General features: G+C 46.4%; 3 protein-coding genes across 4 annotated transcripts in view; 2 read left to right on the forward strand and 1 right to left on the reverse strand.

The window, feature by feature from the left end:
* Nucleotides 1–10,207: 10,207 nt before the first annotated feature.
* Nucleotides 10,208–80,806, forward strand: nrde2 (NRDE-2, necessary for RNA interference, domain containing). Of its 2 annotated transcripts, none has more exons than XM_043696953.2 (14): nt 10,208–10,288; nt 19,693–19,801; nt 28,358–28,546; nt 32,773–32,919; nt 38,515–38,992; nt 43,557–43,962; nt 45,020–45,153; nt 58,448–58,571; nt 61,315–61,487; nt 66,437–66,823; nt 67,734–68,659; nt 70,349–70,487; nt 71,720–71,791; nt 79,617–80,806. In XM_043696953.2, exons 1-14 carry the CDS (start codon nt 10,216–10,218, stop codon nt 79,650–79,652), a joined length of 3,393 nt encoding a protein of 1,130 aa, XP_043552888.2. In that variant the 5' UTR covers nt 10,208–10,215; the 3' UTR covers nt 79,653–80,806. The 2 variants fall into 2 exon arrangements, with proteins under 2 accessions (XP_043552888.2, XP_043552887.2); XM_043696952.2 differs by lacking the exon at nt 79,617–80,806 and adding an exon at nt 75,606–77,720.
* Nucleotides 80,807–84,766: 3,960 nt separating this feature from the next.
* LOC122553358 (epithelial cell adhesion molecule-like) lies at nt 84,767–119,351 on the forward strand. Its single transcript, XM_087989596.1, has 9 exons — nt 84,767–85,153; nt 86,651–86,821; nt 92,078–92,318; nt 99,964–100,035; nt 102,235–102,298; nt 106,232–106,330; nt 110,214–110,396; nt 114,877–114,936; nt 118,851–119,351. Exons 1-9 carry the CDS (start codon nt 85,084–85,086, stop codon nt 118,902–118,904), a joined length of 1,014 nt encoding a protein of 337 aa, XP_087845722.1. The 5' UTR covers nt 84,767–85,083; the 3' UTR covers nt 118,905–119,351.
* A 5,519-nt stretch (nt 119,352–124,870) lies between these two features.
* LOC122553359 (26S proteasome regulatory subunit 4) overlaps nt 124,871–144,179 on the reverse strand; it is a 26,405-nt gene continuing 7,096 nt past the window's right edge. The window contains exons 2-11 of the mRNA XM_087989594.1: nt 143,287–143,340; nt 139,454–139,550; nt 138,603–138,727; nt 137,325–137,510; nt 135,541–135,669; nt 134,399–134,495; nt 133,479–133,668; nt 131,260–131,411; nt 130,010–130,164; nt 124,871–125,198 (exon numbers count right to left, since the gene is read on the reverse strand). Coding sequence (XP_087845720.1) covers nt 125,064–125,198; nt 130,010–130,164; nt 131,260–131,411; nt 133,479–133,668; nt 134,399–134,495; nt 135,541–135,669; nt 137,325–137,510; nt 138,603–138,727; nt 139,454–139,550; nt 143,287–143,340 — 1,320 coding nt within the window. The 3' untranslated portion in view covers nt 124,871–125,063. The remainder of the gene's footprint in view (nt 125,199–130,009; nt 130,165–131,259; nt 131,412–133,478; nt 133,669–134,398; nt 134,496–135,540; nt 135,670–137,324; nt 137,511–138,602; nt 138,728–139,453; nt 139,551–143,286; nt 143,341–144,179) is intronic.

Below are 144,179 nucleotides of genomic sequence, written 5' to 3' on the forward strand. Positions count from 1 at the left end.
TGGAGGTGTATAGGGACTGGATGTTCATGGTGAAGATAAGGCATTGGGGGCCGGGGAAGCGAGGGTGGTGTCCCGAACGTAGGTGGGGAGTTCTTGGACGAAGGGGGACAGGACCGTGTCGAGGTATGCAGAGATGAGTTCGGTTGGGCAGGAGCAGGCTGAGACAATGGGTCGGCCGGGGCAGTCAGGTTTGTGGATTTTGGGCAGGAGGTAGAAACGGGTGGTGCGGGTTGTGGGACTATGAGGTTGGAGGCTGTGGATAGGAGGTCCCCTGAGGTGATGAGGTTATGGATGGTCTGGGAGATGATGGTTTGGTGGTGGGGGGTGGGGTCATGGTCAAGGGGGCAGTAGGAGGAGGTGTCCGCGAGCTGGCGTTTAGCCTCAGCGGTGTAAAGGTCGGTGTGCCAAACTACCACTGCGCCTCCCTTGTCTGCCGGTTTGATAGTGAGGTTGGGGTTGGAGTGGAGGGCTGCACGTTGCAAAGGTGAGAGGTTGGAGTGCATGAGAGGGGTGGACAGGTTGAGGCAGTTAATGTCGCAGTTGGCTATGAAGAGATTGAGGGCGGGTAAGAGGCCAGCATGGGGTGTCCAGGTGGACGGGGTGTGTTGGAGGCGGGAGAAGGGGTCGTCAGAGGGTGGGCGAGAATCCTGGTTGAAGAAGTAGGCGCGGAGGCGAAGGCGGCGGAAGAATTGTTTGATGTCACGCCGCGTGTTGAACCCGTTAATCCAGGACCGTAGGGGGATGAAGGTGAGGCCTCTGCTGAGGACTGATTCTTTCATCCTCAGAGAGGGGGAGGTCTGGAGGGATGGTGAAAACACGGCAGACATGGGACCTGGGACCTGGTGTGGGGCTGGAGCTGGCAGTGGGGGTGGAGTTAGGCATGGGAGGGGAGTCGGTCGCGGGGGCGGAGTTGGGTGTGTGGGTGGGGTTAAGTGTGGGGGCGGAGATCGGCGTGGAGGCGAAGACGCAAGCGGCGTGGTCGTTGTGCAGGTGAGTGACGTCACTGGGGGCGGAAGTGGCTGCGGTGACGGCAAAAATGGTGTTGTTCCTGGTGGCTGTGGACCCCGCGGAGACCGCGAATCTGTCGGCGATGGTCTTCCTGGCGATCGTGGCGATCATTTACTGCATCCACTGCACCCGATGTGGCCTCCTCTACATTGGGGAGACAGGCCGTCTACTTGTGGAACGTTTCAGAGAACACCTCTGGGACACCCGCACCAACCAACCGAACCGCCCTGTGGCTGAACACTTTAACTCCCCCTCCCACTCCGCCAAGACCTCTCCATTTCTATCTCGGGCGACCGACTCAACACGGACATTTACCATAAACCGACCGACTCCCACAGCTACCTAGGTTACACCTCCTCCCACCCTTCCCCCTGTAAAAACACCATCCCATATTCCCAATTCCTTTGCCTCCGCCGCATCTGCTCCCAAGAGGACCAATTCTAATTCCGAACAACCCAGATGGCCTCCTTCTTCAAAGACTGCAATTTCCCCTCAGACGTGGTTGACGATGCTCTCTTCCGCCCTTGAACCCCGTCCCTCCAATTGCCACAAGGACAGAACCCCACTGGTCCTCACCTACAACCTCCAGATACATCATATCATCCTTCAGCATTTCTGCTACCTCCAAACAGACCCCACCACCAAGGATATATTTCCCTCCCCTCCCTATCAGCGTTCCGGAAAGACCACTCCCTCCGCGACTCCCTCGTCAGGTCCACACCCTCCACCAACCCAATCTCCACTCCTGGCATCTTCGCCTGCAACCACAGGAAATGCAAAACTTGCGCCCACACCTCCCCCCTCACTTCCCTCCAAGGCCCCAAGGGATCCTTCCATATCCGTCACAAATTCACATATCATTTACAGCATCAGCTGCACCCGATCTGGCCTCCTCTACATTGGGCGTCTACTTGCGGAACGTTTCAGAGAACACCTCTGGGACACCCGCACCAACCAACCGAACTGCCCCGTGGCTGAACACTTTAACTCCCCCTCCCACTCCGCCAAGGACATGCAGGTCCTTGGCCTCCTCCATTGCCAGACCCTGACCATACGACACCTGGAGGAAGAGCGCCTCATCTTCCGCCTAGGAACCCTCCAACCACAAGGGATGAATGTAGATTTCTCCAGCTTCCTCACTTCCCTTTCCACCACCTTATCTCAGTCCCAACTCTCGGACTCAGCACCGCCTTCTTGACCTGCAATCTTCTTCCCGATCTCTCCGTCCCCACCTCCTCTCCGGCCTATCACCCTCACCATAACTTCCTTCCACCTATCGCATTCCCAATGTCCCTCCTCCCTACCTTTTATCTTAGCCTGCTTGGCACATCTTCCTCATTCCTGAAGAAGGACTTATGCCCGAAACGTCGATTCTCCTGCTCCTTGGATGCTGCCTGACTTGCTGCGCTTTTTCAGCAACACATTTTTCAGCTTCCTTCTTCCTCTTGACTGGATGTTTCACATCTCTTGTCATCCAAGGTCCTTTCACTCTGCTATCACTTCCTTGCCTCAGTGGGACTAACCTGTCCAGCGCTCACAGGATGTGCTCCTGAAACAACCTCCACATTTCTATCGTGAATTTCCCTGAGAATAACTGCTCCCAATTTATGCTCCGACATTCCTGCCGCAATTAAATACTTTCCCATACCATCTGCTCCTACTCCTCTCCATGACTATAGTGAAGGTCAGGGAGTTGTGATCACTATCACTGAAATACTCTCCCACCGAGAGATCTGACACTTGACCTGTTTGTTGCCAAGCACCAAATCCAATATGGCCTCCCCCCTAGTTGGCCTATCTACATATTGAGTCGGGAATCCTTCCTGGTCACACCTGACAAAATCTGCTCCATCTAAACTGGAGATGAAATGATTGACCTTCTACAATTACAACCACTTTGTTTTGTGCTCGATAATGATGCCAACCAGCAGAGAACTCCCCCTGCCCAGTTCCCACTCACTCTAGTTTTGCAATGTCCTTGACATCGTACTCTTTCTAATATGACCTTGATATCAAGGGCAGTCACTCTCATCTCCCGTCTGGAATTCAGCTTCTTTGTCCATGTTTGAATCTAGGTAATGAGGTCAACAGCTGAGTGATCATGGTGAATCAGCATCAGTGAGCAGGTTACTGCGAAGCACGTGCTGCTTGATAGTGCTGTTAATGACACTTTCCATCACTTTATTGATGATTGAGAGTAGACTCATGTGATGATAATTGACCAGCTTGGTTTTGTCCTACTTTTTTTGTGTACCAGGCATAATCTAGGCAATTGAGAAAAACATTGGTTCCTAGCATGCCTTCCTGCACTCTTCATTGAACCAGGGTTAATTCCCTGGCTTGATGTTAATGGTGGGGGAATGCCAGGCCACGAAGTTGTAGATTATGTTTGAGTGTAATTTTGCTGATGGCTCATTAGCACTTCACAGATGCCAGTCTTGACTTGTTAAATCTGATTGAAGTCAATCCCATTTAGCATGGTGACAATGCTACACACATATGGAAAATATTAAAAATCACACAACATCACGTTATCGTCCAACAGGTTTAATTGGAAGCACGACTTCCAATGGTAGTTGCATGAAAGAGCAGCACTCTGAAAGCTAGTGCTTCCAGTTAAACCTGTTGGACTACAACCTGGTGTTGTGTGATATTTAACTTGGTACGCCCCAGTCCAACACCGGCATCTCCAAATAATGGAAAATATCATTGTGAAGACAGGTCATTGTCTCCACAAAGACTGTGAGGTGGCCACGACTACCGATTCTGTTATGGACAGAAGCATCTCTGCAATTCACAGTCGTCATTAGGCTTTTTATTCCAGGTTTATTTTTGTTATTGAGTAATCAAGCAACCAACCAGCTGCCATATGGGAATTTAATCTAGGTTTCCAGGACATTACCTAGGTGTATGGATTACTAGCTCAGCAACAATACCATCGTGCCATTGCCTCCTCCTAAACGTAATTTGCTGCTCAGTGTTTTCGAAAGTCCAGAATGTATGAAAGGGACTATTTTGAAAGGGTTTCTGAGGATGAACTGTGACAGTGAAGAGAGCAGTAATCAGGTGGAATGGTGCTGCAGAGGACAGCTTGTTTTCTGCTCACCTCATTTCACTTGTTTGATCAATTTTGACTCTGATCCTGTGTTTATTGAATGTGGGTTGTTAATGGAGTATTTTTTATGCTCATGTTTTTATAAAAAAATTATTAATTCTCTACAATATGTCACGCAAGTGCTCCAGAGATTAAAATGTAAAGTAAACCTTTGAGCTTGGTTACTTAAACACAATTAGGACCAGGGCACTGTTATCAGTTTGTGTGACTGCACAGTTGCAAAAATAATTGTGTGATATCCTGTACTAATTGTGTAGCTCTCGGGAATCCGTGAAGCTGCAGATTCTAACCCATTGAATGTAAGTATGTCAGAGTGCATGAGGCTATTTGACCAATCATACTTAAACAACCCCTTTCAAAGAGCTGTGCAGTTAGTTCCTGCTCTTTCTCCAGAGCTCTGCAAATTTTGCTTCTCAAATATTTAATGAATGAACTAATTCCCTTTTGAAAATTAGTATTGAATCTACTTTCATCACCTTTTCAGCAAGGTCATTCCAAGATTGTAACAATTTGCTGCATAAACAGCAGTCACTTCACTTACATTGGATTACTTAAAATGCCTTTTCCTAAGTTTGTTTGATTAGGATTGGATTTACAAAGACAAAATGCCACATAGTGGAAATCTGAAATAAAAACAAAACCTGATCAAATTTCATTGATCTGAAATATTAACTGTGTTTCTTTCTCCGCATATGCTGTACATCCTTCTGAGTATTTTCTAAATTTTGATTCCTTACACTTGGCTTGGCTTCTTAATAAACTAAATCTCATTTTCAACAACAATGAACAATATTAAAACAAGGAACTATGGATGCTGGAGATCTGAAAAGATCCCTGGACTTGATACGTTGGCTCTGAGTTTCTCCAGCAATTTTGGTTTTTGTTTCAGAATAATAGACTTCCTCCAGGTGCTCCAGTTTCCTCCCACAATCCAAAGATGTGCAGTTTAGGTGAATTGGCCATGCTGAATTGCCCATAGTGTTCAGGGATGTGTAGGTTAGGTGCATTAGTCAGGGGTAAATGGAGAGGAATAGGGTAGGGGAATTGGTCTGGTTGGATGACTCTTCGGTGTGGGCTTGTTCAGCTGAAGGGCCTGTATTCAAACTGTAGGGATTCTATGAAAAGGAAACTTTGTAAAAGATAGTGCTAGAAATTGAAATTATAAACCCAGGAAATTCTTAATGGGCCTAACAGCAGCTCAAAGGTGAATATTTTTCATGGCTTTTTTTTAAATTAGATTCCCTACAGTGTGGAAACAGGCCCTTTGGCCCAACAAGTCCACCCTGTCCCCCTGAAGAGTAACCCACCCCCTCTGACTAACGCACCTAACACTATGGACAATTTAGCATGGCCAATTCCTCGAACATTACTGATATTCTTTGTTCTTAACATCCAGGATAAAGCATCTGGTTGGCATCTCATGCCCTACTCACACATTCACTCCCTCCACAAGTGACACCCAGCGGCAGCAGTGTGTACTGTGACAGCTCACTGAGGCCTCTTTGCAGCTCCTCCCAAACCCACAACTTCGACCAAAGGTATTCTCCATATTTCCTGACAAATCTGGTAAAGGAGCTCAGCCAAGAGCAACAGGCCATATGGGAAATTTGGAGATGAATAGTCAGAATGCAGCAGCTCAAGGACCCGATAGAATTATCTTGAAGGAGCCAGTCTGGCACAATCCAACTGGAACGTCAACTTAATTTCCTATTTATCTACTGATTGAGCAACTGTGGATTTCCCCTTTTATGTCAACGAGTAGAAAATTATTTTCTGAATGTTAGTGCATTCTATCTCATCATTTTTCTCTGATATTTACTGACGCAAGTCGAGTTATGTGTCTGAACCCGCTAACAGATAAGGTGTTTCTGTGGCCACATGGAAGACTTCAGGATGGTGAGTTTCCTCCCTGGTGCCTGGGTCAAGAATGTCCCTGAGCAGAGTGAGACATTCTCAAAAAGCAGGGCGATCAGCCAGAGATCGTGGTGCACATTCTTCCTAATGACAGAGGCAGAAAGAGAGATTATGTCCTGCAGATGGTGTTCAGGGAGCTAGGTAGTAAATTAAAAAGCAGGACCTCTAGGGCTTTAATCTTCAGATTACTCCTTGTGCCAGTGATGCCAGGAATAGGAATATGGTACAGTTAAATTCGTGGCTGAAAAGCAGATGTAGGAGGGAGCACTTTAGGTATGTGGGTCATTGAAATGTCTTCTGGGGCAGGTGGGACCTGTAGAAGAATAGGTTGCACCTAAACATCATCTGCCACTCCTCCATGTCTAGGCCCAATTAATCAAGATGCCTTTGTCATCTTAAGTAACCTTCTTCACTGTCGGAAAGGAAATCTTAGCAGGACGTATACCCTTAATGGTAAGGTCCTAGGGAGTGTTGCTGAACAAAGAGACCTTGGAGTGCAGGTTTATAGCTCCTTGAAAGCAGAGTTGCAGGTCGATAGGATAGTGAAGAAGGCATTTGGTATGCTCTCCTTTATTGGTCAGAGCATTGAATATAGGAGTTGGGAGGTCATGTTACGGCTGTGCAGGATGTTGATTAGGCCACTTTTGGAATATTGCATGCAATTCTGGTCTCCTTGCTATCGGAAAGATGTGAAACTTGGAGAGAGTTCAGAAAATATTTTCAAGGATGTTGCCAGGGTTGGAGGATTTGAGCTATAGGGAGAGGCTGAATAGGCTGGGGCTGTTTTCTCTGGAGCATCAAAGGCTGAGGTGTGACCTCACAGAGGTTTATAAAATCATGAGGGGCATGGATAGGATAAATAGACAAGAAACTTTTCCTGGGGTGGGGGAATCCAGAACTAGAGGGCATAGGTTTAGGGTGAGAGGGGCAAGATATAGAAGGGACCTAAGGAGCAACTCTTTCACGCAGAGGGTGGTGCATGTGTGGAATGAGCTGCCAGAGGAAGTGGTGGAGGCTGGTACAATTGCAACATTTAAAATGCATCCGGATAGGTATATGAATAGGAAGGGTTTAGAAGGATATGGGCCAAGTGCTGGCAAATGGGACTAGATTAGGTTGGGATATCGGGTCGGCATGGATGAGTTACACTGAAGGGTCTGTTTCCATGCTGTACTACTCTATGACTATACCACCAATTTTGGTGTCATCCACAAACTTCCTAACCCTGCTTCCTAAATTCTCATTGTTTATATAAATGACAAATAAAAATTGACCCATGATGTGGAGGTGCCAGTGTTGGACTGGGGTAGACAAAGTCAGAAGTCACACGACACCAGGTTATAGTCCAACAGGTTTATGTAAAACCACAAGCTTTTGGAACACTCCTCCATCATCAAGTGAAGTCACTTCACTTGTGGTTTTAAATAAACATTGACACAGCACCTATCCCGACGGAATAATGCTAGTAACAGGCCTCCAACCCAAAAACAACCCTCCACCACCCCTGTCTCCTACCATCAAGCCAATTTTGTGTCCAATTGGCAAGCTCTTCCTGAATCCCATGTGATCTAACTTTACGAATTAGTCTATCATGCAGAACCTTGTCAAAGGCTTTATTAAAGTAATGTGGACAACGTCTACTGCTCTGCCCTCATCAATCTCTTTGGACGATCTAATACAGGAGGGAAGTATCAGTAAGTAGCAGAACCCTTAGAAGCATTAACATAAAGAGAAATCTAGGTGTATAGATTCACAGTTCCCCGAAAGTGGCAACACACATGGATAAGGTGGTCAAGAAGGTATATTTCATGCTTGTCTTGATCAGTTGATGCATAATGTATAGAAATTGGCAAATCATGTCACAACTATATAGGACTTTAGCAACATTTGGAACATTTCATATCGTTCTGGTCATCACTACCAGAGGCTGTGGAGACTTTGGAGAGGATACAGAAATGACTTACCAGGATGTAGCCTGTTTTGGAAGGTATTAGTTACGGGGACAAATTGGACAAACTTGGTTTGTTGTCACTTGAATGTCAGAGGCTGAGGAGGCGACCTGATAGAAGTTTATAAAATTATGAGAGGCATGAATGGAATGGATATTTGGAGTCTTTTTTCCAGGATAGAAATGCCAAATACTAGGGGACCTAGGTTTAAGGTAAAATGAGGAAAGTTTAAAAGAGATGTGAGAGTTTCTTTTACACAGAGGATGGTAAGTCCCTGGCATGCTGTACCAGAGGATGTGATAGGAGCAGATTGTAGTGATTGGAACCAGGTTGGCCAGGTTGACTATGAGGTTGTTGCTTAGGATTGTTAGCCTGCGCCAATCAGGAAAGCCTTGGCTGACTAAAGAAAAAGACCCTCTTCCGCAGTTACGTCCGGGCCTGGGTGTCCTTAGAGAAGGAGCACGTGGTGTCTACCAAAACCCTCGAAGTATTCAGGGAGAGGTGGGCACCGCGGGGTGTGGAGAGCTTTACTACCCCCTCCGATTCTATTTTGATTTAATTGCTGCCCCACTTTTCACTTTTTGATCCCTCAGCATTGCCCTTTGTTGAGATGGGACATGCTTGTCACTGGCCACTGGGTGTTTCCTTTCTTCCTGGTGGTGGAATATGAATGACGTTTTGTACACTTGTTGTTCATTCACTGTGTCTTACACCTACACAACTGGGTGTTGGTTAACATGGGGGGGGGGGGGGGGGAAAGACAGAAAAGACAAAAAGAGAGGAAAAAGAAGAACAGGAGTGACAGGCACCCTGTTCACTCTGAGAGATTGCTCTGAAGGAGCTGGATGACTCTCTATGTCAAATAAAGGGTGACTTGGTGACAGAAAAAAAGACGCTCTTCCGAAGTTACATTTGGGCCCGGGTGTATCTGGAGAAGGAGCACGCGGTGTCCACAAATACCCTCGAGATTCTCAGGGAAAGGTAGACTCCACAGGGTGAGAAGTGTTTTATTTTCCCCTCGGACTCGATTTAATCCCTGATTTAATCCCTGCTCTCCTTTTTCACATATTTGTTCACCCAGCATTGCCCTTGTTGACTGCTTGTCACTGGCCACTCGGGTGTTTCCTTTCTTCTTGGTGGTGGAATGTAAATAAAGATTTCTGTACTCGTTACTCTTCACTGTGTCCTACACCTGCACACACATGACATGGGTGTTGGGGAATAAGTAAGCACTACTGCTTTTAGACGGTAGTGCAGGGGTAAGAGGAAAAGAAAACAATATATAATGAAGAGAAAAAATATATAAATAGGGGATTTAGAATCTCCTCACTTCAGGAAAAAAAACAAGAAAATAAAATCTCAGTTCAGGTGATTGACGCTGAGCAGACTGGCCAGTCACAGCAAAAGTACTGTGCACAAGGAAACAAAGGGTGACAGGATACTGGCCCCTGTGCAGTTATTTTAGAAATACAATAGCAACATTTAAAGAGGCATCTAGACAAATACACAAATTCTCTGGCAATAGAGGAATATGGACTGTGCAGAGGTAAAAGGTTTCTTGTTTAGAAAGATATCGTGTAGGCACATGCTTGGCGGGCTGAAGGGCCTGTTCCTGTGTCATGATTTGGAGGTGCTGGTGTTGGACTAGGGTGTACAAAGTTAAAAATCACACAACACCAGGTTATTAGTCCAACAGGTTTATTTGGAAGCAGTAGCTTTTGGAGCCCTGCTCCTTCATCAGGTGGTTGTGGAGTATAAGGTTGTGCTTATACTGCACAACCACCTGATGAAGGAGCAGCGCTCTGAAAGCTAGTGCTTCCAATTAAACCTGTCGGACTATAAAGTAGTGAGTGATTTTTAACTCTGTTCCTGTGTGGTAGTGTTCTTTGTTCACATATAGAATGGAAAGTGTAAAATTACATTAATTGTCATCAATTACTTTAAATATGTTATTAGAATATATTAGCAGCATTTTACTCAAGAAGTGTATGATCAGGACACGAACAATGCCACCTGCTTTGTGCTTTTCCAGCACCACTTTAATCTAGACTCTGGTTTCCAGCATCTGCTGTCCTCACTTTTGCCTTGGTCCTTACATCCTCACATACATCTCAATGCATCCAAACCACTAAGACTACAATTCCCATGATGCAAACCGTGAGCCGCGCGGAACGTCATCTTTGTGCGACGCAGCGGCCGTGTTTGTAAAGTTCGCGGCCTGTGGGGAGAATGGAGCCGCTGTCGGGCTCCTTGTTCCCGGCGTTCGGTGTGAGGGAATCCCGCTGTGCAAGTGGCTCTGAGGGTAAATATTGGGGAGGAAAACGAGAGACAATCGAAAATGCTGTCTTTGTGTTTACTCGGCCATTTATCTTGAGTCGAAGGCCTTTTCCCAAGGGAGGCTCTGAGCAGCTGAAATTTAGTGACATTAACCTCACCCTGACCCTGGATCATGCAGTGACAGCGGGTTAGCTGAGCACCTTTGGCTCAGGTAGGGGTAGGGAGGTAGGGGTAGGGGTAGGGATAGGGATAGGGGGGGTAGTGGGGGTGGGGGTAGGGGTGGTGGGGGTAGGGGTAGTGGGGGTGGGGGTGGGGGTAGGGTAGGGGTGGGGGGTGGGGGTAGAGGGGGAATGAGTCAGAAGGTTCTGTTTCCAAGTCCCATCAGTGAATGCTGAGCACCATCCAGGTTGGTTTTCTACCTTGGTGCAGTACAGAGGATGTGCTGCACTGCCAGCTGTGCCATCTTTCAGGGGGAGATGTTTTACAGATAAAAAAGCAGGGCTGTTTCTCCTCTGTCTGTGTTCTGACTAATGAAAGTAAAGTTTTGAGTAAAGTTACCATAGACCTACCAAGACCAGGGGATTGCTGTCATGAGAGAGAGAGAGATGACTGGTGGTGATTTAACCTGAGGGTCTCCATGCCTCAGATGGAGGGAGAGGTTGAAGAGGAGAGTCCTTCGTCGTATTTTCAGCCAGTGTGAGAATTAAATCAGAGTTGTTAGCGCTGCAAACTGAGCTAACCAAGCTTCATGGCAGCCATAAAATATATATTCTTCTGTCATTGTCACACAACATGTTCACCTGGTTATTATTGCATTGCAGGAGATTGTGCATGCAAAATGGGTGTTTTGTTATTTGTACAGATTTTGACTGGGAGTAGGCCACTCAAGCCTGTTCTGCCATTTGGTGTGACTGATCTACAGCTTCACAGTCCCATTGATCCCTGATAACCTTTAACCCCCTTTCCTAACAAGAATCTATCTACTTCTGCCTTAACAATATTAAGGTGTCTGTTTTCATTGCTTTTTGAAGGAGAGAATTCCAATGAGAAAAACCTCTCTCTGATTTTTAAAGTGACCCTACGTTGTAGATTCTTCCACAAAAGAAGCATTCTGTCCACATCCTCCCTTCAAGTCCCCTCAGGATCTTTGTATATTTTAATCTTATTCTTCTAAACAGTGTCAGACACAAGCCTAGCCTGATCAACATTTCCTTGGTCTAGTAAATCTCTAGGAAACGGAGAATCAACATTTCGGGCATGAGCCCTTCTTCAGGAATGAGGAAAGTGTGCCCAGCAGGCTAAGATAAAAGGTAGGGAGGAGGGACTTGGGGGAGGGGTGTTGGAAATGCGATAGGTGGAAGGAGGTCAAGGTGAGGGTGATAGGCCAGAGTGGGGGTGGGGCGGAGAGGTCAGGAAGAAGATTGCAGGTTAGGAAGGTGGTGCTGAGTTCGAGGGTTGGGACTGAGACAAGGTGGGGGGAGGGGAAATGAGGAAACTGGAGAAATCTGAGTTCATCCCTTGTGGTTGGAGGGTTCCTAGGCGGAAGATGAGGCGCTCTTCCTCAAGCCGTCGTGTTGCTATGGTCTGGCGATGGAGTCGTCCAAGGACCTGCATGTCCTTGGTGGAGTGGGAGGAGGAATTGTAGTGTTGAGCCATGGGATGGTTGGCTTGGTCCGAGTGTCCCGGAGATGTTCTCTGAAACGTTCAGCAAGTAGGCGGCCTGTCTCCCCAATATAGAGAGGTCCAGCGGATGCAATAAATGATATGTGTGGAGGTGCAGGTGAATTTGTGGCGGATATGGAAGGATCCCTTGGGGCCTTGGAGGGAAGTAAGGGGGGAGGTGTGGGCGCAAATTTTGCATTTCTTGCGGTTGCAGGGAAAGATGCCCGGGAGTGGAGGTTGGGTTGGTGAGGGGTGTGGACCTGACGAGGGAGTCACCGAGGGAGTAGTCTCTTCAGAACGCTGATAGGGGAGGGGAGGGAAATATATCCCTGGTGGTGGGGTCCGTTTGGAGGTGGCGGAAATGACGACGGATGATACGATGTATATGGAGGTTGGTGGGGTGGTAGGTGAGGACCAGTGGGGTTCTGTCCTGGTGGGGGCTCAAGGGCGGAGGAGCGGGAAGTGGAGGAGATGCCGTGGGGGACATCATCGATCACGTCTGGTGGGCAGTTGTGGTCTTTGAAGAAGGAGGCAATCTGGGTCTCTGCCGCATCTGCTCCCAGGAGGACCAGTTCCAATACCGTAAAAGCCAGATGGCCTCCTTCTTCAAAGACCGCAATTTCCCCCCAGACGTGATCAACGATGCCCTCCACCGCATCTCTTCCACTTCCCGCTCCTCCGCCCTTGAGCCCCGCCCCTCCAACCGCCAGGACAGAACCTCACTGGTCCTCACCTACCACCCCACCAACCTCCATGTACAAGTATCATCCACCGTCATTTCCGCCACCTCCAAACGGACCCCACCACCAGGGATATATTTCCCTCCCCTCCCCGATCAGCGTTCCGAAAAGACCACTCCCTCCGTGACTCCCTCGTCAGGTCCACACCCTGGGACACCCGGACCAACCAACCCAACCACCCCGTGGCTCAACACTTCAATTCCCCTTCCCACTCCACCAAGGACATGCAGGTCCTTGGACTCCTCCATCACCAGACCATAGCAACACGACGGTTGGAGGAAGAGCTCCTCATCTTCCGCCTCGGAACCCTCCAACCACAAGGGATGAACTCGGATTTCTCCAGTTTCCTCATTTCCCCTCCCCCCACCTTGTCTCAGTCAAATCCCTCGAACTCAGCACCACCTTCCTAACCTGCAATCTTCTTCCTGACCTCTCCGCCCCACCTCCACTCTGGCCTATCACCCTCACCTTGACCTCCTTCCACCTATCACATTTCCAACACCCCTCCCCCAAGTCCCTCCTCCCTACCTTTTATCTTAGCCTGCTGGACATACTGTCCTCATTCCTGAAGAAGGGCTCATGCCCGAACCCTTGATTCTCCTGCTCCTTGGATGCTGCCTGACCTGCTGCGCTTTTCCAGCAACAAATTTTCAGCTCTGATCTTCAGCATCTGCAGTCCTCACTTTCTCCTAGTAAATCTCTAAACAGCATTCAATGTACTTATGTCATTGCTTAAATCTGAATACCAGTTCACGATGGAGAACTAAAGATGGACTGAAAAGCCGCCTTCATCTGTAAAAGTTTTATGATGCAAGACAGACGATGTTCGCAAGATTTGAAGATTAGTCAGCACCTGTGGAAAGGAATAGCCTACATGTACAGCGTTACATGTTCTGTTCTCTCCTCATGAGTCCATAGTAACTGCAGTCAATTTTTGTTTTGTGCATTGTTATGGCTATGTTTACAGCAGAGTTGTTTAGAATGTCAGGAGTGGTGTGGTGGACTTGGTTTGATTTGTTGTCACTTCCTAATGAAACCATATGTCCCTCAGTTTGGGGATAACATCTGCACAGTGTCACAGGCTTCTGCTGTAAGTTTAAGGAAGCTGTGAATAAGGATAAGTTCGGATCTTGTGGTAAGGTACAAAATTGGGGGAGGGCAAATTGCATCAGAACTAAGCAGAAGCTCGGGAGTGTTAAGTGGGAGGCGCTGTTATCAGGCAAGTCCACATTTTGATATGTGGGAATTGGTTTAAAGGCTTGCCAATGAGAGTTCAGGACCGGCATGTTCTAGGAAGGAGGAAGGGCAAGGATGACAAGGTAAGGGACCCTTGGATAAAGAGGGAGGTTATGAACTTAGGCAAAAGGTAAAAAGAAGCATACATAGTGTTTAGGAAGCTCAAATCGGACAGAGCCTGTGAGGAATATAAAGGAAGCAGGAAAGAGCTCAAGTAGGGAATTAGGAGAGCAAAAGGGGGCTATGAAATGACCTTAGCAAGTAGGGTTAAAGAGATTCCCAAGACACCCTATACATATATTAAGAATAAGAGGAGAACTTGGGAGAAGGTAGGACCACTCAAGGATAAAGGAGGGATCTTGTGCTTGAAGGCAGAGGATGTGGGTGAAATCCTAAATGAGTACTTTGTATCAGTATTCACCCAGGAGAAGGGTATGGAGGAATATGCTAGGGTATTCTGAGATCAAGAAAGACGAGATGTTGGGTGTCTTGAAGAGCATGTAGGTGAATAACTCCCCAGGGCTCGTTGGTATCTATCCCAAGTTAATGAGAGAAGCAAGAGAGGAGATTGCTGGGGCCCTGACCGCGATCTTTGTATGCTCATTAGCCACTGGAGAAGTCCTGCAGGACTAGTGAGTAGCTAATGTTGTTCCTCTGTTCGAGAAGGGAAATAGGGACAATCTCGGAAACTATAGACTGGTGAGTTTTACATTGGTGGTTGGGAAATCGTTGGAGAGAATTCCTAGGGATAGGATTTATGCATATTTTGGAAAAGCATGACCTAATTAGGGATGGTCAGCATGGCTTTGTGTAGGGCAGGTCATTTCTGACTAACTTGATTGAATTTTTCAAGGAGCTGATGAAGGTGATTGGTAAGAGTACAGCAGTGGATGTTGTCTGCATGGACTTTAGTAAGGCTTTCAACAAGGTCCCTCATGGTCGGCTCATCAAGAAGATGAAGATGCATGGGATCCACCAAGACTTGTTCACGTGGATTCAGAATTGGCTTGCCCATAGAAGGCAAGGTGTAGTGGTGGAAGGGTGTTTTTCAGGCTGGAGGGTCGGTGTGACGAGTGGTGTCCTGCAGGGAGCCATACTGGAACCTCTGCTGCTTGTGATATATCTAAATGACTTGGGTGAAAGTGTAGATGGGTGGGGTTAGTAAGTTTGCAGACAACACCAAGATCAGTGGAGTTGTAGATAGTGTAGAAGGTTGTCAAAGTATACCCGGCACATAGATCAGTTGCAGATAAGGGTGGTCAAATGACAGATGGAGTTTAATCCAGGTAAATGTGAGGTGCTGTACTTTGGGAGAGATCAACTATCAGGGAAAAGTAAATGGCAGGACCTTGAATAGCATTAGTGTACTGAGGGAGCTTGACGTTCAAGTCCACAGCTCATTGAAAGTGGCCACGCAAATAGATAGGGTGGTGAAGAGGGCTTATGGCATGCTTGCCATTATTGGTCAGGGAATTAACGACAAGAGTCAGGATGTCATGTTGCAGCTTTATCAGATTTCGGTTAGGCTCAAGAGTACTGCATTCGATTCTGGTTGCCACGTGATAGGGTGTGGTGGCTTTGTAGAGGGTGCAGAAGAGATTTACGAGGATGCTTCCTGGAGTAGAGGGTATGAACTATAAGGAGAGGCTAGAAAACCTCAGACTGCTTTCTGTGGAGTGGCAGAGCTGAGGGGAGACTTGATAGAAGTGAATAAAATTATGAGAGACATAGATAGCATTGACGGTCAGAATTCTTTTCCCAGAGTTGAAATGCCTAAAACTAGGGGGAATACACTTAAGGTGAGAGGGGGAAAGTTCAAAGGTAATATGAGCGGGTCACTTTTTTTTTTAAACAGAGCGTGATAGGAGCGTGGAATATGCTGCCAGGGTGATTTAGATTAGATTACATTACAGTGTGGAAACAGGCCCTTCGGCCCAACAAGTCCACACCGACCCGCCGAAGCGCAACCCACCCATACCCCTACATTTACCCCTTACCTAACACTACGGGCAATTTAGCATGGCCAATTCACCTGACCTGCACATCTTTGGACTGTGGGCGGAAACCGGAGCACCCGGAGGAAACCCGCGCAGACACGAGGAGAATGTGCAAACTCCACACACAGTCAGTCGCCTGAGGCGGGAATTGAATCCGGGTCTCTGGCGCTGTGAGGCAGCAGTGCTAACCAATGTGCCACCGTGCCGCCCACAATATATGGTATAGTGGAGACAGATACAATAGGGGTGTTTAAGAGACTTTTAGAGAAGCACATGAGTATACTGTACAAGGAATGGAGGGATATGGACCAAGGACAGGCAGAAGGGATTAGTTTAATTTGGTGTCATCTTCGGTATGAGATCGAGGGCAGAAGGGCCCATACCTGTGCTGTACTGTTTTATGTTCTATGAGACATAACAGACCAACTCTTAACTGGCAGATGAAATGTTCAGAAGGTTCTGATAGGACTAGACAGCTAGATGCAATGGGGAATCCAGAACCAGGGGTCACAGTCTAAGGATATGGGGGAGACCATTTTAGGAATGAGATGAGATAAAATTTCTTCATCCGGAGAGTGGTGAGCCTGTGCAATTCATTACCACAGGAAGTGGAGAAGGACAAAACATTCCATGTTTTCAAGAAGGAGATACATCCAGTTATAGAGTCATAGAGATGTGCAGCACGGAAACGCACCCTTCGGTCCAACTCCCCCATACTGACCATAGAGATGTGCAGCACGGAAACGCACCCTTCGGTCCAACTCCCCCATACTGACCATAGAGATGTGCAGCACGGAAACGCACCCTTCGGTCCAACTCCTCCATGCCGACCAGATATCCTCAATTAGTTTTTAGGGCTAAAAGGATCAAAGGATATGGAGTGACAGCAGATACAGAGTATTAAGTTGGATGATCAATCATGATTGTATTGATCATAATTTCTTCTCTCAGGGCTGAGTCTCTTTGGAACTCCTTGCCATAGAGAGCTGTCCTTGAGAATATTTAAGGCTGAGGTAGATAAATAGATTATTGATAGGTTGGAGAATCCAGGGTTGCAGTGAAAGGGCAGGAAAGTGGCCATGTGGAATGTTGGATCAGCTATGATCCTGTTGAATGGCTGAGCGAGCCATTAATCATCCTGTTGTATGACAGTAGTGGGATTGAGAGTGCAGGATTTTCTTCCTTTTTCTTCTTTCGTTGCCTCCTCGGAAAAATGTTATGACTCAAAGCGCGGTACTGCTTTAAGGACAAGTCATTATTTGATACGAAAGACAGTGAGTTCCTCCAAGTCATTATTGTCAATGCAGCCAGGCTTCAGGGGGTCTTTGTTGCATTTTCTCTGTTCTTTAAGGAATTTTGGCCATGTGGGAGTTCGGTAAACAGGACTTTGTGTAAAGATGGCATTAGCACACTTGCCTTAATTGCTGAGACCTGTGAGGTTAAGAGTTGGGATGTTACGTTGAGGTTGTACAAGATGTTGACAAGGCCCACTTCTGGAGTGCTGTGCGCAGGTCTGGCCACCCTGCTCTTGGAAGGACATTATCAAACTGGAGAGGGCTCAGAAAAGATTTACCAGGATGTTGCCAGTTAAGGGAGGGTTTGAGATATAAAAATGGGCTCAGTAAGCTGGGAACTTTTTTCACTGGAGTGAAGGAGGTTGGGAGATTATAAAGGTTTATAAAATCATGAGGGGCATAAGAAAGGTCTTTTCTCTAGGGTGAGAGAACTCCAAACTAGACAGCATATTTTTAAGGTGAGAGGAGAAAGTTGTAAAAGGGACCTGAGGGACTATGTTTTCACACACAGGGTGGTTCATATGTGGAATGAACTGACAGAAGTAGTGGTAGATGCAAGTACAGTTTCAACATTTAAACGACATTTGGCCAGGTACATGGATAGGAAAGTTTTAGAGGGATATCAGCTAAATGCAGGCAATGGGATTTAATTTATTTAGGATACTGGTTGCCATGGATGAGTTGGACTGAAGGGTCTGTTTCCATGCTGTATGATTCTATGACTCTGAGATGGATTCAGGCCATCTGGATACATGTCCAGCTTATCCTAATTGGTTTTGGCTGAATATGTGTCGAGGTGGCTTCAAGAAGGACACTAGCGTTTCTTTGATGTGCCTCCCATTGAATCAAGCTGTGACAGAGACATTTCTGGTTGAATTTCTTTCGTCACGACTCACTGACACGCAGTCCAGGTCTCACTGCAGTACAGGAGTTTGGTGTTGACCACTGTTGTGTAATCTGGAGTTTTGCTGATTAACAGTGTTTTTTGTTGTTGATTACTTGCCATTACACCTGTGGTTTGTTTTTGAAGAAATCCCGACAGTCCTGACCGGAACTTTTTTATAGGTTTTAAAATCCATTGTGATGTGGAACAACAGGAACTGGGATGGTCGGCTGGTGTGGAACAGGAGATGTTGTAAATGGTGGTGAAATGGAGCATAAGGGAGGGAAAGGGCAATCTGAGAAACTGAATAGTTTGAAACGAGATGAGAGAGGGCTTTGTGCCAACTGAAGACAATTAAAGTAAGCTCAAATTTTGATGCAGGGCTTTTATCCAATCAATTCTTGAAAAAGTATCAAAAGTTTTTCACTTCCACTGGCTGACTCTGAGTAGCCATTGCCAGCATGCATCACTGTGACATTTGGCTCTTTCTGCGCGTAAAAAGTGAGGCGCGTTTTCACGTGTATCCTGAGCTAGCCATTTCTCTCTCTGTCCCCTGACCTTGGTTCGAGCATTTGCGAACCTTGACACCATGCTGAGAATGTAAACTTCCTCTGGGTCCTGGGGTGTAATAAATTTGATCAGTCTGAGCTGGTTCCCTGCGGATTAAGTAACCCCAGCTTGGTGTTTACTGGCAATTTTTGAGGTGGCACTGGGTCTTGCTGGGTCATGAAAGGGTGTGAATAAAGGAACAGTGGACAGTGTGTTTAATTAGTATTTCAGCATCCCTTACCTCATCTGGCACTATGAGCTTATTGTCTTGTAATTCCCAGCATACACTTTCCTTCACATTAGCAAGAAGAGAACTCTTTTGGGGAGGCGATGACCTAGTGATATTATTGCTGGACTGTTAATCTAGAGACCCAGGTAACCTTCTGGGGAGCTGGATGTGAATCCTGCTGTGGTGGAATTTAATTTCAATAAAACAACAAATCTGGAATTAAGAGTCTAATGATGACCACAAATCCATCGTCGATTGTCAGGAAAAACCCATCCTTGAGGAGAGGAAGCTGCTATCCTTACCTGGTCTGGCCTACGTGTGACTCCAAACCCACAGCAATGTGGTTGACTCTTACCTGCCCCCTGGGCAGTTAGGTATGGGCAATAACTGGTTAGCAATACCCACATCCTGTGAATGAATACAAAAAAAAATTGACACTTGCTATTAAAAAGGGGAGATAAAGGACGCTGAAGCAGTTAGCATCAAGGCAGAAACTTGCTACAGAACGTTTTCATTTACTCCTATTTATTCTCTAAGCTATATCTGTCCAGATGGAGCTTCTCATGACTAAGTAACGTAAAGGCACAGATGTTGATCCAGAACCATTGTTATTTATTTTCTGAGATTTTCCTCCTTTTGCTGCAAGGGTTCGGCCCAGTCAGCAGTGCAGCAATGCAGGGCACTGATCAGTGAAGTTTTCATTGACTTAGAGTAAGTTGTCCTTGACTATTATGAATGACTTTCATGGCATTTACTGTGATTCACTGTCAGTTTATCTGATGAGTCCATACTTTAAAAAGCAGGGCTGCCAAATAATATTGATTTCTGCTGCCTGCAGGATTGGATTGGCTCAGTAATCAAAGCTTCCGCACTGAAGATGCCCTGCAACTGCACCATCGTATCGTGGGAGATGCAGCAGACACAACCCAGGGGTCACCCCAGGCAAGGTACAGAGCCCCACCCGTTCACCCTCGACATTGCTTCTTCCCTCCCTCTCCCTCTTTGTATATTAATTTGAACTTTACCTTTCAATTTCAAAGTCTATCCACCTCTCTCTCTCTTTCTGTCCATCCGTCTTTAATAGCTGTTGAAATCTTTATCTTTATTACATTTTTGTTCTATAACTCCTTCTTTATATCTCTAACTCTAATCCTCCATCTGCTGCAAAACTTTGATTTATTGATTGGGTGTTTACTGCAGTACAGGGATATGCCAATCTCCAGTGCTGAGTGACATGGCCTTTGGGACGTAATTTTAAAAGTTTATTTGAACTGTGGTATGTTTAATACAGTGTGAAAATATTGTACCAGAGCAGTTTTGTTCTGAAATGATTTTTATCTGCTGCACCAGGTTCAAATTAAGTGGTTTCTATCAGTCTGCTTTCCTTGACGGTGTCTAAAGGCTCCGCTAAAAGTGCCTGAGCATTCCCTTGGATTAGAAAGGAAGGTACTTTAAAGATATTGTTCAGTTCAGTGCTGAGCTACAGGTAGTAAAGGCTGTCAGGTTTAATCTCTGCACATACTATATAGTTGGCCTCAGCACCACTGATTACAGGTGACTAGGAGAACAACTGTCTTCTGAGATTTCTTTATTTCTCCAGCGCTGGCCCACCTGCATGTTTCCTAGAAATTAGGACCACGGCAAGGACTTTATCTTAATTCCCGCCATACAGTTCTCTCTTCTCTTTGAAGAATTAGAGTCATAGAGATGTACAGCATGGAAACAGACCCATCAGTCCAACTCGTCCATGCCAATCAGATATCCTAACTTAATCTAGTCCCATTTGCCAGCACCCAGCCCATATCCTTCTGAACACTTCCTATTCATATACCCATCCAGATACCTTTTAAATGTTGCAATTGTACCACTTCCTCTGGTAGCTCACTCTACTAATGTACCACCCTGTGTGAAAAAGTTGGGTCCTTTCCAATCAATCCTCTCTCTCCTTAAATCTATGCCCTCTCGTTTTGCACTTACCGACCCTGGGACAAGACCGTATCAATTTATCCTATCCATGCCCCTCATGATTTTATAAATCACTGTACAGTCACCCCTCAGCCTCCAGCGCTCCAGGGAAAACAGCCCGAGCCTGTTCAGCCTCTCCCTATAGCTCAAATCTTCCAATCCTAGCAACGTCCTTGTAAATTCTTTCTGAACCCTTTCAAGTTTCGCATCATCCTTCCAATAGGAGGGAGACCAGAATTGCACACAATATTCCAACAGTGGTCTAACCAATGTCCTGTACTGCTGTGACATGACCTCCCAACTCCTGGACTCAATACTCAGACCAATAAAAGAAAGCATACCAAACGCCTCCTCCATTATCCTATCTACCTGCGACTCCACTTTCAACGAACTATGAATTGACACTCCAAGATCTCTTTGCTCAGCAACACTGCCCATGACCTTACCATTAAGTGCATACGTCCTGCTCTAATTTGCCTTTCCAAAATGCAGCACCTCATATTTGCCTAAACTAAATTCCATCTGCCACTCCTCAGCCCATTGGCCCATCTGATCAAGATCCCATTGTACTCTGAGGTAACCTTCTTTGTTGTCCACTCTACCTCCAATTTTGGTGTCATAGAAGATAAGAACTCTGGGCAGGAGTAGGCCGTCTGGCCCCATCGAGCCTGCTCCGCTATTCAATAAGATCATGGCTGATCCTTTCGTGGACTCAGCTTCACTTACCCGCATTTTCACCATATCCCTTATTTCCTTTACTTTTCAAAAAAGTATGTCTTAGCTTTAAAGGCGATTCCTGAAGTAGCGTCAACTCCTTCACGGGGCAGGGAATTCCATAGATTAACAACCCTCTGGGTGAAGAGGTTCCTTCTCCGTTCAGTTCGAAACCGGCTTCCCCCAATCTTGAGGCCATGCCCTCTTGTCCTAGTTTCACCTAGCAGTGAAAACATCTTATCTATTTCTATTGTGGGCGGCACGGTGGCACAGTGGTTAGCACTGCTGCTTCACAGCGCCGGAAACCTGGGTTCAATTCCCGCCTCAGGCGACTAACTGTGTGGAGTTTGCACGTTCTCCCCGTGTCTGCGTGGGTTTCCTCCGGGTGCTCCGGTTTCCTCCCACAGTCCAAAGATGTGCAGGTCAGGTGAATTGGCCATGCTAAATTGCCCGTAGTGTTAGGTAAGGGGTAATGTATGGGTGGGTTTCGCTTCGGCGGGTCGGTGTGGACTTGTTGGGCCGAAGGGCCTGTTTCCACACTGTAATGTAATGTAATTTCATCAATTCCCTTAATAATTTTTAATGTTTCTGTAAGGTCCCCCCTGAATTCCAATGAATATAATCCCAGTCTACTCAATCTCTCCTTGTAAGCCAACCCTCTCCACTCCGGAATCAACCCAGTGAGCCTCCTCTGCACCCCCTGTAGTGCCAGTCCATCCTTTCTCAAGTAAGGAGACCAAACCTGCATGCAGTACTCCAGGTGTGGCCTCACCAGCACCCTGTACAGCTGCAACACAACCTCCCTGCTTTTAAACTTTTCTTTATAACTCTTTTTGTAGCTTTCTGTTGACCTTTAAAGTTTTCCTAATCTTCAAGATTCCTGCTGTTTTTGGTCACTTTGTCTGCCTTCTCTTTCACTTTGATAGCCTGCCTTATTTCCTTCAACACCCGTGGCAGATTACCCCTCCTCTTCCAGCCCTTCCTTCTCACTGGAATGTACTTTTGCTGAGCACTTTGAAAAATTTCTTTGAAGGTCCTCCATTGCTCGTCAACTGTTGCACCATAAAGTCTCTGTTTCCAGTCTTCTTTCGCCTGGTCCTCCCTCATTCTATCGTAGTCCCCCTTAGTCTGGTAATAGATTTTATCTTCACACTTTCCAGCCATATTTTAAGTTCAACCATACTGCGATCACTCCTTCCAAGAGGATCCCTGACAATGAGGTAATTAATTATTCCTGTCTCATTACACATGACCAGATCTAGGATAGCTTGCTCCCTCGTCGGTTCCATACTGTTCAAGAAAACTATCGCGGATACACTCAACAAACTCCTCCTCAAGGCTACCCTGACTGAGCTGGTTCAACCAATCGGCATGTGAATTAAAATCCCCCAGGATAATAGCTGTACCGTTTTTGCAGGCATTAGTTATTTCCTTGTTTATTGCCCGCCCTGATGTGATGTTACTATTTGGTGGCCTTTAGACTATAACTATCAATGACGTTTTCTTTTTGGAATTTCTAATTTCCACCCAAATGGTTTTGACCTCATGCTCCGTAGAATCTGTTTCATCTCTCAGCACTGCCCTGATGTCGTTCTTGAATATCAGAGCTACATCACCTCCCTTGCATTCCTGTCTGTCCTTCCGAATAGTCTGCTACCCCTTGGATATTTAATTCCCAGTCGTGACCATTCTGCAACCATGTCTCCATGATGGCTCCCAAATCATATTTGTTCATGATGCTTTGTGCCGTTAACTCATCAACCTTGTTCTGACTGCTGCGAGCTTTCAGGTAAAGTGCCTTTCTTACCGTCATGATTCACAACATCTCTAATATCTCCTGAGCTATCTCCACACCTCCCCCCTGTCCCATCTGTACAGATTGTCCCCCGCCCCAGTTCCAAAACTGATGCAAATGTCCCATGAAATGGAATCCCTCTTTCCCACACAATTCCCTTAGCTGTGTTCCCTAATTTTCTTGACTAAGCCAGTTTACATGTGGCTCAGGCAGTAATCCGGAGATTATGACCCTCGAGGACCTGTTCCTTAATGTCGTTCCGAGTGCTCGATAACCCCCAACCAGATCCTCCTTCCTGTTCCTTGCCTATGTTGTTCGTCCCAGTATAGACTACAACAACTGGATCCTCCCCCTCTAGCTCTAGTATCCTTTCAAGCCGGTCAGAGATGTTCTGCACCGGGCAGGCAACACCCCATGCAGGACCCCCGATCCAGCTTGCATAGGCTACTATCTGTCCCCCCTCATTCTCAAATCCCCTATAACTACCATCTGTCTTTTTGCTCCCCTCTCTTCAATGGCCTTCTACAACATGGTGCCATGGACTGTTGGCTCATCCTCCCCGCAGCCCTTTTCCTCACCCACACAGGGAGCAAGCACCTCATACCTGTTGGATGAGGTAAAAAGGTCATCTGCAAACTTACTAACTCTACCTGCTATGTTCACATTCAAATCGTTTATATATATATATGACAAAAAGCAGCGGACCCGGCACCGATCCTTGTGGCACACGACTGGTCACAGGCCTCCAATCTGAAAGGTTCTTCAGTCAAATTTGTCTCCATGCTATGAGCAAGGAAAGGTTTTTGGTTTTCTTCCCAATCTGCCGAATGTGAGGAGTTTCTGCCTTGTTGCTCACTACACTGTTAGCATATTGAATGCTGCTGAGCTCCTTCGTCCAGCTCCTCTCTCCACACAGCGTCTGCTTAAGTGCAATCTGTTCTTCAAATCAATCTCATTTTGGCATGCATGCAAACAGAGTTTAATCCCTTAAATGTCCACATTCCCATGGGGATTCCCGATTCCAGTGATCTTCCATCTGATCCTGTCAAAGAAGGAATTGGGCCTGATGTTTCATTGAGCAGGATAATGCGCTCTTGGCTCTGTGACAAGGAGGAGAGACAGAAAGGTTTCTCGCTTGACTGGGAAGCAGGATCGAGTGCACCACAGTACTCCTTGATGCATCCTTCACGCCTCCTTAACTTCTTTCGAAGTTACTGCCAGATAAATAATAGCAGGGAAGCAAGATTGCTGTACACGTTTTGACCTTTTTTTGGCAGTTCTCTCTGGTGTTTGTTTATCTTCTGTTCTGTGTGTGAATCAAAGTTTTATTTGAGAAGTAGCCCTACCAGGAGCAAATCCCCCTACCCACCCATATCTCTATACATAGAGTTTTTTTAAAAGATTGTCCCCGAGATGTGGTTATCACTGGCATTCTGCTATTTTTTTGCCCTTGAGATAATAGTATGAGCTGCTTTCTTGAACCGCTGCAGGGCAGATGGTAGAAGTCCAGCTCCAGTACTATTCCCTTTCTCTCTTGTGTTTGTTACTGGCACCAGTTAGAGTGGTATATCCTGCTGATTGTGGCCAGTTGCTAAGGGAGTGTTGTGCTCTCTTCCTCCCCTGTCACTCTGTGAGGAATAGCCTGGGCTTTTCACTGTTAGAGAATGACCCAGGATTGTTACTGCACCAGGCCCACCTGTGTCCCATCACCTCATGAGGTTTCGGAAAGAGTGCTTAATGTGGGTGCTCCTACATGAGATAAGGGGGGGACTCCCTTGGATCAGGATTCAGTGGGATTGATGGGTGCGGCAGTCACTTAGGATCCTCATAGCACCACAACGCAACGTGGGAGAACATTATGAATCATAGAATCCCTGCAGTGTGGAAGCAGGCCATTCGGCCCATCTAGAACTCACTGACCCTCCAAAGAGATTCCCATTTAGAGCTACCCTGTCTCTGTAACCCTGCATTCCTCATGGCTAACCCACCTAGCCTGCACATCTCTAGTTGCTATGCGCAGTTTAGTATGGCCAATCCACCCTAACCTGCACATCTTGGGACTGTGGGAGGAAACCGGAGCACCCGGAGGAAACCCATGCAGTCACAGGGAGAATGTGCAAATTCCACAGTTGCCCGAGGCTGGAATCGAACCTGAGCCTTTGATGCTGCAAGGCAGCACTGCTAACTACTGAGCCACTGTGCTGCCCATCCGATGTATTGAACATGAGGCATGTTAAGTACACCAGATGGTCTATTTAGTCGTCTTCTACAACAGGAAACCTACCATTTAGCTGCTTTAATTAGTCCAAAATCCTAGCTTTAACCATACTTCCTAGTAGCTCATCCCAGCTGTTGTAGTATTGTAAAGAATTCATGTACATTCGCTGGCTCGTAGTGTGAACGGTTCTCTGGCTGATTAAAGCAGTTGGTTGTGATGTGAGTGCCCCTTCCAGGACCGTAACCATCTTTGTGCCAGCCAATAAGGTGGCCATTCCTGTGCTGTAAGAGGGCTGTGTGGGTTCTCCAGCTTCTATGACAGGAGGTCACCCACAAATACACGCTGGAAATGACAACTCCACCGAATGTCAGCCCCGAATTCTGAGCTAGATCTGTCTGAACAGGATTTGAAGATGGCGCGAAGCTAAAGGTTTGTTCCGTCCCAGTGTCTACTCTGTCCTTGTTGCCTAGGTGAGTCTACAGGTTTTGTTTCATTTTTACACTCTGTCTCCATCCTAATTACCTAATGCATATACCCCTGCAAGGTTGCCTCCTGACAACTCTACAACACAACATGTGGATGCTCTTCACCTCCTCTGCTCATCACTGTGTAGTCTGGGACAGTGCCACAAGGGTATTGTAGAAAAACATGGCTTTAGAAGACTTCAGTCAGCCCAGGATGTGGTATCAAAACCCGTTCATGTTGAAATGTTGAGTAGCTATCACTGAGGATGACCTGAATCTCTGGGTTCGAATAATGTTGATTCAATCCCAGTGCTACTTTGAGTTTGAGATTTTAATCTGTATGCCATCTCGGCTGTTGTGGCAGAATATCTTGAAGTGCCATTGTAGAAGAAGACAGTTACCTTGTTTGTCTCATGATACTCGAATGATTATTTATCTTCAGGGGTCGTGGTTTGAATACTGAACTTGCTACTGCTTTGAGTAGTTGCAGTGAATAACAGCTGAATTCAAGGAGAAGGTGATGAAGTAGAAATGTGAGTAGCTTATGGTCCGAAGTGTTGGAAGTGAGAGGAGACTGCTGTGGAGGAGAAGCACTGACGTAAGCTGAAAGGCAGCTTTCCTTGCTGTATGTTTATGGAGACAGCCTTTAATCATCCTGGTGCTCAGTACTTTCATGCTTTGAGATGTGGGTAATGATGATGAGTCCAACATTTGTTGCCTTCAGTGGCTTACTAGGCCATTTCCCAGTTAAAGGTCAACCACATTGAATCTGAAAGTCACGTTCTGGATGACCAGGCAAGGGCAATAGGTTTCCCTCCCTAAAGGGCATTAGTGAATCAGATCTATTGATTAAATTAATTATTATTACTGTGATTAGCTTCCAATTGCAGATTTTTTGGATTAATTTATTGAATTAAATTCCACTAGCAGCATTGGGTGGGATTTGAACCTGTCTCCTCGGAGCAATAGTTGAGTGTGGTGCTGGAAAAACAGAGCAGGTCAGGCAGCATCCGAGGAGAAGGAAAATCACGTTTCAATCATAAGCCCTTCAGGTGCCTGAAACATCCGAAATGTCGATTCTCCTGCTGCTCAGATGCTGCCTGACCTGCTGTGCTTTTCCAGCACCACACTCTCGACTCTAATCTCCAGCATCTGCAGTCCTCACTTTCTCCCCAATGCAATAGCCTGGGTATCTGAATTACAACATTATTAGACATGGCAGCAATGCCATCCTGTACCCTGATGTTCCATGGTCAATAACCAATTGTAGAAATTCACCTCTCAGCCAGACATGAGTTTAATTTTTTTTGGAGGGTGGGGGTAGGGAGAGAGATCTCCCTGGTGGTGGAGACATTTGGGAACCACATCTCGAGATCCTGATAGAGACACCACAAACTTACACACATTCAGAAAGATGCCTTTTGGCCTGGGCTATCAGGTCTCCAATAGGGTTGGAGAATCTTTTACTCTGAGCAGACTGAAAAGTAACCACTTTGTCTAAGCAACCAGTTTGCTTCAAGTGAAACTCAAAGACAACTTGTCACCTAAAGCACTTTATAATGCTTCATGTGGATTTGGCGATTTTTGTTTCTGTGCAGGTTTGTTGTTACCTAACGGCTAACATATCCAGAGAGCGTAGCTGCCTTTCCCACTGTCACTTTCAGCTGTGTGTGTGTGGCATCTCGGGACCCTCTTTGAATAACATGTTGATGGATGGACCTTAATTCATCCTCTGTAATTGTCAAAAGTTACAGTTGTTGTAATGATTTGGTATCATGTGTTCTGTATTTTCTACATATCTGCTCACACGAGGTTTCCCTGTACATTCAGCAGCAGTGTCTGAGTTGGAATTATGAATAATGAGTTTTCATTTTCTTAAGGATAACTCGCTTTTTTTTTTGAGGCATACATTTTTAAGTATACTCTGTAATCTATTTCACCAGCAAAGAACAAAGCACTGAATAAAAAGGATTTTTTTTCACAAAGGCCTTTATGGCTCAATACGTAAAGAAAGAGCGTACGTTTCTGAGCCACTTTATCGAACCTGCCAAAACACATGACAGCCAATGGCGTACTTTTTCTTACAGATCAGCCAGCTGGGGATGAGGGCTGAACTACACCCTGTCCTGTGCCAGCATCCTGCTCCCTCTGCTTACTGGGCTTCTCATCTGGGCAGGACGGGCATGCAAGAGTAAGAGAAAGGAAGGGAAACTGAGCGAGAGGGGGGAGTTGGGAGATTGGGGCGAGGGAAATGGGGCTGCAGAAGTGCGGAGTGAATGTCTATCTTAAGGTAGGTGCAACTAATGATTAAATGCCATTTTAATGTGGCCTTGCCCTGCTCTTTCAGTGATCATTCAGGGATATCTGGGGGAGTTTTGGATCGAGGCGCACAAGATGCACCGGCCAAAAAAAAGAAGAAAAAGAAGAAACATCGGCAGCACAGAAAGGAAAAGAGGAAGGACAGAGCGATTCACACCGACAGCGAATCTGATCCTGAACTCTTCCGACATAAAGACACGGAGACTCCTGCAGAGAGGTAATTAGCATTGCTTTCCTTTGCTGAGTCTGTACACAGCACCAAGACAGCTTGAGCCAAGGGGGTTGGGATGGCTGGATTTCTGATTATCTTTAATAATGAGCATTAGTAATAGAATGAGGCCATTTAGCCCTTTGAGCCAGTTCTGCCATCCACTTGAATCCTGGTTAAACCTATACCTCCATTCTCTCAGAGCCTATCCTGTGCCTCATTTTAAAAAAAAAAGCTATCAAACTTAGACTTGAGCCACAGCCTCTTCTGGGTGAGGCAAAAAAACTTACAGATTTCCACTTTGTGTAGAAAATCTGCTTTCTGATTTTATTTTTGAATAATCCAGCTCCAGTTTTTTGAGACAGTGTTCTCCTGACCTGACTTTTCCCAGGCCTGGAAAATAGCTAATCTGTGAGTACTCTGTTTGTGTGATTGGAACATTTTGGAATCATAGAAGCATACAGTAAAGTGGAAGCCATTTGGTCCATTGAATATGTATTGACAAAACAGCTCTCAATCTGCAGTAGCCCAACTTGGCAGCAATAGGCCCATAGCCTTGAATGCTGTGATACTTCAAGTGTTCAACCAAGTACTTTAGAAAGACTGTGGGGTTTCCCATCTCAACTACCCTCCCAGGCAGTGCATTCCAGATTCCCACCACCTTCTGTGTGAAAATGCTTCCTCAACTGCCCTCAAACCTCTTGCCTTTCACTTGAAATAATGCCCCCTTGTCATTGACCTTTCATCTAAAGGGAACAGCTAATTTCTATCCAGCCTGTCCATGCCACCCCCATCATCTTTTACACCTCAAACAGACTCTCAACCTTCTCTACACCAGAGAAAACAACCCGAGCTTATCCAGCCTCCCTTCACAGCTGAAATGCTCCATCCCATGCAGCATCCTGGTGAACCTCCTCTGCAAACCTTTCAATGCAATCACATCCTTGCAATAAAATGTGGTGACCAGAACTGTGCGCAGTTCCCCAGTTGTGGCCTAACTAAAGTTTTATACAACTCCAACATAATTTCCCTGCTCTTATAATCTAAACAATGACTGATAAAGGCAAGTGTCCTGTATCCTGCCTTAACTAACTTATTAACCTGTCCCGCCACCTTCAGAGATCTGTGGACAAACAGCCCAAGATCCCTCTGTTCCTCTGAGCTTCCTAGTGTCCTGCCATTCATTGAGCACTCCCTTGTTGTGGAAGAGTGAGAGAAAGGAGGGGACAGAAAGGTGATATGGAGGGGGGTGCAGGGAGATAGGAAGGGTCACCTGACCCGGAATGTTAATTTTGATTTCTCTTCACAGATGTTGCCAGACCTGTTGAGGTTTTCCAACAATTTCTGTTTTTTATTTCTGATTTTCCACATCTGCAGTTCTTTCAGTTTTTACCCTGGATCCCATGTGCTTTTATCTTCTTTATCAGTCTCCCATTTGGAACTTTGTCAAAGGCTTTGCTGAATTCCATATAATCTACGTCAATGGCCCTGTCCTCGTCAGCACATCTGGTCACCTCCAAAAAACATTCATTCAGGTTTGTTAGGCATGAACTGTCTCTAACAAAGCCATGCTATCTCCAATCAAGCCGTGCCTCGTCAGAATTTTCTCCAATAGTTTTCCTTCTCATTGGTCTGTAATTCCTTGGATTATCTCTACCATCCTCCTTGAAAAAATGGAGTCTCATTAGCTGCCTTCCAGTTCTTTGGCATCTCCCCTGTGGTCAGACAGAAATTTAAAAAATTGAGTCAAAACCCCTGTAATTTCCTTCCTCGTCTCTGACAGCAGCCCAGGATACAACCCATCCACACCTGGGGATTTGTCCACATTTAAGCTCTCTCCCAATGTCAAAACTGCTCAGAACCTCGTAGTCCCTCTTCCCAAATTCTGTACCAACATCCTGTTTCTGCAAGGTGAAAACAGATGTGAAGTATTCGTTTAACACCATACCCATGTCCTCCTGCTCCTGCACAGAGTGGCCCTTGGTTCCCAATGGGCCCTACTCCTCCCCTGGTTATCTTCTTTCCTTTCATATCTTTCCAGAATATCTCGGGGTTCTCCTTGCCTGCCAGTGGATTTTCACGCTCCCTCTTTGCTTTCTTAAGCTCCCTCCTACATTTTCTACACTCTAGTTGAGCCTCTGTCGATTTGCTCTTTCTGCACCGGCTAAAAGCCCCTCTTTTTCTTGACCATCTAAAGTCAAGAGAGAAGACTTATGTTTGTGCAGTCTGTCCTTAATCTAACTCTCTAAACACTAGCATTATTCGCACTGGTGGAAGTGCTGTTTCTCTCCTTTCATACCACAGATCCTTGCTGATGTTCATTGCTCAGAGCCGAAGGCATTCAGCATTTAGGTGGGGTAAGCTATTGAAAAAATTCAACAGGTAGATTTTAATTTGGTAAGAGGAAGCAAGAGCAAAGGCGATATTTTAAAATTCGAGCTAGACTGTTTGCACAGTGTGAGGGAGAGATTTTTGTTGGTTGAAGAGGTAACGAGTTATGGATCTAACAATGAACTTTTTAAATAGCAGAACAGGATCAGGAGGCTGAATGGCCTGTGCCTCTTTTTTTTTTGGTCTCTTTCAAATTGGAAGGAATGTGTCAGCATGTTGCTGGCTTTCCTCTCTGCCATTTCCAGATATGGCTATTTTCTTTGCAGTGTTCCCCAGATGATAGACATCTGATATTGGTCAAGCCTTCCACACAGTTAGGGAAGGCAATGGAATTCTAACATTTTGACTTGTCTTGCAGGAGGTTGCTCACAGGAGGACTGGGTTTTCTGTAGCCCTGGATACAGATGTCAGCCCTCTGTACCTCGAGTGTAGTAGAGTGTAATAGAGTGCAGACAGGTATAGCTACTAAAGGTTTGAATTGTTCCCCAGTCCCGGGCCTACATGTTAAATGGTGAAAGTGGCTGAGTGATCCCAGGCCAGTACCCGTGCTGCTGTTTGCTGGTTGCTTGGAGTTTTTCTGGGAATGAATGGTGGCAATATCATCAAGAACAATTGAAATTGGGTGTCAGAGCAGTTCTAGGTACATCCATCAGACGTTTAACAAATTTAAAATCACTTATATACATTGGATACATTAGATTTCCACTTGAAGTAAAAACAGACGCAGGCAGACCCTCTTTTCATCAGTACCACTTCATACTGTCTCAAGGTTGGCTACTTTTAGCTGTCAACGCTATCTCAAAAGTTGAAGAAGAATCTGTATCAGAAACACTGGGCTTGTTGCAGTGTTCAGACATGAGGTAAAATGTGAGTAAATGAGAGGTTATCAATTTCCTCGCAAAACAGGAGGGTAGATTCTTTTCTGAATGGCAATAGATTGGGAAAGGTTGAGGTGCAATGAGTCTTAGATATCTTTCTACACCAGTCATAGCAAGGAAGTATGCAGGTAAAGAAGGCAAATGGTTGGCCTTCATAGCGAGAGTGTTTGATTACAGGGCCTTGGTGAGACCACATTTAGAATATTGTGTGCAGGTTTGGTCTCCATAACCAGAACATCATTCCTCAGATAAGGAGGGAGTGCATCAAAGACTGGTTCCTGGGATGGCAGGCCTGATGTATGGAGAGAGACTGGATCGGTTAGGAATATATTCACTCAAGTTTAGAAGAATGAGGTGTGATGTCAAACCTATAAATGTCTGACAGACACAGGAAGGAAGTTCCCGATGAGTGGGGAACCCAGAACCAGGGGTCGCAGTCTATGGATACTGGGTCATTTAGGACTGGGATGAGGAGAATTTTCTTTTCTTTACCCAGAGAGTGGTGAGCCAGTGGAATTCTCTGCTACAGTATGTGGTTGAGGCCAAAGCGTTGAATATTTTCAAGGAGTTAGATATAGCTCTTGGGACTAAAGGGATCAAGGGAGCAAACAGGAACAGGGCACTGAGTTGGTTGGTCAGCTGTTCTCATGTTGAATAGTAGAGTCTTAGCTGAGTTAGCTGGGTTGGCTGGTTTGTGGAGCAGTGCTACCAACAGCATGGGTTCATTTCATACACACAGGGCTGATGTTAGCTCGAGAGTCTCTTCTTCTCAATCTCTTTCCTCGCTTGAGGCCTGGTGACACTCTGGTTAAACTACCACAAGTCTCTTTCAATTGACAGAAACACTGTGGTCCTGGGATAATAGTGGCTTTTAGGCTTGGAGGACCAATTGGCCTCCTGCCCCAATGTGCTTTGACCATTTCACAGATTCTGTTCAATAACCAGGATCATATTGTTATTTTGCAGGTCTGACTCCAGTGCTGGTCTTCCTCAGGGTCAATTCATGTGGCTGGATGACCTCCATCTGCAAACTGCACAGACCTTCTGTATAGACAGAAAAGCTGATCCTGCCAACTGGGAGTACAAGTCACTCTATCGGGGAGATTTGGCAAGGTACTTGTAATGAGAGGAGCCGAGAATTCTGATTAAGTGGTGCTTTCCTTCCTAGTGCTGGACCGACAACACAAGTTGTGATACGGTCTGGCATTAGCACTTTCCGTAGCTCAGTGTCCGCTTTAGGCTGGGGGAGGCCATTGCAAGCCATGTGGACAATCAATGAGAGATTGAAAATGGCCATACATTACCCTCTCTTTTGTACCTGTCACTTGATTTGTCTGTTAAAATATCTATCTGGTTCCCTTTTGATTTTGTGACTTTTATAGAATTGTAGAATCCCTACAGTGTGGAGGCAGGCCAATTGGCCCATCGAATCCACACTGACTCGCCAAAGAGCATCCCAGCCACACCCACCCTATCCCTGTAACCCTGCATTTCCCATACCTAATCCACCTAGCCAGCACATCCCTGGACATTAAGGCCAATGTAGCATGGCCAACCCACCTAACCTGCACATCTTGGGATTGTGGGAGGAAACCGGAGCACCCAGAGGAAACCCACACTGACATGGGAGAATGTGTAAACTCCACACAGACAGTCACCACTAACCACTGAGCCACCATGCCACTTAGAATCACTGGGTGGTACAGCACAGAAAGTAGCTAGCTCTTTTTGACTGCAGTACAGTTAGTCCTATTACCCTGCTTTTTATTTCCATATTCTTGCAATCTTTTTCTCCTGTGGTATTTATCAATTTGTGTTTTGAAGGCTGTTATGAACTCCCTATTCAGCATCCGATTAGGCAATGCACCCACTGTTTCTTTGAGGCTATCTCTAACTAGCCTCTGATCACCTGATGAAGGAGCGGCGCTCCGAATGCTAGTGCTTCCAACTAACCAGTTGGCCTCTAACTATGGTGTTGTGTCATTTTTTTTAAACTTTATACACCCCAGTCCAACAGCGGCATCTCCAAATCATAGCCTCTGATCAGGTTTTTAAAAGCCTTCTGGGCCCCATTCTGTCTTGGTGACCACTTTGTTTGCCAGTGGTCCCATGAAAGTTCCCTACTTTGAGGACGCAATCTAATTCCAAGTAGTAGTTGCTGAATTTGACATTGTTTCTCTCTGTTCCACAGTTAAATCTTAACTCTGTTACATTTCCAGGTTCCTGTTACCGTTACATAATTCCAGTGTGTGTATTTGCAGAAATTATCTTTGTTCAGCTGTCTTCAATTTTACTTCATTTGAAACCCATGATGGGGGTATAAAACGTGTGATTGAATTTTCAATGTGCCTCTGACATTGCCCAGCAAGGCCACAGGGCAACTGAGAGCAGTAACTGCAGCCTCGTTACTGTCATCCAAACCTCAAGAGCAAATGTATCTTTGTTTAAATGAGTGGACTGCCAAGGGATGCAGTACCTCGCATCAGTGACAGGTTCTTTGAAGGGTGGGAAAATTCTGTGACTTAGAGCACCCAGTTATTTAACGGCAATCCATTTCCCAGTGAGTCATTCGAATGCAGCCTGCACTAATGGAGTGCCCTCCCTTGTGCCCCGTGATCCTCCTCCAGCTGACTGCTGAACAATGCCTAATGTCAATCCTGCTTCGACAACGAGACAAACCTAATTAGCCATGAGATGAAATGCCTCATTAATTGTCACATTGCAGATCTTGCAGTCTGACTGCTTTTCGCACAGTGGTAAATGGGATATATCCAGATCGATGATGTTTGACAGAGGCTTGTCACGTCAATTATCTCAGTCGCTGGTAGGAGAGTGTGGAGAGATTGAATTTTTAAGAAATCATTGGCGTGTCATTCTTATGACACTGCCCATTTTTTCAGACATCATTATACTAGCAGCTAGCATAAGCTTATTCCTCCACAGATGCTGTGTACCTATACAGGGATAGAATGACAGTGCAGCACAGATTTATCTAGAAGGCAGGCTTAAGCGAGTTTCAATTGGTCATTGGTAGTACAGAGCTTGAGATTGCTTTAAAACAAAAAGACACATTTTAGGGTCATAGAGATGTACAGCATGGAAACAGACCCTTCAGTCCAACCAGATATCCCAACCCAATCTAGTCCCACCTGCCAGCATCCGGCCCATATCCCTCCAAACGCTTCCTATTCATATACCCATCCAAATGCCTCTTAAATGTTGCAATTGTACCAGCCTCCACCACATCCTCTGGCAGCTCATTCCATACACGTACCACCCTCTGCGTGAAAAAGTTGCCCCTTAGGTTTCTTTTATATCTTTCCCCTCTCACCCTAAACCTAGTTATAGTTCTGGACTCCCCGACCCCAGGGAAAAGACTTTGTCTATTTATCCTACCCATGCCCCTCATAATTTTGTAAACCTCTATAAGGTCACCCCTCAGCCTCCGATGCTCCAGGGAAAACAGCCCCAGCCTGTTCAGTCTCTCCCTGTAGCTCCAAATCTCCAACCCTGGCAATATCCTTGTAAATCTTTTCTGAACCCTTTGAAGTTTCACAACATCTTTCCGTTAGGAAGGAGACCAGAATTGCACGCAATGTTCCAACAGTGTCTGGATTAGTGTTGCTGGAAGAGCACAGCAGTTCAGACAGCATTCGAGGAGCAGTAAAATCAACGTTTCAGGCAAAAGCCCTTCATCAGGAATAAAGGCAGACAGCCTGAAGGGTGGAGAGATAAGCTAGAGGAGGGTGGGGGTGGGGAGAAAGTAGCATAGAGTACAATAGGTGAGTGGGGGAGGAGATGAAGGTGATTGGTCAAGGAGGAGTGGGGGGTCTAATATACAATCCCAATAAGGTGATCATCCTTTTCTTATTTCTCAGTTCCACCCAAATAACTTCCCTGGATGTATTTCTGGGAATATCCTCCCTCAGCACAGCTGTAATGCTATCCCTTATCAAAAATGCCGCTCCCCTTCCTCTCTTTGTTTAAGCTTTTCATCTAACACTCATCAGGACTAGGGTGTAGGATTGCTCGCTGAGCTGTAGGTTTGATATCCAGACTTCTCAGGACATTTTCCATGAATACAAATTCCATGGGAAAACCAATATTTATGCTTCATGATGTGAAGGTCATCTGTTATGTTAGGGAATGGTGGGGTAGGCTTGAGGTGATGAATGACTTCCTCCTGTTTCTGATGAGTCCTGTGTGTTAATATATGTTGCTTTCAGCATGCTCAAATGTGCCACGCCCAGCTGGTATCAAACAGCTCACTTGTCAACCAATCAGCACTCTCTAGAAAAATTGTGTTTTTTCTTCTTGAATTTGTATTCTTGCAAAATGTCCTGATGTGTGCCAAGTGGAAAGCTTTGACTAAATGTCTTTTCTTCAGCAATACTAGAATTTAACTGGTTGATTAACTTGGCTTGTACTGTTGATTACGGAGATTGAGAGATGGTCTAATTGAGGTGTGTAAAAGTAAGAGATAAAGATTTGGGGTCGATACAAAGGAACTGTTCCTTGTCTTGGGTGAATCAAGGACATGGTGACATTATAAAATTAACTAAAGCTTGTGCTATTCCAATGTAAGATCAAGCAGTACTTCTATACATGAAGCAGTAGAAATCTGGAACTGTCCCTTGAAAGACTAGTGTTAAAGGGGATCTACAGGAGTGTTCCAGACTGAGAGAATTCTTCAACATAGGGAGAAATGAAGTCCACAAGCTAATTGAATGAAAGGGCAGGCCTGAAGGACTGAATGGTCTACTTCTCTGCTTAATATTCTTATGTTCCTGTTCTTCAGTTATCTCACAGTCTTGCTTCACATGATTGATTGAGTATTAGTCTGGGTCACTTCACAGATTTGTAGTTCCACCATTAATGACTTAATAGAGAGCCAGCAGAGAATGAAACTTGAAGCATTGGACGCTTTGGGTCAGTTCAATCCCACATGTTATTTTTAACTGGTGCTCAGCCTTTTTCTATCAGAATCCTGGGTAAAAACAATGACTGCAGATGCTGGAAACCAGATTCTGGATCAGAGGTGGTGCTGGAAAAGCACAGCAATTCTGGCAGCATCCGAGGAGCAGGAAAATCAACGTTTCGGGCAAAAGCCCTTCATCAGGAATACAGCTTCCTGGACAGGCCAGAGAGGGGCTTTATTAGAATGATACAATGAGGGATCGACTCGAGTTAAGTAGAGAGAGTTGAGAGAAGAGGATTGTTTTTCGTGAAGCAGAGAAGGTTAAGTGGATGTTTAGGAGATGGTCTCAAAATTACTAAAGGGAGAGAAGTTGGGAAGAGCACAATGACCAGAGGTTTAATTCAGTTGGAAAAGGGGGGTCAGTGGGGTGGGTGAGGAGAAATGAGCAGTATGTTATGATCCAGAAAACACAGCCTGAAAGAGAATAACCAGCAACACACTTAACACAGAGTTAGATAAGGTAATCTGGAAGGCAAACGGAATATTGCTGGAGGGATTGAACTGAAGACAGGGCGGTTCTGCTGCAATTGTACAAGGTGTTGGTGAGGCCACACCTGGAGTATTGTGCGCAGTCCTGGTCTCCTTACTTGAGGAAGGATACACTGGCTTTGGAGGCAGTGCAGAGGAGGGTCACCAGGTTGATTTCGGAGATGAGGGGGTTACCCTCTGAGGAGAGGTTGAGCTGCCTAGGACTGTACTCGCTAGAATATAGAAGAATGAGAGGGGATCTTATAGAAACATATATAAGGTTATGAAAGGGATAGATAAGGTAGAGGAGAAAGTGAGGTCTGCAGATGCTGGAGATCAAAGTTGAAACTTTATTGCTGGAACAGCACAGCAGGTCAGGCAGCATCAAGGGAACAGGAGATTCGACGTTTCGGGCACAGGCCCTTCTTCAGGAATGATAAGGTAGATAAGGTAGAGGCAGGCAAATTGTTTCCACTGGTGAGTGAGACTAGGCTGAGGGGACATGGCCTCAAGATTAGGGAGAGTAGATTTAGGACAGGGATGAGGAAGAACTGCTTTTCCCAGAGTGCAGCAATTGCATGGAATTCTCTGCCCAAGGAAGCGGTCGAGGCAGCTTCATTAAATTTATTCAAGACACAGTTGGATAGGTTTTTGTATTGTCAGGGAATTAAGGATTCTGGGAATAAGGAGGAACTGAGATGATGGATTGATCAGCCATGATCTTAATGAATGGCAGAGCAGGCTCAATGGGCCAAATGATCCACTCCTGCTTCTATTACAATGAAATGTGAATAGGCCGCCTCAACATGGAGAGGTAGGAATTGACACCCTTGGCAGAGGAGGGAATGGTAATTAAAATTCCCCAAAAATTGTCTGTCTGTGTCACTGATGTTAGAATTGATAGTTAATGCATTTTGGAATATGACCCTGCGTAGAAAATCTGTTCATTGTCAGCAGCACCAAGGAATGGCCACACATCTTGAGGATAATTAGAAATGTGAGATAAATAAGGGCCTTGCTAAGGATGCCCGTCACTCATGAACAAACAAGATAAAGCACTGTGCAAGTCGAATTCCTTGCCATACATGAGGTGTTAAACTTTGTCAATGCTATGTAGTTTCTGCCTCCAACACACTGAGTTCAGCATAATAATACGATTCAGTAGCAGTAGTATTGAGATATGATGTGAAGGTATTTGTTCAAAAGGTGTATTGCACGAGATTGCAATAATTCTGTCATCTATTGATGGTTGAATATTTCAGGTACAAGAGGTGTGGGGATGTCTGCCTTGGCCTTGACACCAGAAAGCAGCACATTATCTGGGAAGATTCACCCCGACCAAAGAAAAAGGCCAGGAAGAGGGATGATCGATACTACAGCTCATCGGGCCTTCAGTTCCTGAGCACTGGCCCTGTTCCTGTTCGCTGTAGAGAGTGTGTGCAAGGAAGCATTCCTGTGCCTGGTACAAACTCCTTCATACCAGTTCCAGACTGGGCAGAGATTGAAAGTAAATCCTTAGGCACTGTCACCTGGTTCAATCCACTTGGAATTTACGATGAATCCACCGCTTTGTGGCTCCAGGGAAAAGGCCGAGAGGAGCCGGAGAAGCAAGCCTGCGTGCCCTCTGATAGCAGTGAGAAGATAAACTGGGTAAACATGGCCAAAGTGGAGATGTTCAATAGGATGTTGAGAGAAGACCCTGGGAATGTCCAAACCTGGATGGAGTTTGTTCGTTTTCAGGTGGGTCTTGAAACATTCAGCCCAGATTTGAAGTTATGTGCGTTTGAGGGTGGGATGAGCCTATCAGTTTATTCCACACATCATCTGTTTGTTAAGAAGACTGCAGAATAGCACCTGTGCTGTTGGTACTGGACACTATTGTGGATAAAACCATTTGGGATAAACCAAGGAAAGCTACTATTTTTACGACTCGATTTGGCAATGAAGTAGTGTGGTGGAGGAAGGGAATTTTCTAGTTTTGAGCTTCTGGGAAAGATTGAGTTTGAGGAGAAAGAAATGCAGGACAGTAGGGTGGGAGGAGGGTGAGGAGGAGGGTAGTGCTCCCTTCACGTTCGGGTTGGGGGGTGCCCCCTTCACGGGGCGGGGGGAGAGGGGGCGGGAGTGCTCCCTTCACGGTGGGGGAGGGCGAGAGTGCTCCCTACACGGTGGGGAGGGCAGGGAGGTGAGAGTGCACCCTTTGCGGTGGGGGGGAGACAGGTGAGAGTGCTCCCTTAAAGGTGGAGGCAGAGGGGGGGGGGTGGGGTGGGTGTGCTTGCTTCAAAGTGGGAGGAGTGGGGGGGCGGGTGTGCTCCCTTCAAGGTGGAGGCGGGGGGGGGCAGGTATGCTCCCTTCACGGTGGGAGGAGGGGGGGGGGTGGGTGTGCTCCCTTCACGGTGTGGGGGGGGGCTGGGGTGCTCCCTTCACAGTAGGGGGAGGGAGGGGCGGGTGTGCTCCCTTCAAGGTGGAGGCGGGGGGGGGGGGCAGGTATGCTCCCTTCACGGTGGGAGGAGGGGGGGGGGGGGCGGGTGTGCTCCCTTCACGGTGTGGGGGGGGGCTGGGGTGCTCCCTTCACAGTAGGGGGAGGGGGGGGCGGGTGTGCTCCCTTCAAGGTGGAGGCGGGGGGGGGCAGGTATGCTCCCTTCATGGTGGGAGGAGGGGGGGGGGGGGCGGGTGTGCTCCCTTCACGGTGTGGGGGGGGGCTGGGGTGCTCCCTTCACAGTAGGGGGAGGGGGGGGCGGGTGTGCTCCCTTCTCAGTGGGGGTGGGGGGGGCACTTGCTCCCTTCACAGTGGGGGGTGCAGGGGTGGGTAGGTGTGCTCCCTTCACGGTGGAAGGGGGGGTGCTCCCTTCACGGAGGTGGGGGAGGTGTGGGGACTGCTCCTTTCACGTGTGTGTGGGGGGGGGAGGAGAGAGGCGAGGCGAATGCTCCCTTCACGGTGGGTGGGGGGGGGGAGAGGTCGAGGGGAGTGCTCCCTTCACGGTTGTTGGGGGGGGCAGGGGTGCTCCCTTTTCTGTGGGGGGGGTGTGTGTTGGGGGCAGGGGTGCTCCCTTTTCTGTGGGGGGGGAGTGAGGGTGCTCCCTTCACGGAGGGGGGCAGGAGTGCTCCCTTCACAGTGAGTGGGGGGGTGCTATATGTCAATCTCAGGGTATGTGACTGTTGCTTAAGGACCAAACAATTCTGTCGTCTCGAAAGCAGATAATGGGGATCTCCGCCTCAGCCAATATGAACAAGGGTTGCTGGATTTGAGCTACATATTTCCTAGCCAGCAGTTGATGGAAATGCCCACTCTCTCAGTGAATCTGCCGCAGCACCTTGCTCAAAGTGAGAGAGAGAGAGAGAGAGAGTGACCATAAAATGTAGAAGCAGGAGGAGGCCATTTGGCCCATCCAGTCTGCTCTGCCATTCAGTGCGGTCATGGCTGATCTGATAATCCTCAACTTCACTTTGCTACCATTTCCCCGTAACCTTCATTCCCCCAGTGATTAAAAATCTATCTCCGCCTCCCGTATTGACCTAGCATTGAGTATACTTAATAACCCAGTCTCCACAACAGCCATACTTTCCCTTTCATGCAGCATACTGACTCAACCTGATTATATTGCATATTTCTGAATGCTTTCTAGTACATCCCTTATGAATAAGCCATTGGGAAATATTAGAGGCTATGTCAACTGCCCTGCACTTAATCTCCTTTTTGAATAAGGGTGCTCTAGGCCTCCTAGAATCTTAGGATTCTGTATGATACAGTGGCTCAGTGGATAGCACTGCTGCCTCACAGTGCCAGGGACCCGGGTTCGATTCCAGACTCCGGTATGTGTGGAGTTTGCACGCTCGCCCCACGTCTGTATGGGTTTCGTCAGGGTGCTCTGCTTTCCTCCCACAGTCCAAAGATGTGCAGGCCAGGTGAATTGGCCATGCTAAATTGCCCACAGTGTTAGGTGCATTAGTCAGGGGTAAATACAGGGCAGGGGAATGGGTCTGGGTGGGTTACTCTATGGAGGGTCACTGTGAATTTGTTGGGCCAAAGGGCCTGTTTCCATACTGTAGGGAATCTTAAAAAGAAATAACTACCATCCACGGTCTCTAAAGCCACTGGTTTTTGGCCCCATTAATTTCTTTAGTAATTTTTCTCACGTTATTTTTTTTCCTCGTTTCCCCTTTTACTCCTAGATTATATTGCATTTTTCGATTGCCATCAATGTCTTAAACCATGAAGACGTATTTATTCAACTCATCTGCTATTTCCTGCTGGCCCATTATTAGAGTAATGATGGCCTAGTACAGATCGGATATAGATTGTGGCCCTATCTTTTGCCAACTGAATGGGGTTTATTTGATCCAGTTACTTGAAGGCCACTGCTCTCTGGGACTCTAGCAGCTCCTCTCTGCTAATACAGAAACTTTTGTTTCTTGGTTATGATCTGGTATTGCTCTAGGCCATTGGGATGTTGTTACTAACTTGTTTGTCTCTAGATTCTCTGTGCTAGCTCAGAGAATAAAGAAATATAGGCAAGCTAGACTGATCGCTGTACCAGAGAGCTGGGAGATGTTGGCCCCAAATTTGAGGAAGGTTGTATTGGATTACCAACCAGCATGTGAACTGCAATGGTTCAAGAAGGCAACTCACCCCCATCTTCTCAAGGATAACCAGGGGCAGGTAATAAATGCTGGGCCCAGCCAGCAATGCCACATCCCACAAGTGAATTTTTAAAAATATTAATTTCTAGTGTTAAGTATTGGTGATCAACAAGTCACATGGACGTTGCCATCTTGCATGTTTGGGAGTTGATTTATAACCTTGCTGCAGGACTTGACCAAGTGTGAACATAGGAGGTATAGTTAGTAAGTTTGCAGGGACACCCGGATTGGAGATGTGGATGTGAAGAAGGTTACCTCAGAGTACGACAGGATCTTGATCAGATGGGCCAATGGGCCAAGGAGTGGCAGATGGAGTTTAATTTAAATAAATGTAAGGTGCTGCATTTTGGAAAGGCAAATCAGGACAGGACTTGTATACTTAATGGTAAGGTCCTGGAGGGGGTTTTGCTGAACAAAGAGACCTTGGAGTGCACGTTCATAGCTCCTTGAAAGTGGAATCGCAAGTAAACAGGCTAGTGACGACGGTGTTTGATATACTTTCCGTTATTGGTCAGAACATAGAGTACAGGAGTTGGGAGGTCATTCTGCAGTTGTACAGGACATTGGTTAGGCTACTTTTGGAATACTGTGTGCAATTCTGGTCTCCCTCCTATCAGAAGGATGTTGTGAAACTTGGAAGAGTTCAGAAAAGATTTACAGGAATGTTGCCAGGGTTAGAGTGTTTGAGCTATTGGGAAAGGTTTAGGCTATTTTCCCTGGAGTGTCAGAGGCTGAGGGGTGACCTTAGAGGTTTATAAAATCATGACTGGCATAGATAGGGTCAATAGACAAGGTCCTTTCCCTGGGTAGGGGAGTCCAAAATTAGAGGCAGAGGTTTAGGGTCAGAGGGGAAAGATTTGAAAAGGACCTAAGGGGCAACTTTTTCACACAGAGGGTGGTACGTGTATAGAATGAGCTGCCAGAGGAAGTGGTGGAGGCTGGTACAATTACAGCATTTAAAAGCATCTGGTTGGATATATGAATAGGAAGGGTTTAGAGGGTTATGGGCCAAGTGCTGGCAAATGGGACTGGATTGGATTTGGATATCTGGTTGGCATGGACGAGTTGGACCGAAGGGTCTGTTTCTGTACTGTACATCTGAGTGTGAGTGCAGGAAGCAGAGTTTCCTGGTTATATGTCTGTGTGATGATGGCAAGGCCCACATTTATGAGCCCATGTGTAATCCCAGTAGAGAAGCTGCTGATGAATGGTTGACGGGCAACGTTTGCTCAGGCTGTGAGTTTCTGCCGTGCATCTTTTTGTGACTGAACATTCCAGTTCCTCACTTGGAGAGCTTTGGGCATATGAACCAGATGTCCCACCTGATAGTGGAATCTGAAGTGAGAGATTTGTTTCCTTTTATTTCTACAGCTCTGTCTCACCGATCCAGAATTGTCATCCAATGTGGGTAAAAGGGGTAATTGAATACAAAACTTCAGTCCTCATCCCTCATAATTACCGTGTGTTAGAAGGAAAATTTGTATGTAATCTCCTGAGTGTGGCTTTTGTCCATGTTGCATTTTAGTTCCTATTCCAGACCTGCTACTAGTTAGGAATTGACTGATCACATTGCATAACTACATTTGCATCACATTTCCTGGTGAAGTCAAAAGGAGACATGATTTCCCTTGTGAGAGTTGTCTTTAATAAGTCTCCCTTCCTTCAGGATGAATTAATGCAGGACCCAAGTCCGTACATGATCTCTGCAGCTGAGTCTGAGAAACGGAAGAGATCCCGAAGGGCTGTCTGGGAGAAAAAGCTGGCCATTTTGGAACGGGCCATTGAGAGCAATCCCGACAATGTGGAGCTGAAAGTAGCCCGGCTGGAGCTCGGCAAAGAATCTTGGGAACCATCCAATCTGGTCAACGAATGGAAAAAGGTGGTCTTTCTACACCCAAACAACACCACTCTGTGGCAGAGGTACCTGCTGTTCTGCCAGAGCCAGTTCAGCACCTTTTCGACATCCAAGGTCAATGGTATCTATGGCAAGTGCCTGAGTACCCTGGCAGCTGCTCTGGATGGTACCCTACTGTCCCATCCTGCACTGCCTGACACAGAGGAAGCCATGCTTGGTAAGACAGAGTCTGATGTTACTCATGTACTCCTTGTACTCTGGACTAGCCGTACTCATTGGCACTTCTGTTTTCCATTTGCCTAAAGGTCCAGGCGCAGACTATGACACAGTCCCTCACGCCAGGATTTCTGACTGTCTGGAAACCCTGATAGGAAATAGACATCCATGAGCTTCACATATGTATCAGGCTCTGGGGTTGGAGGGTTTGAGCTACAGGGAGAGCTGAATAAGCTGGGGCTGCTTTCCCTGGACTTCAGAGGCTGAGGGGTGACCTTGTACAAGATTATAAGATAATGAGGGGGCATGGATAGAATAAACAGACAGTCTTTTTCCAGGGTAGGGGAGTCGAAAGCTCGAGGGCAGAGATTTAAGGTGAGAAGGGAAAGATTAAAAAAAAAAAGACCCTGGGGGTAACTTTTTCACACAGAAGGTGGTCCGTATATGGAACGAGCTGCCAGAGGAAGTGGTGGAGGCGGATGCTATTCTAACATTTAAAAGGCATCTGGAAGGGTAAATGAATAGAGTGGGTTTAGAGGGATATGGGCCAAGTGCTGGCAAATGGGACTGGATTAATTTAGGATACCTGGTCAGTATGGGCGAGTTGGGCTGAAGGGTCTGATTCTGACCTGTCGCTGCAGCTGCAATAATTTTGTGTTTTGTTGGGGAACACCAGCTTGTATTTGCATCGCACTGTTACTTAATCCAATGTCCCAGGGTGTTGTATTAGTGGGTTAATATAAATAAGGTTAAACAAGAAACAAAGAAGCACAGATACTGTAAATCTGAACAAAACAGGAATTACTAGTGAACATCAGCAGGTCTGACAGCATCTGCAGAGCGAAAGCAGAGCTATCATTTCGGGTCCAGTAACACACTGTTAGAGTTTCCAACCTACCACTCACCATCCTCCTCCCCCTTTGCAAAATGTGCCAAGATCCATTTCTGTGTTTGAGGGGGGGTGGCGGTGTAAATGCAAACTGTTTGGGTTTTTACTCATTTTAACCTCTAACTCATGGTTCTTCTTAAAACAAGTCCTGTTGTGTTCATTCTCACAGCAATTTTCCTGCAGCAGTGTCACTTCTTGCGACAGACTGGCCATTCGGAAAAAGCCATTGCCCTCTTCCAGGCTCTCATTGACTTCACCTTCTTCAAACCTGACAGTGTTGCTGGCCTGATAACCAAGGCACAGGTAAAGGCAGCCTCTTCTCACCTGCTCCATAGATTTACAGACAGTCAACAAGCATTAAATAGCATGGTTAAGATGATCCAATAACCCAGTGGTTAAGCATTGCTGTAGTGTATTGCTCTGCCATCTAGCAATACTGAGTGCTCTCTGGCCTATGCTAAGGAAGGTTAGATGGGGGTTCGTTAGCTGAGATGGCTGGTTTGTGATGCAGTGATGCCAACAGCAGAGAATCAATTCCCACACCAGCTGAGGTTACCGTGAGAAAGTTTCTGTCTCAACCTCCCGTCGCCTGAGTTTAACCCTCTGGTTTAACCATCACCCATCATCTCTCTTTTAAATGAGAGAGCAGCCTTGTGGTCTGATGGGACTTTGGTGCTTTCTAATCTCAGTGGGGTTTGTTGCCACCACTCTCCCAGGACTAGGAAGGATAGATCCTGTTCCCAATTGTGGTTTCCCAGTCACGTTTGAAATGTTGAGGGTGTTGCCTGATGGCCAGATCAGCCTTGCTTCTGGCTGACCCCCTCCTGGATCATCCAGCCTCTCCCTGCCAGTTTCCTCTTGTGGATCTGTACCTTCCAAGTGATCATGCTTCCAGCGCGATTGAGCAGGCAAACTAGTGTAAACATTGTTCCTCCATGTGACCGGGCTCACAGAAAAAAGAAATCAAGAACTGTGGATGCTGGAGATCTGAAACAAAAACAAATATTGCTGGAGGAACTCAGCAGGTCTGGTAGCATCTGTGGAGAGAAAGCAGGGTTCACCCTTTGAGTGACCCTTCCTCAGAATTATTCTGTATTCTGAGCATCAACTGCATTTCCCTCCCCTCAGATGCCCTTTATATTATTCTGAAACGAAAACCGAAATTGCTTAAGGAACTTGGAAAGTCTGGCAGCATCTGTGGAGCGAGAAACACAGTTAATGCTCAGAGTTAACAGAACAATTCTGAGGAAGGGTCACTGGACTCAAAGGGTGGACTCTGCTTTCTCTCTACAGATGCTGCCAGACCTGCTGAGTTCCTTAAGCGAAGTCTGTTTTTGTTTTGAAAATGTGTTGATGGAAAAGCGCAGCAGGTCAGGCAGCATCCAAGGAGCAGGAGAATCGACGTTTCGGGCCTGAAGAAGGGCTCATGCCCGAAACGTCGATTCTCCTGCTCCTTGGATGCTGCCTGACCTGCTGCGCTTTTCCAGCAACACATTTTCAGCTCTGATCTCCAGCATCTGCAGTCCTCACTTTTTCCTCTGTTTTTGTTTTGGCATAATATAAAGTTTGGTTGGCTTAGTTAGGGGCTCCATTAAAGCTCTTCGGTCAACTTGCACCTTTATCCCGGAGTATGTCACAGGCCCTCTACGTAGATGTATAGATCTTCACCAGGCCCACCTTCATGTGCCTGTATTTGCTCTGTAAATGCCAGAATATGCGCAACCCCAAACAACACTAATTGTTTGGCACTTGTTAGGTAACATAAACATGGCTTTATGTCAGTGTCATGCAATTAAGATCAAACTGCTATTTAAAAAGGTTAATTCTTTTCTTGTCTCATTTATGGTCTGAGGTTTTGTCTGACTTCCTCTGTGGTAAAGTGCTGCGAGATGTTTTAGAATATTGAAGGTGCTCTCTAAATGCACCTTTAAATAAAATTTATACAGAGTATGCTGTGGTTCTGTTCGCCGAGCTGGAAGTTTTTGTTGCAAACGTTTCGTCCCCTGTCTAGGTGACATCCTCAGTGCTTGGGAGCCTCCTGTGAAGCGCTTCTGTGGTGTTTCCTCCGGCATTTATAGTGGCCTGTCCCTGCCGCTTCCGGTTGTCTTCTCACAAACTTTATACAGAGTATGTTCATTTTTGGATCATTCCTGCAGACTAAGCCTTGCCCTAGATTATTCCAGCTTTTATGGATGTGCCTAATTTACCCAAGTGATAGAGGATTGGAAAACTGCCAATGTGACAGCACTGTTCACAAAGGGAGGCAGGCAAAAAGATGACTGACTATAGCCTGATATTTGGAAAAGTATTATAATCAAGTATTAAGGAAATAATAACAGAACATTTGAAAAATCATAATCTAATCAAGCAGAGTCAACGGGGCTTCATGAAAGGGAAATTGTGTCTGACTAATTAGAGTGTTTCAAGGAAGTCTCAACCAGAGTGGATAGAGGGGAACCAGTAGACGGATTGTATTTGATCTTCGAGAAGATGTTTGTCAAAGTACCTCACAGAAGGTTAGGTCACAAGGTAAGAGGCCACTGTGTTGGAGGTGGTATACTGGCATGGATAGAGGATTGGCTAATGGGCAAGGAACAGCGCGTGGGGAGAAGGGACACTGTTTCAGTTAGTGACCTGTGAACAGGGGGGGGGTCCACAGGGATCAGGGCTGGGACTGCAGCTGTTTACAATGTATATTAGTGACTTGGAGGAAGGAAGTGAATGTACTGCATCCACGTTTGCAGACAGCACCAAAATAGGTGCAAGGGCAGGTCACAAGAGGGATACAGTTAGTTTACAGGGAGGTATTGATAGATTAAATAAATGGGACAAAAGTTGGTAGATGGAATATAATGTGGAAAAATGTGAAGTTGACTCATTTTGGAAGGGAGAACAAAATATTACTTAAGTGGAGAAAACCTGCAGAAAGCTGTGACACAAAGGGACATGGGAGCACTTGGGCACAAATCCCAGAAAGCTAGCACACAGTTGCAGTAGGTAATCGGAGTCGAAAACTATCGTGTTGGGAAAGCACAGCAGGTCAGGCAGCATCCAAGGAGCTGGAGAATCAATGTTTTGGGCATAGCTCTTCATCAGGAATGTGGGGAGGGGCAGGGGATGCTTAGAGATAAATAGAGTGGGGGTGGGGCTGGGGGGTGGAAGGTAGCTGGGAAGGCTCTCGATGTGGTCCCCTTTATATTAGGGAGAGAGGATGCCAACTCGCAGAACATTTCAGAGAACATCTCTGGGACACGTGCACCAAACAACCCCACCGCTCTGTGGCTGAACACTCCAACTCCCCCTCCCACTCTACCAAGGACATGCAAGTCCTGGGCCTCCACCACCACCAAATTCAAGCCACCTGACATCTGGAGGAAGAACACCCCATCTTCCGCCTTTGGACCCTCCGACCACCAGTTTCCTCCCCTTCCCTCCCCCACCTCACCCCAGTTCCAACCCTCCAACTCAGCACCGCCCTCTTCACCTGTCCTACCTGTCCATCTTGTTTCCCACCTATCCGCTCCTCCCTCCTCTCTGACCTATCACCATCTCCCCGCACCTCCATCCACCTGTCGCCTTCCCAGCTACCTTCCTCCCCGTTCCCCATTTATCTCTCTGCCCCCTTCCCTCCCCACCAACATTCCTGAAGAAGGGCTTATGCCTGCAACGTCGATTCTCTTCCTCGGATGCTGCCTGACCTGCTGTGCTTTTGCAGTGCCACACCTTTCGACTCTGATCTCCATCATCTGTAGTCCTCACTTTCTCCCTGCAACAGCTAATCAGGAAGGCAAATGGGATGTTGGCCCTTATTTCAAGGCTGTTGGAGAGTAAGAGTAGGGGGTCTTATTGCAATTATGCAACGTGCTGGTGAGACCACCTCTGGTGTACTGAGAGCAGTTTTGGTTTCCTTATTTAAGGAAGGATATTGAATGCAGTGCAGGTGAGGTTCACTAGGATAGTCCCTGATATGGAGGAATTGTCTTCTGAGCAAAGGTTAAACAGTTTGGGTCTGTACTCACTGACGCTTAAAAGAATGAGAGATGACGTCATTGAAATACATACAGTTGTTAAGAGGTTTGACAGGTTAAGTGCTGGGAGGATGTTTGCCTCTTGGGAATGTCTAGGACCAGAGGGCATGGTCTCAGAATAAAGAGACACCGATTTTAGACTGAAATGAGGAATTTCTTCTCTTGGAGTGTTGAGCATCTTTGGAAGTCCTTGCCACAGACAGCTGTGTATATTTAAGGCTGAGAGAGAGATTCTTGATCAGTCGGGGATTCGGGGTTACGGGGAAGGACAGGAAAGTGGATATGAGAAATATCAGATCGGTCTTGAACCTAGTGATCGGGGCAATCTAGAGGGGCGGAACAGCCGCCTGAACCTCCCTCTGACATGCTTCCTGCTCTCTCACGTGGATATAAATGATCCCTCATATTACTTTGACAAGTCACAGGGGCAGGTTTTCTGGTTTCTAAGCCAATATTTATCCCCCAGCTTACACCCCCTGAACCGATTGCCTGGTCATTATCCTGTTGATGTTTGTGGGTGTACTCTGTTTGCACTTGGGCTGGTGCATTTCCTCAAGGTCAATGGGGAGCACAGTATAATGTGCTTTGCAACATCCTGATGTGCTTATATAAATGTAATTACTCTGCCTTGAGCAATAGGAAGGAGATCATTAACCCAGTGCTAATTGATTTCTGATCAATATTTTGTAATTCCCTGCAGTCGATGCAGAGTTTACAACTTTGTCCTCAGTCATTTAAACATTTATTCCACCCCCCCCCTCCCCCCCCCTCCCCACCGGCCACTAGCACAATACAGCTGCAGTTGTCTAACCCTGAAAGGAAACCTTGCAGCACCTCCCAACTGTGCAACCTAACAGCAGATATACAGGAAGGCCATTACCTTGGAAGTTCCCTTCCAAGTCACACACCATCCTTTGGACGAAATTGCTGTTCCCTCTCCTGGAGTTCCTTTCTATCAGCACTGTGGATGTATCGACACCCCATGGACTGGAATGCTGAAAGATGGAGGTTCACTGACCACCTGCTCAAGGACATTCGGATCAGACATCAGCTGCTGGTCTTGCCAGTGAAGCCGACAACCATTGAATACATTTTTAATAAACCTTTCTCTGGCTGAAACCACCAGCAGACACTCGTCACGTCATCTCTCAGACATGAAGAATGGGGTCTGCAGAAACAACACAGAAGGAGGAAGGGAAGAATGTGTGTGTGTGAGCGAGAGAGAGAGAGAGAGAAAGCAGTTTTCCTGTTGATTGGGGCAAATTGATTAGCATATATTTGAGGGACTCTTTGGTTATAGAGTTAAACAGCATAGAAACAGACTCTTTGGTCCAACACCGATCATGTTCCCAAACTAAACTAGTCACACCTGCCTGTGATTGGCCTAAATCCCAATAACCCTTCCTATTCATGTACTTATCCAAATGTTTTTTAAATGTTGTAACTGTACCTGCATCCGCCATTTCCTCTGGCTGTTCATTCCACACACAAACCACGCTGTGTTTTTAGAAAAAGGTTGCTCCTCACGTCCTTTTTAAACATTCTCCTCTCACCTTAAAAAAAATAGCTCCCAAATTTTGAACACTCCCCCCCCCCCCCCCCCCCCACACCCACCCAGGGGAAAAGACCCTTACTGTTCTCCTCATATATGTCCCTCATGATTTTATAAACCTCCTATAGAGTCATACAGGACAGAAACCCCCTCAATCTCCTATGCACCGGTGGAAAAGAAAGACCCATCCTATTTTAACAACCCAAACCCTCCTGGTAATGCCCTGGTAAATTTCTTCTGAACCCCTTCCAGTTTAATAATATCCTTCCTATAACAGGGCGAGCAGAACTGAACTCTATTCCAGAAGAGACCTCACCAACATCCTGTACATCCTCAACATGACGTCCCAACTCCGAGACTCAAAAGGCCTGATCAGTGAAGGCAAACGTGCCAAATGCCTTTTTAACCACTCTCTACCAGTGATGCATATTTCAAAGAATTATGTACCTGAACTCCTCGGGGGGTGTCTCTGTTCTACAACAGTACCCTGAGCCTTCGCGTTAATGGTTATTGGGACTGTGTTGGCTGGAGATTAACAAGCTGCAGGTTTACAATTGAAGTGGCATCTTTTAAATTGTGACAGCTGAGCATTTAATATTGAGAGCTGATTCTGTAAAGCTACACCAGTAATCTATCATTTCTGGATTAGCACTCCTGGCTATCTGCAGTGCAGTGCCAAATCCATATTAGTATGTACTGTGCGTGGCTGACTAAACCTACATCAGTCGTAAGCAAGTGTTCCGTGGATACCTCTTGAAACCTCAACATAACTAAGAATTAGGAATGTGATACATTTTTTTCACTGCCAGTTTTGATACCAAGTGCTGGGTACAGTGTTGGAGTAGATCCAATGGGCAAGCACAGACCAGGAGCGCCCCCAAGTGGTTTTTAAGGTAACATTCTCTGCAGGATTGAAACCTTTCAGGCCGTGTTGATGGGTGGAGCTGAGTGTGGGCCACACCAGTGACAATCAGTGATTTTTCTTGCCCTGTAGCCCCTGAGCCGGTCACTGCCTGTAAGCACACCCTTCATTAGTGGGACAAACACTGCTCTCGCAGTCCCACCCTCGCACGCTTTCTGACACTGTCTCACGTTCTTACATTCTCTGGCTTAGTTAAAAATCACACAAAATCTGGGTACCTAATGAAGGAGCAGTGCTCCAAAAGCTTGTACTCTCAAATAAATGAGTTGAACTACAACCTGGTGTTGTGTGATTTTTAGCTTTGTCCACCCCAGTCCAACACCAGCACCTCCTCATCATTCTCTGTCTTGCACGCGCTCTTACACTCTGTCACTCTGCCTCTCTCACAGGTTCTCTTTCATCTATTCATACTTCTGTCAGCTTTCCACTAACTCCTGATTGGAGTAATGCTAGCACTGAGGATGATGGATTGTGGTTATTAGACACCAGTTCTCTCTACCCCAGTACCTCGCTACAGGGGTTCCTCGGAGTAGGGCCTGAGGGCCACCCATCCACAACAATTTTAGCAAAGACTTTCCTTCTATCATAAGGTCAGAGGGAGGAATGTCCCTTATTGGTTGCATTGTTCATTCTCACACTCTCAGTTTCTCAGATAGTGAGTCCGTCGACTCTCCTCCTCGGATGCTGCCTGACCTGCTGTGCTTTTCCAGCACCACTCTTTTCGATTCTGACTCTCCGACATCTGCGGTCCTCGCTTTCTCCATGTTCATGCAGAGCATGATTTGGACAACATCCAGACTTTATAAATAACACCCGCATCCCACAAATATTTGGCAGTCTCCATCTCTTGGAAAAGTGTACCTAACCATCCGGCCCATAATACAGTATTCAGAGGCATTGCTATTGCTGCACCCCTCACCTTCAACCTGCTAGGGGGCAGTGCCCAGCCACTTGGTGGTTTCTCACACACAGCAATCGCCATGCTATCCCTCACATGGGCTAGTCACCCTACTAGCCACACCTCTCATAATCAGGTTGCCCCTCAGCCTCTGATACTCGAGCGAAAGCAATTTAAATATATTAAGGAGAGCACCCCTGCTCTACGAAATACAGGCTTGGGATCTCTTGCATCCTGCCAACTGGGCTTTGGATGAGTATCTTTTAGGGGATCTTCTGTTTACATTTGGGATCTATATCCAGCACAGAACCGCCCAGGAGAGCCCACTGTGACCTGTTCTCTGTGCTGAGAGCTTAGTCTTACCCGTGGCCTTGCTGCTGTGCTGCAGTATGACAGTGCGACGCAGACAGTTTAATTGCTGCTGGTTAATAGCATTGATTTCCAGGGGTTAAGGATGAGCCAGCAATGCATGTTCCCAGTAGATTCTCCCAGCCGCACTTGGTGACAGGAATACAAATTGCAGGCTCTTGAGAAAATATCAAGCAGGATTAGATGTCAGCTTTTGCTGTCAGCACAAGGTGACATATCACTTCTCCACGTGAACAGTACAGATTGCTCTTTATTTTCTGTCTGGGCTTGATGAAGAAAACTCAACATCGTAAATGAGAGGAGTAGGAATAGGCCATTCAGCCCCTCGAGATCAGAGTGGTGCTGGAAAAGCACAGCAGGGCAGGCAACATTCAAGGAGCAGGAAAATCGACGTTTTGGGCGAGAGCCCTTCAAGCCCCTCAAACCTGCCCTGCCCTACTCCAAGATCATGGCTGATCTGCCCCAGGCCTCAACTCCTCTCTTGTGCCTCCACCTGTTCTCTCTGGGAGAGAGAATTGCAGGCATTCAGTACCCTCTGGGAGAGGAGCAATCCCTCTGGGTAACCACTTAAACTGCAGGGTGTTGTAGGCTATGGGGCAAGTGCAGGTACATGGTACAAGTATAGTTTGGTGTTGGTGGGTTGAAGGGCCTGTTTCTGTGTTCCATGACTCAAAGCAGTTCCTTTGCAGTTCATATTTAAATTGGTGTTCTCATATTCTGTAATTACGCCTCCTGGTTTGAGGCGTCCCCATAATGGAAACATCATCTTAACGTCTACCCTGACAAATCCATCATGCTCTGCAGACAGAAAGAACGTGTGCATGCGCCACGTCAACTCTGCAAAACCAGAGGCAGCCATTTGCTGGATTATTTCAGGGCAATGTCCCGATCAGTCACAGGTACCCTTCCATGGCTTAAAACTTCATCTCAACATCCACACAGCCCATCTCCGAGATCGTGAGGGTTTGATGTTTTCCGTTATTATTGTTTTACACTTCATGTCTGCATAACACAGAGATGCTTGTCACTCCGATTAACGAGTTATTAATGTAATGAATTTCTCATTCCTAGTCCATTGGCATCTTCCTGATTACATTGGGATCATTGGAAGACAGCCGATTGGATATTAGATTCACCAATGGGAGGAGAGGATCCTTTGGGGTGTGGCCCCTCTAATTCCACTGCAAGAAGCGTGGATCCTGTAAATCAGAAACTTGCAGGAAAAGCTCAGCAGGTCAGGCAGTATCTGTGGAGAGAAATCAGAGTTAATGTAACAGGACAACCCTTCCTCAAACCTGCTGAACTTTTCCAGCAATTTCTGTTTTTGTTCCCTTTGATTCCACATTCAGCAAGTCAGTCTTTTGTGTCATTGGCATAAGTTAGCAAACAGGAGGGAGACCCTGGTTCATATTTATAACACCACATATGACTCGAAGAAATTCCTTTGCAGCTCAGTTTTAAGAGTGTTCCCCTATGTTGTAACTGTGTCTCCGTGTTTGCGATGCCCCACTGGTTATAACTCCATGATTTTCTAACACTTTGACCAGCCCTGCCTCTGTCCTGGCTGAATTGGCCCGGTGTAGCACTGAAAATGTGTTGCTGGAAAAGCGCAGCAGGTCAGGCAGCATCCAAGGAACAGGAGAATCGACGTTTCGGGCATAAGCCTGACCTGCTGCGCTTTTCCAGCAACACATTTTCAGCTCTGATCTCCAGCATCTGCAGCCCTCACTTTCTCCCGGTGTAGCACTGACCCAGTGCCCTGTTACACGACTCATTCTCTCATGGGCAGATCTTGTGTGTTAATTTCTCAGTGTTAGCTTTAATTAATTCTGGCTGTTGTCTCAAGTGTCAGCCTCGGCTCAGTGTCACTGCTGAATCCAAGTGTCATGGGTTTAAATCCTTAGACTGTGACTTGAACACTCAAATTCAGACTGACACCAAGGGAGTGAATGTAAGACGTCCCATTGCGCTATTTCAAACAAAAGCTGGAAAGTTCTCCTTGTTTTCTTGGGAAATATTTGTCTTTTACCTACCATCACCGAATTACCTCATCGTTGTTTGTGAAAGCTCGCTATATGTGGATTACCTTCAATGTTTCCTCCATTGAAGTATTGTGCTGGAGGGTGCTATATAAATGCAAGTTTTTACTCTTTCACTGATAGTAACCCAACCCTGGAGGAGGCACTTAATGAACTGCAGTGATTCTATATTCGTGGGGACATAAATTGTTTTGTGATTAAAAGCAAAATGCCACAGAAATCTGAGACAAACAAAATGCTGGAGAAACTCAGCGGGACTGGCAACATCTGGGGAGACAGAAAACAGTTAACGTTTTAAGTCCAATGTAACTCCTCTTCAGAAATTGCTTGTCAGTTTGAATCTTCAAGCCTGTCCCTGTGCTCAGCCAGATAAACAACCTGTTGTGTTACTGTCAGTTTGTCAACATTCTGATGTGCTGTTGGAGTAGTGAGCCAGAGATTAAATATTGAAATAATATTAGCAAGGCTGCTTTAATTGCTTTGTCTGTAAGGCCCAGCACCATTAATATAGTTCAGATTGCGGATAGCCTATGCGGTTAATATTCACCACACTCTCAGTAAGATGATACCATAATTAGTTTTGGAAGATTGATGCATTTTCTTATTCCTTTTTTGTTCGGTGGCCTCTTTCCCATGTTCTCCACACCTAATGGAAATGACGTTCGATTTGACAGCAGATGGGATTGTGAGAGCAGAAAATAGATCACAGTGACATTACCAGAAACCGTTTGTAATCCACACGTCAGGGCTGCTTGATTGATCCAATTCATTTCTTTAGAATTGTGTCTTGGCTTTAAAGTCATCAGTCTCTCCTTCTGCAGGCTGTTTGCGAAGTCAGACTCTGCGCCATTTGACTCGAGGGTCTGAGTGGAGTGGAAGTGAGGTTCAGGGGGAACCTGCTGGGGTCTCTCTGAGGGCATGTTTATACACCACTGATGAAACCTTTTAACCACACACCAGGGGTGTTTTTAAAAAAAAATAAATTCATGTGTCAGCGAGCAAAGTCTTTTGTGCTCAGGAGTAGCTTTACAGCGAGATCATCACCGTTGTCAAATAAAGTAATCTATTTTTATCTCCTCCCTTCCCCACTGTGCCATTGGACTTTTGCTGTTTCTTCTCCCTCCTGTTTTTTCATTTTTGCATACTTCAGAATAAAGAGTAACAACTCCAGACTGAGGAAATATTGACGCTAACAACTCATGTGTCTCAAGACAGAATCTGAACAGTTCCCAAGAAAGCTATAAAACTAGATTGACTGTAGTTACTGCCGAGTGAATCTTTATGAGACTCAGGTTTGCACAGGGATCTCTGAGCAGAGGTTAGAGTAAGCAATTGCCTTTGGTTCTTTTACTGCCGATTAAAGTAATATTTTTGAGCTGAATCAGCTGTAAAGTTCAGTAAAACATGGAGGGTGATCAGTTTTCAAATCAATCTCAACAGATGCAGCCCAGCCTGAATGGAATTGTTTCTCTTTTCCTCACGGTTGTGTTGTTTATGTGCCAGGAGCTTTGGATGGGGGATTTCAGAAGGCATCCAAAACTACATCGCCCACAAAGCCTTCAAGGTTCTACACTCACCACAATCGCCATTCTTCAATCTTTTCCACTCAGTTGTGACCATAAATGTTCTCTCAGGAAGGATGTGCTGGATTTAGAGATGGTCCAGAGGACGTTCACAAGGACAATCCCGGTGATAAGAGCATAAGAACTAGAAGCAGGAGTAGGCCGCCTGGCCCTTTGAGCCTGCTCCACCATTCAATAAGGTCATTGCTGATCTTTCCATGGACTCAGCTTCACTTACCCGCCCTCTCACCGTATCCCTTAATTCCTTTATTGTTCAAAAATCTATCTATCTTTGCCTTAACGAGGTAGCCTCAACTGCGTCACTGGGCAGGGAATTCCACAGATTTACAATCGTTTGGGGGAAGAAGTTCCTCCTCAACTCAGTCCTGAATCTGCTCCCCCTAATTTAGAGGCCACGCCCTCTAGTTCTAGTTTCACCCTTCCTGCTCCTAACTTATCTATTCCCTTCACGATTTTATGTTTTTGTAAGATTCCTCCCCCCCCCCCCCTCATTCTTCTACAATCCCAGTCTACTCAGTCTCTCCTCATGAGCCAACCCCCTCAACTCTGGAATCAACCCAGTGAGCCTCCTCTGCACCCCCTGTAGTGCCAGTCCATCCTTTCTCAAGTAAGGAGACCAAACCTGCATGCAGTACTCCAGGTGGGGCCTCACCAGCACCCTGTACAGCTTTAATGTAACCTCCTGGATAAAAGCAAATTACTGCGGATGCTGGAATCTGAAACCAAAAGAGAAAATGCTGGAAAATCTCAGCAGGTCTGTCAGCATCTGTTAGACTTGAAACGTCAGCTCTTTTCTCTCCTTACAGATGCTGCCATACCTGCTGAGATTTTCCAGCATTTTCTCTTTTGGTTTCGATGTAACCTCCTTGTTTTTAAACTCCATCCCTCTAACAATGAAGGACAATGTTCCATTTGCCTTCTTAATTACCTGCAAACCAACTTTTTGTGATTCATGCACAAGGTCACCCAGGTCCCTCTGCACAGCAGAATGCTCCAATTTCTCACCATTTAAATAATAATCCATTTTGTTAGTATTCTCCCCAAAATGGATGACCTCACATTTACCAACATTGTACTCCATCTGCCAGGATTTGCCCACTCACTTAATCTGTCTACATCCCTCTGCAGACTTTGTGTCGTCTGCACACTTTACTCCACCACTCATCTTAGTGTCATCTGCAAACCATGACACAGTACACTTGGTCCTCAACTTTAAATCATCTATGTCCATTGTAAACAGTGAGAAAGGGCTTGTCATATGAGGAGTGGTTGGGGATTGTGTGCCTGTACTTGATGGAGTTTAGAAGAATGAGGGGGATTTTGACTGAAACTTAGACAATGCTGAGAGGCCGGGATAGAGTGGACGTGGGGAAGATGTTTCCACTAGTAGGATAGACGAGGAACCAAAGACAAAGCCTCAACAAAGGGGTAACCCTTTAGCACGAAGATGAGGAGGAATTCCTTCAGCCAGAGAGTGGTGAATCTGTGGGACTCATTGCCACAGAAGGCTGTGGAGACCAAATCATTGACTGTATTTAAGACAGAGATAGGTTCTTGATCAGTAAGGGGATTGAGGGTTACAGGGAGAACTCGGGAATGGGGTTGAGAAATGTATCAGCAACGATCAAAAGGTGGAGTGGACTTAATGGACTGATTGACCTAATTCTGCTCCTATAATCTCTGGTCTTGTGTTTCTCTTACCCATACGTTTCTTGCAAACTCCTGAACCTACCTTTGCCCTGCACATGAAGTAGGTCATGCCCCTATTTGGGTTTAGTGGAAAATAATCCCAGTTTCGGGATGTGTTATCACAGGATTTTGTCATTGTTGTCCTGCTTTAATCGGACTGTTGCTCCTTTTTCTTTCCCGTTGCTCCCTGAATGTACAGAATTATTCTGAAGGTTGGCATTCTCTGATGTGGCAGTGCAGCTAGGATTACTGGCAAAGTGGGTGAAATATCTGTCGCCATCTCATTGTGGGTGATGAGTGACCCGGCTGGTATATCCAGAGACTTGGCCACCAACTTAACTGAGCTCCACTATCTCAGAACGCAGATCCCAGAACCAAAGCCAGTACAAACCTGGTCCATGTGTGGTCAAGACTGCACTGCTCCCTTATCTTTTAGCCCTTCAGAGAGATTTTGGTTACACTTCAGAAGCTTCTGAATTTATCAATAACCAGGGGGTTTTGTGTGCTTCCTGTGAAGGTGGAGTTCTTTGAACCGTTCTGGGACAGTGATGAGCCCCGGTTTGGAGAAGGAGGGGCAAGAGGTTGGAGAGTTTGGATGCGACAGCAAGAAAGGGGCGGCTGGGTTGTCCTGAATGAGAAAGGTGAGTCTCTTCTGATCCCTCTGTGTTCCAGTTAAAACTGGAGCTTACACTTCACATTGCTGGATACTGCGCTGCTGGATGTGGTACTGCTGTCTGTTTGGTCTTTGACATTGAACTAAGTGAAGTTTTCATAGAACTCACAAACTCAGCAACTTGTGCAGTAGAGTTCAGTTTTAATAATGTCCTGAACACGGTGGCTGAGTGGTTAGCACTGCTGCCTCGCAGCGCCAGGGACCTGGGTTCGATTCCAGCCTCAGGCGACTGTCTGTGTGGAGTTTGCACATTCTCCCCGTGTCTGCGTGGGTTTCCTCCGGGTGCTCCGGTTTCCTCCCACAATCCAAAGATGTACAGGTTAGGTGAATTGGCCATGCTAAGTTGCCCATCGTGTTTAGGGATATGTAGATTAGGTGTATTAGTCTGGGTTAATATAGGATAATTGGGTAGGGGAGTGGAACTGGGTGGGTTACACTTCGGAGGGTCGGTTTGGACTTGTTGGGCCGAATGACCTGCATCCACACGGTAAGGGTTCTATGATGATGATACACCCAAAAAATGGTGTTGCCATGAGATCCCCTCAAGACCCAGCTGGAACTCACACCTTTGTTAACCCTGGGAAGGGAGACATCAGTAGAATTACCACCAAGCTCCTAGCCCTCGTTTCCAATTGTTTTAAATGCATCAAAACATTTCTTACAACACCTTAATAAACTCGACACCAGTATCCTGGCAGGGAGCTTTACAAGTGCCACTCAGGAGGGTTTTAACCAGGCTGTCAGGGGATGGGAACCAGAGCAGTAGGTCAGCATGTGAAATAACTGAAGAGCAGTTCGAGACTGAAGCCAGAAAGGCTAGGAGGAAAAACCGACAGGGAGAGGTTACTGAACACAGCGAGGACTGGCGGTCTGAGGTGTGTTCGTTTTAATATGAGGACCGTGATAGGTAAGGCAGCTAAACTCAGAGTTTGGATTAGTATACAGAGAAACCTCAATTATCCGAATGACACGGATGGCGAGTATTTGGTTCGGATATTCGGACACTCAAATGCCGGATAACACAATTTAGATTAGATTAGATTAGATTTCCTACATTATGGAAACATGCCCAACAAGTCCACACCTACCCTCCGAAGAGTAACCCACCCAGACTCATTCCCCTACCCTACATTTACCCCTAACTAATGCACTGAGCACTCTGGGCAATTTAGCATGGCCATAGCCAGAGGAAACCCACGCAGACACGGGGAGAATTTGCAGACTCCACACAGACAGTCGCCTGAGGTGGGAATCGAACTCAGGTCCACGGCGCTGCAAGGCAACAGAACTGACCACTGAGCCAAGCATCAGGACCTTGTGATCTTGCTGGATAATCCAAAATTCCTCTGTATATACAGTGATGTTGTAGCGATTACAGAGACTTGATTGAAAGAGAGGCAAGAGTGGCAGCTTAATGCTTCAGGAATTAGATGTTTCAGGTGAGATAAAGAGACGGGGGGAGTTATATTACCGATAATCGCAGAATCTCAGAATATCGCAGCTGTACTGAGTGAGGTCAGGAGCTGAGGTACTCACCTCTGACCTGTTCCTGGAGCCCATGAATTTACACAGCTTCTCCAGTTCAGTTCCTGGGGGTTGCTGGTAGGTGAGTCAGCCTTGATAATGCTGTTAAATATTGAGCGGCAATGGTTGGATTCTCATGTTTTGAGATGGACATTGCCTGGCTCTTGTGTGTCAGAATTATTATTTGCCATTTGTCAGACTAAATCTAATTGGTGTCCAGGTACAAACTGCTTCAGTTGCTGAGGGGCTGTGAGTGGTAGTTATACTCTAATCATTCAAGAAGTGTCAGTTCAGGCCCCTTATGGAGGGATGGGAGTTGAATCAGTTAATGCTAATCCAAAAATGTCGCCGAAGGTCTTGGGGCAAATCCCAAAAGCATACTGAGACATTCCACGCTGATACAGCACACTCTTTAATTGCTCCACATGACGAGGGAATGTCAGGGTGTGACATTGGAAATGCTAGGGGCTGCTGGCTCAGCAGGATGCCACTATTTGTCCAGGATTTCCCAGGATGGGATAGGCCCTTGACTCTCTCGTACTGGCTCTTTAAGAGGAACTATCCAATTAGTCCCATGCCCCAGTTTCTTCCCCATAGCCCTAAAATTGTCTCCTTTTCAAGATTGGTTCAGTTTATTTCCAGATTATTACCGAACTGCTTCACCTTGAGCAGAACATGGAGCTGCATTTCAAATGTTTTCTCCATCTCTTTTTGGTTCTTTTGCCAGTTACCTTGAATGTCTGCCCTCTGCTCCCCAACCCTTCACTGTATGCATGCTGCAGAGATACTGCTGTTCCAAAAGCCTGGAAAGGCAGTGCCTGACGGAGACCAGCTGCAGCTTCTCCTGTTTCTTCCTGTAGCTAAAGACCTACAGCCTTGGAGCCATTGCAGTAAATCTCCTGTACACCTTGCCAAGGCTTTGACAACCTTCCTAACCCTTTGAAGCACAGAATTAAACAGAATACTCCAGCTGGGACCTAACAGTTTTGAATGACTTCCTTTTTGAGCCTGATTTGGAAAGCGCAGGCTGCTGTCAGCCTTTCTGACCTTCTGTAACAGACGATCATCCCCAAGGGTGTCTGAGCACTGACCTACCCCCGATATTCATCCTGAGCACCACTCCTTCCAGGTCTCCCCGTTCCTGCCTGCCACTCACCTTTACATTTGTACCTTTTGAATTTGAATAGGCGACGATGAGGATGAGGAGGAAGATGGGGAGGAGGTCACGGACAAGACACTGCCCAAGTGGCAGCTTTGGTTACATGTGGAGAGCAGCCGTGACTCCAAGCACTGTTTGCCATGGCGAGCTGATAAGGCGAAGGGTCAGACTGAAGAAGACTGTGAGGATCCTGACAGACAGGTGAGCTAAGTATTGGCCCCCACCCCCCTCGAACGCTAATCATTGGATGAGGAAGGTAAGCCATTTGATCCACTGAGTTTGTGCAATTCGTCCTTTGGTGCTCATGTCTTGGAGAGAGAGCTGCTGATAGTTCCCAGAAGGCAATGCTTTGACGTTTCTTCCCATTTGAAAATTCCTCCCCCAGTCTCATCCACATCTGTTCCTATTTCCTCATCTTCCACCCCCCCCGCAGAAATATCAACCCATCCCAAACCATGCTGCCTGGATCTGATCTCGCACCAAGTCCCGTTCACTCACCACCATTGGACTTTCTGTCCTGGACTGGCTCCCAGTCTGGCTGCGGCCAGGGTTTTAAATCTCTTTACAAATCTGCCAGGGCCGAGGGGCCCCTCTGCATCTTTGATCTTAGTCATTAGATTCCAGATTGAAAGACCAGAATGTACAAAGCTATGGGCCAGATTCTGGGAAATGGGACTGGAATAGATGGATGTTTGATGACCAGCACAGATTCATTAGGTAGAAGGATCATCCTCCATGCTGTAGGAACTGGCTGTAATCTCCTTCAGCCCCAGAATCTGCTGAAATGTCTATTCCCATCCAATTCCCTTCCCTTTGCACATAGCTCTGATGTTAGTGTAACCCACTGCTGTTGGCCAAGCCTTCAGTTACTGGTGTTCTCTGTCTCCTCCTTAAAAACCTACCTCTTTGACCTAGCAGTTGGTCACTGACTCTAATGTCTCATTCTGAAATCCAGTGGAGCCTCCCAAAACTGGTGGGCATAAGTTTAAGGTGGAGAGGGGGCGGGGGGAAGATTTGAAAGGAACCCGAGGGACAATGTTTCACGCAGAGGGTGGTACGTGTATGGAATGAGCTGCCAGAGGAACTGGTGGAGGCTGGTACAATTACAGCATTTAAAAGGATGGGTACGTGGACAGGAAAGGTTTAGAGGGATGTGGGCCAAACACAGGCAAATGGGATGAGTTCAGTTTGCGATACCTGGTTGGCATGGATGGGTTGGACTGAAGAGTCTGTTTCTGTGCTGTATGACTATGATACTGATAACCTCCTCAGTTTGGGTTCCACCAGGGCAGGTCCGCTCCTGACCTCACTACAGCCTTGGTTCAAACATGGACAACAGAGCATGAAATCCAGGGTGGGCGGAGAGAGACAGCCCTGGAATTTAATGCCGCATTTGTCCAAGTGTGGTTTAAAGGAACCCATTTGTCTTTAGAAATATAAAAGGTAAGAGCGAGGCAAGAGTTGGGTGTTCACCTGCTGGAAGATGATGCTGGAGGAGTAGTAAGGGGGAATAAAGAAATAGTGGAGGAACTTACCAGAGAGAGCCAGGGGCAGAGTTACGTATCATAACCATTACAAAGGAGACAGCGCTGAGGGAGCTGAAAGGTCTGAGGGTGAATAAATCACCCAGACCACCTGGATTATACCCCAGAGTTCTGAAGGAGATAGCTGAGGAGATTGTAGAGACTTTGGTGATGATCGTTCAGGAGTCACTGGATTCAAGAAGGGTCCCAGAGGACTGGAAGATGGCTAATGTCACACCCTGTTTATAAAGGGAGGGAGGTGGAGGATGAGAAACTACAGGCTGGTTAGCCTGATCTTGGTCATTGGTAAGATTTTAAAGTCTGTTATGAAGGATGAGATTGTGGTGTGCATGGTAAAATAGGGCTGAGTCATCATGGTTTCGTCAAGGGAAGGTCATGCCTGACAAGTCTGTTAGAATTCATTGAGGAGGTAATGAACAAGTTAGACAAAGGAGAGCCAGTGGACTTGATTTATGTGAATTTCCAGAAGACCTTTGACACATTGTTGTACGAGAGGCTACTAAATCCGGTAAAAGCCCATGGTGTTCGAGGCAAGGTGCTGGCATGGAGAGAGGATTGGCTGATTGGCAGAGAGTAGAGATGAAAGGGCCTTTCTCAGCTGGTGGAGTTCCACAGGGGTCAGTGTTGGGACCACAGCTATTCACATTATATATTAAAGATCTGGGTGAAGGAACTGAGGGCGTTGTTGCTAAGCTTACAGATGATACAAAGATAGGTGATGGGGCAGATAGTGAGGTGGCTGCGGAAGGACTTGGACAGGTGAGGAGAGTGGCTAAAGAAGCAGCAGATAGAATACATTATGGGGAAGTGTGAGGTCGTGCACTTGGATAGGAAGAATAGAGACGTCAATCATTGATTTGTGGTTAAAAGTCTGTCTGGTTTCCTTGTGTTTGTTAGGGAAGGAAACAGTTGTATTTACCTGGTCTGGCCTATAGTAGACCCATAGCAATGTGGCTGATTCCAACTGCTCTCTGGCCTCAGCAACCATCAGTGTGCAAGGGCAACTCAGGAGGGGTGGCAATGAATACTGGCCTCGCCACAAATTCCCATGGAGATTTTTCTTTTAGATGGGTCGTGGAATCCCCGAATTGGACATGGATTCAAGGAGAGTTCCCTGACCATTGTTGCAATTATAGAAAAGCAGGAACTTGTAATGTGAGCCCTCCCCCCCCCCCCCATCCCCTCCTTTTGAGAGGACTATGACACTATTTAAAATGTATTCAAAGCATTCGCTTGGAAGGTTATCCAGCAGTCGGGGTGGTCCAGCAGTAAAGCATCATCCGTTTCCAATCCTTGGCGGGAACATAGGTAAAAGACACACTTTTTCTCTAACATGTCGAGATGCATCCACTGAGTTTAGTATCAAGGAACCTTTCAGGATAAAATGAGCACATTAAGTCTCGCACCCAACCAATGCGCCACATCCTTGCCTTCACTGGCGGGATATTTTCCCAGGTGACATCCTCTGTCGTTTGTAATGTGTTACTTAATGGCTATTTGAATGTATTTCAATTTGAGAAGTAGTTTTGTGTCATCCTGGAACTATGACTCTGTTCTCGCAGTTTGAGAGTGTCCCCATTTCATCCTGTCAGCGTGTCTCTGACCTGCCCCGCAGACTGCCGTTGACAATCAGCGAGAGGGCAATCGATAGAGAACACCGAGGAGGCCATTCTGCCCCTTGAGCTATTTCCGCCATCCTCTCTTAACATGTTTGTCGTCTTGTCCATTTGCTCGCCTTTGTTCCATAACCGATTGATGTCATTACCTAACAAAAGTCTATCGATCCTTACGTCAGAAATTGCAGCTGAGCCCAGCAGGTTTTTGGTGAAGAACATTCTAGATCTGCTCTGTGCTTTGTGTGGTGCTTTAATGTTACTGTCTCCTATTCCCATCGAACGCTCTGAATTAATACAGTGCTTCATTTGCACAATAAATTGAACGTGTGGCTCCATCTACTGGCCACATACTGAACCTGCTTCGGGGTATGGTCGTGCAGTGGTTATGATTAAATTAGATTCCCTAGTGTGGAAACAGGTCCTTCGGCCCAACACGTCTACACCGACCCTCCAAAGAGTAACCCATTTCCCTCTGACTAATGCACCTAACACTATATGGGCAATTTAGTATGACCAGTTCACCTCACCTGGCTACATTACTGGACTAATAAGCCAGTCCCATACTGAGTCAGGTTAAGAATCTGGACTTGTTGATCTTAAAAGGTGACCCTGAGCCATCAGATTGGACGTGAAAGCCCACCCAGACCACTAATCTCTCTTAGGGAAAGAAACCTGCTGTCCTTGCCCTACCTAGCCCACAGTCACACACCGGAAGGCTGAACCAAGTCTAACCGGTGGATCGAAAAGAGATGAAAGGCTCACCATGACCTTCGGGTGTCTCTGGGTTGGGTGGTAATTCCTGACCTGTCTAAAAGGAGCCATGCTCCCCAAAAACACTGTTGCCGGTTTACTAAACAGGTGAGGAATTTCATCCAGTCAGTTTTCACCTATTTTTACATGACAGACATTAGCCACAAAACGTTGAAATGAGACACAGGAACTGACTGGACAATATGTCCAGGTGACCTGCTTTTAGAGGCCAGTGACTTGCACCATCTCGGCACCTTCCAAACTGCTTCCTGCCCAATAACTAACTTCAGAGGTGACATCAGTGTTGTAGTACAGGAAACCCAGCAGCCACACTTTCACAGCAACTGTCTCCCATGATGACAAGGTAATGACTGGAGGTTTGCTGAAGGAATAGGCCAGGGCCCCAGGGAGAATTCCTCTCTTTGTTTTGAGTAATGTCATGTGAGCTTTAAAAATCCAACAACTTTAGCTTTATCTTTGATACAAAAGATGACACCGTTGACAGTGCAGCACTTCCTCAGTACCACACTGGAGTGACAGCCAGCATCATGTGCTTGAGTCACTGGATAGGACCGGGACAGTGTGGTGGCTCAGTGGTTAGCACTGCTGCCTCACAGCGCCAGGGACCTGGGTTCGATTCCACCCTCAGGCGACTGTGTACACTCCACACAGACATTCTCCAGATGCTCTGTTTTCCCCCCACAATCCAAAGACATGCAGGTTAGTTGGATGGGCGATGGGAAATGCAGGATTACAGGGAATAAAGTTGGGGAGGATGGCTCTGGGTGGGATGCTGTTTGGAAGGTCGGTGCAGACTCGATGGGCTGAATAGCCTGCTTTCTGCACTGTCGGGATTCTACAGTTCTGTGTTACAGAAGAGGGAGGGAGTGAGGTTTATGTACTTGCTCTTCGCAGGCTGCATTTCTGTAGCCATCTGCCCAGGAATGTTTGGAGTGGCTGTTACTGTGCTGAGGCCGCCTGAGCCCACCGTTACAGGTTCTGATTGCAAACCAGTCAGCAGCCTTTATGTCTGGGCAAAGCTGCTGGGAGCACACCCAGGCAGGGCCACTCTGTCGAGAATTCTGCCTCACTGCCCATCGTACATACATATGTGTTTCAGTAACTGCTTTTTAAAACTACAAATGTTTCCCACAGTTTCCTGGGTTTAAAGCAGTATCTTTTCCCATTTAAAGTCCACAGGATTTTATTTTATTCTCTTTTTTTAAAAAAATCAATACAGGTGCTGTTTGATGACATTGGTTCTTCAATGTTCAAAGTATCCAGCCCAGAACTGAGGTTCCAGCTCATGTCATCGTTTTTCCAGTTGCTGGGAATTCCAACAGGATTCAGCCTGCCTCCGTGCTGCCTGAATGTGGTGCTGGATGATCCTGGCTTGTTTGACTGTGGCTCAGCTGATGAGAGACCTCTGTCTTGCTGTCCCCCTCCAGCTGCTGGGGTCAGCACCATCGGCTTCATGCCAGCAATGCCTAATGCCAGGCAGCCAGTCAGCCACTGCCCAGAAGGGGAGGACTTCATACAAACCGCGTTTCACCAGGCGTTGCCCCTGTTCACTGGGAAGGAGCGGTCAGAGCTCGCTCTGTACTGGCTGCAGTATGAAAAATCAAAGGTAAGAATGCTGGGTGGGCTGGAGATTACACACCACATGCAGCGCAGGAACAGTGGCAGCATTCAGTCTCCATCTCTCGCCCTCTCGGTGTCTCTCGCCCTCTCTGTGTCTCTCGCCCTCTCTGTGTCTCTCGCCCTCTCTGTGTCTCTCGCCCTCTCTGTGTCTCTCGCCCTCTCTGTGTCTCTCGCCCTCTCTGTGTCTCTCGCCCTCTCTGTGTCTCTCGCCCTCTCTGTGTCTCTCGCCCTCTCTGTGTCTCTCGCCCTCTCATTGCCCCTAGCTTTGTCATCTTCTCTTGCTGTCCCCACCTTGCTTTTTTCTCTCCTCTTTTACTCTCTCTGGATGCCTTTTGCTTTCTCTTTCTCTCCTGCTCTCTCTCTCTCTCTCTCTCCCTCCCTCTCTCTCTATCTTTCTCTTTCTCTCTCTCTCTCACTCTCTCTCTCTCTCTCTCTCTCTCACTCTCCCTCTCTCTCTGCCCCTCTCTTTCTTTCTTTCTGTTTGACTCTTTTTTTTCTCTCACTCTCTCTTTCTCTCAGTTTCTTTCTCTTGTTCTCACTTTCATGCTCACTCTTGCTCATGCTCGCACTCGCGTGCGCTCTCTTGCTTGCACTATCTTGTCATTGTGTGCGCCATCATTCTTGCTCTCTCGTACTCTCCCCCTCCCTCTGTTTCCTCCATTCCCTCTCCAACTCCTCTGTGCCTTGTGCTCCCCATCCACACTCTGCCCATGTCTCCCCAAGCCTGGCTGCATGGACGAATTACAGGAAGGAGCTGTGTTGCCCACGTACGAGTCAGTGTTTGTGTTTTTGAGGAGAGAATGAGGGCACGGTGTTAGGGGGCACTTGGGATGGGGAAACTGGTATACTATGTGTGAGGGCTAGTTTTTAAAAAATCTCATTCTGGTAACGTGCAGGTGGTGAGGAGCCTGCAGCTCAGGAGAAAGAAGCAGCTGAAATCTCTGGGAAAGAGGAGCAAGAAACTCGCTAAAAACCTTCTGAAAGAGGGTGAAAACCGGAACAATCTGTCCCTGTGGAGGGAATACGCCCATTTGGAATGGCTACTGGGGAATGTGGAGGACTCGAGAAGGGTTTTTGACACGGCCATTGCTATGTCTGTCTCTCAGGGCCTGCAGAGCTCCACCCTGTGTGACCTCTGCTTCCTGTACTCCTCACTGGAGCTGGAGTCAGTGCAGAGTGTCAGCGCGTCAACAACAATGCGGGCGGTTTATATCCTCACCAGCCTTGCCCTGTGTATCACCTACTCACCTTATGCAGGTGAGGTGCTGCCAGTTAATGTGCTGAAGGCTCGAAAAACATACGAGCGATCTTTCCGGGACTCGCCCACCCACGACGCAGCTTTAACCGGCAGCCAGAGGCCTGGCCAGCTCATAAGCCTGATAGGCTGCTTCGCCCTCTTCCAGTACCTGACGCTGGGCATCCAGGCTGCCGACTCACTGTACAGGCAGGCAGCTGAAAGGCTTGTAGGCCTCTCCTCGGTGGAAAAGGCCCAGCCCAAGCCGAGCGTGTGGCGACAGAGTGTGATGTGTGCGTTGGAGAGGCTGACCGTGATGCACGTGAGGCTGCTGGGGTTCCACATGCAGGCCAGCGTGTATCCCCTGGGCCCTGTCCGCCACACGCTCACACACGCTCTGGGCCAGTATCCTGGCAGCCTCCAGCTCTGGAAGCTCTATACGCAGGTTGAAAGCCGCTCTCACGATGCCAGCCGAGCGCGAAGGTTCTTCGACGCCACCGCCAGGTCAGCGCAAGACCTCATCGTGCCGCGGCTGTTTGCCATCTACGCAGAAGAGCGGAGAAAGGAGCGTGTCGACGCTGTGCAGCGGTAAGAGTTACTGTGAGGGGACGTGTCTCACCAGCTGCATGCTGAGGAAGCCCCTGCTCACCCCTGAACCCCTCCACTCCCTCTGGTTTCTCAGTACCCTCCCTCCGAATCCCACTACCAAACCTGACCCCACTGTCCGCTGTCAGACTGCAGCAGAGCGTTTACAGCCTTGGAGCTGGGTTTGCCTCAGGATGGTTTCAGTGCAGCAAAGGGCCATTCAGCCCATTACATCTGTGCTGGCTCTCTGACTGAGCAATGCACCTACTCCCATTCCTCACCTTTCCCTGCAGCCCTGACTTGCTTCATTTTCAGATAATAACCCACTTACTCTCTGGACACCTCAATAGAACCTGTCTCCACCAAACTGTTTATTCGCTGCTCAAAAGCACTTCTCTTTGTGTCTCGTTGCACCGTTTGCCAATTATCTTGGATATGTTCCATCTTGCTTGGGATATTCCACCACGTTTCTCCCTGTCTGCCCAGACCCCTCCTGATTGTGAATACCTCTCCCAAACACCACCTCCAACCTCCTCCGTAACTTCTCCATCTGTTGGCATCACTGACATTCCTCATCCCTGGAATCCTTCTCTTCTGTAGTCTCAATCCAAGTGCCTTCACTCCTTTCCTACAATGTGGTGCTCGGAACTGGATGCAGTATTGAGGCAGGCCAGTGTTTTATAAAAGTTTAATTTAACCTTCTTGCTCTTGTATTCTATACCCCTTTTAAGAAAGCCGAGAATACTGACAGCTTTGTCAATTGCTATCTTAACCTGTCTTGTCGTCTTTAAGACTTGAGACTTATACATCAGGCTTCTGCGTCCCTCTTTAGAGTTACACTGTGTTTTATATAATCACTACAATTGTTTTGCTCATCAGTAATAATCACTTCGCGTTTTTCTGCATTGAACATCATCTGCAACTCTTCCAGCTGTAACCCTGACCTGTCTATGGCCTTTTGAACTTCTTCACTGTCCTCTTGTTGCGTCATGTTGCGGCTGTACAGGACATTGGTTAGGCCACTGTTGGAATATTGCCTTCAATTCGGGTCTCCTTCCTATCGGAAAGATGTTGTGAAACTTGAAAGGGTTCAGAAAAGATTTACCAGGATGTTGCCAGGGTTGGAGGATTTGAGCTATGGGGAGGGGCTGAATAAGCTGGGGCTGTTTTCCCTGGAGCGTTGGAGGATGAGGGGTGACCTTATAGAGGTTTATAACATCATGAGGGGCATGGATAGGGTAAATAGGCAAAGTCTTCCCCCTGGGGTCGGGGAGTCCATAACGAGAGGGCACAGGTTTAGGGTGAGAGGGGAAAGATATAAAAGGGATCTAAGGGGCAACTTTTTCATGCAGAGGGTGGTACGTGTATGGAATGAGCTGCCAGAGGATGTGGTGGAGGCTGGTACAATTGCAACATTTGAGGCATTTGGATGGGCAAATGAATAGGAGGGGTTTGGAGGGATATGGGCCGGGTGCTGGCAGGTGGGACTAGATTGGTTGGGATATCTGGCCAGCATGGACGGGTTGGACCGAAGGGTCTGTTTCCGTGCTGTACATCTCTATGGACTCTATGACTCTTCACAGTTTGCAAAGCTTGGACTGTTCTCGGGGGAGTGGTATTCCCACAGGGTGGTACAGTCGACCCCCTTCTGTGGAAAGGCTAATCGTTTCTTTCTGAATCCTTTCTCCTCAGGGCAGATCTTGGGATTTTGTACAACACTTTCCCAGAAACTGGGCTCACCAACCGGATCCGAGCGCTGTTTGAGTACGCTGTTCAGACAGAGGCTGGTGCACACTCTGTTTTACTTTGGAGGATGTACCTGAACTTCACGGTGAGAACAAACCCCAGCCGTTCGTGTGGGCAGCAACAGAGGTCTCCAGTTCTCCAGACCCTGTCACTGTTCATTTTCTATCTTTCCCATTGCTGTGTAGAGCCCTCAAACCAGAACCCCAGCAGTTAACAGAGAGTGATTAATGAAATATCCTATGGGTGAATCTCTCATTTAAACCTTCATAAAATAACTTGCAGTTGGCTAATGGCCTTTGGTTTTAAGTCATGGAACCATCCTGCTTTGGCCGCTCAGCCCATCGTGGCTATACTTACTCTCTGAAAGAGCTCATCCCACAACCCTGTGCATGTAAAGACAGTGTGCAACTCTTTTATAAAGAGCCAAAGTTCTCAAATAAAGCGAAGATTGCACTGTAGTTGAGGAGTAGGAATGTGTGTCTGGAAAATTCACTCAGAAATGTAATCACGGATAACCATTAGTCCCTGTGGCTCTCTTGATTACCTCCTGGAATCTGAGGTGGGTTTTGAGTGGATTAGTAGATGCTATTTGTTATCTCGACAGAGTTAGTGGGGTTACTTTGTGGTTCAGAATGCATTTGGATCAAAGACCTTGAAGATGCAGAGCAGGTTTACTAGAATGATATTAGGGATGAAGGGATTCAGTGAGGGCTGTCTTTGGGACAGAGGGGTTTGAGGGGAGGTTTAGTTGAGGTTCCAAATTACCATCAGTTTTGTTAACCAAGGAGAAACTATTCCACTGGCAGGTGGCTCAATAACCAGAGGACCCAGAATTAGGCCTGCTGAGAGGCAGAGCTGAGTCATTAAGCATATTTAAATCTGAGATCCTGATTAAAAAACCTGTCCAAGGGAATCTGGGATTCTAGGAAAAGGCAGGAATGTGGAGGTGAGGATTATCAGATCAGCTGTGATTTAATTAAATGGCAGAGCAAACTCAGTGGAGCAAATGGCTTTCTTCTGCTCCTCCTTCTTAAGGTGTAGGAAACTTAGCAAAGAGCCAGGAAAGATGAGAATGCTTTGCAACAGCAGCACAGAAAGAGGGTTAGAAACAGACTTCTTAGTAACTTCTGGAAGAGAATGGCAAACTATTTACAAAGGAAACATTTACTGGTCTATGAGACAGAGGGGGGATATATTCTTACAGATATCTGGAATGATTCCCATTGTGTTCCAATCTTCTGTCACTTTGAATTACAATGCTGAGATGTTCATACTGAGACTGTGTTTCTCATGTTTGTTATCCTTCCCATAAAACAGGTGACTCAAGGAAACATTGAGAAGACAAAGGGTGTATTTTACAGAGCACTGCAGGCGTGCCCATGGGCAAAGGTAGGGCAGGAATTGAGGTTCTTAACCATTAACGACAGCGGCTACAGCGTTGAGCCCTGAATTACTAGCTTATTGATTTTGTATCGCCTGGATACCACTTTAGATACCATGTGTTTTATTTCGGTTATTCATTCATGATTGGCTAGCTGGGGCAGCATTTATTACCCATTCCCAGTTGTCCTTGTAAAGGTGGTAGGTATGCTGTATTTTTGAACCACTGCAGTCTATTTGGTCAGTACACCCACAGTGCCACAAAGGAGGGGTCTGCAGAATTATTACCTGCTGACGCTAAAGGATGGCAAATATATTTCCAAGTCAGGATGGTCTGGTGCTTGGAAGGGAACTTGCAGGTAGAGGTGTTCCCATGTACTTGCTGTTGTCATCCTTTTTAGGTGGTAACGGTCACAGGACATGTACTATCAGAGGAGCCTTGCTAATTTATTACAGTACATCTTGTAGATAGTTTTTATAATCCCAGTTGATGTTATTACTGGACTTTTCAGATGCCAGACTGCAATCTGGCTTGATCGTATTTTTTTTTTGCTTTGGTTTTAACGAAGTCACTCACTGAATCATAAGCATGCAGTGTTTCAGATTTGGTTTTAGCAATAAAACTAAAATTTATTAAGCAAAGGCAATGAAGATGAAATAGAATGGACCCAACTATTTCCTCAATATGTCTTTTAGGATTTTGAAACATGTGGTAGGGTATAATTCAATGAATTCCAAACCATTCTCTGTACAATACCCAAAAGCACCCTTTGTACAGTACTCACACCAGAGAAAAATCTTTTTCTACCCCCTCCAGAAGCTTAAATTATTATAAGCCCGTTACTTCTGAAAGCTACTTCCTCAGACTAATTTTATTTTAAAATCACCATGGCGACAGAAATAGATGCAAGCTAATCATTAACTCTTCAGATCCATAGAAAAGCCCAAAAGCCCGAATTTAAAAATCCAAACTTAACATAACCGATATTAAAAATATATATAAATCTCTGATCACATGGAACACATTGATGTATTGTGGTGGAGAGAGTGAATGTCAAAGGTTTCAGAAGTATGGGGAGACAACATGAACAGGGTACTGGATGTTGGTCCATGGTCATGGCCGACTTCTGCTCCTATTTTCTGTGTTTTTATGGTGCACCAATCCAGACAGTGTTGGGTTTCTTGAGTGTTGTCGGAGTAGCACCCGACCAGGCAGCAGCATTCCCTCTAATTTTCTTCCCAGTTTTCTGGGTCTCTGAGAGTCATGGGTGCAGCAATGTCTGAAACCAGAAGGCCGTGTCATGGTTACCAAGCTGATCGCTGTGTGTGGCATCTTGGAGCAGCTATGTATGCGAACAGTCGAGAGGGAACGTTGCAGGTTAGTGGGAAAGATTCTGTTGCACTCCTGACCTGTGCCTTATTGATGATGGACAGGCTTTGGGGAGTCAGGAAGTGAGTTACTCACGCAGAATTCCCCAGCTCCTGACCTGCTCTCATCGCCACAGTATTTCTATGGCTGGTCTGGTTCAGTTTCTGATCAATGGTAACCTCCATGATGTCGATAGTGAGGGCTTTGACAATGGTGATGCCATTGACTGTCAAGGGGTAAGAGTTAGATTCTCTCTTGTTGGAGATGGTCGTTGCCTGGCACCAGTAGGCAATGTTTCATGCCACTTGTTAGCCCAAGCCTGAATGCAACGCAGGTCTTACTGCCAATGGGCATGGACCGTGCCAGTATCTGAGGAGTCCCAAGTGCTGCTTAACCTTGTGCAATCGTCAGCAAACATCCCCATTTTGGACCGAATGCCAGAAGGGCTGTCCACTTTGGGTCAGATTTGGGCTAAAGCCCCAGACGAAGATTAGAGTTCATCACTTAGAGGAACAGGGTAAAACAATTCAGGGCTGTGGACCTGTTCAGTTTGATCAGTGCTTACCACGCCAGCCCCTATGGTGTGATTCCATCTCAATGCCTCAGACTTGGCCCTGCTGTTGGAGGAGACGCAGTGTAAGAGAGCTGATGAGGGATGGAGTAAACGAAAAACAGGATAGCAAACCTTCGATTTAATCATTTAATGTTTATGCACGCATTGAACATTCACAAATCTGTGATTGTAATTTTGAACTATTCTGTGAACATGCTGTTTATGACTGGGTCTAATTCAGGGGCAGATTCTGTACATTGACTCTTTCGAAATGGCCCAAATTAGCATAAAATAAATCCATAATTTAGATCTTTGGAAAACACATTGAAAAGAACTTAAACAAGAACACATGATGCTGGAAAAGTGGAACATCTGTAAGGATTGGTAAAGGTTGAGCAGCCATGTTGGATAGCCTGGGAATGAATGGGCCTTGCCTTGGGTGAGGACATCGATGAGCTGAAGGTTTGAAGAGTACAATGGAGTGAATTGGAGAGGCAGTCAGGTGCACCCTCTTCAGACACTGCCAATCATTCTTCTGCCATCCTCCAGTGTATGGAGAACTGAAGGTAAGGGCGAACACTCCAATCATGAGCCCTCTGAGCCTGAAAGATATGCTGTCTGTTGGCTGTTGTCTTTTAGATCATGTCTCTTCACCCCGCCCCCCCCCCGGTGTAGGCTTGCGTTTTACAGTTGGAGGCCCTTGAAATAGGCCATGCCTAAACTGTACCCGTTGTCCCATTTACGGCAGTCTTGTTCCTTATCTGTTCATAGTCTAGGCTCAGGTCAGATGGTTTCTGTTTGGTGAGAGCTGTTTTTGGCACACAGAGTCCCAGCTCTCCAGTATTCCTTGCAATAAAAAGTACTTCCTGACTTTATCCCTAACCCCAGCAGTGCGCTAAAATACATTGGAAGTGGAGTCATTGCTGTGTTCTGATCTCCCCCCCCCCCCCCCCCCCTCCAGCTGGATAAGTTAGATCCTGGACTAAAATCTGGATTGATAGATCATATTTTGTTGGGTTTTTTTCTATTTAACAGGATAGTCACCGATTGAAACATGAATGCCTAATGTGCATATTTGGTTTTAACAATAAAACAGAGACTTATTAAGCAAAACAAATAAGGATAAAATAGAATAAACCAAGCTGCCTACATATGACATAACTTGAAGGATTTTTGAAACACTTCGTAAAATACAATGTGCCATCTCTCCTGACAGCACCTCTTTACTCGAACACCAGAGATAATTTCCTTGTCTACCACATCTATAGGTAACAGCTAATACCTTCGTTTCCTTGTCATGACGGCTTAATGGCCTCTTCCTTGAGTATTCATACAACTGAGCTTAAACTTCCTCAGCTTCAGATAAACTCTTTGGCACAAACAGTATTGAGGAAATAACCATTTTGGTGATGTTAAGGATAAACATTGGCCATAGTATCAGGACACCTCACTGCTTTTCTTCAATAATGTCTTTTCTATGCATTTGAGCAGACAGGAGTTTGGGTTAATGCCAGACCTTTTGACAATACAGCACCCCCTCGGTCCTGCAGTTGGAATGTCAGTTTAGGTATACTTTTTGTTTTGAACTTAAACCCACGAACTCTGTGTCTCAGAGGCGAACGTCCTATGTCCTAGGAGTAGCAGATTTCTCTCAACTTTCTGGAAAAACAGTTGATTTATTGTTGTCATTCTAAGTATAGTGAAAAGTTTTGTTTTGCGAGCAGTACAATCAGATCATAGCAAACAAGGACATACCGATTTTAGGGTGCTTAGACAGAGTGAGGCACACAAGGCTACAGCTACACAGGAGGTGCACAAATGCAAGATCAGCATTAGATTTGAAATTAGAGAGGTCCAGTCTAATAACAGCAAATACTAAATTCCTTCTCTCTCGTTCCCAGGTGCTATACTTAGATGCAGTCAGCCACTTACCTGGACAACTCCAAGAAATAATAGACTTAATGACGGAAAAGGAGATTCGGATCAGAGCTCCTCTGGAGGAGTTGGAAATTCTTATGGAAGATTGATTGGGGAGAACAAAGCCGTACATTTACTTAACACCTTTCACAGCTCCTGGGTATCCCTACAGCATTGGATCCACCATTGTTGGAAATGAGGCAGAGAGCCAGAGCTCAGTCAAGCTGTGACAAACAACAATGATCTAAGTGACCAGACTAGGTGTGGTTTAAGGGCCGAATGTTGGCCAGGACAGCTGTTACCTAAAACTGGAAGCAGATTGGCAGGAAGCCAGGTGCTCCGGGCAGTGAATTTGGTGACTGGTTTGGTGATCCTGGTTGGGTGAGGGAGACCAGTCAGTATATCGAGAATAATTAGCTTTCAAATGATGCCATGTAGCCTTTGACATCTGTCCATCCTAAGGATGGGTTATTGGACACTCATTCAGAGGATTTAAAGGAAGTTAAAATATCTATTTTGTAATAAATGGTTAAACGTGTAAAGTTACTGCTTATTTGTATCGTTTTCTGAACTAGATAGTCATGATTACTGGGTTTGTTTTGTAAACTTGGTGAGGTGTATGACATTACAGGTTATTTTTTGAATCTCTGAGATGCTCTTCAATCCTCTGGGGCCTCTCCTGTGACTAAAGAGAATATACAACGTCCCAGCAATTTCCTGACCCGCCTCCCTCAGCATTCTGGGATATGTCCTATCAGGTCCTGGGGACTTGTCTCCCTTAAAGCTTTTCAAAACATCTAACACCTTTTTCATATCCTGTATGCACTAGAATATCGACTCACCATCCACCAAGTCCTTCTCCTTTGTGAGTACTCATGTGTTCATTAAAGATCTCAGCCAATTTCTCTGGCTCTACACATAAATTCCCTTCTTTGTCCTTAAGTGAATGTCTCCTTTCCCCAGCTATCTTCTTTCTCCTAATGTGTTTACAAAATACCTTGGGATTTTCCTTAATGCTGTTTGCCAAAGACATGGCCCCTTTGAGTCCTCCTAGTTCCTTGTTTGAGTTCTTTCTTTCTATCCTGGTATCCTTCAAGATCTTTCTGTCTTCAGTTTCTTAAACCTCACGTATGCCTCTTTTGTTTTAAACTAAGCTCTCAATTTCAATTCCTAGCCAGCTGGTTGGATATTGGATATGAGTCACGTCAGCATTCCTTGGAATTTTTCTTCATCCTACATGGACCTAACAGTTCAGCAGCTGAAGAAAAGAAACTGCGGGTCTACAGAGAACGGGGAGGGAGGGAGGATTAGTGGAGCTGCTCTTGCAGAGGGTCAGCATGGACATGTCCGGCTGAATAGCCTGCTAGGTTGTAATGTGCTGGCCTCCTGTCAGTTTGTAGCATAGTTGTTATTCGGTGAAATACAGTGTAACTAGCTGGCAACATGGTAAAAGCATGTGCTTTTCTCTCAGGTGTTTGTTAAACACCATTTGCCCCTTAAATTGTCCAACGTAAACTCCTTGTTTTTAAGGATCCAAGCATAACTCAGGAACCCATTTATAGATTATTAGCCCAGAGCATTACCATCACACCACACTGAACTAAAGAAGGAATGGGATAGTAGGAGGGGGAGGTATCTAAAAACTTAGTGAAGAGATTGGATTTCAGGGGAGGGGGCTCTTTAAGAAGGAGAGGCAGAGAGGTTTAAGGAGACAATTCCAGAAGGTCGGAATTAAATGGTTGAAGATCAGTTGTAGAATGGAGAGAATATGTGGAGGCCAAATTTACTGCAAGGTGGAACACGTGGAGGCTGAGGCAATGGATGGATTTGAACATTAAAGATGAGATCTCCAAATCAGAGTTCAGTCCATTAAACCCATTTGGCTCAATTTACAGGAGTCTGAAGGGCTGAATAGATCAGTTTGATGAACTGCTTGGTACCTGTGTAACTGCCCCAGCTGCAGCAATATGTTTGTCACTGATTCTCACAAACTGGTTTCTCAGAATTGAATAATCCTGCGTTGAATTTGATATAGCTAATGTAAGTTTTAATTTTAAAATTGGAATAAATGATTGTCAGTATTGACCCTTTTCATCTCATATTGCGAAGACACATTGAAGTTTGTCATGTTGATTAAAACTGTTTTGATCTAATGAAAGCATGCAGCTTTTGGATACACTAATGAGTATTCCCATATATCTCTAGAGAATGCTCTGTCTCATTATTGTCTTTAGTGAGTTTCCTTTTGTCATTTCCGAATTCACCAGCAGTCTTTATCTTTGAACTGATACCTTGAACATATTCATTATCCTGGAGTTCCTTATTTGTACCCTGTGGAGACAACCAGCTATTGATTACTCTCTCTGCTTTTCTTAAACAATTTACACCCTGCCCTAGATACAGACCTCTTCTTCCCTTGTTTTGATTGGAACTTATACTGGATGAGCAAAAGGCTTGGCAGGAAGGATTAGGGAGAACCCAAAGGCATTTTACTCATACGTGAGGAATAAGAGAGTGATCAGGGAGAAGGAGGGCTGATCAGGGATAGCGTAGGGAACTTGCGCATGTAGTCTGAGCTGATGGGGGAAGCCCTAAATGAGTTTTTTGCAAAGGAAAGGGACCTTGTTGTGAATGAGCACTTTGAGGAGCTGGGAAACAGGCTTGACCAGATTAAAATGTGTTGCTGGAAACGCGCAGCAGGTCAGGCAGCATCCAGGGAACAGGAGAATCGACGTTTCGGGCATAAGCCCTTCTTCAGGTGCAGGTACCTTCCCGGCACCTTCCCCTGCAACCGCAGGAGGTGCAAGACTTGTGCCCACACCTCACCTCCCTCCAAGGCCCCAAAGGAAACTTCCATATCCGCCACAGATTCACCTGCACCTCCACACACATCATCTATTGCATCCTCTGCACCCGATGTGGCCTCCTCTATATTGGGGAGACAGGCCGCCTACTTGCGGAGCATTTCAGAGAACACCTCTGGGACACCCGGACCAACCAACCCAACCACCCCGTGGCTCAACACTTCAACTCCCCCTCCCACTCCACCAAGGATATGCAGGTCTTTGGACTCCTCCATCGCCAGACCACCAACAACACGACGGTTGGAGGAAGAGCGCCTCATCTTACGCCTAGGAACCCTCCAACCACAAGGGATGAACTCTGATTTCACCAGTTTCCTCATTTCCCCTCCTCCCACCTTGTCTCAGTCAAATCCATCGAATTCAGCACCACCTTCCTAACCTGCAATCTTCTTCCTGACCTCTCCGCCCCCACCCCAGTCTGACCTATCACCCTCACCTTGACCTCTTTCCAACTATCGCATTTCTGACGCCCCTCCCCCAAGTCCCTCCTCCCTATCTTTTATCTTAGCCTGCTGGACAAACTTTCCTCATTCCTGAAGAAGGGCTCATGCCCGAAACGTCGATTCTCCTGTTCCTTGGATGCTGCCTGACCTGCTGCGCTTTTCCAGCAACACATTTTCTGCAAAGAAGGTTTACCAGAATGCTGTCTGGACTGGAGGGCTTGCCTTATGAAGGAAGGTTGACTAGCTCAGACCTTTCTCTCTGGAGAGGAGGAGGAAGAGAGGAGACCTGATCGAGGTATACAAGATAGTAAGAGGCATGGATAGAGTCAATAGCCAGAGACATTTCCCCAGGGTAGGATTGACTGGCACGAGGGGTCATAGTTTTAAGGTGTTAGGAGGAAGGTTCTTTACATAGAGTTGTGAATGCATTGCCATGGGAGATGGTGGAAGCAGAGTCATTAGGGACATGTAAACGACTGCTGGACATGAACATGGATAGTAGTGAGTTGAGAGGAGCATAGGTTAGGTTATCTTAGTTTAGATTAGGATTGATCCTCAGCACATGGTGGGCCAAAGGGCCTGTTCTGTGCTGTACTTTTCTATGTTGTATATTAATACTGTGCCTAGATGAGCAAGTCAGAGGTTAGGAGTACTGCTGCAAATAACTCACCTCTTGTCCCCCTTAAAGCCTGTCCACCATCTACAAGGCACAAGTCAGGAGTGAAATGGAATACTCCCCACTTCCATGGATGAGTTTGATTTCACCAACACTCCAGATGCTTGACAACATCCAGGACGAAGCAGCCTGCTTTATTGGCACCACATCCACAAACGTTCACTCCTGTTCCAGACGCTCAGTAGCAGCAATGAGTGCCATCTACAAGATGCATTGAAGAAATTCACCAAGGCTCCTTACAGCACCTTGCAAACCCAGAACCACTTCCATCTAAAAGGACAAGGACAGCAGATACATGGGAACGCCATCCCCTGCAAGTTCCCCTCCAAGCCATCCTGAATTGGAAATATATCGCCATTTCTTCACCGTCGCTGGGTCAAAATCCTGGAATTCCCTCCCTCGGGGCATTGTTGGTCAACCCACAGCGCGTGGACTGCAGCGGTTCAAGAAGGCAGCTCCCCCCCACCTTCTCAAGGGGCAACTAGGGATGGACAATAAATGCTGCCAGTGACACTCACATTTCTGTGAAAATTGTTTTTTAAAGCTCAAAGCAAATATTTCTTAGTATTGAAGCCTATCAAGACTCATTAGTCCCTCAAGACCCTGAATTTCCTCGCCCCAAAGGTGGGTTTTGAGGCAATGAGATGGCATCAGGTTGGCATAGCTCCCTCAAATGGGCATGTTTCCCAGATATAGGCACTGGACAGCAGGAGGTTGGCAGACACATAAGCTGATTAGTGTTGATGTGGTCTCCTTGGCACATTACCAGGGTGATGGGACCCCCGTCCCAGCGCACAAAGAGGCTCCAAGCCCCAAAGATGGGGGTCAGCATCGTGAAAGCTTCAGCTACGGATTTTCCCTCCACTTCTGACTTCAGGACACGCCTCTGAGGAGATCTCCCTGCTCTCACTCTCTGAGCACGCTCAGGGACGCTGCTGAGGCTCCAGCTGTCACGATAAGGGTGTGCGGGCCGCCCTGAATCACACAGCCACTGCGAGGATGGGCAGGCCAGAAGGCTGCTGCTGTGCAAGATAGCAGGAGCTTGTGGTCAGGATCCCAGAGTCCATGGGAAAATCCAGCCAAGGTTCCTTAAATAAGTCTCTCCGCAAATGTCACCATTGCTGTATTAAATATGCACTTGTCTTTCTATTAACAATAAAAATTGTCACCTCAGTACCAATGATGATGCCTCAATCTTCTGAAATGCCTGTGTTGCTCCAATCTCGCTGTCCTGTACAGTCCTGGGGTGGGGAGAAGGGGAAGGGGAAGGGGTTTCCCTTTGTTCTACCCCCAGTAGCCCACACTATCAGCTGTCTGGGCTGTAAAATCCAGAATCCCCTTCTCTCTGGTTCTCTAGTCCCCTCTTAACTCTCTCGTTAAAGATAATTTCTTTGACTTTGGTCACTTAAATGCTCCCAAAATTTGCTGTCACACTCTGACCTCTCTGACCTTAACTTGCTTCAGTTTTAATGGTAAACAGGCAGGAGGCTGGGGGAACACAGCAAGGCAGGCAGCATCAGGAGGGACAGGCAGGAGGCTGGGGGAACACAGCAAGCCAGGCAGCATCAGGAGGGACAGGCTGGAGTAATACAGCAAGCCAGGCAGCATCAGGAGGGACAGGCTGGAGTAACACAGCAAGCCAGGCAGCATCAGGAGGGACAGGCAGGAGGCTGGGAGAACACAGCAAGGCAGGCAGCATCAGGAGGGACAGGCAGGAGGCTGGAGGAACACACCAAGCCAGGCAGCATCAGGAGGGACAGGCAGGAGGCTGGAGGAACACAGCAAGTCAGGCAGCATCAGGAGGGACAGGCAGGAGGCTGGGAGAACACAGCAAGGCAGGCAGCATCAGGAGGGACAGGCAGGAGGCTGGAGGAACACAGCAAGCCAGGCAGCATCAGGAGGGACAGGCAGGAGGCTGGAGGAACACAGCAAGCCAGGCAGCATCAGGAGGGACAGGCAGGAGGCTGGAGGAACACAGCAAGCCAGGCAGCATCAGGAGGGACAGGCAGGAGGCTGGAGGAACACAGCAAGCCAGGCAGCATCAGGAGGGACAGGCAGGAGACTGGGGGAACACAGCAAGTCAGGCAGCATCAGGAGGGACAGGCAGGTGGCTGGGGGAACACAGCAAGCCAGGCAGCATCAGGAGGGACAGGCAGGAGGCTGGGGGAACACAGCAAGCCAGGTAGCACCAGGAGGGACAGGCAGGAGGCTGGAGGAACACAGCAAGGCAGGCAGCATCAGGAGGGACAGGAGGAGGCTGGAGGAACACAGCAAGTCAGGCAGCATCAGGAGGGACAGGCAGGAGGCTGGGGGAACACAGCAAGCCAGGTAGCATCAGGAGGGACAGGCAGGAGGCCGGGGGAACACAGCAAGCCAGGCAGCATCAGGAGGGACAGGCAGGAGGCTGGAGGAACACAGCAAGGCAGGCAGCATCAGGAGGGACAGGCAGGCGGCTGGGGGAACACAGCAAGCCAGGTAGCATCAGGAGGGACAGGCAGGAGGCCGGGGGAACACAGCAAGCCAGGCAGCATCAGGAGGGACAGGCAGGAGGCTGGAGGAACACAGCAAGGCAGGCAGCATCAGGAGGGACAGGCAGGAGGCTGGGGGAACACAGCAAACCAGGCAGCATCAGGAGGGACAGGCAGGAGGCTGGAGGAACACAGCAAGGCAGGCAGCATCAGGAGGGACAGGCAGGAGGCTGGGGGAACACAGCAAGCCAGGCAGCATCAGGAGGGACAGGCAGGAGGCTGGGGGAACACAGCAAGGCAGGCAGCATCAGGAGGGACAGGCAGGAGGCTGGGGGAACACAGCAAGGCAGGCAGCATCAGGAGGGACAGGCAGGAGGCTGGGGGAACACAGCAAGGCAGGCAGCATCAGGAGGGACAGGGAGGAGGCTGGAGGAACACAGCAAGGCAGGCAGCATCAGGAGGGACAGGCAGGAGGCTGGGGGAACACAGCAAGGCAGGCAGCATCAGGAGGGACAGGCAGGAGGCTGGAGGAACACAGCAAGGCAGGCAGCATCAGGAGGGAGAGGCAGGAGGTTGGAGGAACACAGCAAGGCAGGCAGCATCAGGAGGGAGAGGCAGGAGGCTGGGGGAACACAGCAAGGCAGGCAGCATCAGGAGGGACAGGCAGGAGGCTGGGAGAACACAGCAAGCCAGGCAGCATCAGGAGGGACAGGCAGGAGGCTGGGGGAACACAGCAAGCCAGGCAGCATCAGGAGGGACAGGCTGAAGGAACACAGCAAGCCAGGCAGCATCAGGACGGACAGGCAGGAGGCTGGGGGAACACAGCAAGCCAGGCAGCATCAGGAGGGACAGGCTGGAGGAACACAGCAAGCCAGGCAGCATCAGGAGGGACAGGCAGGAGGCTGGAGGAACACAGCAAGCCAAACAGCATCAGGAGGGACAGGCTGGAGGAACACAGCAAGCCAGGCAGCATCAGGAGGGACAGGCAGGAGGCTGGAGGAACACAGCAAGGCAGGCAGCATCAGGAGGGACAGGCAGGAGGCTGGAGGAACACAGCAAGCCAGACAGCATCAGGAGGGACAGGCTGGAGGAACACAGCAAGCCAGGCAGCATCAGGAGGGACAGGCAGGAGGCTGGGGGAACACAGCAAGCCAGGCAGCATCAGGAGGGACAGGCAGGAGGCTGGAGGAACACAGCAAGCCAGGCAGCATCAGGAGGGACAGGCAGGAGGCCGGGGGAACACAGCAAGCCAGGTAGCATCAGGAGGGACAGGCAGGAGGCTGGGGGAACACAGCAAGCCAGGCAGCATCAGGAGGGACAGGCAGGAGGCTGGAGGAACACAGCAAGCCAGGCAGCATCAGGAGGGACAGGCAGGAGGCTGGAGGAACACAGCAAGGCAGGCAGCATCAGGAGGGACAGGGAGGAGGCTGGAGGAACACAGCAAGCCAGGCAGCATCAGGAGGGACAGGCAGGAGGCTGGGGGAACACAGCAAGCCAGGCAGCATCAGGAGGGACAAGCAGGAGGCTGGAGGAACACAGCAAGCCAGGCAGCATCAGGAGGGACAGGCATAAGGCTGGGGGAACACAGCAAGCCAGGCAGCATCAGGAGGGACAGGCTGGAGGAACACAGCAAGCCAGGCAGCAGCAGGAGGGACAGGCAGGAGGCTGGAGGAACACAGCAAGCCAGGCAGCATCAGGAGGTGGAGAAGTCAATTTTTCGGGTGTAACTCTTCTTCACAGTTTTGATTGGAGCTCATTGGGAATTTTCAGATGACCTTTTTGCATCCTTCAGGACTAAACATTTGTTTCGGAAATGTTGGTCGGAGAATCGGCTGCGTTTTGTTGGATGATGATTGTGCTTTGTCCATTTACATTTTCTCTAGACTCGTTTTCTTTCTTGACTCTGCCAACTCATTTGGGCCATTATCCCTTTCATTACAGAATCTCTACCATATCTCTGCGTTGCCCTCTCGCCCTTTTTCCCTCCCTCTCTTCTCTCTCTGTTTCAATAACCACCATCCGGTCCACCCTTTTATCTGCCTTGAACCAGCTCCATCTCTAACCTTCCCCGGATCTGATGAAAACTCGTTGCACTGGAATGTAACTCATTCTTTCATTGTTCATGATTCAGTGCAGCAGCTAATTAGCCAGCCGCTGTAACTCTGTGGTAGTGTCCCTAACTCTTGTGCCAGGTTCCGGTCCCATCTCCTCCAGGACTGTGTCACTAGATCTCTGAACAGGTTGATCAGAAAATATCTTCGATCAACTCAGCTTGTAACATTACATTGTTTTAAATCCCCTCATAGCCCAGGGGGAAATCTGAAATAAAGACAAAGTGCCAGAGAAACTCAGCAGGTCTTGGAGAGAGAAACAAAGTTAATGATTCAAGTTATTTTAACCGATTTCTTGTTCCACAAAAGCCAACAGACTTGCTGAGTATTTCCAGAATTTTCTGTCATTTAAAAAACTGACGTCCTTCAGGGAAGGAAATCTGCTGTCTTTACCATGACTGGCCTACATGTGACTCCAGACCCAAGCAATATGGCTGACTCTCAAATGGCCAGGAAGTAACGGAATTGTCAAGGGAAGTGAGTAACCACCTTCAGGGAATTTAAATACTCACATTCTCTGAATGAATGCAGAAATGTTAGCACGCCTGTTTAATCTAGAATGTCCGATGAGCATTTTTTTTCTGCTTTTGTTTGTGTTCACAAGTCTACCTGTGCTGTCTTGAGTCCCCCTGGTATGAGCGTGGCTATTTATAATTTATAACTGTGACGAAATGGGGACACATTAACTAAACTCTGGGCAAGTGCGTGGTGACTGGCCTTAAAAGACCGGTCATGCCTTGAAGGTGTAGCAACAATCCAGGCTGTTAAATATAAACCAGGGGGGATTTGCCTGACTGCTTTAACCTGCTAAAGCTGAAGGTGATTTGGTCACTAGGCTGTTAGGCTGGCATTTTGCTGAGAGTGGCAAGTGAGGGGGGTCCCACCCTGAGGAGCACAGCGATGGGCAGGACTGGCTGTCTGTTTGTGTTGCTGCTAACTGATTATGTTCGCGCCGTGTTGGCGATACCAGGTAAGCTGACCAGGTGAACAACTTGAGCGGGAGATCTTCATTGCTCAGACCTTTGAGAATCAGCGTTGGAACGTCAACTTGAGGTTGTACAAGACGTTGGTGAGGTCTCTTTCTGGAATGCTGTGTCCAGCTGTTCGCACTGTTAAAGGAAGGAAATTATTAAACTGGAGAAGGTCCAGAAAAGACTCACCATGATGCTTCTGAGACTGGAGGGTGTGAGATATAAAAGTAGACTGGAAAGACTGAGACCTTTTCATTTGGAGCGTAGGAACTTGAAGGGTGACCTTTATAGAGGTTTCTAAAATCATGAGGAGCATAGTTAAGGTGAATGACAAAGGTCTTTTCCCTTCGTGGGGAGAGTTCAAAACTAGGGGAACAGTTTTAAGGTGAGAGGAGAACGATTTAAAAAGGACGGGAGGGGCAACATTTTTACACAGAGAGTGGTTCATGTGTGGAATGAACTGCCAGAGGAAGTGATGGATACATGTACAGTTATAATGTTTAAAAGACATTTGGATAAGTTTGTGAATAGCTCCTGTGTGTTCCTGAGGGAGAGCTGCGCCAACCCCAGATGCCAGCCTTCAGGGAGACATTGAACCCTACCAGCTCCCTGGGCTGGGTCCCATGGCACTAATCTGGAGAAGAGTACGGGAATTTTCCCTGTTATCTCTGCACCAATACTCATCCCTCTACCAACATCACCAAAGCAGACAATCTGCCACATCGCGGTAGGTGGGATCCTGCTGTGCACCCCGTGGATTGATGCGGCTGCTAAGTTACAGCCCGGGCAATCTGACCACACCCCTGTAGAAGAGCTCCATTGGCTGTAGAGTGCATTGGGATACCCGAAGGTTGTCAAAGATGACCCTGGCACTGGAAAGATCCTTGACCAGGGATTCAGTGGGTACAGAATGAGTTCAGCGTTGGTGAGTGGGTTGGGGAGGGGTGAGGAGTGTGCGGCTGGCTAATGGACGGAGGGGAGTAGAGAGCCGAGGGAGGTCTGCAAAAGAGTGCAAATGAAGTTGTGCAAGTTGGTGAGGCCTCTTTCCTGAGTACGGTGTCCCGTTCTGGTCGCCCTGTTACAGGAAGGAGATTATTAAACTAGAGAAACGTTACGGAGGAGTCACTGAGGGCCCAGAGGAAGTGACAGTCTCTCTCTCTCTCTGTCTGTCTCTCCCTCTCACCTGCCTCCCTCTTCCCCTCACCTCTCTCTCCTCTCATTATATATCTCTCTCTCTCCCCCCCACTCTCTCTCTTCCCCCTCTCTCTCTGCCCCCCGCCCCTCTCTCTCTCTCTTCACCCCCCCTCACTCTCTCACCTTCTCTCTCTCTCCCTCCCTCCCACATTTCTCTCCCCCCCTCTTTCTCTTCACTCCCTTCCCTCCTCTCTCTTCACCTTTCTCTCTCTCTCTCTCTATCTCTTCAACCCCCCCGTCTCTCTCTCTCTCTCTCTCTCTCTCTCTCTCTCTCTCTTCCCCCACCCCTGTCTCTGTGCCAGATGACGAGTGCCCTGATGCGTACCCGGCTCGGGAGAACTGTGAGTTTGATGAGGTCTGTGAGGATGCGAGCTGTAAATATAACCAGTATGTTACCTGCCACCTGAACCGCTGTGGAACCTGTGAGGCTGTATTCCGCGGCTACGACAACGTGACAGTACGCTGTGACCAGTGTGAGTAATCATCACCCTCACCCTCCACATCACCCTCGCCCTCACCCTCAATGTCAGCATCACCCTCGCCCTCACCCTCACCCTCAACATCACCCTCTCCCTCACCCTCAATGTCAGCATCACCCTCGCCCTCACCCTCACCCTCAACATCACCCTCACCCTCCACATCACCCTCGTCCTCACCCTCAATGTCAGCATCACCCTCACCCTCACCCTCAATGTCAGCATCACCCTCCACATCACCCTCACCCTCAACGTCAGCATCACCCTCACCCTCAACATCACCCTCACCCTCAACATCACCCTCGCCCTCACCCTCATCCTCACCCTCAACATCACCCTTGCCATCACCCTCGCCCTCACCCTCAACGTCAGCATCACCCTCACCCTCAACATCACCCTCACCCTCAAAATCACCCTCACCCTCAACATCACCCTCGCCCTCACCCTCACCCTCAACATCACCCTCGCCCTCATCCTCACCCTCAACATCACCCTCACCATCACCCTCAACGTCAGCATCACCCTCACCTCACCCTCACCTCACCCTCAACATCACCCTCACCCTCAACATCACCCTCGCCCTCACCCTCACCCTCAACATCACCCTCAACGTCAGCATCACCCTCACCTCACCCTCACCTCACCCTCAACATCACCCTCACCCTCAACATCACCCTCGCCCTCACCCTCACCCTCAACATCACCCTCAACGTCAGCATCACCCTCACACTTACCCTCACCTCACCCTCACCCACACCCTCTCCCTCACCCACACCCTCTCCCTCACCCACACCCTCTCCCTCACCCTCACACACACCCTCACCCTCCACATCACCCTCGCCCTCTCCCTCAGCCACACCTTCACTCTGTCTCTGTCACTGCGCTGGCTCTCTGTGTGAATGCAAATCTGCCCCAGGCCCCTCTTCATGTCCCTCCTTTAACAATGAACTTTATAAAACTCCTATACATGGCTCAATACTTGGGGCTACGATGTTGTGTCCATAACGGAGACATGGGTTTCACAGGGGCGGGAATGGTTATTGATGTTCCAGGGTTTGGAACGTTTAAAAAGAACAGGGAGGGTGGAAAAAGAGGAGGGGGGTGTAGCATTGCTAATCAGAGAGTGCATCCCAGCTACAGAAACGAATGTTGTTGAGGAAGGTTTGTCTACTGAGTCAGTATGGGTGGAAGTTAGGAACAGTAAGGGAACAGCCACTGCATTGGGGGGTTTTCTACAGACCACCTAACAGCAGTAGAGAGATTAAAGAACTCATAGGCGAGCAGATTCTGGAAAATTGCAGAAGTAGCAGGGTTGTTGTTATGGGTGATTTCAACTTTCCCAAGATCGACTGGAACCTCCTTAGTGCAGATGGTTTGGATGGAGCCGTTTTTGTCAGGTGTGTTCAGGAGGGTTTCCTTGCTCAGTAGTAGACAGACCGACGAGGGGAGAGGCCATTTTGGATTTGGTGCTCTGCAACGAGCCAGGACAGGTGTCAGATCTCACGGTGGGAGAGCACGTTGGTGAAAGTGATCACAACTGTCTCACATTTACCATAGCCTTGGAGAGTGAAAGGAGCAGTTACCGAGAGAAGATATTTAATTGGGGAAAAGGAAATTATGACGCTATCAGACAGGAGTTGGGAAGTACAGACTGGGAGCAATTGTTCCACAGAAAGGGCACAGCAAACATATGGAGACTATTTAAGGAGCAGTTGTTGCGAGTGATGCATGAATTTGTTCCTCTGAGACAGGTAAGAAGGGGTAAGATTAAGGAACCTTGGATGACGAGAACAGAGGAACTTCTTGTCAAAAGGAAGAAGGCAGTTTACCTAAGGTGGAGGAAGCAAGGATCTAGCACAGCTTTAGAGGATTACAGGCTAGCTAGAAAGGAGCTCAGAATTGGACTGAGGAGAGCCAGGAGGGGGCACGAAAAAGGCTTGGCAAGAAGGATTAGGGAGAACCCCAAGGCATTTTACTCATATGTGAGGAATAAGAGAGTGATCAGGGAAAAGGTAGGGCCGATCAGGCATAGCGGAGCGAACTTGTGCATGGAGTCTAAGCAGATAGAGGAAGCCCTAAATGAGTATTTTGCTTCGGTTTTCACCAAGGAAAGGGAACTTGTTGTAAATGAAAACTTAGAGGAGCTGGGATACAGTCTTGACCAGCTCAAGATTGATGAAGATGTTGTGCTAGAAATTTTGGAAAACATTAAGATTGATAAGTCCCCAGGGCCAGACCAGCTTTATCCTAGGCTGCTTGGGAATTCGATTAACGAGCGAAATACTCCCCACCTGTGTCCTTTGGATAACTGACGATCCTTATATGTAGTGTATACAGACACACGTACATAGCGTGTATGATCCTGTCTGTATCACATCACATAACCCCACTGTGTGGCTGACTACATGGCACAGCTGTTTCTGGGATCCAGATCCACTCCAGAACTTAATCACAAAAGCCACGGCAGGACTGAGGGTGACAATTTCCGATTGAGATGAGGAGGAATTTCTTCCCTAAGAGGGCTAAGAGACTTTGGAACTCCTTGCCACAGAGAGCTGTGGGGGCACAGTCCTTATGTATATTTAAGGCTAGCAGAGAGAGAGTATTGATCTGTCAGGGAATCCAGGGTTACAGGGCAAAGGGCAGGATGTGAGGAATGTCAGATCAGTCATGATCCTGTTGAGTGGACGAGCAGGTTCGAGGGGCTGACCTATAGTCATGGAGTGGGAAAGGAGCAGACGGTGTAGGAAAGTGTTTAATTGGGAGAGGGGAAAAATACAATGCGATTAGGCAGGAACTGGGCACCTAAATTGGGAACAGATGTTCTCAGAGAAATGCATGACAGAAATATGGAGGTTGTTTAGGGAGCATTTGCTAATAGTTTTGGATAGGTTTGTCCCACTGAGGCAAGGAGGGGATAGTCAGGTGAAAGAACCTTGGGTGACAAGGGATGTGGAACATCTAGTCAAGAGGAAGAAGGAAGCTTACTTAAGGTTGAGGAGGCAAGGATCAGACAGGGTTTTGGAGGGTTTCAAGGTAGCCAGGAAGGAACTGAAGAATGGACTGAGGACAGTTAGATGGGGGCAGGAAAAAGCTTTAGCGGGTAGGAATAAGGAAACCCCTAAGGCATTCTACACTTATGTGAGGAACAAGAGGATGGTCAGAGTGAGGGTAGGGCCAATCAGGGATAGTGGAGGGAACTTGTGCCTGTATTCAGAGGAAGTAGGGGAGGTCCTTAATAAATACTTTGCTTCAATGTTCACTCCTGAGAGGGACCTTGACGATTCTGAGGACAGCATGAAACAGACTGCTATGTTCGAACAGGTTGATGTTAAGAAGGAGGATGTGCTGAAAATTTTGAAAAATGTAAGGATAGATAAGTCCCCTGTGCCAGACGGGATATACCCAAGGTTTCTACAGGAAGTGAGGGAAGACATTGCTGCGCCTTTGGCAATGATCTTTGTGTCCTCACTGTCCACTGGAGTAGTACCAGATGATTGGAGGGTGGCAAGTGTTATTCCTTTGTTCAAGAAAGGGAATAGGGATAAGCCTGGGAATTACAGACTAGTTAGTCTTACATTGGTGGTGGGCAAATTATTGGAGAGAATTCTGAGAGACAGGATTTATGATTACTTGGAAAACCATAGTTTAATTGGAGATAGTCAGCATGGCCTTGTGAAGAGGTCATACCTCACAAACTTTATTGAATTATTTGAGGATGAGACAAAATACGTTGATGAAGGTAGAGCAGTGGGTGTGATGTACATGGATTTTAGCAAGGTGTTTGATAAAGTTCCCCATGGTAGGCTCATTCAGAAGGTAAAGAGACATGGGATACAAGGAAACCAGTCTGTCTGGATACAGAATTGGCTGGGCCATAGAAGACAGAGGGTGGTGGTAGATGGAAAGTATTCAACCTGGAGCTTGGTGACCAGTGGTGTTCCGCAGGGATCACTTCTGGGACCTCTGCTCATTGGGATTTTTATAAATGACTCAGACAAGGAAGTGGAAGGTTGGGTTAGTAAGTTTATCGTTGACACAAAGGTTGGTGGAGTTGTGGATGGTGTGCAGGGCTGTTGTAGGTTGCAATGAGACATTTTCAGGACACAGAGCTGGGCTGAGAAGTGGCAGATGGAGTTCAACTTGGAAAAATGTGAAGTGATTCATTTTGGAAGGTCGAATTTGAATGCACACTACAGGGTTAAAGGCAGGATTGTTGGCAGTGTGGAGGAACAGAGGGATCTTGGATCCATGTCTGTAGATCCCTCAAAGTTGCCACCCAAGTTGATAAGGTTGTTAAGAAGACGTATTGTGTGTTGGCTTTCATTAGTGGTGGGATTGAGTTTAAGAGCCGCGAGGTTATGCTGCAGCTCTGTGGAGTCCTAGTTAGACCACACTTGGAATATTGTGTTCAGTTCTGGTCACCTCATTATAGGATAGATGTGGAAGCTTTAGAGAGGATGCAGAGGAGAGTGACCAGGAAGCTGCCTGGACTGGAGGGCATGTCTTATGAAGAAAGGTTGAGGGAACTAGCAGTTTCTCATTGGAGCAAAGAAGGATGAAAGGTGACTTGGTTGAGGTGTACAAGATGTTGAGCGGCATAGAAAGAGTAGATAGCCAGAGACTTTTTCCCAGGGCAGAAATGGCTATCACAAGGGGACATAATTTTAAGGTGACTGGAGGAAGGTTTAGGGGAGATGTCACAGGTAGGTTCTTTACACAGAGAGTGGTGGGTTTGTGGTGCCCATAGTGGTAGTAGAGTCAGTTACATTAGGGACATTTAACCCACTCTTGGATAGGTACATTGATGATAGTAAAATGAAGGGTAGTTGGGTATTTTGAACTTAGAGTAGGATAAAAGGTCGGCAGCACATCGAGGGCCGAAGGGCCTGTTCTGTGAACTACTGTTCTGTGTTCTAAAGAGCTGCCCAAATGATGGCTGTCAATTGCTTTTTTTTAAAAATCCTATCTGGTTCACTAATGTCCTCCAGGGAAGGAATTTGCCATTCTTACTTGGTCCGGCCTACATGTGACTCCAGACCCAAAGCAACGTGATTGATGTTTACCCGCCCTCTGTGATTGGCTCAGTCCGAGGGAAATTAGAGACGGATAATGAATTCTGGTCTTGCCCGTGACACCCACATCCCATGAAAGAATGTGTTAACCCATATTGTCTGTGTTTATCTCCGTGTCTGAGACACGTCGTATGGACTGCCTCCGTTTTGATGCACTGGTTCATTCCGATCTTTCCAGTGACCCCGAAATGCCGGCTATTGCACCTGGAGATGCTTCACAAGATGCGGACAGCGAGCAGCCAGCCTGGGGGTAGGAGGGTGGATGACCTGTACGACCCGGACTGTGAGACCAATGGCACCTTCAAGGCCAAGCAGTGTGATGATGACTCCAACCTCTGCTGGTGTGTGGACAGTGCAGGGGTCAGGGTCACTGACAAGACTGGCGACGACCCCAAATGTGACCAGCTCGTCCGTGTCCAGTGAGTTCCACTCTGTGATGTTCAGAATGAGTCGGGCTTCCCCTGAGGAAAACTCCCTGCCTGGCATCGCTGCCCACCTCGCACTCCGCTATTATCACGGCAGCATGATGGCTCAGTGGTTAGCACTGCTGTCTCACAGCACCAGGGACCTGGTTCAATTCCTGCCTTGGACGACTGTCTGTGTGGAGTTTGCACATTCTAACTGTGTCTGTGTGGGTTTCCTCCGGGTGCTCCAGTTTCCTCCCACAGTCCAAAGATGTGCAGGTCATGTGAATTGGCCATGCTAAATCGCCCATAGTGTTAGGTGCATTTGTCAGGGTAAATATAGGGAAATGGGTCTGGGTGGGTTACTCTTCGGAGGGTCGGTGTGGATTTGTTGGGCCAAAGGACCTGTTTCCACATTGTAGGGAATCTAATCTATATACTGAAATCCCCCCTGCTATCACCATGATATTAACAAAATCCCCCCGGCTATCACCATGGTATTACCGAAATCCCCCCTGCTATCACCATGGTATTTACTGAAATCCCCCCCGCTAACACCATGGTATTTATTGAAATCCCCCCTGCTATCACCATGGTATTTACTGAAATCCCCCCTGCTATCATCGTGGTATTTACTGAAATCCCCCCCGCTAACACCATGGTATTTACTGAAATCCTCCCCGCTATCACCATGGTATTACCAAAATCCCCCCCGCTATCACCATGGTATTTACTGAAATCCCCCCCCCCCCCGCTATCACCATGGTATTACCGAAATCCCCCCCGCTATCACCATGGTATTTACTGAAATCCCCCCCCCCGCTATCACCATGGTATTACCGAAATCCCCCCCGCTATCACCATGGTATTTACTGAAATCCCCCCCCCCCCGCTATCACCATGGTATTACCGAAATCCCCCCCGCTATCACCATGGTATTTACTGAAATCCCACCCCCGCTATCACCATGGTATTACCGAATCCCCCCCACTATCGCCACGGTATTTACTGAAATCCCGCCTGCCCCCGCTATCACCATGATATTTACTGAAATCCCAACCCCGCTATCACCATGGTATTACCGAATCCCCCCCACTATCACCATGGTACATACTGAAATCCACCCCCACACTATCGCCAAGTTATTTACTGAAATCCCACCCCCCTGCTATCACCATTGTATTTACCGAAATTGTCCCCCCCTGCTATCACCATGGTATGTACTGAAATCCCCACCGCTATCACCATGGTATTACCAAAATCCCTCCCCTGCTATCACCATGGTATTTACTGAAATTCCCCCCCCCGCTATCACCATGCTATTTACTGAAATTCCCCCCCCCCGCTGTCACCATGGTATTTACCGAAATTGTCCCCCCCTGTTATCACCATGGTATTTACTGAAATCCCCCCCCCCCCCCCGCTGTCACCATGGTATTTACCGAAATTGTCCCCCCCTGCTAGCACCGTGGTGTTTACTGAAATCCCCCCTGCTATCACCATGGTATCTATTGAAATCCCCCCACCCTGCTATCACCATGGTATTTACTGAAATTCCTCCCCCCCCCGCTATCACCATGGTATTACCGAAATCCCCCCCCCCCTGCTATCATCATGGTATTTACTGAAATCTCCCCCTGCTATCATCATAGTATTTACTGAAATCCCCCCCCCCACTATCACCATGGTATTATTGAAATCACCCCTGCTATCACAATGGTATTTACTGAAATCCCCCCTGCTATCATCATGGTATTTACTGAAATCCCTCCCTCCACTATCGCCACGGTATGTACTGAAATCCCACCCCCCTGCTATCTCCATGGTACGTACTGAAATCCCCCCCCCCCGCTATCACCCCCTGCACTATCGCCACGGTAAGTACTGAAATCCCGCCCCCCGCTATCACCATGGTACGTACTGAAATTCCCCCTCCGTATGACCCCCTGCACTAACGCCACGGTATGTACTGAAATCCTGCCCCCCCCGCTATCACCATGCTATTTACTGAAATCACCCCCCCCCCGCTATCACCATGGTACGTACTGAAATCCCACCCCCCACTATCACCATTGTATATAATGAAATGGCCCCCCCCAGCTATCACCATGATATTTACTGAAACTCCCCCCCCCTCCACTATCACCATGGTATTTACTGAAATCCCCCCCGCACTATCGCCACGGAATTTACTGAAATCCCGCTCCCCCTTGCTATCACCATGCTATTTACTGAAATCCCCCCCCGCTATCACCATGGTATTTACCAAAATTGTCCCCCCCTGCTATCACCATGGTATTTACTGAAATCCTCCCCCCCCAGTATCACCATGTAATTTACTGAAAATCCCCCCCCCGCCCAGCTATCTTCATGGTATGAACTGAAATTCCCCCCACCCCCCCGCTGTCACCATGGTATTTACTGAAATCCCCCTCCCCCGCTAACACCATGGTATATACCGAAATTGTCCCACCCCCGCTATCACCATGGTATTTACTGAAATCCCCCCTGCTATCACCAATGTATCTACTGAAATTCCTCCCTCCCCTGCTATCATCATGGAATTTACTGAAATCCCCCCCGCTATCACCATGGTATTACCGAAATCCCCCCTGCTACCACCATGGTATTTACTGAAATCCCCCCCGCTATCACCATGGTATTACCGAAATCCCCCCTGCTATCACCATGGTATTTACTGAACTCCCCCCCCGCCCCCCGCTATCACCATGGTATTACCGAAATCCCCCCTGCTATCACCATGGTACGTACTGAAATCCCCCCCCCCCCACTATCACCGCCTGCACTATCGCCACGGTATGTACTGAAATCCCGCCCCCCCGCTATCACTATGGTACGTACTGAAATCCCCCCCACCATCACCATTGTATATACTGAAATCCCGCCCCCCCGCTATCACCATGGTACGTACTGAAATTCCCCCCCCGCTATCACCATGGTACATACTGAAATCCCCCCCCCCCTCCCAATACTATCGCCACGGTATGTACTGAAATCCCGCCCCCCCGCTATCACCATGCTATTTACTGAAATCACCCCCCCCCCCCCCCCCACTACCCCCACTATCACCATGGTACATACTGAAATCCCACTCCCCACTATCACCATTGTATATAATGAAATCCCCCCCAGAGCTATCACCATGATATTTACCGAAATTCCCCCCCCCCCCCCCCCCCCCCCCCAAAGCTATCACCATGGTATTTACTGAAATTCCCCCCCGCACTATCGCCACGGAATTTACTGAAATCCCCATCCCCCACCCTGCTATCACCATGCTATTTACTGAAATCCCCCCCCCATCACCATGGTATTTACCGAAATTGTCCCCCACCCTGCTATCACCATAGTATTTACTGAAATCCCGCCCTCCCCCCCCCCCCACTATCACCATGGTATTTACTGAAATCCGCCCCCCCTGCAATCACCATGGTATTTACTGAAATCCCCCCCCCCCCCGCACTTTCGCCACGGAATTTACTGAAATCCTGCTCCTCCCCCCGCTATCACCATGCTATTTACTGAAATCCACCCCCCCACTATCACCATTGTATTTACTGAAACTACCCCCCCCCCCCACCAGCTATCACCACGGTATGTACTGAAATTCCCCCCTGCTATCACCATGGTATTTACTGAAATGCCACCCCACCCCCGCCATCACCATGGTATTTACTGAAATTCCCCCCTGCTATCACCATGGTATTTACTGAAATCCCACTCCCCCCACCCCCGCTATCACCATGGTATTTACTGAAATTCCTCCCCTCTTGCTATCACCATGGTATGTACTGAAATTCCCCCCCTGCAATCACCATGGTATGTACTGAAATTCCCCCCCCCCTTGCTATCACCATGGTGTTTACTGAAATCCCGCTCCTCCCCTTACTATCACCATGGTGTTTACTGAAATCCCCCCCCCCCCCGCTAACACCATGGTGTTTACTGAAATCCCGCCCCCCCCCGCTAACACCATGGTGTTTACTGACATCCCCCTCCGCTATCACCATGGTGTTTACTGAAATCCCCCCCCCCCCGCTAACACCATGGTGTTTACTGAAATCCCCCTCCGCTATCACCATGGTGTTTACTGAAATTCCCCCTCCCACCCCCCTGCTAACACCATGGTATATACAGATACCAGCTCTGCCAGCCTGGTACTTCTGTGGTTATGTTCCCTGAAGCCATGTGTAATGTCTTGGGTAGAATCACTGCTATAGCCATCTGTCTTACTGACAACAGTCCAAATTTACTGAGAAATGATGTTGACTTGAAACCTTTGGCAGAAGACAGACTCCATCTTAATCAACAGTAATGATTCATTTCAAAATACTTAATATTAATTATTATTATGTCTGGGACACATAGTCATAGTCATAGAGATGTACAGCACAAAAACAGACCCCCCGGTCCAACCCTGTCCATGCCGACCAGATATCCCAACCTAAACTTATCCCACCTGCCAGCACCCGGCCCATATCCCTCCAAACCCTTCCTATTCATATACCCATACAATTGCAACATTTAAGAGGCATTTGGATCAGCCTCCACCACATCCTCTGGCAGCTCATTCCATACACGTACCACCCTCTGCGTGAAAAAGTTGCCCCTTAGGTCTCTTTTATATCTTTCCCCTCTCACCCTAAACCTATGCCCTCTAGTTCTGGACTCCCCGACCCCAGGGAAAAGACTTTGCCTATTTATCCTATCCATGCCCCTCATAATTTTGTAAACCTCTATAAGGTCACCCTTCAGCCTCCGACACTTCAGGGAAAACAACCCCAGCCTGTTCAGCCTCTCCCTATAGCTCAAATCCTCCAACCCTGGCAACATCCTGGTAAATCTTTTCTGAACCCTTTCAAGTTTCACAAAATCTTTCCGATAGGAAGGAGACCAGAATTGCACGCTTACACATTACTGTTCGCTACAATAATGCTAACACATTGACTGGGGAGGAGATAACCTAATGATAACCCATCGATCCAGAGACCCAGGTGATGTTCTGGGGACCTGTGTTTGAATCCCACCACAGCAGATAGTGGATATTGAAGAATTTAATGACAAATGTGAATCCATTTGCTGATCGTCAGGAAAATCCCATCTGGTTCACTAAGGTCCTTTAGGGAGGGAATATGCCATCCTTACCATCCTACAGGTCACTTCAGACCCACAATAATCTTGTTGGCTCAACTGCCATCAGACTGGGATAGGCAATAATGGCTGGTCCAGCCATTGTGCCCACATTGAGAATGAATGAGAAGAGAACTGGAGCACTCAAGCACATACATTGGTTAGCTACTCCTTGGAACAGTGGGGTGGTCTATCCTAATGGGGTGGAGCTCATTTCATCATGTCAGTTAACCTTTTCAAGTACAAACTGCATTTTATATAACAGCTTGAGTCTTTTTCTCCTGAGCCATGCTTTCCAAAGTGTGCAGAGCTCTTGATGATAAGCACAGAGTATGCACATTGGTACAACGGATTGGATGTGGTCTCATTTACCTTACGTAAAGAGCAGAACTCTCTGTAACAGTATCAGTGCATTCTACTCAACAGCGGCTTCACTCTTTATCTGCCCCTGGAGATGTTATAGAGATGTACAGCACAGAAACAGACCCTTCAGTCCAACACGTCCATGCCAACTAGATATCCTAAATAAATCTCGCCCCATTTGCCAGCACTTGGCCCATAATCCTCCAAACCCTTCCTATTCATATACCCATCCAGATGCCTTTTAAATGTTGCAATTGTACCAGCCTCCACCACTTCCTCTGGTAGCTCATTCCATACACATACCACCCTCTGCGTGAAAAAGTTGTGCTATATGTCCCTTTTAAGTTTTTCCCCTCTCACCTTAAATCTATGCCCTGTACTTTTGGACACCCCTACCCTGGGAAAAGACCTTGTCTATTCACCCTACCTATGCCCTTCATGGTTTTATAAACCTCTATAAGGTCACTCCTCAGCCTCCAATTGTTAATTTAAATTTTCATGACCATTACTCACTTACCATTGCCAAGTGGGACAGTGATGGACCAAGTGATCTCCAGCTACCACAAACTCCTTTGGGGTAATTAATTGTTAAAGTTGGTTTGAAACTGAAGATTGGCTCTGATTACATTGAATAATGAAGCAGACTTGACAAGCTGAATGGTCTACTCTTGCTCCTATGTCTTATATTCTGGTGTATAGCCCGTTTGAGTTGCATGGTGGCTGACTTCATTCAGAACAAAAATAATTGGTGAAAGAAGAAATGTACTATCGAGATGTTTCCATCGTGCACTCATCAGGACACATGCAAGAATGCCAAATTTCAGAGAGAGCAACAATTTATACTGCTTGAGAAAAGGCTGCCAATTGGTTGACACATTGTCATGGAGAATGTACCAGGGATGACTGAGCCCTCCATGGTTTAGTTTAATTTGAAATGGGTGAACTGTTCAACATGCTGCTATTCTGTACAGAGTATTAGATTAGATTAGATTAGATTACTTACAGTGTGGAAACAGGCCCTTCGGCTCAACACATCCACACCGACCCGCCGAAGCGTATACCACCCAGACCCATACTCCTACACTTACCGCTTCACCTAACACTACGGACAATTTAGCATGTTCAATTCACCTAACCTGCACATTTTTGGATTGTGGGAGGAAACCGGAGCACCCGGAGGAAACCCACACAGACACAGGGAGAATGTGCAAACTCCACACAGAGAGTCGCCTGAGGCGGGAATTGAACCCGGGTCTCTGGCGCTGTGAGGCAGCAGTGCTAACCACTGTGCCACCGTGCCGCCCACGGCTGTCTGGGTGAAATTCCAGCAAATCAGCAATGCCACAGGCCTCACTGATGATCATAAATCAGTCAATTGCCCCTTTCTTTTAGATTAGATTACTTACAGTGTGGAAACAGGCCCTTCAGCCCAACAAATCCATACCGACCCTCCGAAGAGCAACCCACCCAGACCCATTCCCATACATTTACCCCTTCACCTAACACTATGGGCAATTTAGCATGGCCAATTCACCTAACCTGCACATTTTTGGACTGTGGGAGGAAACCGGAGCACCCGGAGGAAACCCACACAGACGCTGGGAGAATGTGCAAACTCCACACAGTCAGTCACCTGAGGCAGGAATTGAACCTGGGTCTCTGGCGCTGTGAGGCAGCAGTGCTAACCACTGGGCCACCGTGCCGCCCACTTGGCACTTGGCAATCCAATATTGATAAATATTGTCAACAGCACAATTCCATTCCAGCAACACTCACCTTCTGTAAAAACCAAGAGATTAAAAGTCACAGGTTGTCAAATCCATAATGGACCAATCACAAAACCTGTGAAATGTTGTGTTGGTTTCCCCCTCAAATCCCATTGCCAATGAGAATGTGAGGTATTACCCTTTCTAAGTTCTCCCTCAATGGGACAAAGTAACTGGCTAATAGATAGGGGGGCATGGTGTCCCTGAGTAACAGGATGGACTAAATCAAGAAAAGTTGCTTCAGTCTAATCGTAAACCCCACTCCTGACCTTTCTCAGTATTGTTTGCTCAGGGGCAAATGTTTTTAGGAGGAAATCAAATTGCCAGCCTGTCATGTGAGGCTGAAATGAGTAACGCTGCCTCTCCCTGTTCTCCCACAGTCTCATCCAGATCGATTTCAGCTTTAAAGTGGAGTTTGTCTTCCTAAAGATGAAGGAGCAGGCTCTCCGGCGGTGAGTTGGGTTGGAATCTCTCGACGTGCTCACATGGTATCGAGTAACTTGGGCTCTATCGCAGGACAGGTGGAGGAATGAATGTTAACCAGAGTTCCAGTACCTTCCCACTGTCCACTGTACACCAATCTGCAAGTCCACTGTACACCAATCTGCATATCCACTGTACACCGATTTGTACATCCAGTGCACACTGATCTGTGCATCCAGTGTACACGGATCTGTACATCCAGTCCGCACCAATCTGTACATCCAGTGCGCACTGATCTGTACATCCAGTGTACAGGATTTGTACATCCAGTCCGCACCGAACTGTACATCCAGTGCACACACACCTGTACATCCAGTCCGCACCGATCTGTACATCCAGTGCACACATATCTGTACATCCAGTGCACACAGATCTGTACATCCAGTGCACACAGATCTGTACATCCAGTGCACACATATCTGTACATCCAGTGCACACGGATCTGTACATTCAGTTCGCACCGATCTGTACATCCAGTGTACACGGATCTGTGCAACCAGTGTACACGGATCTGTGCAACCAGTCTGCACCAATCTATACATCCAGTGACACTGATCTGTACATCCAGTCTGCACCAATCTGTACATCCAGTGCACACTGATCTGTACATCCAGTCCGCACCGATCTGTACATCCAGTGCACACACATCAGTACATCCAGTCCGCACCAATCTGTACATCCAGTGCACACACATCTGTACATCCAGTGTACACGGATCTGTACATCCAGTGCACACACATCTGTACATCCAGTGCACACAGATCTGTACATCCAGTCCGCACCGATCTGTACATCCAGTGTACCCGGATCTGTACATCTAGTCTGCACCAATCTGAACATCCAGTGCGCACCAATCTGTACATCCAGTGCGCACTGATCTGTACATCCAGTGCACACGGATCTGTACATCCAGTGTACACGGATCTGTACATCTAGTCCGCATGGATCTGTACATCCAGTGTACATCGATCTGTACATCCAGTGTACATCGATCTGTACATCCAGTCCACATCGATCTGTACATCCAGTCCGCACCAATCTGTACATCCAGTGCACACAGATCTGTACATGCAGTGTACACCATTCTGTACATCCAGTGTACACGGATCTGTATATCCAGTGTGCACCGGTGTGTACATAGAACATAGAACAATACAGTGCAAAACAGGCCCTTCAGCCCTTGATATTGCACTGACCCCTGAATTAATCTAAGCCCATCCCCCTACACTATCCCATCATCATCCATGTGCTTATCCAAGGATTGTTTAAATCTCCCTAATGTGGCTGAGTTAACTACATTGGCAGGTCGGGCATTCCACGCCCTTACTACCCTCCGCATAAAGAACCTACATCTGTCTTAAATCTATCACCCCTCAATTTGCAGCTCTGGCCCTTCGTACACGCTGACATCATCATCCTAGGAAAACAACTTTCACTGTCTACCCTATCAAATTCTCTGACCATCTTGTATGTCTCCATCAAATACCCTCTTAGCCTTTTTCTCTCCAATAAGAACAGACCCAAGTCTCTCAGCCTTTCCTCCTAAGACCCTCCCTCCAGACTAGGCAACATCCTGGTAAATCTCCTCTGCACCTTTTCCAATGCTTCCACATTCTCCCTGTAATGGGGCGACCAGAACTGTACACAATATTCCAAGTGTGGCCGCACTAGCGTTTTGTACAGTTGCAGCATGACATCACGGCTCCGGGACTCAATCCCTCTACCAATAAAACCTTCTCCCCAGCCCCACCCCCTTCCCATTTATCTCTCCATCCCGGAGGCTCCCTGCCCGAAATGTTGATTTTCCTGCTCCTCGGATGCTGCCTAATCTAATCTTCTACGTTTTGCCCACTCTCTGGGTACAGACGTTCCTCCTTAACCCCTGATTGGATTTTATTTGGCTTCTAATTCTGGACTCCGCCCTAAACAGGAACATCTTCCCCTCCCCTCACAAGCCTTTCATCTGCCTGTTCATTTTTGTAAAAACATAAGCCTTTTCTTTGCGCGAGAGTAGAGTCCCAGCTCAAAGAAAATTTCTCTGTCCTGCTGTAGTCCCTGTATATTGCAGGAGGTTAATCCCATTGTTCAACGTGAAGCCCCACTTCCAAACTAACCACAGAGAAATTCAAAGTGGGACTCAGGAAGATGACTTATTTCTTGTGTTTCAGGAAGGTGGCCATCAAACTGGTTAAAGAGTACACACTAAAGGCAACTCAGATCCTGGAAATCAAGGCAAGTATCTGAGTCCTATTCACAAGTTCCTACAGTACTATTCAGGGCAGCGTGAGGAATCTTTCAGGTATCCTGGGCTGCATTAGTCCATCACAATGGCTTTGTGGTTTTAATGCGAGGCTATTAATCCAGAAACCCAGCTCATGTTCCGGGGACCTGGGTCTGAATCCTGCTACTGTAGATATTGGAATTTGAATTCAATAATAATCTGGAATTAAGAGTTTCATGGTGATCATGGAAGCACTGCTGATCGTTGGAAACCCCATCTGGCTCACTCGTGTCCTTACCTGGTCTGGCCTACATGTGACTCCAGACCCACAGCAATGTGGTGGACTCTTAACTGCTCCTGAACAGTTACAGATAGACAATAAATACTGGTCTAACAAATGAGGTCTGCATTCTTTAAGCAAATAAAACATTACCCACAGGTCGCTTAACAGAAGAATCGGAACAGAAGAAGTTACTCCAGACTCAACACATTAACTGGGTGACTCTCTGCATCCAGGGATGCTGCTGGGTTTCTGCAGCACTTTCTGTTTTTAGTTCAGATTTCCAGCCTCCGCAGTACATTGTTTTCATCTGATTTGTTTGTTGGATGTTAGTTTATGGGATCTTGTTGTGTCCAACATTATTGTCCAGTTTCCTTCATCATGACAAGACCTGCACTCCAAAGGCTTGTCAGTGGCTGAAAGGGTATTATATACAATCCCTACAGTGCTGAAAAAGGCCATTTGGCCCATTGAGTCCATGCTCACCTTGCAAAGAGCATCCCACCCAGACCCACCCCATAACATCACATTTCCCCATGGTCAATCAACCCTTACCTGCGCATCTTTGGACTGTGGGGGAAACCCACGCAGACACGGGGAGAACGTGCAAACTCCACACAGACAGTCGCTCGAGGCTGGAATCGAACCTGGGTCCCTGATGCTGTGAGGCAGCAGTGCTAACCACTGGAGCCAAAAAGCCTGAAGATGCTGGAATCCAAAGTAGAGAAGCAGGAGGCTGGAAGAACACAACAAGCCAGGCAGGAGATGGAGAAGTCAACTTTCTTCAGCTCTATGACTCCATAAGGTGTACAGTTATTAATGTGCAGATAAGCGCATTCAGGAGGGGTTAATATCTGAGTGGTGAACTTTCCCTGTTTAGGGTGAGGTTTCTTTTTTGGAAATATACTGTGACAGTCCCTTTCACACTCCTATCCCGCAACGAAAGACCTGTCTGGCAAATTTTATATTTTTACATTCACAAGCTCCCAGGAAATAGGAGGCCATTTGGTCCATCAAACCTGCTCCATCATTCAACTTCCATCATGGCTTAACTTGGGCTTCAACTCCACTTTTTTGTCTTCAGAACAGCTCCCCTCTTCCCCAGTACTGGTGCCAATGTCCCATGAACCCGAACCCATTTCTCCCACCAATCTTTGAGCCATGTCTTTACCTCTTGAAACTTGAAAGGGTTCAGAAGGCATTTACCAGGATGTTGCCAGGATTGGAGGGTTTGAGCTATAGGGAGAGGCTGAACAGGCTGGGGCTGTTTTCCCTGGAACATCAGAGGCTGAGGGGTGGAGGTTTATAAAATCATGAGGGGCATGGATAGGGTGAATAGCCGTGGTCTTTTCCTTGGGGTGGAGGAGTCCAAAACTACAGGGCATAGGTTAAGGTGAGAGGGGAAAGACTTAAAAGGGACCTAAGGGGCAACATTTTCACACAGAGGGTGGTGCATGTGTGGAATGAGCTGCTAGGGGAAGTTCCTGAACTGGAATTCCTTGTGCAACCAGCACTTGCTCCAGATGTGGTCACTATGAACTACAATGGGGTCTATCAGCTCCCCCATCATACAGTTACAACATTTCGCCTGGCCCTGCATCGCTATTTTAATTACTTAGTTCTTATTTTGATTTTTAAAGAAATTCCTACTCAGGCTTTAGTTTATAGCCTGTAAATATTTCCTCTATTTACCTACAATCTGAAAGTAACCAATAATACATAGTCAAACTAATAGCTACCTTCAACCAATGAACTTGTGGTTTAAAGTGATGACTCTATTTTATGCTGGGCCCTGATCCTGGGCCTCAATTTACCTCAGGATGTGTCTCACTGTGCGTGTGATCTCTCTTTCCTCACCATGCGCAGTTCACTGATCCACATTGCTGTGGGTCTGGAGTCACATGTAGGCCAGACTGGGTAGGAACACAGAATTCTTTCGATTAGTGAACCAGATGGGATTTTAACAGATTCTTGTAGTTTTGTATTTCTGCTATTCCTGTTATTAGTCATTTATCTCGGACTTATTTAGCATTTGAAAAGCTGAGTTTAACCTCACAAGTTGCAGTGGTGGGGTCTGAGTAACTAGTCTAACAATGCAGTCACTATACCTGAACCTTACTTAAAACAGGGCATTCAGACAAACATTAAAAAAAGGCAAAACGTTCATTCAACATTATCTCCTACAGATGCCTGCAGAGAGTCTACAGACACCAGTCTTGAAACTTCATAGAAAGTTGGAACCTGCCTTCTACTACTTGTGTGGGAGTATCAATTAACCTTTCGGGTCTAAAAATCGAAATTTCTCCAAAGACTGTGTAAAGAAGGAAAGGGTCCACTTTGCTGAGAGCTAAGCTAACAAGGCATAAGCAAGACACGTGGAGGAGGACGGAGAATGGAGGTCAGAGGTCATGCTCTGAAGTTGTGGAATGCAATATTCAGTCTGAGAGGCTGTAAGGTGTCAAAGTGGAAAATGAGGTGCTTTTCCTCCAGTTTGCATAGAGTTTCATTGGAATACTGTAGCAGGCACAGGATGGAAATGTTAAAACGGGAGCAAGCTGGATTGAAGTGGCAATTAATTGGAAAGTCAGGCTGATTCCTACAGACGGAATGGAGGTGTTCTGCAAAATGGTCATGGTCTCATTCATGATCAGGCCACTATTGGAATACTGTGTGCAAGTGATTTCCCTACAATAGGAAGGATGTTGTGAAACTTGAAAGGATTCAGAAAAGATTTACAAGGATGTTGCCAGGGTTGGAGGGTGGCTGAACAGGCTGGGGCTGTTTTGCCTGGAGCGTCGGAGGCTGAGAGGGTGACCTTATAGAGGTTTATAAAATCATGAGGGGCATGGATAGGGTAAACAGACAAAGTGTTTTCCCTGGGGTGGGGGAGTCCAAAAGTAGAAGGTATAGGCTTAAGGTGAGAGGGGAAAGATTTAAAAGGGACCAAAGGGGCAACTTTTTCACACAGAGGGTGGTGCGTGTATGGAATGAGCTGCCAGAGGAAGTGGTGGAGGCTGGTACAATTAAAGTATTTAAAAGGCATCTGGATGGGTATGTGAATAGAAAGAATCGAGGACATATGGGACAAATGCTGGCAAATGGGGCTAGATTAATTTAGGATATCTGGTTGGCATGGATGAGTTGAACCGAAGGGTCTGTTTCCGTGCAGCACGGTGGCACAGTGGTTAGCATTGCTGCCTCACAGCGCCAGAAACCCAGGTTCAATTCCCGACTCAGGCAACTGACTGTGTGGAGTTTGCACATTCTCCCCGTGTCTGCGTGGCTTTCCTCTAGGTGCTCTGGTTTCCTCCCACATTCCAAAGATGTGCAGGTCAGGTGGATTGGCCATGCTAAATTGGCCGTAGTGTTAGGTGAATGGGTAAATGTATGGGTGGGTTGTGCTTTGGCGGGTCGGTGTGGACTTGTTTGGCCAAAGGGCCTGTTTCCACACTGTAAGTAATCTAATGTACATCTCAATGAGTCTGTGACTGTAATAGTGGAAGCTTATCAACCTGCCTCCCAGATTAGCACGTGGAAAACTGATCAATTCTTTCGAAAACAGTAGTAACAGCACCCTGTTAACTGCTGTTATACCATCAGATACTAGCAGGGACTCAGCTCCTGGTAGAACTGACAGTCTGTCTCCCTATTCTCTCCGTTACAGGTCCATGAAATATCCCGGGAAATCAGCATCCGACTCAGTGAGAATGGGACAAAGGACCCAACGGACATCTCCACTGTGGCCTATTACATTGAAAGAGATGTGAGTACAGCTCCTGATTCTCCCTCCCAGTGCTCAATCCACCATCACATTTTACCTCAAAAAAAACCCCTGGGCTTATGTTACCAGAGACCTGAGCTAATAATCAGCAGACAGGAGCTCAAATCCCACCACAACTGCTGGGGAATGTAAATTCAACCAACTGATAATTCGGGAATAAGAAACTGATCATCATAAAACTACAGGATTGTCGTTTTAAAAAACCCAACCGATTCATCGCTAATGTCATTTAGGGAAGAAAATTGCCATCTTTACCTGGTCATCTACACTTCCCTCTGCTTCGGAAATGCAGCCAACATAATCAAATTTGCCTCCCGTCCCGGTTATACTCTCTTCCACCCTCTTCTGTCAGGTAGAAGATAAAAAAGTTTGAAATCACGTACGTACAGATTCAAGAACAGTTTCTTGTTATCGAACTTTAGAATGGGCCTGTTTAATGTTAATGTCGATCTCTCTCTGCACCTTCTCTGTGGCTGTAACACAATACTCTGCCCTCTGTTCTGTTACCCTGATGCACTTGTACAGTACAATCTGCTTGTAAAGCACGTTAAGACAACACTTGTCACTGTACCTCGGTACACGTGACAATAATAAGTCAAATAAAAAAAACTTGGGTGATTCTTAGGGACTCAGCTCCTGGTAGGGAGCTCTGAAAGGGATTATAGAACCATCCAGATGGATCTAAATCTTACAGAAAAGTCAAATAGGAATGAACTACCTGGCACTGACCCTACAGTGTCCTCCTTCCTAACATCTGGGATCACCTGGGCACTTGTGCAAAGCTGGGACAGTTTCTGTGTCTTTCAGCTGAGCCACAGATTAGTCAAACATTGTGCTATTCATGTTAACACACTTTGGAGATAATGCCCCAGACATTATCCTCACCTTGCATTTTCAGAATGGTGAGCTATAACTAGTGCCATAAGGATCAGGGGCACAATTATTTAGAATATCTGTCAATGACTCGAATGAGGAAAGTGAATGAAGTATATTGAAGTTGGCAAAACACACAAAAGTATGTGGTAGTACAAGTGGTGATGACAGCACAGAGTCAGCAGAGGGATATAAACAGATTAAGATGCAATATAATGCGGGAAACTGTGAGGTTATGTACTTTGGCAGGAAGAATAGAAGAGCTGAATATTATTTAATTGGAGAAAGATTGCAGAAAGCAGAGTGATTTGGGAATCCTCGTGCATAAATCATCCAGTTTGAGCAGGTGACAGCAAAAGCAAATGGACTTTTGGTCTTTATTTCAAAAGGAAACAGTATATAAAAATAGGGACACGTTGCTAATATTACACAAAACACTAGAGTACACCTAGGTTACTGTGAACTGGCAATGGAGGCAATTCAGAGAAGATTCACTAAGCTGATATCAAGTATGGTGAGATGAGGAGATGTTGAGTAGGTTGGACTTGTTCGTTGGAGTATATAAGAAAGAGAGGAAGCTTTATGAAAATGTATAAGATTCTTAGAGGTTATGGCAAGTTAGATGCAGTAAAGATGTTTTCCTTTGAGGTAGAGTTTAGACATAATCTCAGAATAAAAGGTCATGCATTTAAGACAGAAATGAGGAGGAATTTCTTCTCTCACAGAATAGTGAATTTGTGGAATTTGTTTACCACAGAGATGCTCAATTGTTAGGTATATCCAAGGCTGAGACAGAGATTTTTAATCAGTAAAGGAATTGAGAGTTATAGGGAACAGGCAAGGAAGTGCTGTTGAGCATTGTCAGATGAGCCATGATCTCATTGAATGACGGAACATACTCGATGGGCCGAATGGTGTACTTCTGCTTCCACGTCCATTGGTCATCATAATCCACAGGTATGACCTGTTCCACCAAAAGGACAAAGCCACCGGAGTAACACCTGGGAATCTTGAAGATCGGGTCTGGAATCTTGTGGCATCGAGTAAAATCTGAGCAAGAAAACCTCCAACTGGTTTCTACTTATCACACCGTCCGCCATCTTCTCAACTGGCGAAACAACGGAGGGAAGCAAGGCCATGTCACCATGGGAAGTAGTTGATGCCAAAACACTGAATGTATCAAGAGGCAGCTAGATGTAGCACTTGGGGGAATGGGATCAAAGGGGTGAAAGCAGGATTAGGCTATTGAGTTGGAAGATCAGCCATGGTTGTGATTAATTGTGGAGCAGGCTTGAAGGGCCGAATGGCCTCTTTCTACTCCTATCTTCTATGTTTCTATGACACATAATGCATCTGAGTGGAAGTACCACTAGAGACTGAGCCAGCTGAGTCCTAAAGGATATCGCTACTAGACTGGGTCTCCAACAGGTGGGGATGAGGGAACTAACAAGAGGAATGAACTGTTAAGATCTGTTAAGATCAGTAGGTGAAGTCATCGCACAGTCCTTATGGAGACAAAGTCCCGTCTCCACATTGAGAATACCCTCCATCGTGTTGTGTGGCACTATCACCGTGCTAAATAGGATAGATTTGAAATAAATCTAGCAACTCAAGACTGGGCATTCGTGAGGCACTGTGGACCATCAGCAGCAGCAGCAGAATGTTATTTTACCAATATTTGTAATCTCCTGGCCTAGCATTTCCCCCATCCTATCCTGAGCATCAAACAGGGGGATCAACCCAGGCTCAATAATGAGTGTAGGAGGGCATTATGGAGGTAGGACCAGTCTATAAACATCACCATTCACAGCAACCTTTAGCTAAACGTGCCGAGTGGGTGATCCATCTCAACCTCCTCCAATGGCACCCAGCATTACAGATACCAGTCTTCAGTCAATTTGATTCACTCCACGCGATATTGAGAAATGATTGGAGACGCTGGATACTACAAAGGCAATAGGCCCTGACAGCGTTCCAGAACTTGCCACTCCTCTCGCCAAGCTCTTCCAGTACAGTTAGAACACTGGCATCTACCCGACAATGTGGGAAATTGCCTAAGCATGACCTGAGCACAAAAAGCAGATTAAATCCCAACCTGGCCAATTACTGTCCCATCTGGATCATCAGTAAAGTAATAGAGGGGCCATCATCAGTGCTGTCTAGCAGTACTTACAAAGGAATAACTTGAGAAGGATAGTCATAAGTTGTACAATGGGTTTTGAAGATTTGGATTTTCCATTGAAATTTTTGTAGTTCAAAATGAGAAAGAGAAGGAATCTATTCATTCCTTATCAGTCAGCACTTAATTGTCCTCAGTTGAAGTGGGTCACTTGTTGTGCTAATTTGTACAGGAGCAGATGACAGAGCAGGCATAGATTGAGGCTGTGTGATATACATGCGTCCCTGTGGATAAAGCTTATAATCTTATAAACACTAAGCTCCAATTATGCAACCTCCACCACCTGACTATCTAAGTTCTAAATAAACCTCGAACCACAATCACTAGTTAGCAATGAAGTGCTTGTGAATGGACTCATTTCCCAGTTTCCCATTGACACACATTTCCTACATTATAACAGTTTCTACGTCCGTTAGGCACATTGTTAATTGTAAATACTTTGCAACATCCAGAGGAAATGGAGGCATAGCGTTGTACATGTCAGAAACAGATCCTTCAGTTCAACCCATCCATGCCAACAAGATATCCTAACCTAATCTAGTGCCATTTGCCAGCATTTGGCCCATATCCCTCCAAACCCTCCTTATTCATAAGCCCATCCAGGGGCGTTCTAATTGTTGTAGTTGACATGAGGTCATGAAGGAAGTATGTAAATGCAAATTCCATCTTCTCTGTTTCAACCTGACCTGAGTTAATGTTTTGGGCATCTGACCTCCTTTTATTTGGCTGCTTTAAGTTAAGCGCACAGACCTCAGAATGCACTACCTAACCAGTTTCTCTTTTGCTATTCTCACCAATGTCTTCACGTTGCAGCTAAAGATGAACAAATTCACGCTGGAAGTGGATGGAAAGAGTCTGCAGGTTGAAAGGGAGTCGGTACAGGTTTGGTTCTTTGACAATGAGCCTCCTCGAATCAACATGAAGACCATTTCACCCGGTTTCGCAGCCATTATCATTATCATCGCCCTGGCTATCCTAACGGGGATTGCAGTGTTTGTAAGTACACCCCCAGCTCAATCCTGCATCGACAGTTCCCCTTCGATAAACACGTTCTTCCTGATTCTTGACCTGTTCAATGGGTTTTTCTTTCGAAAAATCAATTCATTGAATTTGAATGGACAGACTAGAATTTGCTGCTCATCTATACCAGTCCTTGAGAAAATATTGGCAAGTCACCATCTTGAAGTCTGTGGGGTGTAGGGACACTCACAGCACATCTTGTTCTGCAGCAGTTTGCTACAAATGTGTGACTTGCTGGTCATTTCAGAGGGCGGTTCAGAGTCAATCACATTTGGAGTCATATGCAGGTCAGACCAGATAAAGACAGCAGATTTCCTTCCCAAAAGCTCATGAACTAGATGGGGATATCCCAACAATCCAGGGGTGTAATGATCAGCTTCGAAGAGACTGGTATTTTGTTTCATATTTATCAATGGAAATGTTCTAAAGAGGGTAGGTTAACCTGTTGTTTATTTACAGTTAATAACCTTAACTGGTTAAGGCAATAATGAAGATGTAGAGTTTGGTAAATTATTCAGCTCAGTCTGCAAGGGTACTTGTGGTTCTTATGGTACATTGGTAGTGTCCCTACCTCTGAGCCAGGGGAACCTGGGTAGAAGTCCCACTTGACCCAGAGGTGTATAATAACATCTGTGTACAGGTCAATTAGCAATGTATCTAATGCATCAAAAGGTGAATGTGTGCAAGACCATTTCTTTAGGGTGGCATGGTGGCACAGTGACACAGTGGTTAGCACTGCTGCCTCACAGCACCAGGGACCCGGGTTTGATTCCAGCCTTGGGCGACTGTCTGTGTGGAATTTGCACATTCTCCCCATGTCTGCATGGGTTTCCTCCGGGTGCTCTGGTTTCCTCCCGCAAAGAGGTGCAATTTAGGTGAATTGGCCATGCTAAATTGCTCTACAGTGTTCAGGGATGTGTAGGTTAGGTGCATTAGTCAGGGGGAATGGGTCTGGCTGGGTTGCTCTGCAGAGGGTTGGTGTGGACTTGTTGGGCTGAAGGGTCTGTTTCCACACTGTAGGGATTCTATGATGATCAACCGTCCGTCAGTGCCCAGGGCTCCTGCCCAGTGTCCCGTCTCTTGATTATCACGGGATCAGAGCTCCCACCAAACTGACAGCCTGCCTGCATTGGTGAATATCGGGAAGGTGGACCAATCCTTTCCCATCCCAACCAGAACTGAGATCATTGCGGTCCAGCTGGGAATGGCTCCTTATGTGGTCCATAAGAGCTCCTAACATTGATGTCTTAAGAGTTTGATTGGCAGCAGATCAAGAAAGTTTAGCTTGGCTCTTGGCCCATCCAGGGAACTTAATCCAGGAGGAATCATCAAACTATAGAATCCCTACAGTATGGAAGCAGGCCATTTGGCCCATCAAGTCCACACTGCCCCTCTGAAGAGTATCCCATCCTATCCCTGTAACCTTGCATTTCGCATGGCCAATCTACACAACCTGCACATCTTTGGACTGTGGGGAGCCTGTGTTCTGAGTGTCACCACCATCCCACTCCATTAGGCTCCCTTTCCAGCTCTGGGCCTATTGCCTCCCAGGGAGGAGAAATTCACCTCCGGAGTGGGTGGGACTCGAACCTGGAACCTTGAGATTGAAAGGTGCCTGTATCGCAAATGCCGGTGAGGGAAATGAGGGGAGAAAAGTCAAGCAATTTGTCTGAATCAACAGCAATTAAAAAGAGTCCTGCACGATTGAGGTGATCACTCCTGAATACTCCCCTGGTAGTGGTCACAGTGGAGAACATCATCCTTCAGTAGGAGGGGAGGTGGAAGACTGCTGTAGGACCTGGGTGCAATATGGAGCCAGTCCCTGGCCAAGTGCCATTATAAGGCTGCATGCCCTGCTGTGTATTTGCAATATTTTCGATTCATATCAGTCTCTGGTTAGATTCATTCTTAAAATCATGGAAAAGCCCTCACTTTTAAATTGTGTTGCAATTTGGAAATTTCTCATCTGATTAAGTAACACGGAGAAAAATGTACTGGATTTGGACAGTTCTGCAAGATGTCAGTAAGATATTCATTTCTGAGGGAGTACGCACTCTGTTACAGAATTGGAGAGGAAACAAACTCCTCTGGTTATGAGAAGCTATACTTTTAAAAATTAAAATAGTAAGATACTTTGTGACTGTCGTGCATTGTAAATCAGGTCGGAGCGCTGATTTGACCGTGTGCTGATCGTATTAGGTATGATTTGTGAACTATTTGGGGAGGTGGATTGTGATCTCCCTCCTGCACAGCATTGTGAATGTGAAAATAAAAAAAACTACAGATGCTGAAAATCTGAAACAAGAACAGAAATTGCTGGAGGATATCAGCAGGTCTGGCAACTTTGGTGGAGTGAGAAAGTAGAGTCAATGTTTTGGGTCCAGTGACCCCTCTTCAGAACCCGGGATAGCGTGGATACAGTTACATCCCAAACCTGCAGTGGATGAAGGAGACCGCTTACCACTCCTCCCTTTTCAAGGCAATTAGGGACAGGCAATAAATTCTGATGAAGGGCTTTTGCCTGAAATGTCAACTTTCCTGCTCCTCAGATGCTACCTGACCTGCTGTGCTTTTCCAGCACCACTCTAATCTTGACTCTAATCTGCAGTACCCTCTTTCGCCAAATAAATTCTGCCCTAACCAGTGATTCCCCACGTCGACAAACCAATGTTTAGAAAAAAAATCATGAATCATTTTAAGAACAGTTCAGTCAACAGTGATTGTTATCTCTAATTGGTTTCATCAATGAAATAGTTGTCAAATTGCTGTTCTATTTTCTAAAGAAGGATTGTTAAAAAATGCATTTTCCCATTTAATGTTTTAGACAGGAGATGGTGATTACTACCCCATTTGGAAAAGGAAGAATCACTGGTCTGAATTAGAAAGTCAAGTTCCTCTCATAGTTTGATCCAAAGTTCAGATTGCAGCTAAGAACATACCCTCCCTCTCTCTCTCTCAACCACAACAATTATTTACGTAATGCCTTTTACCATGGTACAAAGTGGCTAAGACACTTTGCAAATGCTGTTGGGACAAATGTTGGTACCTTGCCGCATGAGATATCAACAAATGAGAGCAGAAGATTTGGTAGGAGTTAGCACCTTAAAGGTGGGCGGGCGGGTGGTGAGACTTAGGGAGAGAAGTCCAGAATTCATTTAGCAGGCAGAGCCGGACTGATGAACATCGGGAATGCAGGAGAGGCAGAAGAGCAGGAGACATCTGAGGGGAAAGACTGACCTTTGGCCTCATTCAACCTGACACCCAGGGCCTGCAAGTGTTGCATTTCCTTTTCATTCATTCCAAGGATATGAGCATTGTTGGCTGGCCAACACCTATTGTCCATCTCTAACTGCCCTGAAGGCAGTTAGAAAGGTAGATAATAGGAAGAGTAGGCCATTCAGCCCCTTCACTTTGACCACGATTAATCAGCCAACTCAATATCTTGTTCCTGCGTTCTCCCCCATACCACTGATCCTTTTAGCCTTAAGAATGAGACCTTATTACTTCTTGAAAACATTCAATTTTTGGGCCTCAACTGCTTTGTGGCAGAGGATTCCGCAGGTTCACCACTCTCTGGGTGAAGACATTTCTCCTCATCCCAATCCTAAATGACCAATCTCAAAGTCTTTGACTGTGACCCTGGTTGGGTTCCTCAGTCATCAGGAACTTCCTTCCTACATTTGCCTTGTCTAGCTTTGTTCAGATCAATCGCATTACTTTGGGTCTGGAGTCATATGTAGGCCAGACTGGGTAAGGATGGCTGATTTCCTTCCCTAAAGGACATTAGCAATGTAAAGCATAAGTACATTGATATGGGAAGGAATAACACCTCCACAGGTGTTTAATGATAATCAAATTCATTTTTTTAATTTCAAGTTTTTGTTGAATTCATATTTCACCATGAGCTATAGTGGGATTTGAAACCACATCCCCAGAACATTAGCCGAGGGTACTGACATTATCACCACACTACTGCCTTCTCTCAGCTCACCTGGCGTCTGGGGGAAGGGAAGGGAAGCGAGAGCCTCAGCATGAACCATAACAGACACAAGAGGATATCGATCCAGGATCTAGGCAGCATGGTGGCACAATGGTTAGCACTGCTGCCTCACGGCACTAGGGACCCGGGTTCGATTCCAGCCTTGGGTAACTATCTGTGTGGAGTTTGCACATTCTCTCTCTGTGTGTCCTCCGTTTTACTCCCACAGTCCAAAGATGTGCAGGTCAGGTGAATTGGCCATTCTAAATTGCCCATGGTGTTCAGGTTAGGTGCATTAGTCTGGAGTAAATGTAGGGGATTGGGTCTGGGTAATTCACTCTTCGGTGGGTTGGTGTGGAGTTTGTTGGGCCGAAGGGCCTGTTTCCACACTGTGGGGATTCTATTCTGTGACGAAGTGAAGTGGAAGAAATGGGAGCTGATGGCATGTTGACTGTTAATGACATTATCTGATTGCAGGTTGTTGTCAGAAGGAGAGCTAAAGAAGACAGACGGAGAATCCAGTTTGAAGTGATTGAGGTGATGTATGTCCAACAGTAACTGCTACAGTAGACCACATTGAGATGAGTGACTGAAATGGCCAGTGTTCATAAATGAACACATCTTCCTCCAATTCCCACCAGTGGCTCTTGGCTGTATATTGGTTTAGATTCAGTTTGTTCCTACTTTTAATGCTTTTGTAACTTTAAGGAGGCTTCTTGATTTGGGAAGATGACAGGTGAGTGATGAAAAACCATCTGCAATCTCTGATAGGGTGCCACTGTCTCTTCTGCTGCTAAATCTGTCGTGAAGAAATCTTGACCAGCACTTTGTCTTCCTTCAATATCTCCTGACTCGGTGAAAAGCCAAAGCCCATCCACATTGTTCCTGTATTTGGGAAGACCTTCCGACATCTTTTGAAGTTTGCCATCCATAACCACTCCTAATCTCTGTGTTCTTTCTCACCAACAGATCTTTTCTCAAACTCTATTTTATCAGTTCCACTCTGGTCATGGTCCTTTGATTGTTGTGAAACACTTAATCCACAGACTCTTGATTTTATCTGTCCTCTCTCCTATTTCACCTCTGTGTTGACATCACCTTCTCGCGTTCTAGCTCCAAGCCTCAAATCCATTGGTGACCCCTCTCTTCCTACAACCTGAAGACTTCCCAAAGTCAATGAAGTGATTTAGAATTCACTCCCCCCTTCTCTTTAGTACTTTCTTGTTTGGGAGTTGGCCCCATTGCCTTCCTCATTGACTGGAAGGGCAATTTGTGTTGCCTTTCAGTCAAAGGATTCTTTCCCTACCCCCTGTGGCTTTTAGCTTTTCCATCATCAGCATCAAAATGCACTACTTTACAAATGTTTAGCAATGCACCATAGAAAGCATCCCATCTGGATGCATCACAGTGTAGTGTGGCAACTGCTGTTCCCAACACCACAAGAAACAACATAGAGTTGGGAAAGCTGCCCATTCCAGCACCCAAACCAGCCTCCCATCCATTGACTCCATCTATACTTCCCACTGCATTGAAAAAGCAACCAGTATAATCAAAGTTAAAAATCACACAACACCAGGTTATAGTCCAACAGGTTTAATTGGAAGCACTAGCTTTCGGAGCGCTGCTCCTTCATCACAACTACCTGATGAAGTTACAAATCACACAGCTTTCAGAGTTGACAACCACCCGATGAAGGAGCGTCGCTCCGAAAGCTAGTGCTTCCAATTAAACCTGTTGGACTATAACCTGGTGTTGTGTGATTTTTAATTTGTACACCCCAGTCCAACACTGGCATCTCCAAATCAGAACATAATCTATTCCACTCTCTTCAGTCAGACAGAGGATATAAAAGTTTGAATACACGTACGAACAGTTCTTCCCTGCTGTTATTAGACTTTTGACATTTAAGTGTTAATATTGATCTCTCTCTGCACCTTCTCTGTGGCTGTAACACTGTATCCTGCACTCTGTCCTGTCACCCTGATACACTTGTACAGTACAGTCTGCCTGTAAAGCATGTAAGATAACATTTGTCACTGTACCACGGTACACATGACAATAACAAATCAAATCAAACCATAGCCCCTGATCCTGAGCATGGGACCCTCCCTTGGATTTGCGGACACGATTCTCCCTTCATGATAATTAAACCGCACCTGAATTTCATCAGCCAAGATTGCATCGAGATGGCAAGGGGTAAGACCTGAAAAGAAAAAGAGGGACATGGGGGATGACCCCTGCTAACATTCTTTAAAAAGCTGAGTGTTTGAGGGGTAGATGTAGGGAAGACATTTCCTTTTGAGGAGGCGTAATTTAAGTATAAAAGTGGGGAATTCAGGGGAAACATCTTTATCCAAAGAGGGGAGAGTGAAGAGGGCACTAGCACAGGAGGTAGTTGAGTACTTAATGTAAAGCAGGAAAAGTGTACGACGGAGATGAGAATGGCAAGATATATTGATGAAATGGGATGGAGTAAAATCGGAGGGGGAGTTGAAGGGACCAGTGGGGTGTTCAATTACGATTCCAGCTGCACGGCAGTGATCGGGGGGTTCCTGATCTGCTTCTTAGTCCACAAGGCAGTGCAAACTACTGTCTGCTGGATGAGGTGAGGTTACCTGGCATGGAGAAGGTTGGCAATTGTGATCGGGCGTAATCCTGGAGGCAGTGCCACATGAGTTCATGTTTCCAAATGCCCTTGGCACCTCACACTCTGGCCATTGGGTAACCAAAACATCCAACGTTGGGAGGCGTGATGTGCAGGAGCTGGTGTTGGTCTGGGGTGGACAAAGTTAAAAATCACCCAACACCAGGTTATAGTCCAACAGGTTTATTTGGAAGTACAAGCTTTCGGGGCACTGCTCCTTCATCAGGTAGCTAGTGGAGCAGGATCATAGGACACAGAATTTATAGTAAAAAATCATAGCGTCACACAACTGATGGAATGTGTTGAACAAACCTAGATTGCTGTTAAATCTTTAATCACTTAGAATGGGATTACAGGTGTCCATTCATTAATATTCTTTCAAGGCACATTCCCGAGACAACTAAAGGTTTTATAAAAATAAGTGACTTCTCAGCTCAGACAATGCATTAAAGGTGTGAGGTTAGAGTCTGTCTGTATCCCAACCTGAGTCCTTGTGCATGAGAGTGTGGGATTGTTCTTTCCATTAAATTGCCAACTTTGTCCACTCCCTCCCTCTCTCTCTCACACACACACTCACTCACTCACACACTCACTCACACATGCACACACACATCTAAGTCTATATGGTGAATTTGCATTTGTAGATATTTCTATTTTGTTCAAAAAGGACAGTCTGTAGGCAGTGAGTCCATGTGTCATTTTATCAATTCCTACTTTGGAAATAGAACCAGTCTGACTCAGAGTCAGGGTACAGACAGACCCTAACCTCACACCTTTCATGCATTGTCTGAGCTGAAATGTCACTTTTAAAAAAAAAACCTTAAATTATCTTGGGCCTGTGGCTTGAAAGAAGTTCTGGGATTTACATGTTAATAAATTGAAACCTGCATCCCCATTCAGTGATTAAAGACTTAATAACAATCTAGGTGTGTTCAATACATCGTATCAGTTGCATGACACTATGATCTATTACTATAAATTGTGTCCTATGATCCTGCCCCACTAGCCACCTGACGAAGGAGCTGTGCTCCGAAAGCTAATGATTCCAAATAAACCGATTGGACTATAACCTGGTGTTGTGTGATTTTTAACTTTGGAAGAGGCTGATCTCAAACCGACAATCAGAAAACAAATAATTCCTTCATTAATTTCGGGATGATTACTTGTCAGTTGCACAAACCGTTTCTCCAATTCTCTTTAGGATACATAAGGTTCCTTGGAGACAGCATTTCCATCAATGCTGTCTATGCCTTTAGAGAGAGGTGGGCTCAGCAGGAGATATCGTGCTTTATTCCCCCATCAATTCCATTTTGATTTGGCACCTTCCCTTTCTCCCGACCTCCCCCTCACTTTTGATGGTTTGCATTGCCATACTAGACCCTGCTTGTAAATACTGTGTTGGCTCCATGGATGATTACTGATGGTATTTAAGAGAAAAAAAAACACACACAAAAAAAGTCACGGTGATTTGGATGATGGGAAAGTCACTCAGTTATGTGTGACAGCAAAAGAAAAAGAACATATAAGAGAATGTGTTCAAATGTTTGTTTGTAAAGTTTCATGCAATTCTCTCTATGTATTTTTTTCTGGGTATTTGCTTGGGTGAGTGCCTTGGAAATGAATCTTTCATTCTTCGAGACCCCAGGGCAATTTGAGAGGGTTGGCAATCCTACAGACAGCTCCCGGGGGTCAAAGCTAGCACCTTGTCTGTACGGCGCTGCCAATCACCTGCGTAAACTGCTCGGACTGTCACTGTTGCTTTATTCCTGTAATGTTCTTATGGAGCTTTACCTGTTGGTTTACGCAGGGGCAAGAAATGGATGACCATCACCTTGCTGAGAGGATGGGCTTAGCACGTTAAGATCGTCAAGAAGCTTTGTGTATCCCACATCTCGTATTTGTCGCATGCAAGGAGTTTTTGCAAGTGAGCCTCATGTTTATAGTTTGTTCTGCACAGTGCCATGAGTAAACCCAACTGATGATTTTGAAGACTGCTCTCATTCAAGGCTGAAGACAGTTCTGAAGGAGGAAGGTTGTGGGTTTGCAGCCACTGAGCAGGCTTGACACTGCAATAAGTTGCTGGGACAGATATCAACATGAGACATAGCCTGTGACTCTAGGCTGGTACCATTGGAAAAACATTAAATTTGGTTCTGAGGCTAAAGACCTTTTCTGAAACAACAGCATGAGAGACAGCAGATGGGGACTGGCTGTTTATGACCCTTTTGGGAAGTTGAGGGTGGTGGGGGGAAATTCAATTTGATTGTGGCACAGAAGGGGTCAGTAATAAATGAATTGCATGCCCCTGGTTTGCAGAGTGGAAAGCTGTATAAAAGGTGACTTATCTCTATCGTGCTTATGTGCTTCCACTGAAGACGGATGCCACCCTACTTCCCACCATCTGGTAAAGGCTTCTCGGAGTAGCTCCTACTTGCTGCGTTGCCGTTACTGGCGGAACATCAGAAACCCTGTGCAAGTGCGGATTCTTTGGCAGAACATGAGACGCTCTGAGGAAACTGGCAGCCGTGACTCTTCAGTGTTCAATGTGACATTCTCTTGTTTAAAAATCACTTCAACCATGCGGCAAGGGTGTAATATTGCAATTCCCAGCTGGCGAAACAAAAACACTTCTACTCTATAAAGGTCAAAAATACAATTGCAGAAACTTAAGTGTGCAGATTATGGTGAGTTTCACTGAAAGCAAATGGACTGTGAAAACAGCATGTGTCCTGAGATGGTAATGAGGCTATTTAAATACAGTCTTAATGTTCAAATGATTCAATCTGCTCATGAAATATCCTCTTAGGTGGAAGAGAGCAGGTAGAGCCAATCTAACAAATGGCAAAGAATCTGTGCTTTTAGTTACAGAGATCTACAGCAACCTGCCTCGTTTTCACAATTAAACTAGTCCCAGGTGCCTGTGTTTCATCCATATTCCTCCATACCTATCCTATTCACGTACCTGTCTAAATGTCTCTCAATTGCCGAAAGTGAACTCCCTTCCACCATCACCTCTGGCCGCCCGTTCCAGATACTTTTAGTGCTGCAGTTTTGTCCAAATCTTCCTTTGACAGAAGACTGCAGAGAAATCTGTTTTAAAATGGTCACAACAAATCAATGTTATTTTTGTCAGTCGGTAGCACTCTTGCCCCTGAGCCCCAAGATTCTGGGTTCAAGGCCCATTTCAGAGTCTGAACGCATAACTTCAGGCCGACGTCCCCCCGAGGGAGTGCTGCACTGTCAAAAGTGCCATCCTTTGGATAAGATAGGCAGCTGAGATCCCAGCCTGTCTCCTTGGGTAGATGTTAGATTGCAGGGGCATTCTTCTCAAGGGCAGGATGCCCTGATCAATACTTATCTGTTAACCAACGTCATAAAACAAAAGACCTCTCGGCTGTTTTGACAGCCTACATGCAGAAAGTGATTTGTGTTTCCTGCAACAAGTTTACAAAATCCCAACAGTGCAGAAAGAGGCCATTCGGCCCATTAAGTCTTCAAAGACCCTCCAAAGTGCATTCCACCCCGTCCCCATAACTCCACATTTACCATTTCTAGTTCGTATAGCCTACACATCCCTGGACACGACAGGCCAATTTAGCACGATGCACCTACACATCTTTGGCCTGTGGGAGGAAACCCATGCAGACACGGGGAGGACATGCAAACTCCACACAGAGTCACCCGAGGCTGGAATTGAACCAGTGTCCCTGGTGCTAACCACTCTGCCGCTCTTAATTGATGTAACTGAATACCAAATGCTTTGGGATACAAGAGGTGCTAGATAAATACAAGTCCTTTTTTTTAAACCTGAGAAGCTCTTGACGTTATGCATAGTTTAGAAGCTGTCAGGAAGATTTAGTAACCTCTCCCCTGGTTTTTGCTTCGCAAAACCTCTCGCCACCTGAACTGCATTGAGCATGACAGGGAATGCTACGAACAGGTGAAAAGCTGGAGGCTGTCACACTGTCCTTTTACCCCTTTATATTTTCACTGATGAGGACAAATTGAAGGGACTATTCTCCCTGGAGAGAAGGGGGCTAAGAGGTGATCTGTTAGAGGTTTTCAAAATCATGAGTGGGCTGGACAGAGTAGATGGAGAGAAGCTGTTCCTGCTCATAAAAAACAAACAAAGAATGAGGGGGCATGGACTTAAAATGTAAAAGAATCGAGGGTGATGGGACAAAACACTTTTACACACAGCGTGTAGTTTGGGTATGGCATGCACTGCCTGAAAATGTGATGGAGACAGGTTTAATGGACAGAAATAGTGCACAGGTACATGGGGGAAGAGAGGAGGGCATCGGCTTTCGGTAACAATGCTTGTTTGAAGAGCAAATTCAGACACAATGGGACAACAGCTTCTTTCTGTGCCATACCAATTCTGAGAGTCTTTCCGTAAAGCTGACAAACAGAACCATTTCAACAATTTTGCCAGTGAGAAAATTAGTACAAATGTGGCATTGTAAGAGAAGCACTCTCTTTAGAAAAGGGCTCATCAGGCAGGAGGTGCCCCTAGCTGTAAAATCATCCCTTCAACTATTCATGCCAAGCACTCTGCCCCCAGCCACTGTGCCATTCCCTCACTAAGTCCCTATGTCTCTCCACTTTCACTCCTTAGGTCATGCCCTCAAACTCATGACTCGAGATCCATTTTGTCCTCACCCAAGCTTTGCGAAGCTCCTTGGGATCTTTTATTCTGCACCAACAGAGCCACACAAAAAAAATGAGAAAGTTGCAGTTGTGTGGGTTAACATTCCACGGACAAAATGTTAGCAGTGGGAAAACTGAGTGAAAGATTAACAGATTCCAATTAGCACCTGCCTTTGGCTGCCAATCAGTAACGTCTGGTTTCAATCCGCATGTTAAAAGCAGCTACAGTAACACAATTAATTAACACGCTCAGAAGATGCAAAGCAGGAAGTAAATGGCTTTAGGTTAAGAATGTGCGATTTTGCAGTTAATGGTTTAACAAAGGAAGGTTTTCAGAATTTATGAGCAGGTTCAGTGGCTTATTCAGGCAGATTGTCGCTGAGTTGTAAGGGTGTTCTATTTTTAAATAGGCAGCATCAGTTCAGTGGCTGCTTTGAGGTGTTGTGATTTTGCAGAACTCAGTGCATGGGATCACACTGCTCAGGATGTGGCTGTTTGGCCCATCATGCTCGTACCAGCTGTTTGAAAGAGCTGTCCAATCACAGAGCCTCTCCCCCATGGCCCTGCCAATGATTGCATTTCAAGTTACTCTTTCTGAAAAATTCTTGTTAAATCTTCTTCCACTGCCCTTTCAGACGGCACATTCCACTCACTATGCAAGATCAACTCACCTGTCACTGGGATTATTTTAGCCATTAATAATTTTAAATCTGCCCATTTTCTGATTACTGATCATCCTTTCCCACTGTTTGCTCTGTCGAAACTGTGGCTGATTGTGAACAACTCTAAGTCTCACCTGAAATGGGAGGAGAACACCCTTGTGTCTGTGCCCTTTTCCATGTTACTTAAACTCGAGTCCTTGTTACTTCTTCAGTAAATCTCCAAAGTTCTAAAATGATGCCAATTGTACTCAGGCTCAGAGCATTACGTTATATCAGAAACAGCAGTGACCCGTGTGAGTCACCACTATCAGTCTGAGAAAGTGTTCACCACTATGCATCTGAAGTAGTCACATCAGACTTGAAACGTTAACGGTTTCTCTCTCTACCGATGCTGCCACCACTCCTGTGTTTCTCCAGCTATTCTCTTTTATCTCACCAAATACTTTGACTTAGTCAATTCAGTATCTAGATTATGAATGTCCCTAAAATCTGTAGATTTCAATTTCCCTAATAAGTCTGGTTCATGGTAGTTCATCCAATGTAAATATCATTTGCATATAAGAAATGGTTGTCATTTATTAAGCCAAATGTCAATTATATTTGTCTCTGATTACTGCTTCTACAAGTCTCCCGACCAGTCATTAGGCTGAGAACTTATAGAAACTCCATCGGAAGGGCTGCAGCTCCCAGACATGTGCTGCAAGGGTTTTGAAATCAATTTAATAGGAGCAGAGAGTGTTGGAGCAAGTGCACTTTCCACCATACACAACCTTCCTGATGTTTCAGTTATTCATTACAGGTTCATTAAACTGAGTCTTTACTGCAGCAAAAAAACAGAGCAAATCCAACAGCTAAACTTCACCAATATTTAACGGAACAGATTTCTTCCGAAGTGTTATATCGCCTGTCTTGTCTGAGGTTACATAACAGGAGGATAATAGGTCACATTCTGTTTCTGATACTTTTCTTCTGTCGGTGCATCTCCTCTATCACAGTTTTTCAGGTGGTGGAAGAATTTCTGGAGTTGGTTAGGAGTCCATTAAACTGCATCACAAATACTCCTTCCATACTACACATTAATGATCTGGATCTTGATGTACAGGCGACAATTTCAAAGTTGCTTTAATGACACTAAACTTGGAAGGATTGAGAGGAGGACACCGTGGAACCCCAAGTCAATATTGACAAGTTGGTGAAGTGGGCAGTTGGGTGACAGATGAGGTTCAAAGCAGAGAAATGTGAGGTGATACACTTTGATCAGCAGAAACATCGAAAGACAATATAAAATTGGGGTTCAATTCTCAAGGGGGTGCAGCAGCAGAGGGACCTAGCTGTTAGATCACTGCTGGAGCATTGTGTACAGTTCTGGGCACCACAGAGAGAGAGAGAGAGAGAGAGCAGAATTGATTTGCGAGAATTAGATTACTTACAGTGTGGAAACAGGCCCTTCGGCCCAACAAGTCCACACCGACCCGCCGAAGCGCAACCCACCCATACCCCTACATTTACCCCTTACCTAACACTACGGGCAATTTAGCATGGCCAATTCACCTAACCTGCACATCTTTTTTTGGATTGTGAGGAAACCGGAGCACCCGGAGGAAACCCATGCAGACACGGGGAGAATGTGCAAACTCCACACAGTCAGTTGCCTGAGTCGGGAATTGAACCCGGGTCTCTGGCGCTGTGAGGCAGCAGTGCTAACCACTGTGCCACCGTTCCAAGGATGAGAAATGTCAATTATTGAGGAGAGATTGAAGTAGTTGGGACTGTTCTCCCTGGAGAGTCAAAGGCTGAGAGGAGATCCGATTGTAGTTTTCAAAATCATGAATGGGCTGGACAGAATAGATTAGAGAGGGGTTGCGCCTGCTTTAAAATAAAAAAAGAATGAGGGGGTGTAAATTTAAAGGAGATATGCAAACACAGCAAGGGCGAGGGGAGAAAAGTCTTCTTCATCCAGCAAGTTAGTTAGGGTCTGAGATGCACTATCAGGAAACATAGAGGACGTAGGTTCAACTGAAGCATGCAAGAGGGGCATTGGATGATTATTTGGATTGGGATGGTGTACAGGGGATATGGGAGAAAGGCAGGAGATTCGCATGAGTAATAGAGTTGGTGCAGGCACGTTGGCCTGAACGTTTCACTCCTGTGCCATAACAATTCAGTGAAGGCCTAGTCTTGGATTCAAGCCTGGTGCTCCTGGCAGTGATTGTTACCGTTACCATAGCGGCACCTTTTATTCTTACACTGATCTAAAGCAGAGTCTGCTGTGGGCCTGCACATGGTGGGAGTTGGCGAAGGCAGCACTATAACACTGCACAGCCATTCGACAAGATACTCACTGCACCGGTCTGGATATGAATCACACACAGAGTTTAGAGCAGAAAGGACAATTCGCTGCCAGGTGGAAGGGATTAGAGGGAGTCATCCATTTTGAGTAAATTCAGCCCATACCTTTAAAAATGTCAGCACCATTGAAGCCAACAGGAAGCACCATTGGTCATATCAAAACATGTACAGGCAATACTTTATTCACTAAGATAGGACTTACAGGTTTATGTTCTTCCCGATCCAGAAGCATAAGATAAGCCTCGCAAAACAAAATTACATAAAACCTCCGGCCTCAAGCTCCCACACCTGGAAAACCTCAAAGAATTTCAGCATCAAAAGGAAGGGAGGGAGGTTGATGCAAGGTATAGAACCAAAAGTTAAAGGTACAATCCTTCAGGTGTGCCCTCTTGCTTTTTGTACAAGACGTTTTCTTTTGACTTCTTGAAGTCTTCATTGGTAACCTTCATCCTTCGCTCACGCAGGGCCATCAGACCAGCTTCTGTACAGATGGCCTGCAACAGGAATAAAAGGACATATTCGACATGAGCCTAAAAGTTCCAAAACAATGCAATAGCACATAAAACAGTTTGGATGTGAGCATAAGAGGTACAGTTAGCAAGTTTGCAGATGACACCAAAATTGGAGATGTAGTAGAAAGCGAAGAGGGTTACCTCAGATTACAACAGGATCTGGATCAGATGGGACAATGGGCTGAGAATGTGGCAGATGGAGTTTAATTCAGATAAATGCGAGGTGCTGCATTTTGGGAAAGCAAATCTTAGCAGGACTTATACACTTAATGGTAAGGTCCTAGGGAGTGTTGCTGAACAAAGACCATGGAGTGTAGGTTCATAGCTCCTTGAAAGTGGAGTCGCAGGTAGATAGGATAGTGAAGGTGGCGTTTGGTATGCTTTTCTTTATTGGTCAGAGTACTGAGTACAGGAGTTGGGTGGTCATGTTGCGGCTGTACAGGACATTGGTTAGGTCACTGTTGGAATATTGCGTGCAATTCTGGTCTCCTTCCTATCAGAAAGATGTTGTGAAACTTGAAAGGGTTCAGAGAAGATTGACAAGAATGTTGCCAGAGTTGGAGGGTTTGAGCTACAGGGAGAGGCTGAACACGCTGGGGCTGTTTTCCCTGGAGCATCGGAGACTGAGGGGTGACCTTACAGAGGTTTACAAATTTATGAGGGGCATGGATAGGATAAATAGACAAAGTCTTTTCCCTGGGGTCTGAAGGTTGATAAGTCCCGGGGCCTGATGGTCTACATCCCAGGGTACTGAAGAAGGTGGCTCGGGAGGTGGCGTTGGTGATTATTTTCCAGAGTTCGATAGATTCGGGATCAGTTCCTATGGATTGCAGGGTGGCTAATGTTGTACCACTTTTTAAGAAAGGTGGGAGAGAGAAAGCAGGAAATTATAGACCAGTTAGTCTGACCTCAGTAGTGGGAAAGATGCTGGAGTCTATTATAAAGGATGAAATTACGACACATCTGGATAGTAGTAACAGGATAGGTCAGAGTCAGCATGGATTTATGAAGGGGAAATCATGCTTGACTAATCTTCTGGAATTTTTTGAGGATGTGACTCTGAAGATGGACGAGGGAGATCCAGTAGATGTAGTGTACCTTGTCTTTCAGAAAGCTTTTGATAAAGTCCCACAGAGGAGGTTAGTGAGCAAAATTAGGGCGCATGGTATTGAGGGCAAAGTACTAACTTGGATTGAAAGTTGGTTGGCTGAAAGGAAACCAAGAGTAGTGATAAACGGCTCCATTTCGGAATGGGAGGCAGTGACCAGTGGAGTACCGCAGCTTTTTACAATATATATTAATGATATAGAAGATGGTATTAGTAATAACATTAGCAAATTTGCTGATGATACTAAGCTGGGTGGCAGGGTGAAATGTGAGGAGGATGTTAGGAGATGACAGGGTGACCTGGACAGGTTAGGTGAGTGGTCAGATGCATGGCAGATGCAGTTTAAAGTGGATAAATGTATGGTTATCCACTTTGGTGGCAAGAACAGGAAGGCAGATTACTACCTAAATGGAATCAATTTAGGTAAAGGGGCAGTACAAAGAGATCTGGGTGTTCTTGCACACCAGTCAATGAAGGTAAGCATGCAGGTACAGCAGGTAGTGAAGAAGGCTAATAGCATGCTGGTCTTCATAACAAGAGGGATTGAGTATAGAAGCAGAGAGGTTCTTCTGCAGATGTACAGGGCCCTGGTGAGACCACGCCTGGAGTATTGTGTGCAGTTCTGGTCTCCAAATTTGAGGGAAGACATTCTGGCTATTGAGGGAGTGCAGCGTAGGTTCACGAGGTCAATTCCTGGAATGGCGGGACTACCTTACGCTGAAAGACTGGAGCGACTGGGCTTGTATACCCTTGGGTTTAGAAGACTGAGAGGGGATCTGATTGACACATATAAGAGTATTAAAAGATTGGACATTCTGGAGGCAGGAAACATATTTCCACTGATGGGTGAGTGCCGAACCAGAGGACACAGCTTAAAAATACGGGGTAGACCATTTAGGACAGAGATGAGGAGCAACTTCTTCACCCAGAGAGTGGTGGCTGTGTGGAATGCTCTGCCCCAGAGGGCAGTGGAGGCCCAGTCTCTGGATTAATTTAAGAAAGAGTTGGATAGAGCTCTCAAAGATAGTGGAATCAAGAGTTATGGAGATAAGGCAGGAACAGGATACTGATTAAGGATGATCAGCCATTATCATATTGAATGGTGGTGCAGGCTCGAAGGGCAAAATGGCCTACTCCTGCACCTAGTGTCTATTGTCGGGGAGTCGAGAACTGGAGGGCATAGGTTTAGGGTGAGAGGGGAAAGATATAAAAGAGACCCAAGGGGCAACTGTTTCACACACAGGGTGGTAAGTGTATGGAATGGGCTGCTAGAGGATGTGGTGGAGACTGGTACAATTGCAACATTTAAGAGGCATTTGGATGGGTATATGAATAGGAAGGGTTTGGAGGGATATGGGCAGGGTGCTGGAAGATGGGACTAGATTGGGTTGGGATATTTGGTCGGCATGGACAGGTTGGACCGAAGGGTCTGTTTCCATGCTGTACATCTCTATGAGCCACTCCAAAAACCCCAACTCTTAATAGATCAACAAAAATGACTGGCAGAGAAATTTCTATTGACAATTAGCAGCTAAACTATTTACATTCAGAGGAGAAACTTGGATGTCACATTGTTTGCAAACATTGCCAAGTGCTGAGGGGCAGTGACCTGCTGGGTGGGGAACTGCAGCAGCCATTTTACATACAGCAAGATCCCACAGACAGGAATAAGCTGCCTCTGCAGTCAGTCATTCTCTTCCCGGTGAGATGGGCGATGATGGAATATTGTCCAGGAGAATTCAGACCTCTCCCAACATTCTCTGAATAAGACCCCTCGGAATCCTAGTAGCACACAAACCCACCAACACTCTCAAACAAAAACTAACAAACTTAAAAGACCCAGTACAACCCATGGACAAAACCAACGTCGTCTACAAAATTCCATGCAAGGACTGCCACAAACACTACGTAGGACAAACAGGAAGAAAGTTAGCCACCAGGATACACTAACACCAGCTAGCCACAAAAAGACACGACCCTCTCTCCCTCGTAGCCCTACACACGGATGAAAAAAACCACCATTTCAACTGGGACAACACAGCTATCCTGGAACAGGCTAAGCAAAGACATGCAGAGAATTCCTAGAGGCCTGGCACTCCAACCATAAAGCCATAAACAAACACATAGATCTAGATGCCATCTATCAACCCCTCAGAAAACGAACAGGAATTGACATCACCACAAACCCCAGGAACCCCATCCAGGAGAAAGATATAAATAGAAAGCAGGAGACAACAGCTTCGCTTCACTTGGAGGTCGCCACTGATGATGTTACTTAGCCAGGTAATGAAACATCTGGATATCAAACCTACACCCTAAACCTCAACCTGAGCTAAAAACCTTGCAAAAGTTCTCTGAATAATGCGGTGGGTTTTTAAACATTCTGGAAAGAAAATAACACTTGGCTTTTAACAACTGCCCTGACACAGCACCTCCAACAGGCAGTGCTCCGTAAAAACAGCCTGGATGCAGCTGCTCACGTCTTGGGGTTTAATCTTTAGGTTTAAGAAACAAAAATACCGTCAACGGAGTCAAATTGACACAGAGAATGGAAAGCAGCCCCGAGTACCCACTCACCATTGCAATGCAGCGGCCCCTGCTGGTTAAAATGTGCTTTCACAACAGGATTTGAGACCGACTGTAAACATTTATTAATGCTCACAAGCTAGGCTCCCACCTTGGATAAATACCAGATCCTTTTGGGGTGGTATGGGGGTGAGGTAGGGAGGGAGGAGTAATTTTACCGATTAGTAATCCCAAAACCCAGGCTGACGTTCTGGGGACAGGCTGCTGGTGGAACCTCAGCTCAAACCTAGACCAGAAAGCTCGTTTAGTAATGGTGACCACACAGCTGTCATCAACTGTCCAAAACAACCACGTTTGGGAAGGAAATCTGCCATTCTTACTCATGTAGGACGGACCTATATTTAACTCCAGACCCACAGCAACATGGTTGACTCTGAACTGCTCCTTCAAATTGTATACAAAGCCCCACTCAGCTCAAGGCCGGTTAGGGTTCAGCAATAAATGCTGGCAAAGTCCACATTGCAGAAACCATAAAAGAATATGCTCAGTAACACGGGTGACTGCGTAAGAACATAAAAGGTCAGGAGTGGGCAGCTTGGGCCTTGCGTCTGTCGCATTATTTAACAGAATAATGGTCAAACTCAATCCTTACACGCGATTCCCAGATCTCTGGAATCCTTCAGTATCTGTAAATATACTCAATCAACCGAGCATCCACAGCTCTCTGGGGAACAGAATGCCAAAGATTCACATTCCTGTGACATAATGTGGGAGCAAAACATACTATTTTCTCAATGGGCAAAACCTAATCCTGAAACAGTGACCAACTAAATACAGGCAGAGGTGACGGGGGGGTGGTCGCGTGCACACGTATAGGTGTGTATGCGCGGTGGGGGGAAGAACTGTATGGGTGCGTGCGGGCAGGGGTGTGCACGCACATGTGTTCTGGAGGGTTTATAGCAGTGATTGTGGTTTTAGAGGCTAAAACAGCCTCTTGGCATCTACTTTAAGTTCTTTAGAAAATCTTCAATAAAAATCACTTCTCATTCTGCTAAACCCCAGAGTCTATTTGATTTAATCCTTCTCTATTGGACGACCCCTCACCCAGCATAAAAAGGTGAAAAGAAACAGAGGGTAAAGAGAAAAAACCCCAATTCACCTTAATGTCTGCCCCAGACAGATCGTCTTTAGCCAGTATCAGTTCATCCAGGCTCACGTCTTGTGCTACTGTCATCCTGCTTGTGTGGATCTGGAAGATACGTCTCTTGGTCTTTTCATCCGGAAGAGGAAATTCAATTTTACGATCAATCCTCCCTGGAATAATAGAAAATGTAAGAAAAAGATGTGCTTTTGTGCAGCATGTTATCCCAGTGGCAAATGTCTCAGAGTGCTCTACCGCAATTGGGAAATTTAAATTCACTTCATTAAATAAATCTGGAATTAAAAAGTCATGCAATGGGGACCATGGAGCAAGTAGTCAGCAAAGCATCCCCACTCCTCGAGGGAAGGAAACTGGCCGTCCTTACTCATTCTGCCCTGAGACAGGCCCAGAGCAACACGGTGGACTCTTAACTTGCCAAAACCAGCAACTACATCGACCAATGATAATGCTTTGTGTAAATACCATCACCACCTAGAACTACAGTGGGTCATCAACAGCTTCCAAAGACAAGGCAATAAATACTGACTTATGACACCCACATGCTGAGTCTTTTTTAAAATCAATCGATGTTCAATGATAGGATTTCCCAACAACCTGTCTGAATGATGTTAGTAAGACCCCTGGTTTCCATGTGAACTATAAGCTGACAGCAGACTGGTTCGACATCTGACTGAAAGACAGCTCCTCTGACAATGAAGCAGCCCCACGGTAATGCAAGCAGTGTTTTAAAACCCCAGTACAGGATTCAAAGTTTACTGTATTCATGACTTATGCGTCACTTCACTAGCAGTTAAACATCGGGATAATGTGCCCATGTGTAATAGTGAAGTTCCCTGGGTATAACAGGCAATCACCAGGACTGACTCTCTCTGCTACAAGTCTGTTTCAATGTGCACAGATTAATTAGCCAGCTGTTTGCAGACAGGATCAAAAAACATCAGAAATGAATTAAACACCCATGAGGTACTGAAAGAAATAAAGAGCGTGTTCCAAGGATTAACCTGTGTCCTCCATATCTGATTTCGTAGATATTCCGTTGTTATTTGAATGAGTTTAACAATTAATCCAAATCTAGTTGTACCTGCACCATCTTACTGATTAAATAGCAACTTTGAGAGACTAAAAGGCACAGAATGCTGGAGAAACTCAGCAGGTATGGCAGCATCTACAGAGAGAGAAACAAGAGTTAACATTGAGCCCAGTGTGACTCTTCGTCAGAACTAGGGTCTGACCAGCCATGAGCTCACCTGGCCTGATGAGAGCTGGGTCTAGTGTTTCTATCCTGTTTGTGGCCATGATAACTTTCACATCTCCCCGGGAGTCAAACCCATCCAACTGGTTCAGAAGCTCCAGCATTGTCCGCTGGATTTCCCGCTCCCCGCCGGAATTGGAGTCGTACCTGAGAGTGAAACATGATTCAATGATCAGAACATCGATATCCCAGCAGCAAACACAGCACCGACAGTAAAAACAGAGGATTCTCACCAAGGACCTGAAGGCTGCAGAGCCCAGTGTAGGAAACCACCCGAGATCAGGGCCAGCTCCAGTAGAATTGTTGCACAGAGAAGGTCCTGGCTTTAAGACTTCAGGACTGACTAATACAGCAAAGCACCAAGAATATGACACGATTCGTACAGAGCGGGAGGGACAGGAAACTTTGACCTTAAGATTGTCATTGTATAACGTGACTGCATGGGTGGTAGAAGTCGGGTGAGGAACCCAGATGAACTCTTCCTTCATTCAGCAATCTTTATTATTAGGAAGCACGTAACAACTGATCAATCATTTCTCTCCCTATCTGGCAGCTAAAGCCAGTTTCCCAATGAATCATGAGCCTCCTGCTGATAATTCCTGGGTGAATAACTAGCCTCCAGTGGTTTGATAATAGCATTCTTCCCTCAGTCAGAAGCCCACGGCTTCAAGGCCCACTTCAGACTCAAGAATAAGCTGCAGTTGAGTGGCACATCCGTCAGAAGAGGTATTAAACTGAAGCACATTCTTGAGTGGACATGAAATCCCTGCCAGGCACGAAGCAGCAAGTTCTGCCAGGTGTCCCCCTCGATTTATTCACATGGCTTTGTGTGAGGGAAATCATGTCTCACTAAGTTGATTGGGTTTTTTTGAAGAAGTAATGAAGAGGATTGTTGAGGGCAGAGTGATGGACGTGAACGATATAGACTTCGAAAAGGTTCCTCATGGGAGACTGGTAAGGTTAGAGCACACGGAATACAGGGAGAACTAGCCATTTTAGATACAGAACTGGCTCAAAGGTAGAAGACAGAGAGTGATGGTGGAGGGTTGTTTTTCAGACTGGAGGCCTGTGACCAGTGGAGTGCCACAAGGATCAGTGATGGGTCCACTGCGTTTTGTCATTTATATAAATGATTTGGATGTTAACAAAGGAAGTATAGCTACTAAGTTTGCAGATGACCCCAAAATTGGAGGTGTAGTGGACAATGAAGGAGGTTACCTCAGATTACAACAGGATCTTGACCAGATGGGCCAATGGGCTGAGAAGTGGCAAATGGAGTTTAATTTACATAAATGTGAGATGCTGCATTTTGGAAAGGCAAATCAGGGTAGGAATTATACACTTAATGGTAAGGTCCTAGGGAGTGTTGCTGAACAAAGAGACTTTGGAGGGCAGGTTCATAGCTCCTTGAATGTGGAGTCGCAGGTAGATAGGATAGTGAAGGCGGCGTTTGGTATGCTTTCCTTTATTGGTCAGAGTACTGAGTACAGGAGTTAGGAGATCATGTTGCAGCTGTACAGGACATTGGTTAGGCCACTATTGGAATATTGCGTGCAATTCTGGTCTCCCTCCTATTGGAAGGATGTTGTGTAACTTGAAAGGGTTCAGAAAAGATTTACAAGGATGTTGCCAGGGTTGGTGGATGAGAGCTATAGGGAAAGGATGAACAGGCTGGTGCTGTTTTCCCTGGAGCGTCAGAGGCTGAGGGGTGGATGTTTCTAAAATCATGAGGGGCATGGATAGGATAAATAAAGGTCTTTTTCCCAGGGTGAGAAGGGAAAGATTTAAAAGGGACCTAAGGGGCGACTTTTTGACACAGAGGATGGTGCGTGTATGGAATGAGCTGCCAGAGGACGTGGTGGAGGCTGGTACAATTACAATATTAAAAGGCATCTGGATGGGTATATGAATAGGAATGGTTTAGAGGGATACGGGTCAGGTGCTGGACTAGATTAATTTAGGGTATCTGGTCGGCATGGATGAGTTGGACCGAAGGGTCTGTTTCCGTGCTGTACATCTCTATAACTAACATCAGTGAATCACCTGGTCATTATCACATTACCGTTTTGTGGGATCTTCCTGGTTGCCTGATGCCTGCAGGATTTTCTAGAAGTTACAAAGACCCATGACTTGCACAAATAAACTATGCTGAACCCAAGAAACCCATATACCAAACTGAGACTGTGCTCAAAGAGCCTTCTCAAAGCAGCCTACCTCTTTGTGCCAATCGCATCAATCTCATCGATGAAAACGATGGAGGGAGCGTGCTCTTCTGCAACGCGGAACAGCTCGCGTACAAGCTTCGGCCCGTCTCCCAGGTACTTCTGGATGAGCTCTGAGCCAACCACTCGCAGGAAGGTGGCCGAGGTTTGGTTCGCTACAGCCTTGGCTAACAACGTTTTACCTGCATTTCGACAGAGAGAGGGCATAGGTCAACCAGGTGGACCTTTTATGGAGGTCGCTGCAGTTGCTCAGCAGTAGCTGGCTTGAATCTGCAAGATTCGACGGAGATTAAATATCAGAAACATTTAACATGCTGAATGCATCCACTTAACCCCCGAGAATTGGGACCGGATTGCTCTGCAGAGAGCCTGCATGGACATGATGGACCAAATGGCCATCTCCTGAACCATGACCACTCTTCCAGTTCTATAACATGAGGTGCAAGTGATGCCAAGACTGATACTGAGAGGCAGATGCACCCATCCACTCGGGGAACCTCTTTTATAAGAGAACTTTGGTTGGTTCAAAGGAAGGAGACATTGATATTTAGACACAACATATTCTGAAAGTGTCATACAAAGTGGAACAGCACTGCTCTGGTGCCTGGAGCACTAACTGGATAGAAGCTGAACAGCTGAAATAAATGCAACTCGGCCACTACGCCGTATAGATTTATACGGAGGATAAACTGAAGGTAGAAACCCAGTGTGAAATGCACAATCCCAGCATTATCCACAGAGCATACTGGGGGTGAGTGTGCACTGTAAATTCTCAACTCAGATAGCAACAAAGCACAAATTACATCTTTATGTTAGCAACAACATTTTACCTTGATAGCACGGAATGGAAAGAAAGGATACTTTTAAAAATTAAGAATAAATTAACACTGACAATAAAAAGGTAAAGTCTACCTGTGCCAGGAGCTCCGTACAGAATAACTCCTTTCGGAGGCTTAATTCCCATCTCTTCATAATATTCAGGATGGGTGAGTGGCAGTTCTACAGATTCCTACAAAAGTTATAGCACAGTTTTATTGTTAAGCATGAATCACTGTGTGTCTCTCTCACACACACACAGCTACATTTATATGACAATCTTGCGAATACACCCACCTCATCAACAAATCTTCACTCCCAGTTGTCACAACTTATACTTCACGAGAAATTCCTAAAGGTGCAATTTGCAATAGAACCTTCCTATGTAAACATTGCAATCATACCTCATTGCCCCGACAGCTCTGCAACACCTTATTTTCCACTCTTCAACCTACAACAAGTAATTAATTTGCTCCAACCAAACTCACCTCCCAACTTGCCAGTATTACTCAAGACTGACTAATAATACAAATGCAGTAGTGCTGTCTAAAACTAGGGACAGAATCGATGATTTAAAAAAATTACAGGGATTGGAATTAGGAAATATCATCTGCACTTCACGGAAAATTACACTAAGGCTTATTTCCCAAGTGTAACACCCAACCAGGGAGATCAACCAGCAGGATATCTAGCACTCTGTTACTAAAGCGACACATTTACTTGTTATCACAGGTTCCTCATCATCCAAATATAATAAAGAACTGCGGATTGTGTGGGGTGAAGGGTCACAGAAACTCAAACGTGTTAACTCTGTTTTCTATCCACAGTTGCTGCCAGAACTGTTGAGTTACTCCAGCAATTTCTGTTTTTGTTTATTGTCCATCATTTAATCTGGTAATAAGCTGGGCTAATAACCACCCGACTGTTCTCAAAGCATTGCTTTCAACCCACTATAGGCACTGCCACTGACAGATGCCTTCACCCCTAATCCTGACCTTTATTGAAATCTAAAAATCACACAACACCAGGTTGTAGTCCAACAGATTTGACTGGAAGCACTAGCTTTCTGAGCGCTGCTCCTTCATCAGGTGGTTGTCATGAAATCATGAGACTTCCAAGAATTCTCTTCATTGCAGGAAGTACTGATCATCCAACCACATTAAAATGAAAGTGCGAGCTGCAGGGATCATTGAACTCGGAATTTAACAGGATGAATATTTAACAAAAGCAGCTCTCACCTTGATTTCCTGGATCTGACTATCTAAGCCACCGATATCAGCATATGTCTCCTGTGGAGCCTTCTCCACCTTCATTACAGTCACCAGTGGATCTGTGTCATCCGTCAGTACACCAATCACAGCGTGCACCTAAGGAACAGGATTGAAAGAACTGTCATTGTTCTCCTTGCACATTACCTTACACACTTCAGGAATACCAGGGGTTTGATTTACTTATTCATGGAACGTGGGCATCGCTGGCTGAGCATGGCCAGAGCAGACGGAAGCATTAAAATCCCAACTAAAAGGATCAACAGGCGAACCTAATGATGGAGGGAAATCATTTAGTACCCAGTCACAACAACAACATGAATGACCATCATTAATTGTGCAGAACCAGATCAGACAAGAACCTGATCAATTTTCAACCCTTATGGTTGCTGCCTGTATTGGAAATTTCCCTCACTGTTCTCCTAACATTCAAACTGTTTTCCCTACATCCTTTCACAGGCTGCAGCTAGCACTGAAGAAATGGTATTTGATGTTTAGTTCAAGCTGCCCCAGGGGCATTCAGTGGTAAGCCTGCAGCGTACGCTCAGAGTCACGTTTAGACCAAACCAGTTGTTTGTACTTCCGTGGAACTGCTCACTCTTGTTCCTCCCAGCTCGGTGTCACCATCCACTTGCCATCTGTCCCATTCTTTCCTCCTTGGATTCAGACCAGCCCTGAGATGTGGTCTTAGTTTGTCAATTAAACAAAAAAAAAACCAACAGGAAATGGGAGCATATCAGGGTTGCATATGGACGTGTCAGCAAGAAGTCCAGATTAATGTTGTGGGGAGCACAGGTTTAACTACCACCACGATAGCCAGCGGAATTTAAATTCAATTATTAGAAGCTCGCCTGAGTGACAAGTGAGCCTGAAATCATTCTTGATTATTGTTATGGCCCATCAGGTTCATGAATGTCCTCGAGGGAAGGAACCCAGCTAGCTCTCTCTCATCTGGCCTACAGCTGACTTGAGAATTTAGTTCAGACCCCCAGCATTGGCTTCGCTTCCCACAATAGCAGTTGGTGAGAAGCAAATTCAGTAAAAATCTGAAATTAAAAATCTAGTTACTAAAAGTTAATCCGTGTAATAAAACCATTAAACCACCAGCTGGCGTAAAAACCTATCTCGCTCACCGGTGGCCTTTAGGGAAGGAAATCTGCTGTCCTCACCTGCTTTGGCCTATGTGGGACTCCAGACCCACAGCAATGCAGCTGATTGACCTCTTGGAATCACAGAATCCCTACAGTGTGGAAGCAGGCCATTCAGCCCAGTGAGCCTACACCAACCCTCCAGACACATCCTATCCCTCTAACCCTGCATTTCCCATGGCCAATTCACCTAACCTGCACATCTTTGGACTGTGGGAGGAAACCGGAGCACCCGGAGGAAACCCACACAGATACGGAGAGAATGTGCAAACTCCACACAGACAGTCGCCTGCGGCTGGAATCGAGCCAGGGTCCCTGGCACTGTGAGGCAGCAGCACCAACCACTGAGCCATTGTGGTGCCCTATATGGCTGAGCAAGCAATTCAGCTCAAGGGCAATTAGCAATGGGCAACAAACACTGGCCACATCCCACAAAGGAATAAAGAAAACAAATTCTGAACAATAATAGGATCACAAACTGATCATTTCCAGCTTTACTATCCTCTGTTCTTTCATTGAGCATTCGTCACGTAAGTATGAAGTAAGTGAACACTCAGCCGCGAAGGGAAAGGTGAGACGTGTCTGAAGGTTCCTCCCCCCCTTTACCTTATGGTTGAGGAGGACGGAGCAGCCAGGCTCCAGCAGGTCTTTGTCCACAAACGACAAGATGCTGACGTAATGCTCGGAGCCCACAGAGGTTGACACAATGGCGTGGTTGTCATCTATGATTTCCTCCAGTGTGCCTACAGACATCGGTGTCCCTCTCAAGTCGTCCACTTTAGACCTTTCCTCCTGTTTGCAGAGAAAGTCAACACCTGTTATCTTATTCCTTACCGCACTGCGGGTGTCAGTGGTGGTGGGAGGTTGCCTTTTTAAATTATCGCTGGTGGTTTGGCTCAGTGGAGCAGCTTTTCAGAGGGAGGTAATGATCAAAAAGGATCGATGGGAGAATGCAGTCACCTACAGGACACACCAGGTAAGGAGGGGAGTTAGCCAGTGCCGAAAGATAGTCAGGTTCTGTGAGGATTTTGCAACAAACCCACAGCTTCATGTCCATTTTTACCGATAACAACTTTTTAAACTGGGTTATCAAGCTCAAAGGGCTAATACTGCAGAGTGCAGGAGGTGCTAGGAACCTGCACAACATATAGCAGACCCACTCAGCTCGAAAGAAGGGTCACTGGACCCGAAACCTCAGCTCTGCTTTCTCTCCACAGATGCTGCCAGAGCTGTTGAGTTTCTCCAGCAATTTCTGCTTTTGTGACACTGACGCATTGCAGAAAGCAGGAGCGCCCACCTGAATCAGTGGGGAGATTGGAGCACGTTCAATGCAGGAAACTCCCTGGTCCAGTAAGGTGTACTACTCTGAGGCTAGGATGACAGCATGTTGCTGTCTAAGGCAGCTTCACTGTGGAACCGGCTAAGGTACAGCTGACCCTGAAATGCAGTGGGGCAGCGATATGAAAGACCAGCTGTTTGAAGAGACGACATTTGAAGAATGGAAATCCTGATCGGCAAAGTTAATACCCTCATGTTACATCCTCATTTTTAAATAAACCGGTTAATTCCTGCCCATGTAGGTGGCTGTTTGGGATGTTTAGGGATGTGCAAAATGACATGACAGATGCTTCCGATCGGGGACAAAAAAACATTCTGAAGAAGGGTCACTGGTCCTGAAATGTTAACTCTGATTTCTCTCCACTGATGCTGCCAGAGATTTTCCAGCAATCTCTGTTTTTGCTTCCTATTGGAACTTGAGTGCTCAAATCAAGATACGCTTAGGCAATCAGTTCTCCAGGTGGCAGGGACTCTATATTGCAGAGGGAATGGGAGGTTCACTAGACTGATATGCTGCCTATTGCCCCCCACCTTTCCATTACAAACCTCTTGTTTCTCTTCTAGCGGTTTCATTTGTTCCTGATTTCTGATGAATTCTTCTTCCATTAAGAGATAATCTTTTATCCTTTCCAGCTTCAGCAACTTCAGTCTGCACTGCGTGTGAGGTGTCACTGTGGGAATTAAATGAAAGAGAGGAGTCACTCTCAGGGACGATTCTCTGCTGTTCTCAGCGCTTAGCTGAGGCCTTTCTATGGTCTGTTCAATAGGAAACCAATCACTCTACACACAATATGATCTGGAACCCTCTCTCTCTCTTCAATAGCAACAGTCAGGAATTGCTGAGGGTGACTGAAGGCTCCAAGAGATACAGTGCGAGAGCTCAAAACAGCTAATGCAATGTAGAAAGTTAAACCATGTCAGGAAACAAAAGGAACTCAAAAGTAAAGGAATGAAACTAAAGAACTCTAAATCACAAAGTCAGAAGTCACACGACACTAGGTTATAGCCCAACAGGTTTATTGGAAATCACCAGCTTTGGCAGCATCTGTGGAGAGAAATTGGAGTTAACATTTCGGACCAGTCTTCAGAATATTTATTTTAGGAGTAACGAGTTCCGGACGAAGGAGCCGCGCTCTGAAAGCTTGTGATTTCAAATAAACCTGTTGGGCTATAACCTGGTGTTGAGGGGCTTCCAACTTTGTCCAGCCCAGCCCAACACCAGCATCTCCATGTCTAAATCATAAAGCAATGTTTTAAAAAAAATTTCAGAATAGTTTGATATCAAGGTTATGTGCTGACGATACCCAGTTGCTATTTGAATTCAAGTAAATTCGATTATTTTACGAGGCGACAACAAAATTGAGACACATTTCAAAATGACCAGGTCACTGGCTTACCGAGGGGTAACTTGCTGGCTGCATCAGGCCCTTTCGTTTTCTTCTTTTTCTTTCCCACCCGGGTCGGTACGGGAGGCTCATATTTCTTCTTCTTATCCTATTGAGACACCCCCAAAAACGTTACATATAGATATGGGTCAATTTTGAATCTTTTGAAACGGTGTATGTTAACTTACTGGATTTCACATTCCTGTTTGTATTCGGCCTTTGACCAGCTGCTGATTACAGCACAGCAGGATGCCTTGCCACCAACCTTGCCTGCAGTAGCAATCTAAATGTGCTATTCACTTGGTGTTATTCTCCTGGCCCCCAACCCGTTGTAACTGTGCACACTGCTCCTTCTCAAATAACGCACCAGCTCTCTTCTGAATGCCTCGACTGACCTGCCTCTAGCACACACCCGTGCAGCGTATTCCAGACCCTGGCCACTTGCTCCATGAAAATACAGCGACCAAGTGGCCGTTAACAATGGAAACTATCGTACCTGTCACCACATTGAGAATGTCTGTCAAATCCATTTTAAAAAAAAAATCACTGACAGGATGTTGATGCTGCTGGCTGGGCCCAGCATGTATCACTCGGCCCCAGTTGCCCCTTGAGAAGGTGGGGATGAGCTGCATCCTTGAACCGCTGCAGTCCATGTGCTGTAGATGGACTGACAAAGCCTTCAGGGAGGGAATTCCAGGAGTTTGACCCAGCGACAATGAAGGAATGGCGATATATTTCCAAGTCAGAACGGTGAGTGGCTTGGAGGGGAACTTACAGGTGTTCCCATGCAACGGCTGCCCTTGTCCTTTCAGCTGATGGGGTCACGGGTTTGGAAGGTGCTGTCGAAAGACCATTGGTGAATATCTGCAGTGCATCTGGTGTGTACTCCTCATAAGGGATCACCAGCTCACAGGAGCAGAGAGAACAGTGCAGGAGAGTAACGGAATTTCACAAATTATATACTGAGGGGAACCATGGGAAGTGTTATGCCACAGAACGTCATTCACCGCATGACGTCCACACCAGCTTCTCAACTGAGCATTGTCTTGTGCCAGTCTTGTCTTTGTTCCCCATACACAAGCCCATGTATCCAAATAATCATCCGCTGCCCTCTGAAATGCTTCCCCTGAACCTGCCTCCCTAACTAGCCGCTGCATGTTCAAACTTTTCCTCATGTTACCTTTGCTTCTTTTGCATGTCACTTTAACTCTGTGCTCTCTTGTCCCAATCACGAGCCAGAACAGTTTCTCCCAATCTATTCTGTCCACCTGCTCACCATTTTGTAAACCACTATCAGATTACTGCTTAGTCAGACAGCCACAGAACGGTACGGCACAGAAACAGACCCTTCGGTCCAACTCTGCAGAAGTGGTTACTGCAGATGCTGGCAATTAGAGTCAAGATTAGAGTGGTGCTGGTAAGGCAGCATCTGAGGAGCAGGTAAAATTAACGTTTCGGGCAAAAGCCCTTCATCAGCAACTTGTTCTTCTCGGCCCAACTCGTCTAGTGATCCTAAATTAATCTAGTCCCATTTGCCAATGTTTGGCCCATATCCCTCTTAAACCTTCCTATTCATATACCCACCCAGTTGCCCTTTAAATGTTGTAACTGTCCCAGCCTCCACCATCTTCACTGGCAGCTCATTCCATGCATGTACCACACTCTGCATGAAAAAGCTGCCCCTTAGGTCCTTTTCAAATCTTTCCCCTCTCGCCTTAAACCTATGCCCTCTAGTTTCGAACTCCCCTCCCTGGGAGGGCAACTTTGGCTATTCACCCTATCCATGCCCCTCACGATTTTATAAACCTCTACCATGTCTTCTCTCCAAGATGAACAATCACAATTTCTTCAATCAATCCTAATCACCGAAGTTTCTCATCCACGGACCCATTCACGTAAATCGCTTCTGCACTCCCTCCAATGCATTTACATCATTCCTATAATGTGGCACCCACAACTGTATACAGACCTCCAGCTGAGGCCAAACAAGTATTCCGTACCATTCCAAGATCACCTCCCTACTCGTGTAAGCTTTGTCTCTGTTAATAAAGTCAACGACACCGTATGCTTCATTTACTGCTTTCTCCACCAGTCCTGCCACCTTCATTGATCTGTGCACATAAACCCTGGTCCCTCTGCTCCTGCGCCCCCTTGAGAATTCTCCCCCTAATTTATACTGTCTTTCAATGTTTTCCTACCAAAGACCCTCCAGCACATCCATGTTACTGGTAATTGCCCTCTACACCCTCTCGTGCAATCACATCCTTCCAATAAATGTGATAACCAGAACCACACCCAGTACCCTAGCTGTGAATAGCCAGTGTTTTAAACAGTTCTAGCATCAGCTCCTTGCTCTCGTATTCTGTCTCTGCTAAGAAAGGAGAGTATCCCATGAAGCGTAACATGTGTTATAGGGAATGGGATAACCTAGAACTGTGATTGGTCAGCTTCAACTGTGCCAGCAAATCCACTTCCCATGGATCAACTCATTTGTACAGTGCGAGATTGTCGCAATGTTGGCAGGATTTACCAAAATAAAATCCCATTTCATCTAAAAGCATCCTTTTGTAAGTGACACGTAATAATACCTCACATTAAGCCTATGTGAACTGGCCCCTTTTTCGTTTACAGCTTCAGCTGATTTACTATCCTGGCATGCTTCACTATTTATATGTTTAACTTGTAAACATATCCAACAAAATAACTTTAGCCTGTACATTCTGGTTTGGGATGTGTGGCAAAAGGACAGAAGTGTCTGGTGAATACTGTAAATAGGAAGAAAAAACTTACACTGCAGGAGTGTCATAATCAGGTAAGAGATTTAAAAACTAAATTGACAAAAGAACCAGGGTTGACACAGGAAACTTCTGTTTTGAAAACGCAGGAAGCTGTTATGATCTGGAATACTGAAAATGCCGGAAAGGCTGGTGGAAAGAAGATCAAATAGTATTCTTCACAAAAAAAACTGGATAAGTATTTCAAGGGGTATAAAAAAAGGCAGGCTGTGAATTTGATAGAACGTGTATGATGGACAGAACAGGTATAAGACAGTGCATATCAAAGCAATGAGATAATTCAATTACACTCTAGTTTACATTAATGGTGGATACTAATACTTATTATTTAAAAATTCACTTCAGTGCAGTTAAGGTAATTCACTGGAAGGCAGTTGAAACCAACAGGGATGTAGTTAAATAGTTCAATCAGAGTGCACCCTGAAACATGATGTGAATGCATCTCAAAGGTCACAAGATACCAGGTAACCAAAACCAGTAATGGTGCCGCAGATTGAAAGAACCATCATCAGGGCCAGCTCGAAAAGTGAAAACAACATCCTGATGTCTCCTGTTTATTTCTCCTTTGAAATAAGTGTCTGGTCATAGTTTTAAAGCATTTCTGTTCAAATAATGACAACGGGAAATGATTAAAGTTCAGTTGGTTTCATATTCTTTGCACGGTGTCCTGAACATCACAAACAAATCTAACACTTCCATCATACATTTTGAGTCAATTTTATGGGACTGCATTTTTAAAAAACAAATCCCTGAAACTGTTTTCTCTCAGGCCCCCTCTCTCCCGTTGTTATTTAGAATGCTGAAGAATTAAATCGAGCTTTTGCCTGTTTAGCCGAATTTGGATGTTGATGGCCTTTGTCACAATGTGCAGCAACGTGAAAATATTCAGACTCACACTTTCAGCTTTCTTTCTTGTAACAGCCTCAAGTATGTGACAGATTTTGTTAAATACCATGAATCGCCTGGGATTTTATTACTGTTATAATCTTCAATGGTAATAAAATCCACAATGTCTATTCTGAACACTCATTGATAGGCTCAAACACTCACCTTATCATCTTTCTTACCACCTCCAGCTCCATGACCACCACTCTGGCTTTGACCCTGAAACATGAATCATAAAACAAGGCAGATTAGTGGGATGGAGTCTGACTGACCATGATTTAATTAAGAGGTGGAGAAGTTCCAGAGCTGAACAGATTACCCCTATTCCTAATCGATTCCTGAAACATGTTATAGCAAATATATGAAATGCAGAAATATTTCTATCTTGAAGTTTTACGTATAACACTTTGACTGTCACACTTGCTTGAGAATGTCTTGTTGAGAGCAAGAGTGTCTCATGATCAGCCGTGAGAATGGAAGGAACAGCGGATCCTCTATCCCTAGACGCAGGGGATAGCACATGTTGCAACTGCAATTTAGACTCTCAGTGAAATCAGTCAAGAGTAGAGTGGTGCTGGAAAAGCACAGCAGGTCAGGCAACATCCGAGGAGCAGGAAAATCGATGTTTCGGGCAAAAGCCCTTCCTGATTCCTGATGAAGAGCTTTTGCCTGAAATGTCGATTTTCCTGCTCCTCTGATGCTGCCTGACCTGCTGTGCTTTTCCAGCCCCACTCTAATGTAGACTCTAATCACCAGCATCTGCAGTACCCACTTTTGCCTAATCGGAGTGAAATCAGACCATCACTACCACACCTGTAAGCAATGCCACTGGAGGTGCTTTGCCCTCACTTGTGCACATAACTGACTTCAAACTGGGGACTGTTAATAAAGTTACAACATCCGTCTGCAGTTGCAAACTCCTCCAGAGGTCACATGGTGATGACAGAAGCATAGCCAGCCAAAAGGTCCAGTCAGCAACATCGAGTACTCTGTGATCAGCCACTGGCAAACAGCAAAGACTTCGAGGATTTTGACAGAGTTTGTTCCTGAGAGGTTTT

Source organism: Chiloscyllium plagiosum, unplaced genomic scaffold (genome assembly GCF_037043375.1).
Source record: "Chiloscyllium plagiosum isolate Xiang-an unplaced genomic scaffold, Cpla_swu_hap1 HiC_scaffold_8, whole genome shotgun sequence".
In the NCBI taxonomy this organism is placed as follows: domain Eukaryota; kingdom Metazoa; phylum Chordata; class Chondrichthyes; order Orectolobiformes; family Hemiscylliidae; genus Chiloscyllium; species Chiloscyllium plagiosum.

Coding starts and splice junctions, on each gene's coding strand:
- nrde2 (XM_043696952.2), top strand. CDS start 10,216: ATGGAGCCGCTGTCGGGCTCCTTGTTCCCGGCGTTCGGTGTGAGGGAA. Junction 10,289..19,692: donor CTGTGCAAGTGGCTCTGAGG/GTAAATATTGGG, acceptor TGCTGCCTGCAG/GATTGGATTGGCTCAGTAAT. Junction 32,920..38,514: donor TATCGGGGAGATTTGGCAAG/GTACTTGTAATG, acceptor TGAATATTTCAG/GTACAAGAGGTGTGGGGATG.
- LOC122553358 (XM_087989596.1), top strand. CDS start 85,084: ATGGGCAGGACTGGCTGTCTGTTTGTGTTGCTGCTAACTGATTATGTT. Junction 85,154..86,650: donor CGCCGTGTTGGCGATACCAG/GTAAGCTGACCA, acceptor TCTCTGTGCCAG/ATGACGAGTGCCCTGATGCG. Junction 102,299..106,231: donor CTCAGATCCTGGAAATCAAG/GCAAGTATCTGA, acceptor TCTCCGTTACAG/GTCCATGAAATATCCCGGGA.